Source organism: Odontesthes bonariensis, chromosome 4 (genome assembly GCF_027942865.1).
Source record: "Odontesthes bonariensis isolate fOdoBon6 chromosome 4, fOdoBon6.hap1, whole genome shotgun sequence".
Lineage (NCBI taxonomy): Eukaryota > Metazoa > Chordata > Actinopteri > Atheriniformes > Atherinopsidae > Odontesthes > Odontesthes bonariensis.
The window spans coordinates 33,054,947-33,187,166 of record NC_134509.1 but is presented as its reverse complement, the minus strand read 5'-3'; the positions used below and the strand labels follow the sequence as shown (position 1 = coordinate 33,187,166).

Sequence of the window (132,220 nt, the reverse complement as noted above, 5' to 3'; positions counted from 1 at the left end):
ACCATTTTGCACATAAGCAACAACCAGAACGACTCTAACATCCTCCAGCAACGGGGCTGTCAGCCTCATCGTTGATTCATTACTTTTCACGACAACAATAACACGTTGAACAAACAGGTTTGTTGTCTTGTTCTTATTTCACTGTTTTAGAAAAGGCGTGGGAGTTTGGGGTTAGGCTGTGATTGGGATTGCAGCACTAAACTTTATGGAGTGCTTCAGGTCAAACGACTGACTCACAAGGTAAATGAGCAGAAAGAGGATGGCAAAAAGATAAGGAGGAAATGACAAGAAGACTGTGCTGCAGACAGAGGTGGAGTATAAAAAAAGGGCAGGGTTAGGAGAGCGTGGTTCTTCTTTCCTGTTTACACAGATGACCAAGATGTTTGTGTGCGGTGTGTGAGAGATGTAACAGACATTTTACCATTTTCAACCTTATTAGGCAGGCAGCGTGTAACAGTTTTGTAGCCAACGTGTGTGTTCCAGCTGTCATAGTTTCCAGGTTGGCGTGCTGGTCCTCCCACTCTTCCTGTCCGTTTCGCAGACAGCTGCCCTGAGGCAACTACTGTCGTCGCTTTTGTTTTGATGCTGATTGTCCACGATGCCCATTGCCCCTACACGATACACAACCAAACAAATCTCTCATATCAAGGCTTATTATGGAGCAGGACGGGTTTACCATAAGGCCACAGCAGTGTCCAATTACATTACATTACATTACGGTCATTTTGCAGACGCTTTTAACCAAAGCGACTTACAATAAGTGCGTTCAACATCGGTAGGCAAAAGAACTTCAGGTCACAAGAAATCATAAGTGCATTTCCTTCCAATACCAAACAGCTAAGAGCAAAACTAGTGCTAGAGTGAGTGCGGTAAGTCAGATACCTCAGCCTCTCATCAACTGCACACCAGTCACAGCGGGGTGGGGATGCAAACCCTGGTTCGGGTAGGGGAAGAAATAAAAGAGGTAAGAAAAGCAGGAATGGGATGCAAACCCTGGTTCGGGTAGTGGTAATGAAAATATAGGGGGTGCCAGTGGTGGAGGAAACAATAAGTGCGTAAGGAACTAGGACAGAGGAGAGTAGTGTTCCTGAAGAGGTGGGTTTTCAGCCTGCGGCGAAAGATGGGCATTGGGCAGCGACTCAGCTGTCCTGATATCAGTCGGGAGATCGTTCCACCATTGGCGTGCCAGAACAGAGAAAAGCCGTGACCGTGTCAATTCAATTTAAGGTTGAAAATTTGATATCCTTACACAAAGAATTTCACGTTACAGCAGTTATCCATGTGAGCTAGCGTCAAACACTGCCAAGAAAGAAGAAGTTTGTCTTTTATATTGACCACTAAACCAATTCACAGCTTACTGACAGGACAGAATAAGGGATTATTACAATACCTTTAAAGATTTTTCAAAATGTATGGCTTTGAACTGAAAGACACTGTCTCACCCATCACCCAAATTCATTTCAATTTCAATAACCATCCATAATTACTGGACAGGCTCATGGATGGAAAGTTAGCATCTGAGCTATTTTTTTTTAATGAATGTTTGTATGTTACCCAGGTCAGTTTTTTATTTTATTTTTTTTCATTTTGTTGTACATTTGGGAGATCAAAACATCACGGGGCAATAATCAAGATGTGTGTCATTCATGGAGAGTCATTTCTCTTTTTTTTTAGAATATTTTATTTTACATTTTTAATAATGACATCACAAAAATCACAATAAGACATACTTAAAGTAAAATACACTCACAACAATATAACACAACAACCAAATGACAATAGTGGCTGGGGGGGTAAGATGAGGGAGGAGTATAATCCATAAGGATAGAAAAAAAAATATATATATATATATATATATATATATATATATATATATATAAAAATCAAGAATATATCGAAAGACAGATGGTATCAGATTCTCTCATATATCTTGTCGAGTCCAGCTCGATAACATGACGGTCAGTCAATCCACTGTGCTGGTAGATTTTGCATATACCTCAAAAATGGTTGCCATATTTTATTAAAAGTCCCACCTCTACCTTGCATCCAGTAGGTTATTTTTTCAAGTGTCACACAGCTATTAATCTCACCCAACCACATTTTAATTGGGATGGGGGCATCCGATTTCCATTTTGTTGTAATACATTTATTAGCAATTACCAAAAGGACCTCTGTAAGTTTCTTACCATAAACAGTCTTTAGATTGGAATTTGTAAAGTTCCCTAATAAACAAATCTCCGGGTCTGTTGGAATCATGGTGCCATGAATGTCTGATAATGTTTCACCAACCCCCTTCCAAAAATCCTGCAACTTAGAGCATTGCCAGGTGGCATGGAGGAACGTTCCTTCCTCCATGCCACATCTGAAACAAAGATGTGATATATTAGAATTATATCTATTTAATTTTTGTGGGGTGATATATAACTGATGTAAAAAATTGAATTGTACTAGTCTAAATCGAGCATTCAGAGTAGAGGTGAGACCCCCCCTGCACAAATCATTCCATAACAGCCTCTCAATAGATATACCCAAATCCTTTTCCCATCTGATTCTGGAAGCATCCATACCAGATATAATTAAAGTTGACATGAGTGCTGTATACACCCTTGAAATAATTTTACCTAATGGCTGATTGGCATGACACATTTCCTCAACCGGAGACATAGACGGTAACTTCCAACTTCCTTTTTGATCAGTTCTTATAAAGTCACGAATTTGGAGGTAGCCAAAGAAATCTTTATTTGTCAATTTAATCTGTTAACTGCTGTAATGACATGAATACTCCCTTTTCATAGCAGTGCTCCAGTCGGCAGATACCCTTTTCCTGCCAGGATCTAAAGCTACCAGACTGAAAAATCTTTGGTTGCAATCCATTTCCCCATAATGGGGACTTGGGGGAAAGAGAACCCTTTAGCCTAAACAGTTCACGAATTTTAATCCAAATTTGGATTGACTGAATTATTAACGGGTTGTCAGTTTCATTCTTAATAGATTTATTATCCCACTTATAAAGCAAATTTATTGGCACCTCCTCTTTTATCTCTGTTATCTCAATTTTGAGCCACGACTGAGGAGCCTGCACATCAAACATCTGTGCCAAGAACCTAAACTGAGCCGCATAATAATAGATTTGAAAATTGGGGAGCCTGAGACCTCCACCCTCATACTGCAGCGATAACTTATCCATGCTAAGTCTTGGTGGCTACCATGCCAGATAAACTTCCTAATTGTTTTTTTAAGAGATATAAAGAATGCGTTTGGGATGTAAATTGGGAGTGATTGAAACACATATAGAAACCTAGGAAGGATATTCATCTTAATGACATTAATTCTACCAAATAATGTGAGAGGTAAGTCCATCCATTTTCCTAAATCCTCAGTCACCTTCCGAAGAAGGCTAGGTAAATTTAGTTTAAAGAGGTTTTTGAGGTTACCATCCAAATATATTCCTAAATATTTGAAGCCCTCAGGAGACCACTTGAAATTAGACACATTTTTAACTTTATTGTGGTCAAATACAGAAATCGGTAAAACCTCACTTTTTTCCAAATTAACTTTGCACCCAGATGTTGAACTGTATCTACCCAATAAGTCCTGAAGACGACAAAGAGAATATTCCGGATTGGTTAAAAATAAAATGATATCATCTGCAAAAAGCGAAATCTTATATGTCCGTACCAATCTCAAACCCGCTAATATTAGAATTTTTCCTAATGGCCTTAGCCAAGGGCTCAATAGCGAGCACAAATAGGGCGGGACTAACTGGATCTCCCTGTCTGTTGCCCCTATAAAGCCTAAATGAGTCAGAGGTGATCCCATTGGTGACCACTCTAGCTTGAGGGGATCTATAAAGAGATTGTATCAAATTAACAAACCCATCACCAAAACCGAACTTCCTAAGGACAGAAAAAAGGTATTGCCATTCAACCATATCGAAAGCCTTTTCGGCATCAAGTGACACGGCTACACTCGGTATCTTTTTTTTATTAGCAATATAGATTATGTCAAGCAATCGTCTCAAATTATCAGTGGAGAATCTATTTAAAATAAACCCTGTTTGATCGGGATTGATCAGAAAGGGTAAATACCTTTCCAATCTCTTTGCTATAATTTTTGTAACTAATTTATAATCGGTATTGAGGAGTGAAATTGGTCTATAGGAAGAACATTTTAGAGGATCTTTTCCTTTTTTATGGATGACCGTTATAACAGCTTGGGCAAAGGAGTCTGGAAGACCCCCTTCTCGTCAGTTTTTTTTATTTTTATTAATTTTGTTGTACATTTGGGAGAACAAAACATCACGGGGCAATAATCAAGATGTGTGTCATTCACGGAGAGTCACTTCTCTTAAAGAGTGGCATTGGTTGATTTCATCTCTCAAGCGAAAAGCTACTTTTTGAAAATACAGGCTCCAGTATAGAACTGTGAACAATTTTATTCTAAAGCAGATCACAATGTGTTATAGAGCTCCATGGTGACAAACAAAATATTTCCTATGATCATACACTGCACAAGGCACAACAATACATCCTGGAAAAGGATCCAACTCTCTCCAACTGTCATACGCTCTCAGGCTTGCCGACAGCACATGATGGGAACTTTAAGCCCTTTTCACACCGCTGGTGTTTTGGAGTATGTGCGGCCAGTTTTTCACTTGACTTCCCCGTGCTGCCATTCACAAAGGCACTTCACAGTTGGACTTCTCCTCCCGTACTTCAATTGTCTTTGGACCAGCGGAAGATAATGGATGGATGGATGGAAATATTACAGGATGGCACATTGGTAGAGTACAAAGAAGGCAAGTCAGGGTCCAGCAATCATGCAGTATCATTGTTGTATTTGGTTACATTGAGGATGGCAGATTTTTTCTCCCACATTAGGGTATAGCAAGTAATCTATGAACATTGATATCAATTATATATGTTAAATATTGTTGATTGAGCATATACACACTGTCGTAATCAACACTACCAGATCTTCTGGACTTCTTATAAGATAGCTGGCCGGGTGATTTCCATTAAAGTCAGGCGCAAACGTTGGGGACAGTGGTACCAGCTTCTGTGTTTAATGGAAATACATAAACAGGTAGAAGCAAATAGTTCTCCACTAGCCATTTTAAGGCAACCAAAAGACTTCTATAAAAAAAATTGTATGTAATGTTTTTTTATGGTTTTATGTAAATATTCCAGGTGGAAGAATCTCCTCATAAAGAAAAATACAATAATGTGAAAGACCACCAAAACATGGTTGATATTAGTCTATAAGTTCCAGCATTAATTTGCTCATGTCATTAATCAGCATCACGTATCGTTTTTGAGCCTGCTGTAGCTCTACCCATGCATTTCATACTTCTTCTCTTATTATGATAGAGATGCATTTCACACAAAAGCTGCTGTCCCAAGTATTTCAAACGTCAAACACTGTGGCGCACATCAACTTATTTGTTGATGAAAAGTGCAAGGTCACAAAGAGAAACGCAGCTGGGAGCTGGACAGAGCAGACCAGCTGTTTTCCTCTATCTACGGTGTTTATGCTACACAAGCTGCCTTTCTCAGGATCGTGGTGCAACTCTGGAGAAAGCTCCCCAGAAAGCAAAATAAGTGCATTTCCTGAGAGATAAAACCACAAATCAAAGTTGGGAAGCTTTTTCATACAAGATTATTGTTTAAATGATGGCTGACTTCAGTCTTTCATTTGGCTGTTCTATACACTGAATATGTGTTTGGTCATTTCTTTCAAAAGTAATTGTTTCCCTTACAAAAGATTGGATAAATATTGGAGTTTTCCCAGATTTTTAATTCCCAGACAATGTTTTAATTTGTCGTAACGAGTATAAGTTTTTTTTTTCTTTTCTTAAAGATATGTCTCTGTTACTAAAATAGTGGAAACAGAGAAAAGGAAGTTCTAATATAGGCCCGGAACAGGATGGAGGAAAAGGAAAGGTTGTGAGAAATCCCTATGGAACCACGGCGCAAGAGCAGAAGTGCTTCAGAGTGATTTATTGAGAAGGGCATAAACACGTTGAGTCAGTGTGTAGTGAAACGGCAGAGACAGAGAGGGAAGACCCAGTCAACGAGCAAATGGCAGCCAGATCCACTCTCACAAGCGACCGTGTGCAACTCGAAGCAGATCGTGAGTGCATGTTGCGTGTAAGCAGCAGAATGTGTCAGCAAGTCCAAGTATGTGTTTTTGACAGAATTATGTGGGATCTTGTGCAATGTGTTAAAGCTTAAAATTGTGACCGTGTGTGTTTGCGTGTCCATAAATCACACATGGATTTGTTTATTGTCATCTGGCATCAATTCTTGGGAGGGCCTTGATGTCCCAGTGATTACTCCCATCACTGATTTCCACCCCCCACCTCTTTTAAAGTCATTAACGGGAAGACTGTAGTGGTTCTCTCTCAATCTGTGTGCGGACTGGAAGCCATAAATGTAGAGTACAAGCTGCTGGTATGTGGTACTGTATGTCTGGGATTCCTGTCCATCCCCCATCTCTAATTGCACATTTTGTTACCTCTTAAGGACTGACATCACAGCTCCCGGAAATGTCACTCTGAGGACATGCAGCCCTCACTTTAACCCTGCTTGTTGAAACGAGATATGACTAAAGTGTTATGGAGAGTAGATAACTATGTTTGCTGGAGTACACATTGAGCCTTATGACAGATAAAAGCTGTATAGGAGAGCGTGATCTGTGTAAATGTTGTATTGCACAAACAGTTACATTTTAATGCAATGATCACAATTTCTTATTACTAATGGAGAAAGAACAGTGATCCACATCCGTTCCAAGTTTTAATGGCTTCTTCTGAGCCCAAATGCGAAAGGAGTCCATGAAAAACTAAACAGCTGCAATAACTAACGTTCAGTCTGGCCCACGTAGCTTCAGTTCATTGAGGTTTTTTTGCAGCATTTATTTATGCACATCTAAAAGGAGTTCATAGTTGACTCAATGAATGCGAGGTGTCCAGGTCGTGTGGATGCAAAACAAGCCCAAATCATCAGCCCTCCACCACCGTTCTACAGTTATGAGGCGTTTGGTTTTACGTTATATTACAGCACATATCAGGACCCCCTGCAGTTTGCTTATCGCCATGGAGTTGGAGTTGAAGACGCTATCATACACCTGCTTCAACAAACCCACTGTCATCTGGACAAAGCAGGCAGCACTGTGAGGATCATGTTCTTTGATTTCTCCAGTGCATTTAACACAATTCAGCCTGATCTGCTTCGTCTGAAACTCCAGAAGACTCAGGTGGAGGCCTCAACAATCACCTGGATTAATAACTACCTGACAAACAGACCACAGTTTGTCAGACTGAAGAATTGTGTGTCTAACCAGGTGATCAGCAGCACAGGAGCACCACAGGGGACTGTACTCTCACCATTCCTTTTCACTCTGTACACTTCAGACTTCCAGTACAAGTCAGACTCCTGTCATCTACAGAAATATTCAGATGACTCTGCAGTGGTCGGGTGTATCAGAGATGGACAAGAAGCTGAGTACAGAGAGCTGGTGGACCGCTTTGTGGCATGGTGTGGGAACAATCATCTCATCTTGAATGTTAACAAAACAAAGGAGATGATTGTAGATTTCAGGAGAAACAGGGTCAGATCAAACCCTGTGTCCATCATGGGAGAAGAAGTGGAGGTGGTTGAGGAATATAAATACCTTGGTGTTCATGTGGACAACAGACTGGACTGGAGACACAACAGTGAAGCCATCTACAAGAAAGGACAGAGTAGACTGTCCTTCTTGAGGAAGCTTAGGTCCTTCAAGGTTTGCAACAAGATGTTGCAGATCTTCTACAAGTCTGTTGTTGAGAGCGTCATTTCCTCTTGCGTCATCTGTTGGGGCAGCAGCATCAGAACCAGGGACCTAAAAAGACTCAACAACCTGATAAGGAAGGCTGGTTCTGTTCTGGGGACGACTGTGGAACCTCTGGAGACAATAATGCAAAGAAGGATTTTGCATAAAATCAAGAGAATTATGGACAACCCTGAACATCCTCTCCATGAGACTGTTATCGGAAAACAGAGTCTCTTCAGTCAAAGGCTTCTTCAGTTTGGATGCAAAACGGACCGCTACAGGAAATCATTCCTGCCCACAGCCATCAGCATCTATAATAACTCCTTGATTTAATTGAGCTACATCAACATTTAATTTCCCTCTGGGATAAATAAAGTATTTTTGAATTTGAATTGAATTGTTTTCACCAAACATGCTGCTGTGAATTATGACCAAACATGTCCACATGGGTGTTGTTTGTTCTCAGGGCATAGTTCTGATTTGTTCAGATGTAACTCTGAAAGCCATGTTCTCCTTATCTTTCCAATTGTACTGTCATGAACTTTAACATTTAGCAAGCTAACTGAGGCCTATAGAGTCGAGATATAGCTCTTGTTTTTTTTAGTAGTATCTCTAAGCATTGCAATCTGACCTTGGTGTGAACTAGCTGGGACGTCTATTCCTGAAAAGATTGGCAACCCTCTTTATTGTTTTCTACTTGTTAATAATCTTCCTGACTGCTGAATGACTCCAAATTATTTAGAAATGGTCCTATAACCCTTCCCAGGCTGATGAACGGTGACGATTGCCTCTTTAAAATCACAGCTGGTGTCTCACTTCCTTGGTATTGTGTTCGGACCAGGAAACTGCTAAAACCTCTGCTTTTATAGAAGCACTCACACTTGAGAGGGGCTCAGATGGTAGAGGAGTCGTCTTTCAGTCGCAAGTCTGGTGCTTTGATCCCCAGTATGCCACATGTCGAAATGTTCCTGGGCAAGACACTGAACGCCGCAATGCCCTCGATTTGTTCATTGTGTGAAAACATGATGTATCCTGTATATATAGTGCAAATTTGATTAAAAAAAAAAAAACACTGTACGAGTGTCCGTGTGAATAGGTGCATGAGAAACACATGTAAAGCGCTCTGTAGAACCTGGACAATATCAAAATTGGCGCTACACAAGTTTTTAATTTAAGCATACTGGTGATCAACTGATCAGGTGCATTTCAGTAACATCAACTGGCTGCTACGTACACTCTTAATACTTATGGAAGCAGTGAGGGTGGACTCATTCACATGGCTGTAGACAGTAGCTCAGTGCCTCTCCTTTGTTATGGTAGATGTCAAACAAACTGGACCTGAACAGAAAAAGCCAAGAATGTGAAGAGTTGTGCTTCCCTGCGTTTGCAAGAGGATCCCATGACTTCTCCCTCACTTCACACAGCCTGCTTGAGTGAATCAGCTTTCAAGTTTCTGTTGACACATGCAGTACAATGCGATGTTTCTCATTTCCCTCACAGATGATGTAGCTCTCATACCTTCATTCATTCAGCAGTGTTTGCCACAAACCTTCAGGGTTTACACATGCCTGGACTGTTTGGGTGTTGGTCTTTTCTCATCCTCTCACCTGATAAATTAAGGGGCCAGTTTGGCATTTTCCAAATGACCTCTTGGAGAAGTGGGGCTTCTGGAAATGACGTAGGTTTCTGTCCGGCCATGGTTGCAATTCGAAAGGATTTAAATGCAATGTTAAAACCACGAAGCTACTCATTTGAAAGTCAAAAATGAGAAGAATGCGAATATAGTTATGCTTGCTGAGTAAGTTAAAGAACAGAAAAGATCCACACAGCAGCATGCAAAGCCGCTGAAGGCCACAACAGCAGCGTCTGGGATATAGCTGAAATAACACCGTATTACTAACAGTTTTGTGTCTTAAGGTTTCAGATGTGCGATTCTACACAAATGAAGTTCCTCTTAAATATACAGTAGTGATGTCTGAACTTCAGATATTGGTGAACTGTGCGACTCTGCTGCTTCCCTCCAACCTGTGACTGGTTTGGGCTGGTTTCAGCCACAACATCCTTTGTTACTCTGCTGCACTAACACATCCTGCACAATGTTTCAGCTACAGACCAGATCCCTGCAACTGAAAGAAACCTCATCTCTAACACCGTTACTTGTTACTACAGTGACCATTTTTAGCTTTAAGAGAAGCAGCAGTTAAGTGCAGCAATAAATGTCCCGCTGGCAGATCATTTATGAGTATTGTGTACATTTACTTCAAGCATTTGAAGTGTTTGATCAAGCTGATTTACATCCTTTTCGCCAGAGGATAAGAATGTGAAATTTCAGTAAAACTTCATCTCTACTGGAAAAAGATTGAAATCCTTTCCACAGCCTAGTAATACTAGAGAAATGACAATGACTGGTTGTATTACAACGAATATATATGATATATATATATGATTCTAATTTTGGTTTTAAACTATTTTATTATTTAGTACTTAGTCTGCCTTAAAAACACAGCAGTATCTATACTACACTATTGTATATCCAATAGTGTCCGTATTCCCTCAGTCACACTTAGACTGAATGCATTCATTTTTTAAACTGAGGGACTTTATCTGCTGCTGTCACCAAAGTGGCTGAGTTTTGCTACTATTTGGCCAGAAGATAACATATGTTTGGTTGATAAGACGTGGGGGACAGTCTAATAGTCAAAACAAAGCAACAACAAAAATAACTAACTTTTCCTTGACGTCCATCTCCCAAAACACCTCGAGGTGAAGGAAAGATGGTTTTCCCACACTTATACTAAGCTGCGAGTGATGCGTGTCTGCAGCTGGGAAACTACACGTCCAAAAAAATGTTACACACAAAAAAAAGGTATTTAGATACTTCCTCCAATGTGTTCTTACGTGGTTTCAGAGGCTTCATCATATCCATATAAGCTTTAGCATAAAATACTATGGTCATTGAAGGAAACAAAGTTTACATGAGTTCTAATCAATATGACTGGATGAAACTGGATAAGACTTGCTTTGCATGTTTCAGCAGCAAGCAACGGCTGAACCCAACCGCTGGCATCCGGGCTGGGTGTGATTCATTCTAATGAGAGACAAAAGCTCTGCTTCTCCCCTGGGACGGTGACACAAACTCACAGCAGAGGTCACTGTTCGTTGCACACCACGTTAACATGAGCCCAACTCAGGCGAGACAAAAAGACACCACCAGACATTTCTTCTTTTTTTTTTTTTTTATAATATTATTTTAATACTTTTCTTAAAAAAAAGATGCTGTACTCCATTATCTGAAGATGACTCTACTGACCTCAATGCCTCATTCACCAACATACCAACACATTGTTCTGGGTAAAATAAACCAAAGGAAAATAGCAAAAGAAGAAGGAAAGAAAACTCCAAAGGAGATTATGAAAAGAAGGAAAAAAAAAAAAAGAAAAGAAATGAAAGAAAGAAACATAAAAAAAAGTGATTATAGAATTGAAAACGCACTCAGATCTCTGGGCCAACCTACAGAAAGGGGGGGGGGGGGGCTCCCACTTTCAGAAAAACACAATGGCACACAAAATCCCAAAAACGATTACCATGGACGATAAAAACACATTTCCAGAGTAAGAACTAAAAGACAGAATCAGAAACAAGAGCCTATTATACAGACTGCTGAAGCTGTGGGCATGATTGTGGCAGACAAGATGGTTAAGAGAGACTAAAAACATGTACATGATGAAAAAAAAACGAAAGAAAAGAAAAAAAGATGTCAGTAAATAAACATCGAAGTGCAGATGTATCGCACAACTACATAATGACGGGACTTAGTAGTCATAAAATTACTTTGAAACCGCTATTTTGTCCAACTATTACAGAGCAAACTGTTGCATAACTTCAGATTTAAAAGGGGATAAAGGAAAATTAAATAGCAATAAAAACATAAGTCTTTAATATAAAGTGAAAAGAAAATTCATTTTACATGTAAAAAAAAAAAAAAAAAAAAAAAAAAAAAAAAATGTGAAAGAAATTTCAGCACTCAATAGATTTGTTTTGGCATAGAGTTGAGAAAAGAAAAGAAAAAAAAAAAAACAGAAAAGGTTTGAGGGAGAATTACACGAAACAATCCTCTCAATAGAACCATAAAAAAAGTTGGGTTTTTTCTTCTTTACAGTAAATTCTACAAATTCAAAACCAGAGCTCAGAGATGAACACACAGACGAGCTTTGCTCCCCACAATCAAAATCTCTTATATTCTTTTTCGCTGACTTTTTGTCTTATATAATATATATTATAAACAAACAATGTGTGTATATATATATATATATATATATATATATACACACACACATTTATTTATATATATATATTTATATATCCATATATCTATTTATATATAATATGTATAATTTGTAGGGTATGATAATTACTTTACAGGCCAGAGCGCTAAGGCAAGGGACACACTCTGAAAGGTTTAAAATGCTGAATGCTGAATGTGGCTGAGGCTCCCCACCTCCTCTGTTTGTGACTGCAGAGAGAGGTAGGAGGAAGTGACGGGAGGAAGGAGGTCTCAGAGGAAAAAACAAAAAGAAAGGGTTTGCGTCCAGGCTGTTTAGCTCTCACTGTGTCCTGAGAAAAAAACACAAACTCTCAGATGATGGCTGAACCTGACAGATGTGACCACTCCAGCCGGATAAAGAGAGGAGGGGAAAAATATACTTAAAAAGAAAAAAGAAAAAAAAGAGCAAAGTGATCCATTTATTTGTTCACCCGTTCCTTTTACAACCCCCCCTCCCTCCCCAAATCTCTCCTGTCACATGCCAGAGAAAAAAGGAGTTTTCACTCTTTCTTTCAGTTTCTTAAATTAAATCCTGCCCTTCACCATTATTACTTTTAAATTAAGGTCTGTCCCCTCCTTTCAATGATTCCTTGATGGAGCTGACTGCTTGGCTGCTCATCCTGCTGTTCCAGGAGATCAAGAACAAACAACCATTAACAACAAGCCAGAAACATGGATCTCAGGGCAGAGGAAAAAGACTTCTGCCTATCTAAATCACTTCCCAATCACATGACACAAGCCAGCTGTTTCAACTACTGAGAGAAAGGGACAGGTATTATTAAGTCTGTATAATGTGGGTGTGCATTTGTGAGGCAGCAACCATGTGTATCAGAGCATTGTTATTTATGTGTATTTTGTGAATTTGCTCCGGTGCGACTATAGGTCCTTCTCTCACGCAGTCACCTTCTGTTCAGAACAGATTCTCTTCAAAAATTGCCATCAGGTCGCTCTGGAAATTTATGTCAATGGTGTCAGCCATCTGCAGAAAAGACGGCAACAAAAAGCGTTACAGGCTGATCGGAAAAAGGATAACAAACAGGAATTCAAAATCTGCACGTCTGATTCGCAGTTCAGTTCGTACCGCTTCTCTCCTGCGCCTCTCCTGTTCGCGGCGGCGAGCCATCTCCCTCTGCTCGTCGAGAGCGTTCTGTGCAGCTGAGGTCGGAGTAGGCGGGGCTTGCTGTGGCGCAGGCGGGGCTTGCGGGGAGTGAGTGGGCGGAGTTGAGGCTGGGGGCGTTGGAGCCAGCGGCGACTGTTGCTCCTGACGACGGCGGGCATCCTCTTGCGCTCGACGAGCATGCTCCATCGTGTCCTCATCGTCACGGCTACGACACGGAAACCAACGACAACAGTGAGAGAGCTGGCTTCAATGATAAAGAAACACATTATGTGGAGGCTCTATGTAAAAAGCCAACATAGATACAGTCGAGACACGTACTGACTGGAACATTAAGGTAATAAAAAGTAAAAAAAAACGACAAAAATAAATAATGAAACGATTATTGGTTTTGGAACGACCATTTCTTAAAAAGCCATCAGCGGAACTTTCTCTTGTAATTACAAACTGTTTTCAATCAGTGGGGTAATATGATATTACACATTTTTTCCAAAATTCAGAGAGCAAGATGTATGAGATCACAGGCAGCAGATAAGAAAACAGAAGTTACGCACCAACATAAGCTACTATGATCTCCCTCAGACGTACCGTAGTTTTTCCTGCTCTCTCCTGGCCTGCTCTGCTTGTGCTTTCAGCTGTCTCTCCCTTTCCTCCTTCTCTCTGGCGGCCCGTCTGAACTGTTCGAAGCTTTCGCTGGAGGAGCGCACCGAGGAAGCTGGTGTGGACTGAGACCTCTGAGCCAGGCTGGCCCACGAACCCATGTTTTTTAACTTTACGTCCTAGAGAGAAGAAAAAAACGTGAAGAGGGTGAGGGAAGAAAATGCACGGTGAGCGGAATAAGTTAACGTGTCATTTTCACATATCATGGTTGTACACACTTGTGTCTTCTTCGGTGCGATGGAAGTTTTGGGTTCTTGCTTGATTTTGATGTCCTGTTGGGAGCAAGGTGGGACTGGGGAGTCTGGCAGGTGGGGAATGGGGCGTGAACCATCCAATGGCTTCATATCTAACCCTGAGGAAGACACAGGTTGAGATCGTTTTAAATATGCATCTTGAGATGTTTTCACACAAGAAGATGAAAAGAATGTAAAGACAGAACGAGACGAGAGACGGCGGGAATCCATAATATGATGCACACAAAATGTTGCACTCACTGTGTTTGCTGTCAGGTTTGTGTGTGTCTTGACGAACTGCAGGGCTGAAGGGCGACGGGGGCAGAACTGGCGACTGCGAAGGCTTCTCCTCTTTCACTACCACAAGGTTGGACCTCTGCTCCTAAAGAAAAATAAAGACAAAATTGGTGCATTCACATCACAAAGTCAAACCAAGACTGTTGTAACGTTTGTGTGGCTCCAAATGTATTCTTTCGGTGCCGTTTGTCTGGCTGATGCTTCCAATCATCACACACATGCAGCAGAATGACGGTCATGAATGGCTTACATGCTTCTTGGTCTGTGAAGGCGACTGCTGTCCCATTGTATGGAACTGAGGCATCTGTGGAGAATGCATCAGAGGAGAAGGGCTCTCACGCAGGCAGCCTAAAAACAAACAAACAACAACAATATGAATATGTATGAATCTGAATATTGGACTTTCTGTTTTGGGCACATCTGCTTTTAAATTCCCTGTTATTGCAGATCAATCAACAGTCATTTGTCATGATGTCACTGACTTATAGTCAGGAAAAGTGCGGCGTATCGAATATTGGCAGCATACAGAAGAAAAGTGCTCCGGCAGGATTTTATGTTGAAACAAATGAAGTGAATATATTCAAACCCCCACCATCAGAAGTACTTCTACACAAGTTCATGATCCTCAAGGTTGATGCTTTTTGTCCCCCAGGTTTTTAACAGGCCTCTAAACTGGAGCATCTGAATTTAAGGGCATCAAAGAATGTGGTGAAGGGGCCATGCTGATTTCCACCCGTGTGTGTGTTTTTTTGGTCGTGGATTATCACATATCATGCCGTGCACATTGTTTTTATACAGGGCACTTTAATGTGCTGTGTGTTTGCACAGCTGCAAACATGACCAAGGGCTTTCCTATGTCAACGGGAGCTTCTGGTACAATAATGGAGCTCCTCCACCACAGCTGTCTCCAGTCTGATGGGGTGGAGCTGCCCACTGTCTCAGAGTGCCGGAGACTTCCAAATATCTCACCTGTTGGAAAAGGCTCCACTTTGCTTCGTGGCGAAAGCTGTTGTTGATGTTGCTGCAACTGTTGGACCTTCTGTTGCAGGACCGCCCCCTTCTGTTGCTGCAAGATTGACGTGTGCGGATGCGGAAACGACGGCGGCATGTGGCCTGGGCCTTGTCTCTGTGGGAGGGCCGTCGCCATGATCTGCGTGTGCATCGGCGGCACCAGCTGCGGCGAATGCGTGTGCAGCGGTTGCGTCTGCGAGGTGGGTCTCGCCTGAAGTGACTGCAGGAGGTTGTGGACCTGACTGAGCGGTGGGGTTGCAGAACTAGTGAGCGTCGGCTCTTCGTCGTCCTCGAGCAGGGCTTGGGGAGGCTGAGCCGAGAGGGTACCCAAGATGCCGTGCGATGGCGGAGAAGGGACCCGCGGGCGGGGGACGGGCTGCGGGAGGTTGAGGGAAACCGTGGGCTGAAGCTGCGGAGAGGAAGATGGAGGCAGGGAGGGAAGCGAGGATGGGGGAGGCTGTGCAGGTTTGGGCGGAAGAGCTGCAGCGCGGTTGCTGGGTCTCGATGGTTGCTGAGGAAGAGCATTATGAATCGCTGCAGAAAGGGAAGACAAGAAATGACAAGAAAGAACAAAGTTGTAGGTTGCTTTTAATCTGGTCACACTAAAAGGCCTTTTGAGGCAAGGCATCTTTATTTATATAGCGCATTTCATACCACAGGCAACTCAATGTGCTTTACATAAAGACGAGGCATTTAAAAGAACAGCATAAAGCAGCATAAAAACAAGAAATTTAAAAGAGAAAAAAAATAGAATAAAAATTAAAACGGTTAAAAGCAATCAAAGAAGAGGGGAAAAAGAAACTCAACCATAAGCACACTGAAAGAGAAATGTTTTTAACCTGGATTTAAAAGTGCTTACAGTTGGGGCTGATTTCAGTTCTGCTGGTAGTTTGTTCCAGTTGTGTGCAGCATAACAGCTAAAAGCTGCTTCACCGTGTCTAGTTTGAACTCTGGGCTCCACTATCTGACCTGAGTCAGCAGATCTCAGAGCTCTACTGGGTTTATACTCTGCTAGCATGTCATTCATGTATTCTGTACCTAAACCATTCCGTGATTTGTAGACGAGTAGCAGAACTTTAAAATCTATTCTGTATCTGACCGGGAGCCGATGTAAAGACTTGAGAACTGGGGTGATGTGATCTGATCTCTTTGTTCTGGTTAAAACTCGGGCTGCAGCGTTCTGAATGAGCTGCAGCTGTTTGAGACTCTTTTGGGGGAGTCCAGTCAGAAGACCGTTACAGTAGTCAAGTCTGCTGGAGATGAAAGCATGAATCAGCTTCTCCTGATCTGTTTGGGACACGAAACCCTTCATTCTGGATATGTTCTTAAGTTTGAGAACTCTTCTGTGGGTGAAAACACTATCATAGCTTCATGCCCGTTTAAAACATGGCAGAAAGAAATCTCAGTGAGCAGGTGAAATAGTTTTAGCTCTTATTTATGAAGTGGGACAGAGGACCATTCATGCATTTAACTGGAAATCAGTTATTTCAGCATCATTAAATTCAGACAATAAAGGCATAATCTCTCCCTCATTAACACGTTTGCTGTGAACAACAGAGTTCATAGCAGGGCGCTGTTCTGGGGTACATACCTGGAGAAGGTATTATGGGATGTTTGTTTAGGAAAGGGTGCGTCTCAGTGGGCATGTGACTGGTGGGTACGTTTGCGTTGAGAATGCCGGAGACAACAGGGGCACCGGCGGTGGCAATGGTCGCACTGGGCTCGGTGTTGGACTGCGTTAGGTGAGGGTTCATGAACTGGGCCAGAGGATCAAATCCTGAGGTCATAAGTTGGGAGGAGTCCAGAGACGGGACAGAGACGGGGACAGGAGGAGGGGGGACAAATGGTGGTTTGGACTGGACCGGCTGAGGCTGAGGCTGAAGCACAGGAGCCACCGGGCCCATTCCAACACTGAGGGACTGGTGGTGCGGTCTTTTTGTCTCCTTATTGGTCGATGTCTTCTTTTGCTGCTTGGGAACCAGCCCTGGAAGGAGAGACAAAGGAGGGGCCGGAGAGGTCTATGAAATGACGAGATTCATGCTGATCAACTGCAGCTGCGAGTTAGCCAGACGTGATAAGCTTGCACGCAGCGGTGAGTGGGTGCGTTACCATTCTCAGAGTCTTCACTATCAGAGGAGTCACTGCTGCCTGAAGATGAGGATCCCGTCTTCATCTTTGTCACATTCGTCATTTCCAGAGACTTCTCTACTGCAACGAAAGCCACAAAATTTAGATGATAACTTCCTTTTCAGCGGGTTGCTTTTATAAGGAAAACGAACAAAACAAAACATCTTTGATTTGGTTTGACGGTTAATGAAGAGTGTGTCAATACAGGCAAATAACCTGGTAAAAAGGAATTTGGTCCTTAAATCATCATTAAGATTAGATTCGTTATTAGCAAGATTAGATAAACTACACATTTTGTTATTACACAACATAAATGCTTTTTTTTAATGAATTCTTTGATCATGAAACAAATAACATCAAAAGATTCCACGAGGCACGTGAAAGGATTCAGATTTAACAAGCAGATTTGAAACTGGATTTGGCTTTAATGGAAATAAAAAAAAACATCCCCAGTTGTTTGGAACTGATGTCGAACAATCACAACTTTTTGCGATCAAATTAGGAGCAGGTGCTTGAAAATGTGGACAATCAGACTTTGACATAAAGTCTGCACTTCAGAGGAACTGTACAGACCGGGTCAAGTGTCAAAGCTTTACTACTCCACATTAATTAGGCAAAAACATCACTGTTACACAATTAGGATGATGAGACTCAGGGAACCATTTACAAAACTAATCATACGATTACGACTGAAGTGATTGCGATTCAGATTACGGATCGTGATTCCACCAAAAAGACCATCATATCGTCTGCTGGCCTTAATCATTTCAAATAACAATGTCACATTGTTATCATTGCATTTAAGGGCTTAATAATTTCCCTTGCGAGACAAAGCTGAAGCATCGTGTGAAAACACTGGACGTAGCGGAGTGTTAAAACTCCAGCACAAAGGAACAGCACGGGCTGCTGCACTATCACAAAACTTCCTCTAGGAACGCCTAAGCTGTGCGCCTGCACAGCGATTAGTATCATGAATGCTCTCTGTGACAACCATGTACTCATCTGTGGAGGAGCTCATTTTTGTTTTACTGGGACCTCGAACAACAAGCAGGCTGCCGTTTGACAAGCTGTAAGACTGGACTGGTTGGTCCTCATAAGGACTTCTGACTCACTTGCTGCTGCTCTGAGATGACTGACAGCGCAATTAAAAAACATTTAACATGCCTCAGCTGAGCCTGACTTGATAGGATTTTTGGTAATAATATCACAGTACTAGTACCAGTAAAGAGACGCTGGGCACAGATAAATAAAAGCCAACCTGATGGTTTTTTCTTCTTTTTGAGGCAGCTGGAGACGTATTTCTCCAGCTCTCTCAGCGTGGAGGGCTTCAGTGTCTCAAAGTCTATCTCAATCTCATCGGGGTTTGAGTTCTTCAGCGAAGGCTCACGCGTTTGGATTATGTGCACGACTCGACCCAGTTTGTCACCAGGCAATTTGTTTATGTCCAGGCTCAACTGGCGCTTCTCCTCGTATGACATTGGCTTACATCTGTCAGCAGACAGACCCCCAAACACATCTGAAGAGGAAAACATCACATTGGACTGACACCGAGTCTTTGATATATGAAAATCTTTATCTAGCACTCATGTAGACAAAAATGACATGCATAAGTATTGCATCCGTCCTGTGGTATACATACCTACATCATCCTCTGCTTCAAGAGAGGCCGAAGGGACAAGAGGGACTGGGCCTGGCTGGGGGGGCACAGCTAGGCGATTGTTTTTGATTCCCTCCTTCTTACTGCAATCAGAAAATGATAAAATTAGCTCCAGTTCAAGCAGCAACAGTAACATCTTGGTTTGTTAGCAGAGTTAAACCTACCCGGGCTTTTTCCTGTCCTTCTTTACCATGACAGGATCCTTGCCGCTCTTGCTTTTCTTGGAAGTCTGAAGCATCCCAAGGGAAGGAGTCTCCGCAGGTTCCTCTGCTCCCATCTTCTTCTTGTGCTTTTCTTTCTTCTTCTCCTTCTCCTTCTCCTTCTTGTCTCTCTCTTTCTTCTTGGGCTTGCTGACCTGTGGCTGGGAGAGTGCTGCCAGCTGCTCATGGACAGCCTTAAGCTACAGGTCACAAACACACACACACACACACACACACACACACACACACACACACACACACACACACACACAAAGCTGTTGCATCAAAAGATGGCAAGCGCTAAAGTCTGGGAATTTACCTGTCTGTGTTTACCCATGATTGGTTCAGCATGGCCCACCCACCTTTCATGCCTCATAAGCCTCCCTCCCTATTTAATTTCCAGAATCTAACCTGTTCCTGCAACTCAGCCAATCGATGTTGCCTGTCATGTTCCGAGTCTCCTGCAGAGGATTCCGATTCAGAGGAACTGGAGCTGTCGTCGGAAATGGCAGAAGGAGGCGGGGCTTGCCGAATGGAGGGTGCAGGGTGGAGGGCCGATGATGGAGTGGGAACAGGGGTGGGCTCCTCGAGATCGTCAGGCATTTTGGCAAATCGCATCTCAAACACATCCTGTTAAGACAGGAGGACAGCAGGAGAAGCTGTGAGCTCGACCGTAACCAGAAATGATTTCTGCATACTTGCAGTGGGTCATAAAACATTTTCAAATCCGTTAAAGTCTTCCACTTTATTGACACTGAATTTGATCATTTTCTCAAGTGTTAAGTGGAATTTCTCCACTGGACATTGGAGAGAGATCGAAGCGTAAACAAAGCTACAGAATACGATCAGTAAAAGAGAAAAGGTAATGTTGCTTTTTCTCCAGCATTATGCTGAAGTTACGGTGATGCAATATAGCACATCACAAGTATACAAAGCTCAGCATATAGAGACTAAAACTGTTCTCAACACACTTTGGATCTTCTGAACTTACCAGAAAACACAAACTGGATAAAACATTTTGACCCCTGATCAAACACATGCAAGTAGCTCTCAATGCTGCTCTTTGAGCCGAAGAAGAGGAAAGCGAGACACTTTATTCGGTTGTACAGAGCACCGGGTTCCACCAGCTGCTGAAGACCTCGGATCTCTGGCCCAAGATTTCATCACAAACTTCCATTTACAGAAACAGCTCAGTAAGTAAAGCTATTCAAGAAGCCATGATGTGTGATTTTCTGCGAGTCCTGAGGTGAGTCAGTGATACAGATGCCTTAAATTCAGGAAACTTCAAAATAAAAGGTGTGCAAAGCTTGCAGGATCACTCCCAACACATACTTGAAGCGGTCATTGCTGCACTGATTGGAAACTTCATTTTCATACTTTCAATAAATCACGAAAACACTCCGAATGGTTTAACTTGGCCACTGTGGGAAAACGGATGCTGACTAACGAAGAAAAGTCTAACACAAAACAAAATGTGGAAAAATTTAAGGGTCTGAACACTTTGTCCCGTGCAGATTTTCACATACTTCTGGTCATGCTGAGTATCTAATCTCTGCTCGAGTTTGCTTGGTCATGTGTGAAATGCTTCATTTACCTGTAATTTGCGCGCCATGGATACCACATCATGGTCGGGCGGGTTGTACTTGTAACAGTTTGAGAACATCAACCTGACGTCGGCTGCAAACTCCGCTGCTTCTCTGTACTGTCGGTTGTCCAACTTTTTCTGAGGGAGACACAAAAATCTCGTCAGTGTTTTGCAGAACTGAGAACTGCAAGTCGAACATCTGAAATGTGACACATAAAGCTCAATCTGAATGATCTATTTGATCGCACAAACTGATTAAATGCTCCACCCTAACACAGATACAAAGCCATAGCCTTAAAACATTTACCACATTAAAGTGAGAGGTTTCCATAGAAAAGCCATCTATTCTTATAAATCACCTTGATGGCGCTGAGATCCATTGGGTGCTTGATGATTTCATGGTAGTCGTGGAGGCCGAGGGCTTTTGCATCGACGGGTTTGTAAAAAGGCCAGGCGTACGCCACGTGTTTCTTAGACAGCATCTCTCTAATGAGGCGCGCGCAGGAGCGCAACTGCTCCTGACGCTTCGGCGTCCCCATCCCTCCCGTCTCCAAACCTCCACCCAGGTGATGCTGCGAGTCTGGCTGCGAGGGGTCTCTTTTGGGTTGCTTTAATGGCCGATTATTGTCTCGGCGCGGCCGAGTGGCATCAGATACGGGAGGCGATTCACTGAGCTGGTCATTGGCTGTGGGTGTTGTGGTGTCTGCTTTCCGCTTCTGGCTCTTCCTTTGCTGTTGCAACGTGAGAGGTAGAAAGTTAGAAGTCGAAGATCTGCTAGCGTCTTATCAGAATGGATATGGACTTATTTTTACCTTGATGAGAGCTGGAGAGCTCTGCAGCATTGGGGCTGGAAGGAGGCCGGGGTGCGTCACGGCTGGAGGAGGAACAGATGTCATGCCCTGGGTCAGGACGTCTGGGGTGGGGAGAGGGAACGGGGGTCCCAAATGTGGAACGTGGTTGGTGGGAGTGGGAGGCACACGTGGGGGCTGAGGCAGGGTTAGGGGTGGGGCTGGAGGACCCCGGGGCTGTGGAGTGGTTGATGGGGATGAAAAGCCTCTCGTATTTGGGGTGGTGGAAGGGGAGGATGAGTCTTGCCCTGAATCCGACTTCGACATCAGAGCTGTAAAGGAGTGCAAGACAAGAGGAGCGCCAAGATTTAACCTCAAGTCTCACAGGCGCCGAGCAACCAAAACCTGATTCAGCAATTAACATTCGAAGCCAGGTGTGCGTGAAACGAGTGCAGACAACTGAAGTCCAAACTTGTATGTCTACATACAAGCTTGGCAACTTGGATAAGTACAATTTACAGTTCACTCAAAGTGACTCCTCCCCATTATCTTTGGACTTTCCCAATAATCAACTCAAAAACAATAATAATCTCTATTGTAGAGACAAAAATACCCTTTGGACTTAAGGACTGCGAGGGACTACTGACTTTTGTTGGTCACATGCAAAGTACGTACCTCCTTTTAATAGAAATATAAAAAAGAAAAGAAAAAAGAAGGAAAGAAATCCTACCAGACTCTCGCCTGCCACGCCGTCCCTTCGTCACCACAGCAATCTCTGTTTCTTCCTGCGGCATCTCCGTAATCTTCTGAAGAAAGAGCTTTTCCAAGGCCTCGGCCATCAGGACAATATCATCCCCGGGCTGAACACACAGGTAAATGGACACGTTTAGGGTACATTTATCTCGCTGTACAGAAGCCTTCTCTATTCAGGAAATTCTTTTAACCGAGGCCTTACTTCTAGTAGCATTAAATCAATTAATCAGTTCCTCCTAATCGGAGGCTGTTGTTAAACTAAGTTTAAATTGGTATAAATGGTTCTAAAATTTAGTCAAACATGTGACAACAATCTGTACCTGCAACTTCCAAAGTCAAGCTCCTTCATCTGTTATATCACCTTGTAGCAGTGAAGCGGTTGCAGGTTATGATTGTGAAGATTGGTCAAGTAAGAAGAAGTAAAATCTCAGAATTTTCCTTTTAGTTCTGTTCACACAACAAGATTTTTGCTGTATGTTTCTCTCGAGTTCGGGAGTCTTTGCTGAGAAGAAAGGGTCCATTTCTCTGCACAGTTTCTCTTTGGCAAGTCTCCCATGATATGACATCAGAGAGGCATGGGGTGTTCTTGCCAACATTTAACCAAATTCTGCTCAATTTCCTGAGCAGAATCTGTGACGTCTCTGGAAGCCTAACAAATCCCCCCTCTTCGCAGTGATCACGCATAGCGACTGGTGGCCGCTGATCTAACTCAGCCTCAGATCTGAACCATTTGTCTGCGTTGTGAAAACGGGAATTGAAATTTTGTGGTGTGAACTAGGCTTTAATGTGAGTGATTAAACATTTGAGCAGGACAATGCATGGGACAAGACTTTGTAAGGTGGCTGACCTTGTTGTAGATGTAGCAGTTTGTGAACATTGTGTTGAAGTCCTGGATACATTCCTGGGCGTTCCAGTAATAGTTGTTCTCGAGGCGTTTTCTTATCGTGCCCATGTCCATAGGAATCTTTATGATCTTATAGTAGTCCTTGATGAAAGAGGAGAGGAGGCACTGATTATTCTCATCTTGCGTCATAGCAAACTCTCAGAATTTTTATTATTCCTATCATTTCTTTATCCCGACTTACCAAATCAATCAATAGCTACAACTTTCAATTTTACTATACGTTCTTCTTCTGTACAACCAAATCCTGCAGAAAAAAATACTGCAAGACTTCAGGTACGAAGGGAAAAAAATTAAGTTTAAGTGGAGTAAAAAAGTCAAGTCAGCTGCTAAATGTGTCAACTGCAGATGTGAGTCTGCAATAACTATTCATTTAGTGCTTGGCAGCACATCCACCTGCACTGCTGGATACTTTCCATACAAAATTCAATTAGTGGTCCCCCCAATGCTGATGTGTACTTTGAACTATAGAGTTTGATTACAGAAACCATGAGAACAAAATGTGACTCACAGGCAAACCGAGTTTGACTGAATCTACAGGTGCTTGGAAGGGCCATGCAAACTGGTGTTTCCATAATGTCTTCAACACCACTTTAAGCAGGTACTGAAAAAGAGTAAAATGAGACAAAACAGACATTAAACTGAGGACAAATAAGTGGATGGAGTTGGCATGTTACCGACACAAACCAAAATAAAGCTACCTGGAGCTGGTTGGTCTGTCGTTTGGGCCTGGAAGGGTTCCATGTTTCAGGGGGAGGAGGGTTGAAGGGGAGAGGTGGTGGAGCAGAGGGAGGGTTCTGGCTGCTGCCGGCCTCCACTCCGTCTCCCATCGCAGTGGTGGGTTGCAGTGGCTGAGCGGACAGTTTAGGCAGATTGGACCTGGCAGGGGCAGGTGGTAGCGGGGGGCCCCCCCTCAGGCCATTACATTCCTCACGTGACTCTCTGAAAAGATGATCAGAAAAGACTTCATCTCCACAGCATTAGTCTGTGTGTGTGTTTATAACTCCAGTCAACTCTGACTCAACTTTCTCCGAATACACATCACATGCTCAGAAAACAAACCACTATCAGGAACTCGGTGTCAGGCAACTTTCTATTTGCTCCGTTTCAATTATCTCCCGCTTTCATGCCTCTGTCTGCATTCAGCCTCAGAGGCCTCTGTGTGGGACAGAGAGGCAACATGGGAAACAGTTGACGCCCCCGCCCCTCAAGAAAACTGCACATCATCTCATCTTTGTCACTGAAACTGATGTGTCAAACTACGTGGCTAATTTTGTTTTAATGTAGTATGCATTCTGTCAATGAGGACACAATGTCTCTGTTTAAAACATGCATAACATGTTTGCTGTCAAGCTCTTAAGACTATAACATTTCTGATTACAGATCAAATATCGTAAACACTGTTTGGCAGCAGACACACCAAATACTGGAACTATTAAACATAAGCATATTACATTTAATCCACTATTGGTTTGAGATTAGCCATGCTGGAGCTTTTGACTAGTGTTTTTACTACAAGCTGACAAATAGCCTGAAGTCCATTTTCATACTACTGCTGTGATTAAAAGTTGGAGCAATTAAACTGTATAAGGGGAAGGTGGAGCTAGTGATGGCAATGGTTACTTTCCCCCAAATGAAACTAAAGATGAAACTAAATGGTCATGGTTAGCGACAATACAGCCCTTTTTACACTAGTCAAAAAAGCCTGCTAACACCCGCAAACATCTGGCTCTTGAGTGCAATGTGAAAGTATTTCATCTGCATTCTCTCCCCTCAAATTACTCTGCAGGTTTTAATCAGCTTCAGCGCAACATCCGAGTTTACACGATTCATTTCTCTGAGAAAGCTGTGTGTGTCTGACATCTGAGGTCCAGACAAACGTAGCAAGCTATCCTGATCATTTCAGAGTCGCCATCACCATAAACACAACCTGCAGGGTACAGCGTGACGTCATGGCTTCGTGTTGTTGCGACACACCTGTCCTCTGAGAGGTTACAGGCCTACAGGAGAAGTAGGCTGATGAAAAACTCCTTGCAAAACGTAATGGGAGGTGCATATGGTGTATAAGCTCTTAAAACGCTCACAGTGTTCTTAAACTTTTTAACCGCAGGTAAAATGTAGTCCTTCACTTACATGAAATGTCATTGACAAAGTCTTGCATGTGATTTAAGAACAATCTCACAAAGACCAAATATTTTCCAGGGACTTACATGTTTGATGCTTTACAGCTGTCCTCTAAACTACTAGAGTGATCATATCTCAGTTGGTGAGGCAGCCGTCTCCTGAGGTGACACGGGACGCTCGTCAGTGACACGCTGCGGCAACACACACGTTCGGAGCAGAGGGTCACACCTGTATGAGAGAGAAATACACACGTGAATGCAGGATGCCAAATATGGATGGTTTCTAATGAGAATTGAAAATAATTTTAGAGAGATAAACATCCGGTTATGCAGTCGTACGCATTTGTGATCAGAATCCATGATTTTCACTTCAAGAAAAAAATGGCACAAACAAGTGTTGTCCTCTCCATTTCCACATATTTCCACAGCTCTGCAGTCAAAGGCAGTCTTTAAATATATATATCAAAAGTTTGGTCTTGAGCAATAGATCCCCAGACATTTTCTAGGAACACAGACTGTTTTTTTCCCCCTCTCATTTTTAGTCCAGTCTTCGTTACCCGAGTGTGTTCAGAGGAATGTGTTTGTTGTTAGCTAAACCACTTGTCTATCAATCACTGAAGCATAAAAAAAAACACCAAAAAATTAAAACAAGAAATGACATAAATGACGTCGCAAAGAACCAATTTTAAAATCTTGAGACGGTTAAGTTACCTGCAATCTGTTGCACAAACATAATTTCATCTTTACCTCCATCTACAAAAAGGGCAAAAGATAACGCACTTTGACCAACATAAAACAGTATTTTTAAACCCACAAAGTAATTATCAGATTTTTGTCAACAGAAAAAGTTGGCAGATCTAAGCAATGTGTGCAGTGTGTCCTTAAAGTATTTGAGGACACTGGACAAGTGGAGGACAAAATAAGTCTAAAAAAACCCAACTATCTACAGCAGATGAACACTAGCTGAAAGTGACGTTGCAAAGTCCTGACACATGACCTAAGAGATATGTCTGATCCCACAATTGATCCATTTACTGTTCACTTAAGCCTCATCTGCAATGGTCTCCATGGTAGGATAGCTGTGAAGAAGCCATTCTTAAGGAAGGGAAACGGGGAGAAAAGGCTAAGGTATACCAAACGACACAAGAAGTGGACTGAAAATCAGTGGCAACAGGTCTTATGGAGTGATGAATCCTCCCCAGAGCCTGGACCTCAACATTATTGAAGCAGTGTGGGATCATCTTGACCGAACGGAACAAAAGGCACCTGAAGAAGAGCTTTGAAAAGTCCTCCAACAAGCCCGGAGAACTATTCCTGAAGTTCCTATTACTATTGCTCCGTTTTTGCCTTATATACAGTATTTCCATCTCAATTTGCACATTTCATGAAATTATTACACCTATTTCCTGTTTTCTTGGCAATGTTTTAAAAAAAAGAATAGGGGGTTGAACCATGAATGCTTGATGAGTGAGGAATGTCTCTCCTTCTTCAGAAAAACCAAAGCACTCAAGTTGACATAAGATTGGCATGTTTACAACCACGCTCCAGAGATAAAGCAACACAAGCTAGAATGCATAACCTAAGTAGGCCGTATGGGAACACATTTAATACACTAAGTTCAACAACCTATAGCAACAAATAACGATATCATACCTTATTGGTATGAGAATTAAAATAAAATGCAGAATACATTCAAAGTTGATCAGCAGATTGTATGTCTGAATATCTACATATTTAGTCAAAAGACAGACTTTCTCGACAGTATGTAAAGTAAATATTATCGTTTGGTTTTAATCCAACATTACATTGCTTTTGCTGTTAATTCTAAATGTACGCGATGCTACAAATGTGTACTGACATCAGCAGTGTCGCAGCTATTGTCATTAACAACCCAAACATGCAGCGAATATGATTAGACAGATTAGTGCTTCAACAAAATATGTCAGTTTGCTGTTATTCCACGACAACCACTATTGCTATGCGAAGAAAAACAGAAGTTGCTGGCAGCAAAATAACGCAAATAACAAATCCGTGAGCACAGTTTAACGAAAGCAAAGCTTGCTCCACTCCTTTTCCTTGCTAACCTTCCATGTCAGTGCGTCGCCATGTTGACTGTGATCAAGTGACAGCTCCGCACGTAAACGCCGTTTCAGGGTACAACTTCCACCGGGTTGATATTCTCGAAATGACGTACGTTGCGCTTCACAAGAGTTTCTGCGCCATCGCGCGTAATCTACGCTACTGCGAAGACGTAACTTATGTCACGAATACGGCCTACGGGGCTACAAACAAACAGCCTAGCAGCTAACAGCCTAGCATGATACCGACCTGCAGCTAACGTGCACACTGACAGCACCGAGTGTCCACTGCCACAGAAACGACGTTGACAGAAGTATTAAGAGAAGGGAGATACAACACAGAATATGCATAAGAACGGCAAATAGCGCACAATTATAAGCAAAAAAAACATATATCCCTTGTGCCCGTACCGGTGCAAGGCCTGAGAAGACAGCTCATGCTCCGCTTGCCGAAGCGCTCACTGACAGCGCGGGAAATACGGCACCAATGACTGTTGTAAACCACTTAGCGGATCCCCGGGGCTGTCTACTTTCGTTTGACATGCTAACGCCATGTACACAGAGGTGTTAGGTGTCATTTTTACCTTCTTCAGTCGGTTGTCAGTGCCCGTAGACCTTCCTCGCCCCAAATCCAGAACAAACAGTCCCGTTCTACGTCAATGACGTCAGACGTAACGGGGGCAGGCCGAACGTGTGTAAGCCGAAATGTCAATTCTAACTCCTCCCCCTCTCCCGGGTAACATCATGCAATCCCTTGTAATAATTTCAGCCAATAAACAGGTTGATATCAGAAACTCAAACTGATTAAATACATAAAATTGAGATAAAAATATGGAGTAAATATGCAAGAGTTGTGGACGTTCCCCGCTAAAAGGTGAGAAAAGCGTCAACGCAGTACATCGGCTGTTTAAAACGTAGATGTATACACTGGTATATATATACACATATGATCGCCGGTAAGAAGGAGAGAAAGAGAAATAATTTGGCAGTATACTTTTAATAAATGCATTCACAATGACATATTGCAGCCTTCACTGTTGTTGAAGTAACGCAGTTGGATGCGTCGGTTATTGCTCACATTTTCATTCAACCGGCTGAACAGGAACGTTTTAGTTAAACATATTTATCAAGTGAAACAAAGTGAAGACATCAAATTATAAATGATAAACTGTTTTATTTTTTTTACAACACACACGCATCAATAAACTGAGAAGATGGCGTTTTAAGAAATACAGAAAACACGTTTTAAGTGTTTGTGTTAGAAGGAATTAGTACTCCACCTGGTGGCAGGGGGTAGTGTTTAATCCTTAACAGCTGTCAAAGCAAAGGTTGGTTGAGTCCACGTTAAGACACCAACAGTTTGTATTAGACAAGAAAAAAAATACCCCAAAAACATAGACGTAGAACAGATCTAAATAAAAATACCAGCTCTCAAAGGCAGTGAAAAACACTCTTTATTCTGGGTTGCAACAAAACTTTTGCTGTTCGACGTTAAACTAACCAAACAAAAATCTAGCCCGTCTGCAACTGCTGTACCTTAAAGTCAACTGCAAGATGACAAAAACAAAAGTGACTGATTTAACAAGTTTATTTCTCAGTAAAACAAAATTGTTACATGACTGATGATCATTCTGAGTGATGATCTGAATATTCAACACTTTTCCACAGTCACCTTAACTACAAGATTAAAAAGATCACTTTGATTGGAAAATCATCCATTCAATCAGCAGTCAATAAACTATAAACGCAATGTCCTTGAGTGAACCCAGTTTGTCTCAACATTACAATACTTATAATCTCTTAACCAATTCTAAACAACTGAAACATTTCACAAAAAGGCACAAAAAAAAAAAAAAAAAAGACATTTTCAGCAACACACAGAGCTGCCTTCTTCCCAAGTTTTAAATGAAAAGATCAACCCAAACCCTGTCTCTCATTGAAAATGTAGACTGAGGACGGTGATCCTTTCAGAATAAAGACCGGAAGAGGCGAGACCACTCACCCAGCTATTCCAAGTCCTAAGAAGAAGTCTATCAACATCTCTAAAGGGACAGGCAAAGCCATCATGCATAAGACAAGCGTTACTTTGTGTAACTTCAAAATTATCTTAATCTCAGCAAGAAAGTGAATAATGGTATCCAAAATGTGAAACTATTCCTTTAGCAAAAAACATGAAGAAACATGAGCTTGGACTCCGACAGTGGAAAAAAACAATAGAAGCATACTTCTTAATACTATTAGCAATCGGATTGGACTAAATGGACAGGAGGATGGGAGTCACCAGCTGATCCAGAGAAATATTCAGGTCAAGATGTTACACAGAGAAAAAGAGTCATTAGTGATCCCCAGCTTCCAACAAGTTGTCAACTCCCTCGTCCTCGTGGAATTGGGCTTCCTGGTCACCCTGTAATCCCTCTTCGCCAAGCTCATCATGCACAACATATCCCTCATCTTCTTCTTCCTCCTCTCCAACTTCAAAGCCTTCCTCTTCTTCTTGGTTTTCCTCCTGCTGCTGTTGCTCCTGCTGCTGTTGCTCCTCCTCCTGCTGCTGCTCCTCCATCTTTTCCTCCACCACTGCTGTTGTTGCCGTTGTCGTCTCCACCGTTTCCTCCTCAGCCACCTCTTTTTCAGTCTCTCCATCAGGCGCAGCCTCATCTTTGGCAGCTGTCACCTCTGTCTGGCCTTCTGCCGTCTCACTGGGTAACTCCAACTCAGACACATCCATTGCCATGGAGTCCTCTGGATCCTGGTCGTCGTGGTTACCGATGAATGGGTTTTCACCCTACAAAAAAAAAGATTTACATGCATACAGTTTTAGAAGTTTGAAATTTTAGGTCAAAACCTCACTGTTCAATCAAGGTTAGGGTGCAACTGAAAATCTAATCAGTTCCACAGCTTTCGTCAATACTCCACCAGATTTAATTCTAGTCCAAAGATCAAGTATTTACACAACGAGCAACACTTGATAACCACTGTTATCCAAGTTCTGCTGTCAGAGAGGAATTTCAAGGCTGATTTATGGTCGCCTATGGAGAGCTCTCTCCATCAACAGAGAGCCTCCCGGAGACGCTCTCCGTCCCTTGCGTGCGTCGGCCAACATTTCTATCTATTCTTCGAGGAGACGGAGACTCGCGGAGACCGCAAGGGTTGTGATTGGTCGGCTAACAACATCATTTCCGGAATCACTTTTCCGGTTTAGTTCCTAGCTCTCAGAAAAACAACACCGCCAATTTTCAAAGAGTTTACTGTGTGCCGATCAACATTTGGTCAAAATTATTTGCATTTCAAAATCAATAAGCTCAAACTCCAACAACAGTCTTTCTCTCTCGGTCGCCATCGTTCACTGTGAGGAGTGGAACGGAGTCGGAAGTTAAACAATCAATCAACGACTTTCACGATAGACGTCGCGAGATTGGGTCGTCTAACGTAGCGACGCCTACTGATCGGGAAATGAACTGCCTTTCGTATCAGACAGCCCGACGGAGAACTTTGAAAGGACGGAGAGCCTCTCCGTGACTACGGAGAAGCATACTGAGGCCTTTAGTCCGGAGCAAAAACTAATCTTCTCTAAGTAAAAAAAAAAAAAAAAAAAAAAGCTGCTATGGTATTATTCCAATAATTTAAACATGGTTTCAATCTGATCTCAGATTCTCACCGTTAGCAGATGTTGCCAGGCTACATGTCTGTTTTTAATAACGCTTTGTGTTATTATTGTACAGTGTGTCCTGAAAGGCGCTTTCAAACAAATTGTATCACTGTTATTATAATCATTATTATTACAATACCTTGAGGTAGCTCTCCAGCTTCTTGCCAATGAGCTTGTGATTAAGGATGCTTCGGGCAACTGACAGACTTCCCCGCTTGGACTGTTCCATCATGCCCTTGGTAAAAGAAAGAAAAGAAGTTGACAGTTTAAGGTCTAACATAAACCAAAGACAAAACATCTCGAGGAAAAAAAACAAAAAAAAAACGTAATATAGGAGCAGTCTTTTTTACTGGACCAGTTAGAGGTCTTTGGACACGATATTAAACCCTCTCGTACAAGTTTTAAAATTAACCAATATCGTCGCTCTCAGAGCAGCAGCTGGTGAAAAAGTTCAATACAAATACCAATCTGTTCACATGCTCCAATACAATAATGCTCCTAACAAATGTTTGGCTGCATTTATTCTAAAGTTTGAGGGAATTGGCCATCGTTCATGTAACAAAGCGCAGCTGAAAGTGAATATTTGGCACGAATACAGTTAATTTCTGTGATGCTTTCCCAGCCTCGTTTTTTTCAACCCATTTTTAGGAGCAGAACTAAAAGTACATTTTAAAAAACACACTGGGGATGACCCGCCATACCTTCCGGTTGTAGTTGTGGTCAGGAGACTTGATGTGCTTCTGAATCAAGTGGGGCTGCATGGGAATGAAAAGGTCACATGCTGCACAGTGGGCCGCCTCCACCTTCCTCATGAAATGCTCCATCCCAAGATCTACAGAACGGATGGGAAATCTTTACAGTGAGCAGGCGCTTCACATCTGGTTTTGGGGGCATGAGTACACACAGAGCTGCCGATGCTTACCCTTGGTGAGATCCTGCTCTCTGTACATCTGGCAGATGGCGGCGCTGTGGTTTTCCAACTGGCTGACCCTCTCATCGGTCTTCTTGAACTTGTTTTTCAAGTACTCCTGCAAAAGCAAAGTTTTTATTAGTTTACAACTCCTGTAACTGTCAGCGAGTACACTACCCCCTAAAGTATGTAGAAATGGCTAAAACTCCTTAAGAAAAGATTTTCATTACAGAGGACTGTGGACCCTTTGGTTAGATACAGCAAAGGCTCATAAATCTTGAAATAGTTGGAAACAACGTCCATAAACACGGTGAAATGTGACAATAACCCACCCAAACTACCTCTGAAAAGAAGGTTATTTCACATTGAAACTGATGGGTGAATGTGCAAAATATGGAAATACACACAAATAAATAAGATACATCCCTTAGAATTAAAAAGAAATGTTATTCAGATATATGCATCCTTTTTTGTTTTTCCCCCCCCAAATCAAAGCTCTTAATTTTGTGCATTAAAATGAGTACATTTCTATAAATGGGACTGAAAATGTTATGATAAATATAAAAAAAAAGGCAATTTGTTCAATGTTCTGCTCCTGCAGGGAGACAATATAATATCACTCCATTTAAAACACGTGCACTTGTGTGAATGCAAATTCATGACAATGCTCAGTGACCTGTAAGAAGTCTGTGGTGGGTTTGGACAACTGGCTGGAAAGGAACTTAAAGTGGTCCTTGTGGAAGCGACTTTCAAGGTGAGTTTCCATTTCCTCCTTGTAAAATGAACGGAATTTGCACACAGAACATGCAAACATCACCCTGGGGGGAAAAAGAAAAAACAGAAATGCCACAATAAAGTGAGACTCATCTCTGTTAAATAAGAACTAATGACACCAAAATTACTCTTTTTTTTGCAGGATGTGCCAAAATTACTCCAAAAATCTGTCTTGTGACTAATAAAAATCAGACAAAAGCACAGTTTAAGAGCCATTTTCTATCAGAAAAGAAAAGGTTTATAAACCTTACACAGCAGTGTACAGAGAAGGGAGAAAAAGACAATTGTCTGTCCTCTCACCTTTCCAGGAAGCCTCTCCTCTTTCTCATTTTCGGGTGCTTCTCTTGACCCTGGACAGGGGTCTGTTTGCCCTGAGGCTTTTTCTTCTCATCCTGTTTGGGTGAAGCTGATCAGCAGCACAAGAGCAAAATTAGGCACACCCAATTTTAAACTCCGCAGACTCCGCTAAGTATAGTGTGAACAAGCTTACCTTGATCTCCATCTTCAGTGGGTTTTGTATCCTGGATACGAAAAAAGAAAATTCATAAACAAATGTTAGAATTTAAATGAATTATTTTCCATTCACCATTCGCCTAGTTTGATCCAGTAAAACATCTTACAGATCTTACATAGATTTGACCAAATTACACCATGTAAGATGATAAAGGACTCGCTTCATACTTGGGCCTTAGAGGGATACATTGCTCTGCTGAGTCTGGGGCTTTTAACGGGGTAAATGAACAATTGTCCGAGATTGTACGCTTGAATTCAGTCATTTTTTGCTGATCACAAAAAGGACATCAACTCACCTCAGCGCCGGTCTCTGCTTTACTGTCAGCGCCATTTTTCTCTGGTTCTTCTGTTACATCAGAGCATAGGAAATCAGATAATGATTTATGATGATAATGAAATCAATAATGTTATCTTCTCCTAATATACAGCCCTGATGTTGCAAAGTACCTTTTGTAGCCTCTGACCCTTCACACTCTGTCCTGTTTATCTTGGACTCTGGCTCATCAGCTGCTGTCAGAGTCTGCTTTCTCTTCTTCTGAACTTCTCGCTGCGGCTTCACCTGCTGTAGTAAATTATAAGAAAAAGAAAAGAAAAACCAAATCAATTTGCACTCACAAACACCTGATCTAAAAATAAATCAAATGCAGACATGACAACCAGAAATAAATCGATATATTTATATGTGAACTCGAGAGCTAAACCTGCAGTGCAGAGCTTTTTATATGCTTATGGTGTTCCGCCTCTGCCACTTCCTCTGAACACCGAGTTTCTTTTTGCACTATCAGGACAAACAAGATTCTTAGATGCATCTCTGAGGTGCCGACATCCTTTCTGGTTACAGCATGTATGCTTCCTTCTTCAGTTCGGACAATCTAATCCTTGCTGGATGACACAAAATGCATAGCTACCAGTGCTCCAACGTGGAAATGTGACCATTCACATCCGATTTAAAGGCTATCGCGCAAAGATTAACACGGCGCTCGTGGGCTTAATCAATATCATATGAACTCATCTGGCTTGAATATAGCGGATGTTCGTTTAGACAAAAGGCTTGCAGTGCAGGTTTAGTAGCAGATTTTTTTCTTCGGAGTAGTTTAATATGAATAGTGTGAAACTTGTCTTAATATATACCCACGACTATGAAAGAAAGTAAATAAATGAAAAAGCCAAAATAAAACCCTGTAGCTACAAGGAAAAAAAAATGCAGACACTTATTTCTACAGCAGAAAAAGAGCACTTCAATGGGACATTTCAGCCAATGTTAAATCAATGGCCTGATGGAGTTAGAACAAGTGACATGTCAAATGTGTGTCTTCATCTTTTTTATGTGGCACATTGCTTAACATGGCAAATAGCACATACTAGCACTTTAAGCTGACTTGCCAGTTGGTTATGGGTAGAAAAAGGAGGGAATCAGAAAGGGCTTAACTTTTGCCCAGGGTCTGAGGTTTTATTTGCCTGGAGGTACTTACTTTGTTGAGGGGTCTCTTGCGGCCTCGCTGGCGGCCAGCCCGTGGGCCCCCTCCAAAATGCCTCCCAGGAAAGTCGTGAGGCCCTGGAGTAGAACCCTGGAAACCCCCGCTCTCAGGGTACATGCGGTTGGACAGGAGGGATGGGAGCTTTCCTCTACCACCTCCTGGAGAGTGGCCACGGTGGGACTGGCCCCCGCTACCACTTCCCCGCAAACCTCCACCCAATGGAGTGGGGTCAGACCTGCGGCTTCCAAAGCCTCCTCCAGCTCCTCGACCCCCAGTACTTCCACCCCTTCTGGGGGAACGTCGGCCTGCTCCAGCCCATCCTCCACCTCCAGAACCTCCTCCCTGGGCACCGGTGAAGGGCTCCCTCATACTCGGTCGCATTTTTGCGACTCCATAGGAAGAGGAGGGGCTGTCAAAGCCTCCTCCTCCCCCTAGCCCCATTCCCCCTCCGAAGCCCGAGCCTCCTCGCTGACTCAACAGCATGCTGTCCCCACGGCCATCCCCAAAACCATAGCTACTGCTGCTAGATCTGTAGAGATCTCGGGAGGAGGAGAGACCGGAGGTGCGCGAGTCGAATGACTCGTACTGGTCAAACCTGCAGGAGGGAGGGAGAGGGTTGATAGAGAAGAGCAGAGAGCAAGGGAGGCAGGGAGGGAAGCCAGGCCTGGATTTCTCCACCTGCTATTCCTTCTCCTCCATCGTCTCGCTTTCTCAAGTTTCCATGTCACTCCCAGATTCATTGAAATCACCAAATTAGCTCAAAACGTTGATCCATACAAGCTTACACTCTCCTTGTGGTCTTTTATCATAATTATTTGCTTAATCTTTACAGACTTTTTGAAGGTAATGAAATGCAATTTCTTTAAATCTCCATTTTTATCAAAAGATAGGCTGGGAAACCTTGAACAGACATGAACATGGCCCAGCGAAACATTGATGCCTTGAGACAGGTGCAAGGAGGTCAAATATCCTGGGATGTGACTCGATAATACTGAACACACCAAAGAAAGGGCAGGATTTGTAAGCTAGGCATTTCATCAAGCATTGAGTATATGTTTCTGTACATAAAAACAAGCAACCTTCAATAAATGTTTCAGCTTCATAGAGCAATACCAGGCCAGCACCTGTAAAACTCATCTCTCTTGCGTAACCTAAAGCCAGAACACAGGTTAGGTCACATGGAGGATGAGAGAAACAAAAGGTGTAAACACAAACACGTCAAGACAGAAGCAATGTTTGAGGAGAGCTACTTAAAAGATGACCTCAAATTTACGTGCCAAGTTTCGTCTTTCTGTTGCAAAGGAAAATTTGGTTCAATAATTGCACCTCCAAAAAGAAGACCATGCCCATCTGCAGCATCTAAGGTTTTTGGGGAATGACATTTTTTCCCTCTCGTCAGATAAACTGCATCAAAGCAAATGGTGAGCAAACAGTTTTCTCAATGTCAAGGCACTCAATTGCAGCCTGTGAGTGGCTCACGTTTTTTCCCCATAAAGGAACTGAAGCATGCACATTTTCACAAAGGCTGGGCGCACAGTGTAAATCAATGCTTCTGCAAGCTAAAACTCCAACCAACAATATCAACTCCGTGGGTCCCAGTCAACATTGGCATGGTCTTTGTTTTTCTTTTTAAAAAATAACCTTTACACTACAGAGCCAAAGTTGGAAGCAAATCTAGGACAACAGCTTTTTGACTTTTAAATTGGCATTAAGAGGTCCTAGACACACGCAGATCCTGTCCAGTCTAATCTAAAGCAAGCAAAATCTAACTGTTTGGAAATGTTTCAGACGCGAGACAACATTTAGAGACGATGTTCCTGCTCTAAATTAACCAAATGCGACATTATGATGTATGTAATGCTTTATAGCTTTAAAATATGAAGAGCCCTACTGGGAAATGTGATGTTGTCATTGACATAGATGTGCCGCAGTAGTATGTGACTGATGAATATGGAGCAGGGACAAAAAAAAAAAAAAGAAAAAAAAAAAGAAAAAAAAAAAAAAAAAAAAAAAAGATACATCATTATTCTTAATAATAATAACATTACCTGTCACTCCGAGGCCCCTTAAACCCCCCTTCCATTTGAGTGAGCATGTCCAGGCGCTGGTTAATCTTGGCAATGACCGCATCTGCATGTGTGCCTGTGGATGACGAGAGCAGAGAGCCTCCTGAGAGCCCTCGCTTCATATGGCCGCTGCCGCTACCGCTGCCACTGCCACCTCCTCCTCCTCCTCCACCTCCGCCATAGCCTCCAAACCCAGACATCGAGTCCTTAAAACCTCCCCCATACAGATCAAAGCCACCGGAACCTTTAAAAGAAGAAGAACAACAAAAAAAAAAAAAGACAGTCACAGCTTCTTCTATTATGTCCATTCCTGATACGTTGAAGGCTTGCAGCCATAAATCAGTTCAATGATGTACCATAACACAGAAATGGACATTAAACGCATCATCAAAATTTGACCCATGATGCAGAGCATTTAAAAAAAGCAAACTAACTGGGTATTTTGCTTGCATCTGCACTCATTTACACACCACTTAAGAAAAGAAAAAGAAATCCATTTGGAGGCAGGAATATAAACGAATCCGTCTGCAGTCTACATTCCACCGTGCTGCTATGCGAAGCATTCATTGGGCACACTTAATTGCTTAGGAATGAAAAAAAAAATTTTTTTTAAAGAGAAAACTGTATTCAAGTTATTCCCAAAAAACACCTAAATACGTGTGCAACAAACGTTTTTATTAACTGTGATTGTATTACTAACCCCCGACTTAAGTAAAGCCTTTACTAAGTGAAAACACGACTTTATGACTTTCAGTGAGCGTCAAAGGTGAAATGACTCATTATTGTTTGGCAAACATTAGTTACGCTCGTCTCCCTACTGAAGCACAGCGGCGTGCTGTGCAGGCTAATCTCCTCACCATGCAAACGCTGTGTCAGCCACCGCATCTGCTGGATGATACACCCAGATCCAGCGCCTCGAGCGGGCTTTATACACAAAGCAACAGAGTTGTTAGGATGCCAAGAATCAAGGTAGTCTCGTGAGGACTGATGTCAGCTAATTTGGCTTCATTTACACTGCAAGTCTTGATGCCAAGATCTGATTTTTTGCCTAAATCCGATTTTTTTTTAACGTGTGGTTACACGTACCTTAATAATGTGACTCATATCTGATTCACGCGATTACACTTGCCTATCACCTGAAACATTGCGCATGCCTACTTAAGTGTTTACCAAACTCTACTGCTGAGGCAAATGGACGACGTTGAAATAGGTGTGATGCTAGTGTTGCGGTACATGAGAAGTTCGCCCAACATTGGCAGGATTTTAAGGCAGAGAAGGAGGAAAAGGGCCATTATTGCATCCTGTGCACACGCTGCAATTATTGCCTCCTCAGCTGTTCAGAGGAGTGTCTGGGTGCGAGACCGATCCCAGGACTGGTGGGAGAATGTTGTGGCGGGCTTTGATGAAGAGCAATGGGTCAGCAATTTTAGAATGAGCCGACAAACTTTTGATATGCTTGTTTGTCCCCATTCTTCTCCTACCAAGACACCACATTTCGTTGGGCGATTCCACTGAAAATGCGTGTCGTGTCGCTCTTTGGTGGCTCGCAACAGGTGCAGGCTATCGCACATTAGCTCACCTATTTCGCATTAGCAACGCATCAGTGTGCCTGATTGTAAACAACTTCTGCCAAGTCGTGCGAGACGAGCTGTGGCATCGGTACATACAGCTTCCACGAGCTGATGAGCTACAGACCGTCCTCCGACGGATATTTAATGACGTGTGGAAAGCAATGTGTAAGAATATCCGATCTGCCTGTTTACACGACGGTTGCATTGTCACATATCCGATTCGTATCTGATAAATTTCCACATATGAAGGAGGCCTGTATCCGATCTCAAAATATCCGAATGCATGCGTCCTTGTCCCATTTACATGGTCAAAAAACATATCAGATCTGTGTCACATGAGAGCAAAAAATCGGAATTGGGTAACATTTAACTGACAGTGTAAATGTAGCCTTTGTCTTGTCGATCATTTATGACAAACGCATTTTCCACCATTTAAGTGACGTTCTCCTCCTTTGTCATAACTTATAGTCGGCTTGGACACCAATAATAGAAAAGGAGCGGACCCAGTCTTTGACCCAAAAACGTCACCGTGTGTCAAACAACTTGCCTGTATTTCTTCCTCAAATCTATATAATTGGAACACTTTAACATTTTTCATTCGAGTTGATCAAAGTCAGCAATACCTCCTCATTGATGTCTGTCAAACCTAATTATATGGATTAATTATAGATACAGACAAAATATACAAGATAATATAGAAAACAAAATATTATTTTTAAACAAATCTATACAATAAAAATATATTAAAAAATATATAAAAAAATACAAATAGTATGAATAATAACATAATACATAGCTTTTTGACATGGGATTTTGTCACCGTTACTAGGCTCTGATAGTAACACATTTTCTCACCTCTGCTGCCTGAGCCTCCACCTCCCCAACTGGAGTAACCTGCACAGGCAGAGTGAGAGAGGAGGTTGGTATGAGGAAAATGAAAGCTAAAAGTGACCGATACTACACAATAAAACCCACCCACAGTATTTGGTAACGCGTAGACCAAATCCACAATCTTAAATAATCTCCACATGCAATTTAACAATGAATTGGAATATGCACCAAAAGACAAAATGGGCCAGCTGAGTTTCGTCGTGTTTCTCTTTAGGTGTGTGTGTGCGCACATCAGGCTGGTGCAACTTGAACATTGAAACCTGATTCTGAACGTAGAAATGTTAATGTAAAGTTACCAACGCATTCAGAGCGAGGCGGCCATTTCACCAACCGGCTTTTAAACGTTGGCTATATAAAATGCTACCTTAACTTAAAAGCATGAGGCATCAAAATTTAGCAGACCATTAACACGTTTTAACACAGCCTAACAAAAGGTCCGAGACACGTTAGCGTATTAGCAACATAGCACCATGATGGCGAAGCGATGGCCTAGCTATAGGCCTTGAATACCGCTAACGACTGTTCTTCTTGTCTCTCAATGAAACTTGCCTGATTGTTACCTAGTTTTCCAAGAAAATAGACATTAGCTAGTTCCTTTTTTCAAGCTGCAGTCGGCTAGACTGATCGTTGTAGCTGGCTAGCTAAAACAGAATATTAGCTTAGCTTAGAGCTAACAATGCGGCTATATTCATCGGTGATAAAAAACAACCGGATAAAATATATAATATAAGAAAAACGTATATTCACCAGAACCGTAGCCTCTGCTGTCCATTATATCGTCGTGCAGCAATCAGACAATACTATCGACGTAAGCGGTCAGCTCTGGGTGGCGAAGTCCCCGTCTTGCAAAGCTACGACGAACTGACCGGGTGTTGTGCAGGATGCGCTCCTCTGACTCACCCAAAAAACCCACGTGACCAACTAGGCCTCGTTCCATATCTCACCCACATCACCCATATAATATAATATAATATAATACAATACAATACAATACAATACAATATAAGTATTTTACATTTCGATTTAAACAGCTCATATTATAGCGTGGGGTGACAATGAGTTAAGAGTAACTTTAAAGTAACGCCAGAGATTTTGGCCATTTTTTCTTCTCTCTTTGGCCTCCTCTACAGTTCACCGCATGTGAAACCAGCAAATCTACAACCATACACTTGAATTTATTGTTATAGAGAAGAGGCCACCAAGATACCATCAACAGCCCTCAAAAATATCTAGTGACTGTAAAGAATACCAATTAAAAGTCACATTTTCTTGTAGTGGTATAAAGAAAAAGAATACTTGTAGAACATTATTAGCTGATTTATTCAAATTAAGTGAATTATCTAAGTAATGATCATAATGGATGTTATTAGCAAATCAAATTAAAAATGTTCTGCTTTCAAGAAACAGTGGATGCAGCACAGTCTGCTCTGCTGAGATACAGAGAGAGGAAGCTGGATAAGTTTGAAGTGGGGTAAGAATTTCTGCAAATCTGCACAGCTAACTGAATATCAGATAATATGTTTCATAATATGTGCCCCTTTAAGTTTTGTAAGTACGATTTCAATAAATGAAAGACATAATTACTTTTGGTGTTTTGGTTTTGAATTGATCTTTTTGTTTATTATACCAATAGAGTCTGTTTATTCTGCTGTAAGTCCTGCTTTTGGGCCCTCTTTCTCTTTGCTCCAATCATGAATACTGATAAAAAAATGTTGTTTTTTTTTTTTTAAAGGTGCTGTCCAGCACGGTCAAAAAGCGACTCAACACTTGGCATTGCACATAATGAACCAACTCCTCTTGAAATATGCTCTTATTAAGATTTTTGAATTATTTGTGCACACATACATTTATGCAGCAGGAAATTTTGAGTTTTGAGCCTGTGCTCAGATCACTTTACATGAGGAAACTGTTTCCACTGAGTCCTCATTTGCTGTTTCCAAAACAAGCGCCTGTAACACTTTGAAAAAGTTTCACATGTCTCAGTTTATTCTCCTTGCTTTAATGATTTGAATTTTCCAGTTAAAGGTAGGGTAGGAGATCCTGGATTTTGAGTCCAGCGAAGCTGCATTTTGAAAATACACAGGTCAGAAGTCCCAACCCTTTTCTTCACTTTCCCCCCGAAGGCACGCCTCTAGAGTACATGAACGCGCACAAGCACGAAGGTGCACGAGCGCTGTTCTGACAGCAAGCATCGATCGTTGCCGTATTTAGTATTTAGTATTTAGTTTATGCTAACTATACGTTTAATAATGCTAGGTGCTAGCCAAGCTGGCTCTAGTTTAGCTTCCTGCCAAGCTTCTGGACGCGTAATTCGTTCACGGAGCAGGGTACACGCACAGGGGGAAGGAGGGGGAGGGAGGAGCAGATTGCAGTTTGATAGACGGCATCAGAATCCAATCATCGTTAACGGTCCGTTCAGTATGATTGGATAGTGTTTTTCCTAGATTGTACGTTCTAGAGGCCACTAAAACTTTTCATTTTTGTGTCAAAACTTTTAATTAATTGGTTGCAATGGGGGTGTGAAGAGTATTTCAAGCTATATGTAAAAAAAATGTTCCAGAAAAAGATCCCCTACCCCACCTTTAACTTGATGTTTGATCTGTATTGTCGTCATGATTTATTTGTGATGATCGATTGTTTTATTGGCAAGAGCAAAGGCATCCGAAAAGTTGGGTGCCAACAAGGTAGCCTACAAAAGATTTAATCAGAATGAAATCATTTTTTGGGTGTGTAAAAAGTGGGACTGGTTACTAATCTGTGCAAATTGTAACAAAACACTCTAAGTAAACACTTTATTTCCCCAAGCTTTACTCTCCGCTTACAGCTCAGTTTAGTCTTTGCCCTGTCCGGGACCCTGAGGATGGTGCTCAAAGTTTTCATCTCTGAATTTACTGATCAGGGAAAAAAAATTAGTCACAATGTTCAGCATTACATACCTCCTCTAAAGTCTCCAGCAAAAATTTGCATCCGTTGTAGACAAGTTAAGTTCTGCTGCCGCCATGTTTCAGCCTTCAACTCATCTATCCTCCACTTGATTTTGAACATGGACGGAGGGTTATTTGTACTCCAATCAGAAATAATGTGTATATACGGTAACGGTTTCCTGTTCACCAGATTAAGAAAAAGTTTACACCACCCTCACTATAAATCCCCATTTTTGCAAGTTTATGTCGAAATCATTTTGTTGTGCTGTAGCCTTAGGAGTTATGAAGTTTGCACTTGAGCCGATTGAAAATTGAAAATATTTTCTTACAAAGTTCGAAAGAAAAAAGAAATTCAGTTATTTTAATGCATTTTTTGCAATGAAAATCCACATCAAATGTCATCTTAAATGGCATGCAATAATACATATCAGTATGTAAAGAGAAGATTGGAAGAATAGGGTGTCACAGATGTATAAAAACAGTTACTTTAAAGGTGGCTAGCTGTAATTTAATGATCTATTAACATTAGAAAAGATCAAGACTTAACTAACAAGTACACCAAGCAATAATCATATGCAGTTAAAGATGAAAAGTTATAACAAGAGGGAGATTGAAACCTGTTACTATCCCTTGTGCGGTCTTAACATTGTGTTTACTCCCCTTGTCCTATGGGTCAAAAATGACCCGCCCTACCAAAGCCCCAAAATAAAGCAACTTAATTGAATTTTAAATCCAAAATCTATTTTGCATGATGAAACCACCTGTTATTTATCTATTCAACTTAATTCAATATATTTTTTATCATGTATTTTTTGTTACACAATACAAAAAGACAATCACCAGTTTTCAGGATTACGCACTTTTTTTTTTTTTTTTTAAACCACAAACCAACTGTCAGTTGGACCAACAGTTTTCTTGTTTTCTCAGTTTTCTTTTACATAATAAAGGTTTATTATTGCTATTATATAAATGTGAAGTAATTACTTCTGAATTAATTATATTGAGAGGGAAAAAAACAGTGAACCTTTTTCTTCACGGGTCAAAAATGACTCATAAGACAATCTCTGTACCCTAGTGGTGTCCAGCGCACATGGAAACATAAATTAAAATAAAGTACGACTTTTTCTAATGATGGGGTCCCTTTAAGAAAAGTCATAAAATTTCAAGTTGGAAAACGATAGTTTAAGGTATTTTTTCTACAGCTAAACATGGTAGTGGGTCACTTTGGACCCGCAAGGAAACAGGAGGGCTATACTGTAATGTACTCATTTTCTAACACTGGCAGTAGTATGTAGCAATTTGTGTCTTATATCAACTTGCAGTATAGATCTTGAGGAAGATTCAAGAACGGACGTGCGACTCAGCTGCTGATAAGAACATTATATACCTCGCTAAGGCAGGAAACAACATAGATATGCTTCATTTTGTAATTTTGAAGTTTGGTCGTCTTAACAGCAGTCGCATGATTCGACCTAAATCCAAATCTTGCCTTACGCAGGGTCTTCATGCTGCTGTCTTTGCTCTCTTTGTGGTTGGACATTAGCAGCCATGAGCGTGGTTCTCTCATTCCACCTGAGCACAACAGAAAACGCACGTTTGAGGAAACTTGGACAAACTTCAATTTAACATTGAGCTTTTGCACTTACCTGCTCCGCCTGTTCTTTTTCACGTAATTTGACAGAAGCAGAGGCAGCTTGTTTCTTTCTGGATTTTTATGCATATATGAGAATATGAAAGTTACCAGATAAAACAGACACATGTGTGTGGGAATTAGAGGAACATTTTAGTTGGTTTTTCTTTACCTCATCATGAAGTACAGTGTAAAAACAACAGGAGGGATCAGTAATAAAACGGCCACTTTTACTCCATTCATTATTGTCACAGATTTTCCGCGTGCTGTGGAGAGATCAATGTCAAACCATTACATAGAAAAGTTGACCTTCTTTCTCAGAGCACAATAAACAGGACAGAGCTTTCTGCTTTCACTGATTCAATATTTTTCTTTTACTAACTGTATGTGACGTGTCCTTGGAGAAAGCTTCCTAGCATGACTTTTGAAAATTGTCTCTACCGCAAGTTTATTTGATCAAAGTTTATTCCACATGCTCACCTTTGACTGTGAGAACCTCCTCAGGGGAGCTTATAAAGTCGGGAGTTCTGACAGCGCAGGAGTAGTTTCCTGCATGCTGACAGTCGACAGGGTCTAGAAGCACATGTTTGTTTTGGTTCACAGGCCCACTCAGCGGCTGGCCATTCAAATACCAAACGTAGGTTGTGCTTTCTGTCAGAGGACAGCTGGTACCGCAGGTCAGTGTGACCTTCTGACCCTGTGTCACCTCTGAAGAGGGATTCATAGTCACTTTAAGACCTAAAACAATGAAACAGGCCATTAAGTCACCACAGTATTAAGATGCAGAACTGAATAATATCTCATATGGGTTGTGGGTGAGATATCATGCTAGTTTTAAACATGGCTACTGCTATTTCATCTCGTCAAAAGTCTGGTAAAAAGGTAATGTTTCATAAATGTAAATGTAATTAATTTATATAGCCCTTTACAAACAATCCAAAGTACTTTACAGTAGGTAATAAATAAAGAGAAGAATAAGTAAAAACAAATAGAACAATAAACAATAAATAAACAATAAAAGAACAGTGAAAGCAATAAAATACAATATACCTATATATAAAATACACCTATAATATAAAGGTATAGATATATATATATATATACATATACATATATATATATATATCCCTTGTGCGGTCTTAACATTCTGTTTACTCCCCTTGTCCTATGGGTCAAAAATGACCCGCCCTACCAAAGCCCCAAAATAAAGCAACCTAAAGGGGAACTGCGGTATTTTCAACATTAAGCTTCTTTTCTGAGTCGTCTGCAATGTTTTAGAACCCCCCTCACCGCTTTTTTGATGTTTACTGCTGTCTCCGGTATTTGCCTAATTTTGATTCTTCTCAACCTGCTTCAGAATGGCAAGTCATGCGCATGTCCAGAAAGGTCCGTAAAAGCACAATAAATGTCCGTTTTCAAAATAATCAACTCAGCGGAGAGGTTACTGGTGTGCACTGGTAATCCATATCAAATTTCGTTGCGAAAAGTTGCTTCTGTCGTGTTTTATTTGGCAGCTCGTTCATGCTCGCACTATTTTCTTAGCGGTGGCGGAGTAATATCAACGAACATCCAGTACAAAATGTCAAATAAAACACGACATTCTGAAGCAGGTTGAGAAGAATCAAAATTAGGCAAATACCGGAGACAGCAGTAAACATCAAAAAAGCGGTGAGGGGGGTTCTAAAACATTGCAGACGACTCAGAAAAGAGGCTTAATGTTGAAAATACCGCAGTTCCCCTTTAATTGAATTTTAAATCCAAAATCTATTTTGTATGATGAAACCACCTGTTATTTATCTATTCAATTCAATTCAATACATTTTTTATCATGTATTTTTTGTTACACAATACAGAAAGACAATCACCAGTTTTCAGGATTACACTTTTTTTTTTTTTTTTACCACAAACCAACTGTCAGTTGGAATAACAGTTTTCTTGTTTTCTCAGTTTTCTTTTACATAATAAAGGTTTATCATTGCTATTATATAAATGTGAAGTAATTACTTCTGAATTAATTATATTGAAAGGGAAAAAAACAGTGAACTTTTTTCTGGTGTTTAAATGTTTTTATAATTCACGGGTCAAAAATGACCCATAAGACAATCTTTGTACCCTAGTGGTGTACAGCCCACATGGAAACATAAACAAAAATAAAGTATAACTTTTTCTGATGATGGGGTCCCTTTAGGAAAAGTCATAACTATATAACTATCACAAGTTGTACAAAAAGAACTATAATTTGCAAAGGGGAGCCACCTTTAGAGAGAACATGAAACTGCAGTAGAATTTTGCATAGATTATGAGCACTTAGTCATTCAAGCTAAAGTATTACCTGTGACAATCAGCATTACGTGTGGTGACTGAGACGGTTCATTTTCCTTGTAATTCTCCTTAAGAGAGAATATGTATTCTCCTGAGTCATTCTTCTGCAGGTCAATAAGTCTGAGTGTGTGCAGGTTTTTCTTGTCATGGTATTCCACGCGGCCCTCAGCCACTGTTAGGAGGTCAGCATCGTTCTCTTCAACATTTTGCATTTTTTTATACCATAATTTCGTGCCCCCTCCAGCTGAGTATGTGTACACACTGGAAATGTCAACGGAAGAACCTTCCGGGGCGCAGATTCTCCTATGAACATAATTCACCTTCTTGCAGGATGAAGCGTCTCTGCCTGGAATAAGGATCACACATCTTAGTGTTTGAACCCAGAAACTAATGGGGTGAATCGCTGCACTACAGTTATCAGTTACCTGGATCATACTCACATGTTTCATCAGAGTACAGATCCTCATTGCTTTTTAAAGCACAGGAGAAGATATTTGCTTTAATATTGAAAGATGTAATGTTCTGGCTGTTGCAGCAACAAAATAACTTTCTGTCCCAGTACCACCAAAAGGCAGGATTTGGGTCGGTCACAGGACAGCTGGTGTCACAGCTCAGTGCAACATGATATCTCTCAGAGGTTAGTTGAACACGCACATCTGTTGGGAGACAATAATGATATTTTTTCATTAGCCCTATAGTACATTTTTTTAAAGGAGTGTTTGAATATATATATATAAATATGGAAACATCACCTCTAGGATATGTGACCGAGCATGGCTCATCCACTGATTTTAGCTGATGAGAACACATTTTCCCTTTTTCATACGTCACACTGTAGCAGTTTGGAGAGACAAAATCTGCACAAAAAGTGAACAAAGCAAGATTTTTCCCCTTCTAGTTAAAAGAGTTTTTCCACAAAATATCAGATGCTGATGTGGAGGTTTAGCAACATCACTCACCCACTGAGACCTCAGGGGCTCTGAGATCCTCGTAGCCTTTGATAGCACAGGAGTATCTGACTGCTTCCTCACTGCTGACCAGCTCTTGGTACCAGGGAGACCAGTCCTCATAGAGGAACTCTCTGTTCTTGTACCAGACGAAGGCTGCAGGATCTTCAGTCAGAGGACAACTGGTGCTGCACATCAGTGTTACCAACTGTTTCTCTGTGGCGGGAAACACCTTCACCTGCAGGTCTGATAGGGTGATGAAAAAGTCAAAATAACTCACACTTATACTGACAATGATTAAAAAAAACAGCTCCTACTGTACCTGCAACACGAATCCTGGTCGTGTTTTGCTGGCAGAGTTCTGGACTGTCAGTTTCTTTGCAGCAGTAAAGGTTATTTTCATCACTCTCTCTCACATCTATGATTGTTAGAGTGATGTTACTTTCTGAAATATTTCCACGCACAGAAAGCTCCTTCAGGTCATTTCCGTTTATGGTGTACCAGCTCACTTTGGCAGAATGTTCAGCCGGGCAGGTCAGATTCACTGATGAACCTCTTAAGGCACAAATGCTCCTTTCTTTTCCCAGAGTCCCTTTAAAAGATGCACATTAATGTATTCTGTATATTGGATTAACTGTTTCACATGTATTTTTATAAACTGTCTTAAATCTGGTCAACTCAATATGTAAAGATTTTTTTAGTACTGTTTTCTCTCTCCCTATTTATAGATACAGTTAATTGCACATAATGTCTACAATAAACTTTCAGTATTACCAGAGATGCATAGAATGAAACCCATAAACACCCATTCAGCCTTAGACAGTTGCATGGCCACGGCAGTTCTCCAGTCTCTGGAAAAGCATAAATAAATAAAATAAAAATTTAACAGCTTTTTAAAACCAGACATGATAAATATATAAAAGAGACCTCACCAGTCAAACTGACAGTAGTCTTGTTGCAGGTAGTCTTGTCTTTGGTCTCTGTCTTTTGACAGAGTGCACGGTTCATTTGTGCAATCATGATGAACAAATAGCAAACGGCTGCGATTCTGAACCTTGTCTTCCTTCCGCTTTCAAATATGTTATCAGATACTTTATGATAGGTTTTCTCTAATGTCACGATTTTACATTTAAAATCCTGATTTCATCAAAGCACATGTAGGGACATTTCCTCTATCTTTTGATGCTTCAAGTATTTTTATCTTTTTTTTATTTCGACATTGCACCGCAGCCTGTTGTTGTTGGAGAGACAAAAATTAAGTACACAGCAACGGGATGCCGCTGGTGAAAGACATGTTACCCGGCTGTGAGCCCAGTGATCAGTTTGTGACCCAAAAATGGCCAGTTACGTCATAAATTGAGCCAGTTAAGTAATCAGTCTATAACACATATTACTTACAGTAAATCATGAAAGATAAAGGGAAGATGGTGACGGCAAATGTTCAAATATTCAACACAAGTTGGGGAAGTGGGTGTTGATGATGTTTCACACCAATGGCCCCTCAGTGAGAGAAAACCTTTTCTTTCTCACCTTTGCAGCCACAACTTTAAAAATCACGTGAGGAGATTTGTAATAATAGAACAAAAATCTTACTGCTGTTACTGTAGGATTTCTTACTGCATTGAAACTTTGATGTTGGTCTTCCCCCGATCATCGCTTTGAATAAAAGGGTGATTGACTGCATATGAATGTGTGATAATTGACCACAAGAAGTTGTGTTGACGATCTTTGTGAATTCCTCTTTTTGTAAGAGTTCTTTGAAAAGTTCCACTGCCAGTTACATTCATGACCCGTCTCATTAGTAGTAGATAGTAGTAGCAGAAGTGTCACTGTAGAAGTACTGCGAGATATCGTTTGGAGCAAGCCAACAGATGCGCTGAGTAGAAAAACAGAAGATAAAAGCAGTGAGAAGAGTTAAAAGATTATAAATATGTACAGCAAATATGTAAAACTAACTAATATATAAATCAAATATACAAACATACCTAAATATTTACAATCACAAGGTATAAATACAGTATATATAAGTCATTACTGGTGTTCATCTGTTCAAGCAACACAGGGAACTTGCAGATCACCACTATAAGTGGTTATCACCACTATAATTTCAAATGAAAAGCCAAGAATGTTCATTTAAAAAGGTTTAAGTTGATAAAATAAAACATCAAACAAATTTACATGGACTTTTTTTGCATGTGAGAAGCTGAGGAGGCTTAGTCTAATCAAACAGTTGAACTAGTGGTTGATAAAAGAAAGAGAATGGATAGCGTGCCACATCTGCTTCACAGCACAATAGATTTCAGAATCAACAGATCTGATTTTCTGATAAGAGAACTGATGACTTGTCCAAGTTTTTAAAGATACCACTACGTCCCGTTAAAAAATATCTTGTGTGTGCCCTCCACCGGAAGTAATGAGACAAAAGTGATGAAGGAAATGTTAGCAAATACAAACTGTTGACGAACAGTGAAAAACTCTTTTCAGTTCAGTGCTGTACTTAGAAGGGACAAGTCACACAGTGTTAATGCAGTCTGTGAATTTGTTTCCTTAACATTGATCAGAAATTGCAGTTAAAGGCGTTTTTTTTCATCATCTTAGCCCTTAGACCCTGACACTCGTAGCTCTTTTGGCTTTATAGCTGTACGCTGCATGCAGGTGAAAACACATCGGCTGAAGATACAGTAGAGGACCGGCTGAACATCTCCAAGATGCACTCCAGATATCAACTTTTACACTCTGAGCTCTGTATTAAAACAAACATTAATTTAGTTTTTCATTTTATTAACCAATCTGATTAGGAATATACTTAAATTAGAACACAGAATGTTAGAAAACATTACAATGATTAAAATGAATGAAAACCAGACAAAATGAGTGTTTGGCTCAGATTGTAATTTAAATGTCATTGCATAATAAGATTAGAATGAGAATGAAATAAAATAATAAAATTCATATGACATGAGCTTAGATGGGAACTTTATAAGAAATTTCATGGTAGTGATGGTGCTGGTCATAACAATGGAGACCATAAACAAAGATTGAACAGATGTCAGTTCATCCAGAGCTACAAAGTTGTAGGTTACAAACTAAACACTAAGATATAGAATATGTCACAACACAGTTATTTCAAGATACGTTTCAAATATTTCTTGCCCTTGCTTTCCAACCCTCATGGGCAAGGATTATGCAGTGACTCGGGAAATGTTTATGGTCGGAATTTATTTGGATTTAAATTGCATTTGTTTGGAATTGTTTATGATTCCTGGACCATATTTCTAATGATTGTGGACATCTTCTGACAGATATCGTGCACCACTAAAGAGAAAAGTCTCAACTATTACTCAACACAAAATAATGACACAGAAATAAATGAATTTAGGTCCCAAACAGTGAAAAAACCCACATTGTCATCTTGGCATTTAGTGCCACCAACTGGTAAAAATGTAAATATGTCCAATTCGTAACCATCTGCTAAACAATGACAATGAGTCTGCTTCAGCTGTGCTTTGTGCCGTGCCAAAGAAACACATAGCGATCATTATTTGATGACATTACAAAACAGTGAAAACGCCAAAACTAGAATAATGCACGATACACACACCAGTTCCCAGGCTCTGCACTTTGTCATTAAACTTGGTAAGGGAGACACTATTCTTTCTGATTGACATTCAAACCAAACTCATCAAGTCAAAGTAAATAAAACCAAATGTTTTACCTCATTAATTTGATCAAAGGGAGCAAATGCAAAAGGTTACAAAGTAAAAACCACCTTTCACTGGTTCTTTCAGGCAGTGTGATCATTGTAACTCAAACACAAGTGAGTCTTTTTTTTAATGTAAAATTTGCAACTGCAAAGTTTTCAGGCTAGATTTGACATTTCGTCCAAACACACTTGTTAATTTGTTAACCAGGCGTTCATTCATTAAACTTAGAAACTTTTTAAAAATGTGGGTTTAATGCATAACCCACAGTTAAAAGAGACATTTAGCATAGCAGCAACTTTTTACTCTTTGTACCTGCCTTTTCACTGCTCACCTCAAACTTATTCTTTGAAGTTCTGAAATATTGTGGGTGTAGATGTTGTGGTAGTGATGGGATCTGACTTGAAAGTGGTACCTGGATACGAACACATCGAGCTCTTATACGACCTATTATTCGATTAGTAATAGGTCAGTTATAAAAGGATTTTGTCCAAAATGCTTTAAACTGTATTTACATATGATTTTGATATAGCTACTGATTGCACTTTTTGTAACTTTTGCATCCAATCAAATATTCCGAGTCTGAAACAAAATAATTTGGGAAATAAGTAAGTAAAAAAAAAAAAGGAATGAATGATGAAACTGTGATTCTTGGACTTACTTTATATTTCTTTGCATACAGTCTGAACCCAGTGTATTTCATGCTTTTTCTCATCAACATTAGTTCACCTGTTACTATGTGTCCATTTTTGCATTTTAAGCCTGCAATACATCCCAAAACAGATGGGACGGTATAGATTTAACCACTTTATTTTGTTGCCATTCCTTTTAATACTGAATGTTGTTCTGGCATTGAGGATCTCAAGTGATGCAACGTTTCAGTGGTTATTTTGCCCCATTCTCCATGCAAACACATCTTAGGATGTGCAGCAGTACAGGCTCAAAAGGTTCCACACATTCTCTATCGGGGACAGGTTGGGATTGCAGGCAGCCCAGTCCTGTGCACATTCACTGTTCTTTCTTGGTCATGAACTAGCGGAAATGTCATTTTTCCGTTCCGCCACTAAATCGACTGCGACTGAAATCGAGATTCGTCAGACCAGGCATCGTTTTTCCAATCTTCTGCAGCGCAGCTTCTTCTGCGTTCCTTGGTTGGAACTTGGAACGAGCGCTTATTGGAGTTACTGTTGCCTTCCTGTCACCTGGAACCAGTCTGCCCATTCTCCTCTGACCTTTCACATCAACAAGGCATTTTCACTGGATATTTTCTCTTTTTAGGACCCATTCTCTGTAAACTCCAGAGATGGTTGTGGGTGAAAATCCCAACAGATCAGCTGGACATACTCAGACCAGCCCGTCTGGCACCAACAATGCCATGCCACGTTTAAAGTCACTTTAATCCCGTTCTTCTCCATCCTGATGCTCGGGTTGAACTTCAGCAGGTTGTCTTGTCACCTCTACATGCCTAAATGCATTGAGTTAAGACTGTGGAGGCCATTGGAGTACAGGGAACTCATTGTTATGTTCAGGAAACCAGTTTGAGATGATTTGAGCTTTGTGACATGGTGCATTATCCTGCTGGAAGCAGCCACCAGAAGATGGGTACTGTGGTCATAAAGGGATGTATATATCTCTATATATGTGTATATATATAGGCTATATATACATATATACATAGGCTATATATACAAGGGCTTTCAAAATTAATAAATTAATTGTAAATATAGGCCTATATATACACACATATATCTGTGAACAGGTTTATACATGCACACGTATAGAACATGCAAAAGTTAATCTTGCCTAAAAAGCTAAAACGTTTTGCTTTAAAACGTTAAATTTCAGTTAACTTAAATCAACCAGGTACTAGCGGGATGGACATATCCTCTCTCTCTCTCTTTATATCTATCTATATATACATAGGCTGTCAAAATGAATGCGTTCACTTTGACATATTTATAGAAGGTGCACACGTTAATCATGTGTAAAAAGCTCATTTTGCGTAAAAAGGGTAAATTTCAGTTAATTTGTTTTAAGTGGTCCCAGCATTGAGCCCTCAGACAGTCCTCCACTAATTATGCGCTTGCAAAGCTCATTTTGCATAAAAAGGGTAAAAAAAGGGTGTCAATTTCAGTTATTTTGTTTCCAAATTAACCCGGTAGCTGCATCTACCCAAAATTTTATTTAAACCGTTAGGTGAACATGCCTTTATAACGTGTGCAGAATGTTGAAAAATCCATGGAGATGAACATTCCTGGGGAAGATGTTGTCTTGATGGCAGCATATGTTGCTCCAAATTATCGGCACACTTCTCTGCATTAGTACTACTATAACAGAAGTGTAAATGAGCTCTGCCAAGGACACTGATACAACCCCATGCCATCACAATACCCGGAGTTTAGACTTGTTGCTAAAGTCTGGAGGGTCCTTTTTGCCTTTGGTCTGAGCACATCGTGTCGATATCTTCCAAAAAAAATATCTTGAAAACGTATTGGTCTGGCTACAAAACACATTTCCACTGTGTGATGGTCCATTAAAGATGCCCCCATGGCCAGAGAAGCTGAAGGTGGTTTTGAAGGACGTTGACATCAAGCTTCTTTTTGCAAATTAAACTTGTAAGTGGCATTTATAAATGTAACCCTGTATTGCGGACTTGATAAATGTTTCCCACAGCAGTCCCTAGTCCAGTGGTTTTCAAAGTGGGGGCCGCCAGGGGGCGCTAGGGGGGCCTCAGAAAATTGGAGTGAAGATAAGAAAAAAATAAAAAAATAAAAAAATAGAATTACATTTTTTTAAACATTATTATAAAAAATTGTCACATTTTTTTTAATCAGTATTGTAAAATACAATTTATATATATCATATCGAAATGTTATTTGCCATACTTGTCTTTCTGATTGGCTGCCAGTCAAAACATCGTAGACCTGGCGGTTTGCGCCTGTTCTCAAGCTGCTCTGCTCCTCAAGCTAGCGTGTAGGTAGCTAGCCAAAATGGACAGATTTTTGACTTGGAAGCGACTGAAAGAACTGGCCGACTAAAATCAGAAAGTATGAGGCAGCATGCATTAAGTTTGGCTTTACAGCCATACAGAAAAATGGCCACGATTACCCGAAATGTCCTCTGTCTGGAGACCCTCTCAAATGAGTGTTCAAAACCTTCGAAACTTCAGCGTCACCTGATACAAAAACATCCGTCAGAGTCCGAAAAAACAGTTGACTTCTTCAGGTGTAAAGAAGAGCATTTAGTCAAGCTGCATTCACACAGCGAGCTACTGTCCGTGAAGAAAAGAAAGAAAATACGTTCTAAAAGTTGATGTTTGTTTACATGTTTTGTAGCATTGTCTGTGGTTTGCAAAGGGGGTCCCCGGCCAGAAGCTAATACTGTTTGGGGGGCCTTGGCATGGAAAAGTTTGGGAACCCCTGCCCTAGTCCATGCTGTTGAATCAGCTATTAATCTATACCTGTTGTTGATGCAGTGCAGTCTGAGGGCAACGTTGTTCATCGTAGGCCTTATCCGTTATGACATTCCTCTAACTTTCTTGAAGCACTTAATGACATCATGCACTGTAGGTCGGAAGAAATATGCAAATCCTTTCTAATACAGCTTTGAGGATCTTTACTTGGCCTTCTGTGGATTGTGCTTTTGTGCCCAGTCCCTGCTGATGAAAAACCACCCACAGCATGTTGCTGCCACCACCATGCCTCTCTGTGGGGTGTCGCATTTCTGACCTGAAACAGTGTTTTCCTTGATGGCCGAAAAGTTACATTTCATTCTCATCTGACCAGAGGATCTTCTTCCATATGTTTGTTGATGTCCCCCACGTCTTTTGATGAACTCTAAATGCTCTTTTACTATTTATTTGATTTTAACCTATGAGTTTTTTAGGCCACTCTCCCATAAAGCCCAGCTCTGCTGTGTGTACATAGAGGACCTGTGAAGAGATACACCAGTCTGCTCTGTGGGGATTTCCAGCTCCTTCACCGTTACCTTTGGTCTCTTTGTCACCTCTCTGATTAATGCCCCACTTGCCCACCCCGAGTTTTGGAGGATGAGCCTTCTCTAGGTGGGTTTCTGGTGGTGTCACATTTTTTCCACGTTGTGATGATGGATTTAATGGTGCGCCATGGGATTATCAAAGCCTCAGATAATGTTTTGATATCTCAACTCTGATCACCACAGTGTTATCCCTGACCTGTGGGAGCTCCATGGGCTTCATGGTGTTGCTGGCCTGGTGGAGAAAATTCTTGGGTCTTATATACTGAGATCATGACACTCAGATTGTACACAGTTAGACCTTATTCAGTTATCTATGGGAGTGACAACACATGAACATATCACAAATTTGTAGAAAAACGCCAAGAGGGTGAATCCTTTTGGGAGCCACTGCAAATTAGACTGTTTATTTGAATTCTCCATACTGTCCTAACTTTGGGATTAATGGGGAAAGATTGCGTTAAAAAGCACAGCTGTGTTGCTTTTTAGGTTGATCAATGTGAGCTTGTTTTTTCAATCAAACTGCGGTTGGATGGCTGGTTAGCGGTGATGCAACGACAAGAGCCGCGTGACTCCTGTCTGAAGCGTGAACAGCTGGCTGAGGGGGCTGGATCTCCACCTCCTCTCCACCCCTCCTCTCTTCCACTCGGACAGCCTCTTCCCTCCTCTCCGCTGCTGTCAGCTCAGTTGACCAGCGTCGCAACAGGGCGATGCGTCTCCCTGCAAGATTTGACATTCCTATTGCCAAGTGAACAACCTCAAATTTGAGTGGCAATTTATTTTTTTTGGCTCTTTCTCTTTTCCTTGTTTTGCATCGGGGTACTTTGGAAAGAAAACTATTCTCAGGACAAGGTTTTTTTAATCGCATGTCTGAAAACTGACCACTTGTAACAGGCATCCCCCCTCTACCTCTCTCGTGAACGACTCCCTGCGTGGGGGTTTGCCAAATTAAAAACAGGTTGGCTCTGTTTTTAAAACAGTTGATAACTCCAATCGAGGATGGTACAGGGAACGCCGGACAAACTCGCTTGATTTTGTTTAATCGTGCGCTCGAGGGCTCGACAGCATCTTCACGCAGACGATTGGGGCGAAGGAGGCGGTCTCACGGTCCACAGGCTGTTGTAAGGTAAACCATATAATAATAGTATACTGTTGATGAACACGACAGTCCTTGATAATCCGCCGCTGGTTTAAGAACTACGCCTCAGTTCTGACTTTGTTGAGGCACTTTTATTTGCCATGGCACGGCCAAACCAGGCTTATTTGGAATTAGATGCTGTTGCGGAGTCATGTTAGTTTTAACTTTACAGTTAAAATGATTAAATGTAGCCTAATTATGATTGTTATGTATCTAACAATGTAGGACAAGTTGTAAACGTAAATATTAACATTGTATAAGTATTTAAGTCCACTTCTGCTAGAAGATAACATCTATTTGTGCTGTCAAAAACATCTGGAGAGCCACTGGAGAGCATCTCTTAGTTCGTAAAAAAAAAAATATATATATATATATAATAGTTCCAAGTGTTTAAAATGTAAAGATTTGTTTTCAAATATACTTTGATATAACAAAAAAAAATTGGAGATTTTCAAAGGGAAAACATATTTCCTCTAATTTATGCATGGACAAAAATATTCAAAATAATTAACTGACATCGAAAATGGGGAAAAAAAAAAGGCTTCCATACTTACTTTTATCACTTAGATTTGCTCATTATAGATAAGTAGCTCCTCAAGGATTTAATCTGGGCCCTCTGTGTTTGCCCTCATACTAACTGAGATTTCATCTTAGAAGTTCAGTGTGAGCCACACTGTGACATGAATCTAATAAACTTGAAAACGGCATTTTTTTTCGATCCATATAGACTGTCAAATCAAAATACCCTCTTAATTGAATGCTGTGATGCGCGGCTGAAATTCCTCTATTTTTTTCCTCCTGTCTCGCTTGGCATGGTTATGACTACAGCTGGAGGAGATAAGAGTGGACACAACTACTTTTAAACTGCTTAGTGGGCAGACATAAACCATTGGCCAGACGCATAAAACGGAGCACAGATTTACAACTAAAGCCGTGTGTCGCACAGAAAGAGGTTCATACTCATTTTGTGATATTTACAAATTTGTGCATGAGCGTGGTAGTCTTTATAAACCTCAGGCTTTATGAAATGTGCACTTCCATTCTAATCTTTAGCTGTGAATGTAATGAAAAAGTGGACACTTAAAAAAAAAAAAAAAAAAAAAAAAAAAAAAAAAATCACTAAAATTACTGTTATATTTAGCGAATGAAACAAACATGACAAAAACAGCAGCAATGAAGAAGCACATTTTCACCGAATGGTATATTTAGTGAAAAGATGCTACAGTTAGACATACATTGGTCAAGTAGAGACAAAAAATGAGTTTTATAACCAGGGTTAGAACAAAGTAGCCTTGAATTCTGTTCTGAACTGTCCAGGCTGTAACCTGCCTTATGCCTGATGGCTGCTGGGATATAGGCTCCAGCCCACCTGCGACCATGAATAGGATAACAGGGTGTATGGAAATGAATTAATGAAAGAAAAAGTAGTAAAGGTTATCAACTTAGTCGTGGATATAGCCAGAGGTTTGAAAGAATGAAATGCTTATGATCTCCCAAAATCCTCCAGCGACTACAAAGCAGCGATCCTTATACCAAACAGGAAAAATGGATGGCCTGATGAAATGAAGTACACTCACAATTCTTTTCAGTAGAGTTTGTGAGTAGGAAATTAGGTTTGTGTGTAAAATCAGTTTTAAAAGACTTTCATATTATGTATACATGCTCTTTGAACCTGGTTGTTTTGGTGTGAAGTGTACTTGAGATTTTAACGTTCTCGTCCCAATTTATTCCTTTATGATACCATTTTGTGTGTAGGAAAACAGGGCATACATTTGGTTTTTGTGTTTACGTGTTGTTCATGCACCTGGCTCCAGATGTTTGAGGAAATACTGGTGCAGAATATTGATTTGAAGCACAGTCGTCCTCTCGAAGAAAGCAGCTATTGTAATGATCGGGACGGAGTACCCAGAATTTCTGCCAGACAATCGAAGTGTTAGTTTATTATAAAACAGTTCTGGACAGGAATCTCCAGCAGCAAGGACAGGAACCACAGAGGACAGAGAAACAGGTTAGTGGCTTATATTGGTTCAGAAAGAGGATCGAAAGTTCTGAAAAACTGCCACTAACCTTTTCAGAGCTCGGGTGGAACTGTGGGCTGAGGTTCCGTTCTTTCTGGGATTGGTTTGGCGAGGATCAAATGTGAGGTCTAGTTTCTCCTTGAGAGTCAATGGAGGGGCAGAACAGAGCTCGGAATCCAAGAGGCAGAAACAGGGTCAGAACCAGGGAGGCAGAGGCAAACGATCCTTTCATGGGAGTAGGCAGGAGACGGAGGTCGAGAGGCGAAAACAAGGTTGGTGTCCAGAACAGAGAAATCCAACGTGGGCGAGGCAGAGCAGGGAAATCTGTAGGGCAGAACGTGGTCAAGAACAAGATCAGTCAGACAAGGACCGCTGGATATCTACTCACTCGACGGTTTTCAAAAATCTGGCACCGTCTATGTGCCAGAGAGCTGAATATAACTGCTAATGAACAGGTGAGTGGCATGACGCTGACCGAGTGTGGAGTAGCAGGGGACAGGTGAAGCAGATGAACTTGATTGCAGACATGGTGAGCAGGGAAGGCAGAAAGCAGGCAGACGGGCCAGAATCATGACAGCTATACTATAATTTGCTTGTATGATTTAGCTCAACCTATATGGATGATGTTTGTCAAGGGTTCAGCAAGGTCCAGGCTAACATTTTTGACCAGAGCCTGGCTTAAGGTACAAGGGAGGAAAGTACTCTGAAGAATTCTAATGACTCTACAAGTCTTGTGGAGGAGGAAGAGGGAGGTGATATATGTACAAAGAGTTGGACTGGTTTGCGTCAAAAATATTTCTTTTACATTTAACCAAACTCTTTTAGTTACTTTACTGTAAAGCTTGTAGGTGCTTATTGTAGTGGATGTATTGGGTGCCAGATTAGTAAATAGTTTATCTTGTGAAATTTTAACAAGCAATCTTATTCTATATTAATACATTAGGATGACTCCTGCTTCCTCCTACCGTCCAAAAACATGCATGTTAGGTTAATTGGTGATTCTAAATTGTCCCTAGGAGTGAGTGTTAGCGTGCATGGTTGTGTGTTTCATTTGTCTCTGTATGGTGCTGTGATGGACTGGAGACCTGAACAGGGTGTACCCTGCCTCTTGCCCAATGACCGTTAGGATAGGCCCCCACAACCCTAAATTGGATTAAGTGGGCATAGAAAATGGATGGATGGATGGATGGACATTAGTATGATTCAGTAATATTGATACCAGTTTTATGATGCCAAATGGGACCACATTGTGTTAGTATAGTGTATAATTTCTCTGACTACAAGGCTACCAAGCTACCTACTACAGTGCGTGCGTGGCAAATCCAATTTTTCTCCCCCAAAAGTTTAATCTCCTATACTGTAACTGAACACAGGCACTGACAAACTCCATCTTAAGCAACATCTATGAAAAAACCCCACTAGGGTCAAGGTTGAGACAACCCATTAAGTCCCAGAAATCCTCCACCCCTCTGACACAGTCGTGACTCCTCATCCACCCGAAAAGATGATACACCTCTCTAACTGAAACACATCCGGCGGTACTTATTCTCCCTTCAGCTTAAAATGCTCAGGTTCCCAAAAGACTCAGTGGTTGTTGTAGTGACTTATTGATGCATGTGTCAGCCCCACAGAATTCCCCAAACTAGGTTTTCTGATATGCAACATTAAGATGGTGTTTTTTTTTAGGATGAGGCTTTTCATGTGAGGCCAGCAATATCCAGGTTGCTGCCTTGTTACATCATGCTGCTCTCTCAAGGTTGGGCAGATGCTCTTGGATGGATTTGAGAAAAAGCCCAGAGCCAAGCAAACTCCTCTCCAGTCATTGATGCATCTGTCTTGCAGCCCATTCCACCCACACTGTCTGATAAACAGGATGGGAATGCTGCTCATACATATGGGAACTGTGTGTGTTTGAGTTAATATAATGTGTAGAAAGAAAAGATCGTGGGAGAAAAGCAAATAGTGATACTGTAAGAATGTGTCGAGAAGAAGGGTAAAGAAAAACAAATGAAGCAAAGAATGTAAGAAAGGAGGAAAACAGATTAATGTAAAGGAAAAAGGAAAGATAAGGAGAAAAAAGTCAAACAAGAAAGGAAAGGGAGAGCGGTCTCAACAAAGTCAGATAAAAGCAAAGGAAGGAAAACATTTTTCAAGTGAGAGAAAAAGGAACGTAATTAATGTAAAAAGAGTTCAAGCAGGAAAAGAAGTCAGAAAGTAAAACTTGAAGGAAACAAAATAGGGGAAGCCATTTAAAATGCTAGAGAGAGCAAAAAGACCTAGAAAAATAAGGAAACAAACAATGGGGGAAAGTTTGAATAAAAGCCAAAAAATGTCAGTGACAGATCAGGGGATGAAACAAAACAGAAGAGAAGGTGATGAACAGCTGAAAAAGCCCTGAGTGTAGGCCTACTCCTCCATCACTCTCCTCTTCCTTGTGCATCCAATGGTCCCCAACCTGCACCTCCTATGGAAGCCCCCAGTGAGGCTGCCTCGGCCCTCTGTTGTCTCCATACTTTCCCTGATGTTTGTACATGATGGGTTCAGTGGGTTCAGCCCAGCTATAAAAGCACCACTCCCCCTTTTTCTCCCCCTGCGGCACAAGCAGGAGTTAGCAGGCCTTGTGTGTCAGGAGGGTGGTGTTGGAGGAGGCCTTCCTGGTTCTTCTCTTCTACATAACTCTGTGTTTTCCACTCCTCTCCTCTCCTGGCTCGTTGGCTGGCTGTGGTAGCGTTTTCGGGCCCAGCCCTGTACCAGACATTCATTTTTCTCCTCTTAGTTTCAAACCACTAACTAACCACTGGCTCCCTGTATCCCCCTCCCCTTCTCCTCCATCTTAGGAATGTCTTATTCACCTCCTCTCTGTGTCTCCACTCTCATTCTTACATGCTAAGAGCTCCCATGCGTTTGGGCCAACATCTGCAAATAAGCAGACAAATGCGCAAACATGCTTGCGGCACACATACCTTTGCCAACATGCCGACCCAATTCACTAAACACACACACATTTTGACACACAAAAAGCCCCCCATCAGTTTGTGCCGACCACCTGTGAGGGCGCACACACATCCATAAACCTCTCTTTCTTCTCCCTTTCTTTTCCATTATCCTCCTGAGAGCCCAGCGCCGGGGCCTTCGCTTCCAAACCAAACACAGACCAAATTCCAAAAACCCCAGCTCGACAACCCCCCTCTTCGTCTCTCCTTCCCACCCCCTCCATATTCGCCTCTCCCAGTCTTTTAGGTCTGTGTTTGAGGAAGGAGAGAAATGAAATGCTGACTTCAATGAAAAAGGCCTGGAGTGAGCTGTGAGGGGAAGAAGAGAAGAAAAAGGATAAATTATGATTGTATAGGGGGATCAAGTGCCACGACGGATGAGTGGGGGATCAGAAACTGGGCCTCTTTTCTGTACCAGTGGCCCAAAGATGTGGACTACAATGGAAAGATTGTTTGCTCTTTTTTTCTTGTGGCTAATTTGATGATGTCAAATTTGTGTCAACATAAACATATATATGTTTTACACCTTCAGATCCACAAAATTTAATTTGTGAGCTCCAGAAGTGCCAATTATTAACACGTCCTTATAGAAAGACAGCTGGAATGTGTTTTTTTAGTTAAACCTCTGACATCTTTGGTTTTCCCTTTGTTGTTGCAGTGTTTAGCATCATCGTGTCATTGTTTACAGAGATCTCTAAGATGTTTGGAAAAAAGATAGTGGATCCATATGGATTTTGCAAGCAATTCCAAATTATGTGACACAAATCGTTAAGCTTTCAGGGGAATTGTCAAACAACAACTGGGGTAGATTTCATGATGGCTAGTTCCTCCGTGACTGACAATTACAATTCAATCAGACCGAAAGCCAGCAAAGTCTCATCAGAAAAGGTGTAGAACATATGTTGGTCTAGATTTAAAAAACGTTTCCCAATCCATGGTTAGAAAGTGGGAGAAGACAGTGTTTCAGTTGTTTTATAGGGACATGTTGAGTTCAGTGATGGGAGCCACGACCATTGCGATTTAAAGTGTAGTCAGTGACAGTGTATAGTTTTTCTAACACTAACCATATATTTTGTAACATGTAAACTTAACTATGTACATTCATTTTTAACCCTAAAAATCAGCTTTTAATTTCTAATCTTAACCATTTTGGGTTGGAGTAAGTAGTAAGTAAGTTATGGGGAAGTAGACCCTTAACTAGAAAGAGGAACTCCCATTAAAGACGAAATTGGAAACATGGATACAAACTACAACTTGACTGGCTGGCAGTGGGATACATTCTAGAGGTGGTGATGCTAATCTTCCTTTAAATGGGACATGTTCTGTCCTTTTATCACAAGGTGACACAATTTCCTGAGGTCTTAAAACAATGTCTACGACATGTGTTGGTCAAAATAACACATAGAGACACTACAATACCCCCTCTCTTCCATTAATTTACATCCATATTCAAGCAGATCATTCTGGGGGGAGTGGAGTAGCCCACTTAACTCCACTCTGCAAAAAGCAATATCAAAAGATAATCAATTTCCCACTTTCCAGGTACAGTGAATGCAGCATAATCTGAAATTGAAGTGAGATGGATATAAATAGGGAGGAGGTTGGATCATCTTTTAGAGTGATGAAAGTTTCCCTAAACCTTACTGAATGACACTTTTTCAGTTTTAGGGGGGCCAAAACAAAATGTCCGGGTTGATTTCTCTCTGAGATTTTGGGTTGGTAGTGTCTTCAGACACCCAAATTATATATATTTTTAATAATATGTGCCCTTAAAGGTAGAAAAAACTACTGTATTTAGGTTCAGGTCCACATAAATCCAAAAATCAAGATGAAGGCAGCAGTTAATTTTTCTCAGTGTGTGGAGGACAATTAAGAGATGAATTAGTTTGCAGTTTATACCTGTGCAGCAGTTTCTCTAAGAAGTGCTTGTTGGCTGGATTGAAAAGTCTAAAGGTGGCTTTACTCTAAAAATCCGCATTGAAATGTGTACAAATTGGATTTTTTTCAATTGGCAACAGAGCTCAAAATGTCTGTTAGTATTAAATCATCAATAATTCTTCCTGCTTAACTCTCAGCTGACTTTTTTCCAGCTCATTATTCTGATATTTGATGGAGCTTTTTTCCTTACCCTCCCTCAATGTTTCCCCACTGAAATTGAGAGGAACGGCCTACAGTACAGCTGGGATTGGTTATTATTTACTGGCTTGGAACACACACATGCGTGCATGGACACGTACACACACACACACACACACACACACACACACACACACACACACAGTGGAAACAAATTAGGTGAATCTGCTCTGCACATAGGAATGTGAGGCACATGTGTTTGTGTGTTTTAGGTCTGGATGACAGCAGGAATGAAAAAGGGATGCTGAGAAAGAAAGAATGGAAAAAGAGAAGAGAGAGAAAGAGGCAAAACTAAGAAAGAAAAGGGAAACAAAAAAGGGACTGATTTACTGGATTTGGGCTACTTTTTGCCTTGTTTGTCTCGCCTGACAAGTCTAAAAGCAAATTTGTCCCTTCGCCTCTACGCATCCCTCCACTAACTTCCCTCCTTCCTCTCTCTGTCTTCCATTTCCTAAAGTCCCTTCCCATTTTTCGTCCTTCCCCTCTTCATATTTTCAGCAAAAGACACAACCTCTGCGCTCTCTTTTTTTCAGCAAGTTTGGATTTCTTTCCCCTCTTTCTCTGCCCCATCTTTAGTCTTCCTCTCTTGCACCTCAGAGGGCGGCTGTGGATGAAAGTGTTGATGGGGTGGGCGGGAACCTTTTGCTTCACTGTTGGCGTGAGAGAAAGCAGAGAGAAGAAGTGAAGAGGTCTCTGTGTTGACCTTCACTGCCAAATGGTGAGATGGTGGTGTTGCAAGGGATTTTGTGTGGAAGGTACAAGTCTAAATGAGGAGAAGGGGCAGATGTAGATAAATGAAGAGAGAAAGGGAGGAGAATGTGGATGGTCTACTGGTGTGTAATGAATATGAAAGCAATATGATAATCAGAACTATGCCTCTTTTCGTGTAGAGTTTATATATTTATGTCCCATTTGAATGAACATCTTATAACCAAAAGGGCTGTGGGAAACTCTTGCTCCTGTGCCTCATTATAATGCCATGTTACCATGGTAGCCCATAAGGAACAAACCAAACTATAGCTCCAGAGAGGGGCTGTTATCTTTTTTGTGGTCACTGTATTTTGGACGTGGGGGTATTCAGTTAGTTTTAAGTTTTACATGTTGGACTGTTAATTTGTCTCTTGTGACTGGGTTGTGCTGCTCCATCAAGATTTGGGGAGGTTAGCAGGCACAAAATGGATTTATAAAGCAGTTGTTTTAAGGATTGTATCCAAGAGCAAGTTTGTACTTTTCTATGATTAAACTACAATTGATAAAACTTAAAGAAGCAAGCATCTTGCTCATGTGCTGCCACTTACTTTAAACACCTTAAACCAGGGGCCTGCATAAAAATACCTGCTTCTGATTGGCTTCCAGTTAAGGACTCCTATAAGGTGTTTTTCTCCTGCTTACCATATAAGATGCTCATATTTGAATTGTTAGTTTCAAATTTAAATGGATTTTGAATTATTACTTGTATATTTACAAAAACAATCTACTGCCTAATGAGCAAATACAACTTCTTACTGTAAAAAAAAAATGGAGCTCAGTCTCCTACTGAGACTGAGGCATTAGATCTTACTGGGGACATTAACACTATTCTCCATTGTTTGACAGGCAAACAATGTATTTGTTGTATGGTATATTTTTTGTGTTAAATTTGCAAAAGTTTCCAGTTTAAGGGGCAGCTGGTGCTACCGGAAAACTGCAGCTGATATATTACTGCGCAGATAAGTGAACAAAAAAAGAGTGTTAGTGTGTGTGGCTGTGCCACTACGCACATGACGCATTGCCCTGACTGGAAAAAAAAAAGAAGTGATTTCTGATTATCTAACTTGCTGGTCATTTCGGTCAAACAGAAATTCAGCTAACTCTGGTCACCTCCCAAGCAATCACTGCATCCATATTTATCCAACTGGTGTCACATGATAATTTCAACAAATTTCCTACCACCACCATGCCATGTTGTAATTGTTGTACTTATTTGGCTGATGCTAGATGGCTTTCACACTGTATTGTCCGTTTAAGTTATTTTAAATATTTTGAATGGTCTGATTCCACACTGAGAAACCTTGCTGTTGAATGTCTTGGAGTAATAGTAAGTGGCTGTTCCAACCCTTTAAAGTTACTTTACTTTTCTCACTTTAGAGACTTTAGAGACTGTAGACAGTCGGAATAAAACATTTTTCAAGTGAAAAACTAGTCCTCGTCTTGAGAGGTTACTCCTCTGCTCCTCTGCCCCTCACAGCCGCCGACCCTCCCTTCCTAAGTGGTGAAGACGCCAGTGTCAGTGCGAGAGACACTACAGGCTCTACTGGTGGCTATTGCAGACTTACCCTGCAAAGTTGCATCACTTAGCACTGTCGAGACGCAAGAGAGACAGAGAGAGGGAGGGAGGGTAATACTGAGACAAATAATGGGAAAAGTGTGAGGAGAGGAAAGGGTGGGAGCCCATGTCTGACTCCCACAGTTTCTGATTTCTACTTGAGGTTTTCACCCCCTCCCCACTCTCAGTCTCCATGCACCAAACCATTTTAATGTCCTGAGGGAAGTTCACTGTCCTGAATAATACCATAGAGAGCTTGCTTTGAGTCAGAGCTGACATAATATAAAACAGTAGTTCAACACATTTAGAGACCGTGAACAGTCATTACGGTTGCATGAGTCGAGCCCCTGTTACAGCTCAAGCTCGCCATTTCACTGGACCGCTGTCCTTGTCACACAGGAGCAGAATCGAGTCGTCGTCCAACGCTACGACGCAGTGCACTGTATGAGAAAATATTTAAGACATTTTGTGGGGAGCACCCCAGGCCCATTTGGGTGTAGCTGAGCTTAAACATGTAGGAGTGATTCGATCTCCAACCGCGTTATCTGGGTGTGTTAGACCAAACTGACATAAAGTGTGTACATTTCCTTTTTCTCTGCCATTGTGGCAAAAACCCACCCAAATGTCAAAATGGTCATTTTTGTTACAATGTAAAATATAGAACATTTTCTTGTCTTCCTGCTTTTACAAAACTTTTTGCCTCACATGATGTTTTTCCTCCTCCTCACCTCAGTCTGTGTGGGTTGAGGAGCTCACTGTTAATTCCACCCTGCTTCTCAGCCTCTCTCCATGTCCTCGGAATCTGCTTTTCTGCTCAACACTAACCATTGTGTCATTTTGTTTTTGTTCACCGCTCCTCAACAGGTGTCCAGTTTCAGCCCAGTCCAGCATTTCTAATGAATACACCTCATCCTTTACGACCAGTTTCCAGTCAGTCTCCTTCTGTCTGCCTATGCAATCCTCCAACCCACGAAAACAAAGCCTCCTGTCATGTTTGCTGTTGCAGCCGCGTTGCGTAATACCTTAAAAGGATGTGGGCTGGAAAGATCAAAAGATATAACCCTCAAAAAATAAGAACTGATAGCGTTTCTGGAAAGATATGGTTTTGTACATCTCACCTTCCTCCCTCTGTGTCTTTGCTTGAACAAAACCCTCAAATGGACTGCTCCTCTTCAACACCCCTCTCCTCCCTGGAAAATCTCAAGCTTTTGCAGATTTCTTACAGCAACTTGTGATCATTTGCCAATTTCTTTTCCAATTATTTATTTAGGGAGAAAGAAAAACAGACTGTTAAACACGATGCATCGTTATGTAAAGCGAGAAGGACTATACACAACACTGCAACTGTGCATGGCCCTAATAATGAGACCAACAAACTGGAGAGAAATGAAAGAGGGGAGCTCAAAAATGCACTGGAGAATAAAAATGTGAGCGAGAAAAAAGGAGTGGGAGGAGCAGGGAACAGGAGAGGTATGCTCTGCTGGAGGACTAGGAGAGGAAAACCACAGGAAGGAGTGAGGGAGGGATGAAGAGAGAGGGGAGTAAAAAAAAAATAACTGGGAGGGAGAGGCCAGATCAGGGCACCATGGAAGCAAATGTTTCCTGTGAGAGGAGGAAAGACTCCCTGGCGTGTGTGTGTGTCTTTCTGTGCGTTGTACCTGGGGGGTAAAAAATGCACTTCAACTTTGTGTATGTGAGTCTGTCAGGAGTGATTTGGTGACATTATGCATGTTTTAAGTTTATTAGCACCACTGTATGAAAGTCTCCAGTGCTCAGTAACACACTGTGTTTCAATGGGGACTCATGGTCATCTGTGTATCTTTGAATACTGCTAAAAAACACAGTTTTAAGAATACGGGTGTGGCCACATCTACAGTGCAATATATTTACTGTGAGAGTACTTTTTATTGCCCTTAATTCACTTGAAAACATTGTATTGAGGACGTTTCTGACTTCTTCAGAGATCTTTGCAACTCAAGATAAACAGTCATTAGGGGCTCTTACAAGTATTAAAGGACAATTGTGAGTGACTCTCTCCGAGTGAACAAGTCCTACTCTTAACATCTGTTTGGAAAATGCACTCTGTGTGAGTGTGTGTGTGCACACCCATGTGCGCACACTTATGCACAAGCACATATGTTTGAGTGCAAGACTGTAACTAGTCAAAGTATGTGTTTTGTTAGGCAGTGGGGGATCCATAAGAGGGTCTGGGCATGTTGCCAAATCACAAGTCATTGAGGCAAAAAAAGGGGGAGGAGCTGCTGGAAGTTAGGACTCAAGTATAGTTGATGTTTGCTGGTGTGACCCTAGTTTGCATGTGTGCCTGGATACATATGGCCCTGTATGTGCGTGCCTTTACAATTCCTCCAAATAGCTGCATGTATGGGAGCGTGTGTGAGAGAAGTTAGCGAGGTTGCTGTGGAATGAGAAACCAGTGCGGTGAGGTAGCTGGCAGGCCAGCAGCAGGACCTAAACACTGACTTCATTGTGGTTTAGCCTCTGCCTTATATTATGTCGGGGAATTGTGTCAGTGATTGTGGAAGAATTTGTGGCGACAGCGAGTTTAGAAGTTAAAGAGGTGTACATGTAGCTGGAAGGTTGCCGGTTTGAATCCAACCAGTGAAAGTAAATCAAGGATGCACTCACTGCCAGATGCCATTTAAGAGCTATACAGTGAGACACCCAATTGAGGTTTTGCAGTTGTGTCACAAAACTACTTGCAACCCACGTATGGCGCCATTTAAGAGTTCCCCCAGAGGCAAACACTGAGGGAAAACTACTGTCCACAAAAACAGATGTCTGAAAAACAGTTTTGGATGCAAGGTTTTAAGTAAAAGTAAAACTTTTGCAAGATAGGTTTTCATTTTGACCGAATAAAACAACGGAAAATCTATACCGATATCCTGTTTTCAGACATGTGTTGGAGCCAAGTGGGAGTCTTGCACCACTGTACCCAGAACAGCACCTTGCCGTGTGTAATGTAGAACTGACATGCTACTCTAGAAAGCGACAATGTTGTCACACTTATAAAACCAGAAAACCTACAGTAAGCAATGGTGATATTATGGGATTTTACTCTCCAGTAGGTTCTTTTTTTACTTTTGCTTTTGTAAATAGTCATTAAAGAAAATCCACATATGTGTGTCTGGTGGTAGATTGAATCTGCTGGAGGGCTTCCAATCCTCTGTGATTCGTTTTGTTTGCTAAACAGCTGTGAGTGGTTACTCTGCCATCAACATGGGATGTTGACATCACATTCACACCTGTTTCCAGCGAGTCCAGTAAAAGTCCAAATGTGGTTTCGTATTAGGAATATTTTTTTAGGCAGAATCAAAGCCTTAACCGGAAATGCAGGATGTCAGGAAGAGGCAGGATGAAGGTCAACTGAACAGGAGAAACTAAAGGGCATTGCAGGTGCAGGGAAAAAAAATGCTCAAATCCAAAACATAACCAGCAAGGGAGTCGCAAAGAAAACTGTGCTAATGAGCTACAGGTGAAAGTATTCACCAACAGAAAGAAGGTGTGACTAATAAAACTAAAAGCAAACAAGGGAAGTGAACTACAGAATAAAACAGGAAATTAAATAACCAGAGGACACAGAATATGGAAACAGGATTAAAGCAAAGCAATAGTAACTCTGAAACCCAGATAAACCTGAGTAAATTAGAACACATTACCACAGCATGACATTAAGAAACTTAAAAACCACAAGACAAAGTCAAAACCTGAACCCAAATACCCACAAACCAAGATGTCAATAACCCCGCCCGACCAAATTTGTAAAGCTATTTTTTTTCAAGACGATTTGGAACTAAATCTACCTCAACCATCTCTTGCACTTGGCTTAGGTAAGAAAGGATAAAAGAAAGTATATTATGTCATTACCTTTTCAGGTTTTGGTATGTTTACTATAGAGCGTCTCTCCAATCATGTTTGAAAAAGAAAGATGTTGATCTGATTGTTATTGCCTCAAAGGAATGGAAATATGAGTGGCTGAGAGGTGTTTGGAGAATGAAGTAAAGAAGGACATGGATGTGTAAGGCATAAGCTGCTCGGTGCCGCTGAGAAAAATGTGGAGACATAGAAGTGCTAATTGTCATCTGTCGATTCACTCTTGGATGCAAACTGTGCTGGAGGTTACCCCTTAATGAAGCCAACAGGATCACATCATCACACCTACAGCTTCTTGGCTGCACTTAGAAAATCTGTCCATCAGCTGATGCACCAATAGTGCAGTTGGCTGCTGGGTTAATGACAGTCCCTGTGTTAGCACCAAGTAATTTGATTACAGCGAGATGTTGCTCCATAACAAGATAACAAACAATGCCCGATGAGACAAAATGCCCTGAATATGGAGCTTGCTACAAAACGAAACGTCAGATAAAAACTAACTTAACAGATAAAACTCAGTATATGAGCTACATCAACACAGAGGGACATTATAAAGTATTTCGAACTACACAAGAGGCTAAATTACAAGGCTACTTAAAGAGGCTACATTTACTAAATCTCTTTGCTGGAGTTCATTCAATAGGCATACATGATTTTCTCAGTTTTTGTTGATATTTACTCACAAGAGAGTTATATGGTGTAACGACTTCTTAGCAAACAGGGTTAGGATTAGGGTTGGATTTCTTGATAATCTCTTCTGAAGGAAAGTTGTGAATTTACTTTTACAAAAGGTGAAACTAGACTTTTTAGTTCTGTTTCAGCTTCTCTGCTCCCAAGTAGCACAGTGCAACGTCCTCACAGTACATAACAGTGGAAATAACTTTAATCAGATTGTTAACGAAACAGATGTTAAGTGATCCAATTAATCTCATCAGAGCGTTTTGACAAACTGTGCACCGTCAGCCCTGGTGCTGTGCTGCCCGCCAGATTTGGATTTTCAGTCCTGGAAACGTCGCCTGTGTTCTTGTCTTGAATAATGAGTAAAGACTAAAGATTAAAAACAGTGGTTATTAGGCTTACAGAAACAATATCAAAATAAACATGACTGTGGGTTTGCCGGGCAGCTCTTAAGTGTGAAACCTCTCAGGTTCTGTGTCAACTTTTCCCAGCAGCTGTCGAGAATTTCCCAGCAGGTTTTGTCCACTTCACTGCAGAGTTTCCTCTCTTTGGTTTCATTCGGTGAGACTTTCTCTTTGAAGCAGATATCTGGGTCTTGAGTCATTTAGTCTAACAAGAACACATGAGATGAGTCACAGACTGGGATAGCTTTTTGTCTCATGCTTCATCCATTGTGTCAAAGCAATCAGATGTAGAACACCACTGTAAAATCTCATTTACTCCCTAAAGAGCAGACCACAGAAATGCAGAGGAACACAGAAACAAACACCAGGTGACTTCTCTTGAGTTTTTTTTTTTTTTAATCCTCTCAGAAACTGAGCAACAGCTAAAAATGACAGCAGTGGAGCAAACAGTGTTACATTTGAAGTATATTAAGAATATGTGTATTAGAACAACTTAAACGTCAATGGGCTAATAGGTTAGTGTGGACGCTCACTAAAAATATGCTCTATTGTGGCTAAGAGTGATGAATTGTTTGTCACTACATGTTGGTAAACCATATCTTATATCTTTTGACATTTATAGATTGAATTTTTCATTATATTTTAGCTCACTCTTGAGAGTGTGGTATAATTTTAGAAGGGGTAGTAGCTCCAATTAAGAAAATTGGAAGCTGCATGCTGTTTAACACAATGAGGTTGTCTCTAACACAACAAACACCAACCTCTGTTGCTCAGTTTGACAATGAAACATAATTAGAGTAAGAGGACTGACTGACCCTTTCAGCTCCGATACCAGTTGAGAAGGGGTACAAAAACATTTTCATCCCCTGACTGGTAAACATTCCACTGCTCAAAGTTGTTTTGATAGCTGGTAACAAGACATGTGATTTGATTTGTGAATCAGAACAGGCTCACCCCACTGTGGGGTCAGGGAAATAACTCCTGTAGCAGTTAACACCCACGTAAGGCCCGTGGATCCCTGTCAGAGGGAGAGAAACGAGGGATTAAGAGGTGCACTTGTCAAACAGGAGGACATTCAATTTTTTTCTTAAAAATCCCCAAAATCCTTTAAAAAAAGCCTACCTGATTAAACTATTTTGAATGAGTTTAGTTGCTTTATTTTTTAGGTTTTCATGTTTTCTTATGTAAGAATAAAATAAAAGCTGACATTTTTTTACTCTTTTTTTTTTATTTTTTATTTTTTTTTACACCAGTGGGTTAACTTAGCCTTGCACTAGAATAGGATTTTCCATCTATCTTAAATAGTGAGACATTTGGAGGACCAAAATGTAGGACACAGTCAGAGAAGTCCGAACATAAAAAGACAAAAAGACAAAAATTAAAGTCCAAGCAGTCCAAACAACCAAGGGTGGGCAAAAGGCTAAAACCAGGAGCAGGCAAGGTATACATCATATTTGAAACTAAGAGCATAAGGAATAATTTCAAAAGTGTTTGACGAGGATGAGTAATGTGAGAAAACAGGACATGGCTGTTGAGAGAAAACAACACAAGAAGAAGAAACTAACAGTGATGCACAAAATACTTCAAAACAAAACAGGAAATAACAAATGATATTCCAAGATCATGACAATATCAAAAGCAATTGTATTTTGACGCCATCTCACACCTGAATGTGAAAAAGCTTCATTGGTCCACCGCGCAAAACACAGATGCTTGAAAATAAATGCTCAGAAATTGTAAAATGACTGCACAGAAACTGTGATATTGCAAATATATTGCATAATCAAAAAAGGTTCTCACACTTTTCTGAGTCCTTATAATGACGCTTTTTGGATATATGGACCAACTTACCAGTTGTACAGTTTCCTGTGAGGCCTGGCTGAAAAAAATAGTAAAAGTCCAATTAAGATATCATAATATCACACTTTTTATCACTCCCTTTAAAAACTAGCTGAACATTTTTTGCGTGAAACTGTTGGTGGTAATGTGTTGTGATGGTATAATGTGTTTTGTTTCTGACATTTTTCTTATATTGAACCAGACACTGATTTACTTGGTTGGTTAACTTGTTGTTCTCTTCTCAGGTGGGTAATAAGAAGCAGCCACCATGCTGTCAGTGGACGAGCCGCTGGACTTGAAGCTTCCCTCCGGACGAACAGGTGGTCCTGTGATATTAGGAAAGAGGGCTTGCTCCTCCTTAATCTGTGGCCCTCTTAGGGCCACACGACCGCGGCTACAGTGTACAACCTTTCCATCACCTCCCCCCTCACCAGGTAAGAGTTAACCAGGAAACAGAGTGTTGTTAGCCGCAGACATATGGACAAGGTCTACTCAGATTCACACATGGCAGTGATAATGCCATGTTGCTTAGATTAAGCCCATCACCATGATAATTCAATAGTGTAATAAGTTGATTCTCTGTTCTCACTTTCCCAGTAACCTAATATTGTAAATCCGATAAATGGTAGCCCTTTTCTCTTCTCAAACAGACATAGATTGTCCCCAGATTAGTCAGTGTTGCCCATAACTAGAGGAGCGTGACACGGACATGAAGTGACCCCAAGGGAAACCACAGCCTACACAGACAGAATGAACAGCTCGACTCCATACTTGACTTAGTTTATGTACTGAGAAATGTCTCACAGTTGTGTTTAAGTCAGTCTTCTTCTTTACAGTATGTGTTCCTATATTCCTAGATAATTTCCCTTTGGCCTCTTTATTGTGTGCTCCTTCTGTTTGTTCCTTAAATTAAGTTTGTTCCAGTTTACTCCTTAGATTAAATTTAGATTAAATCCTTAGATTAAACTGGAACAAACACAGAAAGACTGGTAAAAAAAGCCAGATGTTCCTTTCAAGGGTCTTAATGAATAGCAAGGTTCTTCTGTGTCTGGTAGATGTGCAATATTTTTACTTCATGATGTGAAAAAAGTAAATCCCATAGCTAATATCATTTGAAAAAAGCTTTTCCTGCACCCTTTCCTTCTGTGAGTACACAAATGACCTGCTATCACAATGGCCTCTGCCACAGCTACACTGCAGATACAACAAGGTACTACAGTTTTCAACACATTGAAATAAAAACTGATTGGAAAAGAAACACTTCCAATTCTTAATAAAGACTAAGTGAGATGTCTCCTCCTTCAGGAAAAAGACACGTGTTGCTCCGCATCGCGGTCCAGTGCCTCCTGGTTTCTGAGATCATTTTTGAGATGTGTGTAGAGGCTGATTAGAGTCCACCTGTGGCAAACAGAAAATGCTCTGTGTCGTTGTAAAAAAACACTTCAAACTTACTTTTCACACTTACATAAAACATACTTTTCAGCAAGCTTTCTGCAGACTTCAACAATATCCCAAATTTCAGGGACATGATCTTTGCCCATTTTACAAAATCATGTCTTAGAAAAATGCACAAATATCTGACATTGGCAGAATGTACCTTCAAACTAATTTAGGAATAGTAATAAAAGTGCCTCCACTTTTGTATACAGTTCTGGGGAAAGTAAGAGACAAAATCGAGTTTTCTTTAAAGAAAACAAACATTTAAACCACAATTCCAATTAATTGGTAAGGTTGATTTACTACCCAGTGCTCTAACAGGCCTCTGAAGCTCTCTGCAGCCATGTGAGAACCATCTAAGAAACTCTTCATTTTACTGTATGAATCCTACTGGCGGCAGCATCATGCTATATGGGTGTTTCTCAACATTAGTAAAAGGAGAAAGATTAGTTCAGAAAGAAAAGGAGAGTAAAACAAACTTGAGAAAGGAAGTATTTGAACTAGACACATTTGAAGGACAATTAAAGCAAAAAGGATGCACTTGATGCACTAAATGCCAGAATGATACAAGAATATCAGAACAGCTTCCGGAGAAGACTAACCTACATGAAACGATAAGTAACATGATTACGTTTTTCACTCCAATCTCCAATCTAGATTCCCAGTCTTCCTCTCAAGAACAACCCGGGTCCTGCTTCACTCCTCCAGCTATGGACCTCAGCCTGTCACCCTCCTCCCGCCATGCCTCTTCCCTGTCCCCATCTTCCTCCTCCCCCTCCTCCCCCTCTCCTTCCTCACCCTTGGAGTCCCCTCACAGCAGTAGCAGCCCTCAACCCCATCGCTTCTCCCGGGTGAGTCGACGCAGTTAAACTACACTGAAACTTAGCTGCTTTTCCAGTCTGTGACAGTCTGCAGTTGGTGTGGAAATACAACAGTTGCTTGTCATTTTAGAATGGATTTTGATCTTTGACTCTAAAGGTTTAATTCCCATTGCACTATGTGATTCCATGAAGCATAAAGTTTCATCACCTATCTGTCTGGTTCAAAGGTCTCGTGAAAAAGAGGCCTACATATTGTTTATGCTCCCAGGCTTTGGAACGATCTTTCGCTCTCTCTGCTTTCGATGGAGTCTGTTGACGCCTTCAAAAGGCAACTTAAGACCTATTTATTTGTTCAGGTTTTTGCTTAATTGTCTCAGGGCTGCTATGATTGTCACTGAGTTGCCTTTTAAACTTATACCTGTATGTACTTCCTAACTGTGTGTTTCTGTTGTAACTGTAAAGCGCTTTGTGACCCTGGTCTGTGAAAGGCGCTGTACAAATACTTTATAGAAGTGCGTACTGTTCACTCAGATTGCACTGATGGTAGTCGACTGTTGCAGGGATAGTGAGACATTTGTTTTGAGGAGTGAAACCAGACAAAATGTCAGGAAAGTGAGTCATTATTTGTAAATCATAAACTTGCATCATTTCACATTTGCAAATTCAAGCATCTGCTTTGGAATTTCAGTTCAGTCAGTTGGCATGACAACCAGAAATGTTCAGGGCTTACATCGGACAATGTGGGCTTATATTAACTGATAAAATCCAGTGACACGCTTTGATAGAATTATGATCATATGATCAATGATCATTTTAGAGAATACGTTTGAAGACTATAAAATTAGACCTGTCCAGGGTGCACCCCGCCTCTCGCCCAGTGACCGCTGGGATAGGCTCCAGCCCCCCCCCCTCGCAACAGATTAAGCGAGTGTAGAAAATGGATGGATGGATGGACTGTAAAATTAGAAAACATAATTTTGCTATCTCAAAATAAAGATATGGTTGACATGTTTTGAACCTTTGCACCTTTTTTTGCAAAGAATGTGATGAATGATTACATTACAATGATTCAGCAGATGCTTTTATCCGAAGCGACTTACAAGTGAAGAAGTAAGTGGTGACAGTGAGCAGTTCATTATCATGCCCAAGAATATTTTGGCATGTAGACTGAAGAAGTTCAGGATGGGACCAGCCACTTTCCAACTGAAGGACAACCCCAGTTTATGTGTTTATGCATTTGGCAGATGCTTTTATCCAAAGCGACTATCCCAGGTAGGCAGTGAGCGTAAGGGGGTCTTGCCTAAGGACCTCCTACTGGAGGTAGTACCTTTCTTGCAGGATTCAAACCCCAGTCACCCACATGAAAGGTGGTAATCTTACCACTACACTGTCCAGACAAATGCTAAAAAAAAATGACCACATAACTTGACATGCTAAGCCGATGAGAATGGGATGTGAACCCATGCGTGCAGAGCACAACAGATCAGCAGCCGTAACGACTCGGCCACCTCGTCCTCTTCAATATTGATGCCAAAGTTGCATCACACAGCTGGTTGGCTTAGTGTACTGCAAAGACTAAAAGCAGAGGAAAGAGCAGCCTGCTCTGACCAAGTGTTACATAATCTCCCAAGTAGCACCTGTTAAACTCACAATGAACATTATACAGTATGAGATAATTTGCTGCCGGCTATACCGTAGAAAGGGGTATGTTTCTAAAGATATCAAATTATTCTCCTAATGTGGGTCAAACTGTCCTCATCATATCTCCTCATTGGTGCATCACTGCCACCTCAACCTCAGCCAGCCTTTCGCCATCATGTCACGGCTCATGTTAGAAATGGGATAGTGAGATTAAGCTGTTTCATAAAATGCACCTCAGGAAAACTGCTCTCTGTCGGTGTGTGTCATCATGTAACCAGTTAATCTGGTAAATCTGCGTGACCAGTCTTCTCAGAATAATCCAGCCAGGGACTAATTGTGACTGAATGTGCTCCACTCTTCTTCAGGGCTGAATTGAATTGGGATCCTGGGAGTGAATCTAATTTGTCTGCTCACAGCCATACAGAGACAGACTAAATTAAGTCCCAGCCTTGCTTTTAAGGCAAAACATCAAACCCACACTTTAAATCTCAATCTCGATCAAGATGATTCATTTAGCTCTCAAAGTCCCCTTTTCTAAAATTGTCACAGTCCTCAAACATTACCTTGACACGTTTATCGGGTTTAAAGATATCTTTTAGACAGTTTTAGTCTGCACTAACTCACTTACTGAATAGTGTGAATGAGCAATTTATCTGTAACTTTCTTTTTTTTTCGTAAAGACAGTGCTAAGTCAAGCTGCATGGTATTTAACAGGGATGCACAGATGTATCTGACTGACATTGGCCAATATTCTACTAAATAACCAAATAGCATCACATCAACTCACGGCTGACCTACATTTATCTGATGTGCTCTGGTTGTGTTACATTTAATTTAGTCTGGTAGTGCAAATTTTGCTGGGAAATGTAAGTACCAAAAACTACACAGTAGATCTTGTTATGTGAAAGGCTATAGTAACGGTTTGTATGAAATAATTAGTCCTCATTCAAAGATATTGTGACGGTAGGCTGAAATACCTTAAAACTGTTATTTAGGAATATTTTCATCCTGCACATCTTATTGTTTGCCTGGCAATATTAAAGGGAAAATAAATTACAAAAACAATCAGTATTGATCATCAGCCATATTATTATCTCTAAAATTGGTATTAGTATATCCCTAGAATTCACAGTCCAGTATCGAAACAATTATCAGTAAATCAACAGGTTTAGAATAGGTTTAAGGTCTGACTACAGTGACAGCCATCAGATCAGACACAACACGAGGCCGTATATTCCACAGAATAATCCATCCCTTTTTATTCCATCATCTTCTCCTGTTTCCACTTGTAAGTTATTTTTCTTTTCCGAAAGGTAAAAGCTCAGATGTAAAGGAGTGGCATGTAGTTTTGCCCCTTTTCTTGCCATTTAGGTATAGCTTTGAGCAGTAAACTATGAATCTAGTTTTTCATGCAAAAAGCTAACAAATTTACAGCCAAACACGTGTTCTTCTCAGTCAGTTCTGGAAATGTTTGAGTTTTTAAACAACCCTGTGTCTGTCTGACATAAATCCCGATCCTCCTTGACTGAATGTATTCCGCAGTCAAAGTTCCACACTCCATAGTAATGTATTTGCTAAAATTAACCTTTTTACGAAAAAAAGTACAAATTGATACAACTTTAAACATTTTTTATTCATCTCTGTTGATATTTAGGCTAAAGTTCAGGTCATAGACGGTTCTCTTTCCTATGCAGAATCACTCTCTGAATGATCTGATAAGACACAGTGCTGGATTGTCTGGCTGTAAGCTCTGAAACTTCTCTTCATCCTCCTCTCTTTTAGGAAATGGCTCATCATTGGGGTGTTGAAGGTGGAGCTTCTCAGCACGTCTACCCATTTTATCTCCCACTTAGAAGCCCACCGAGGGGCTACAGCTTCTCGTCTTCCATGATCATTAGTCACCATAAAGAGAAGCCAGTTTCCCCGGAGCCCTCCATTGATGGACAGCTGGCCTGCCGTTGGATGAAGGTAAATGGTGAAGGTCCAATGTTTTTTTTCAAAATGCTGCACAAGTTTTTGTTTGAATTTCACTTCCTGCCACAAGTTAGTTAAAGTTTTGATTTTTCTTTTGGAGAGAAGATCCGCAAACGACCTGTCGGGCATCTAACCCATAGACTGTAAAGCTTATGATCCAACCCCAATATTTAATTTCTGCTCTAAGAAAATGAGAGTTTGTGGAAAAAGGCTGCAGCTTTTCCGTTGACCACTAGGTGGAGGGTTAGGGCAAAAAAAAAAAAAACAGTGAAAGAATAAGAGACAATTTCATTAGAGTAGAATTTCATTATACAGTAATTGATAAAAGGCATACCCTCGTTTTGGTTGTGAGGAATTAAGAAGGGCAGGGCATCACTGGTGGCCGGTGAATGTTACGATTTGAGTCCTCTTTTTAGCATTATCTCTAGCATTTTGTTTTATGTCTGTAACTATCAAATGCTCATTAAAAACAAACTTCGTTCTAATTTACTGTCCAGTGAGATCATGAAGTGAAAAATGGAAAAACTCTGATCACAAGAAAAGTGTTATGTGTGAAGTTCAATAAACAGTAAAGTTGGTAATTGTATTCATGTAGTTTAATTCAGTGGTTTCAGTTCTCTCTGTGTCTGTCCTCCAGTGCCACCTGCTGTTCGACTCGCTGCAGGATTTGGTGGATCACATCAACGACTTCCACGTCAAGCCAGAGAAGGATTCTGGGTACTGCTGCCAGTGGGAAGGCTGTGCTCGAAACGGGAGGGGCTTCAACGCCAGGTACTGTGCACACACAATCAGTCCAAAATCTAGAAAGCTTTCATAAGAAGCTATTCATTTGCGGATGTCCTGCTGGGGAGCGCTGTAAACTCCCCCCTTTTGGTTAGGCCTTGCAGACTGACTGGCTCCTGCCTTTTAAAGAATTCAGTGTTTTTATTAAAAAATGGTTGTTAAACAAAAAACATGACTGATTTATGCATGAAACAAAAGAAGAAAACACTATTTTTTTCTACACAGAAAGAAACCATCTACTTTACAGTACAAAAAGCTGAACCTAAGAGTATGTTCATTCTGAAACTCGTATAGTATTTCAGTAAAAGTAGGTAGAGTCGGGTAATAGACCACCATTTGGTTTAGTAGCCCTGTATGTTAATGCACATTCAAACCTCATCAACTATGTAACTAAGCTTAGGGTGTGTGACATTGTTGTCTGGGGTTTGTTTCATAGGTACAAAATGCTCATTCATATCCGCACGCACACCAATGAGAAGCCGCACCATTGTCCCACCTGTAACAAGAGCTTCTCACGACTGGAAAACCTGAAGATTCACACCCGCTCTCACACAGGTGAGTTCACCACTCAAGACTACATAACACAGCTTTACAGGAAACGTTTCACATTGCTTCCATTTTCTATTTAAACAATTGACTACCGTCTGTGTATCAGAGACCTGTTATGGTTTATACCTTTTGGTCACAGACCAAGGCCTACAGTCTAGGCCTATTAAAACACACCACTGAGCGACAAAACGGTAAATGAGCCCAAAAAAATGCAACAAGTATTTTCACAAGCAGATCTCAGCTGCTGAAAACTGATCTTAGAAAGTAAAGTTTGCAGGCTAACATGGCATTCTACAAGTTCTATACCTAAAAAAAAAAAAGAGAAACATCCGTTTCTTTCTTTTCATTTGTGATAAACGGTTTGTGACAATAACAGGAACCTGGGGCTTCAAGGCTCAGCTAGCTGTTTCCTTCCTTCAGCCCTATTCACCAGCTCTTAGCACAATGTTACACTGGCTTGTACTTTTGCAGCTGACATTATTACACTGGTGATGTGTTGTGGGATTTGTCAGATTTGTTTATTCTAGAGGTGGTTATACCTCTAGAATAAACAAACCTGACAAATCCCACAACTGTTTCTAACACTGGATGTAAAATAGTAGCTGAGAAGATACAACAATTTCAATTTGAGGAGACTTTAGGTAAGAGGTCAAGTGACTGTTATGTTGTTGTCAATTATTAATGTTAAAAAGCTATTAAAACTGTACCTTTGAACCCTAAAAGCTGTGTCCATAATGACTTATTATCAGAGTATTTAATGTTGGGTATTTATGGATTTAAATTCTTGTAGTCATCTGTCCAGTAGAAATAGTTCAGACAGAACTGAGTTTATTATACATTCTTTTTTTATCTCCCAATCGGAAACGAGATAATCTAAGTGATTAAGTGTTAAACAAACATTTACTTTAGGCTTATTCAGGTGGAGATAACCGCTATGACACAAAGTCGGAACAGTTCAGTTCAGAGCTTTATTGTCCCTCCAGGGGATATTTGATTTGCAGTGGCAGTGCAACTAACACACCTTGTGAATACAGCATTTTTTAGTCAACTGTCTGTTGATTAGTTCGACAGTAATTCAACAACTACTAAATCAATTTAGGCAACTAGGTTTCTGAAATGAAAATGGGGTATTACCATTATATCTATCACTCCATGGTGGCTTAAACAGGATGAGAAAATGACAACTTGTAAATCAGTCGCTCACTCAAACCTCATTTCAACATTGGGGCATGCATGCATCTTATTTAGGCTACCTTTTACACGGAAACGATCTGAAACCAAAACGCAAAAGTGGCGTTTCGTTTTCACTTTTAAATCTGCATTTAGACGAGCGTTTTAGGGTGAAAATCTGCGTGCATACAGAAACGCAAAAGTGTGTGACGTTTCATATTTATCGATGCAGTAAACACGCTTGTCGTCTACCACTCCATTCATGAAGTTATCCCACCACTGAGAAGTCCTCCCAGGTCTCACCCACAGCTGTCTAGGTCGCCTGCTCTCTCTATGAACTTCAAGAATTTCGAGAACGTAGTTCATATTTTCGGTCTGTTCTTTACTACTCTCGCTCATCATTGCTGTTATCTGATGAAATGACTCTTGAACGTCAATTACCGCGCCTAAGGCGAGTTGAAAGTCCGCAGGGACGGACATGTTGATAGCCTACTGATGTGTTTCCCACGGTTTTCTGGCGCTTTATCATGCTTGTCACATCATTTCTATGTGACGAGAAACGCAGTTTTGCGTTTTTCATCCTTTACACGGTGGTGCGACAGTGGAGCGTTTTCAAGAATTCCACTCTGGAGGGCGGTTTCACTTTTTTGCGTTTTCATGCCCCCAAAACGCCGTTACCATCTAAACGATATAGTGCATCCGCAAAAAGGTTTTGCGTTTTTAACCCGTTTTCGTTTCCGTGTAAAGTGCCCCTGTGTCAACAAGTCTGAGTGCAACAAGGAACGCAAGTTTGGTTCCTACCTAATTTATTTACAGATCACATCAATTGTCTGCTAAATAATCCCAACAATAACACAAATAAACAAAAAAGTTAAACAATGACCTAAACAATATTTATGGCATTCAAATGCAGGGTTGCCTCTTTTAGGCATTGAACAGATGATTGGGGATTTCCATAGAACAGCAACTGCACATTCTACCTGTGAGTGGTTAAACGCTTCATTAAAACACCTGAGAGATGACAACAGCAGTTAATGAAACGGTGACCCCAGATAGGATCAATCTTTATTAAACATCAACCCCCTGGATGTGGGCACTGTTTCAGGGCTTTCTGTCATGTGCAGTGGACGATCGCTTGCCATCTTTCTCTATCAAACAAACAGTCCAACACGCCATTTTCAGCAATGTGCTGTGCACTCACAGTGGTGTGCAGTGAATGTGTCTCCCACCACTGGGTTGAGGGGCCATCAAAGACTGAAGCTAAGTCAGAAATGATCTTCAAAAGGGCCTCCTGCACTCCAAAAGACCCGGGTCTCCTACGCAGATAGTCTGCCGTGCCCCGTCCTGTAAAGCGCATGTGTTTATTGTTCAGGTGAAAACCAGGTATTTGTAACGGTCCACTGTCTTAATGTTCATTCTCTAAATGTTTACTGGTATTGGATCGGATTGTCTGTGCCTGAGGAAATCCACCACCAGCTCTCTGGTCTTCCCTGCATTGATATGGAGGTGATTCCTCTGTCACTGGTCCACAAAGTCCTGAGTCCATTCTCTGTACTCCCCGTCATTCTCATGTGTAATGAAGTCAACAGTAGGAGAGTCCTTGGATAACATTTGCAGGTTGTAGTATAGAGACACTGTTTTAAATCATGGTATTACTTTATTAGAGGATTTGAGATGGTATGTACGTGTTCTTTTTGCTGATTTTGAAAGCAATACACATTAAATTAAAATCCACTTTAATCTTTTAGTTATTTTCATAATAATCACTAGTTTTATTTAATTCCATTTGCTACATGGATCCACAGCTGTTTGTCATATTTAACTTACACTCTCAAACATATTTAAATCTCTTTTGTCATTTTTTTGAAAAAAGGCAAACATCTTTTTCTGCCTCTCATTCCTACATCATGCACATTTGTAACTTAAATGGTGTAAAAAAAGTGCAAGCAGAACATTTGTTTGCCTTTTTTTTATCCTCTGGACAAGCAGGATTCTTATAAATGAGTAATCATGACATTTATGACAAACCTTAAGCTTGTGTTTCTTTTCATTGTGCTTAAAAATTCATGGCATCTTTGTTCAATTGAGCTCTGCCCACTGTGACTCATGTGAGTTGTACAAGGATAGTTTTGACAGGAGAAATAAGTTCTTGCCCAACCAGTTACCACTCTGTGAAAGATCAGCAATAGTGCAACAGGATCTGACACGGAGCAAGTGATGGGTCTTTTATGGCACTATTATACACCTAGTCTGTGCAAATATATGACTAATTATTCTTTGCTGTGTCATTTACACAACAGGAAACTTTGTAAAGTTGTGCAGTGTTAACAGTCGGTGACAATTTTTTTTTGTGGTGAGCTGCAATTAATCATTTGGGGATTTCTTTTCTTTCTTCTCTCTGTCCATCTGAATCTCATCAGCTGCCAATTACATGTTCAAGTACAGTAAGAGGCCTCATATTTCTCAGTAACTTGGATTCACTGATCACTCAATACAAGTCCATCTTTTTTCTGCTGGTGATAATTCTTGTGTGCATATCGGCAAGTGCGGTGTGGCTTACACAATCTGATTAAATCGGGAATGGAATTTCATCCTTACAGACGGATTACTTTTTATTCACTCGATAATTAGTTGTTAGCTCAGTGTGAATAAACTTGCGTGACGTCTTGAGGAAATTGCTTTAATTGAGGAGGCACACAACTAAAAGGAGATTTGAGGGTTACTGATTTTATCCATTGTTCTTATTTCTTTCTTTTTTGTTTAAATTGTAAATCATACTTTTTATTTCTATACAAATAAATTTGCCTTGCCTTGCCTTACTATGGGAAAATATGCAAATTGTCACGGGGGTGTGGTGTGGAAGAGGACATGGATGTAGATTTCCAAAAAACAATGTCAACACAAGGTTTTGACATCTTGACAAACAAGATTAAGATCTTGTTTGTCAAGTATAGACATGAAACTTGTCCTCCGCTTTTAACCCATCCAGGTTGGTACCTGTTGACACACACATGCACAGGGTGACACACTCATAGAGACAGATGCTAACCTGGAGCGGTGGGCAGCTGTTTGCAGTACCCAGGGAGCATGGTGCCTTGCTCAAGGGCACCTCAGCCGTGACAAGAAGGTGGACCTGACTCCACCAGTTTTTTGAGTGACGAGAGTGGGAATCGAACCTACCAACCTTCTGGTTATTGGACGACTGACTCTAACCACTGAGCCACGGCCGCCCCTAAAACTAAACTATGAAAAAACAAAACATGACGATGACTATGAAAAACAAAGGACCTGACTGGACTTGACTTGACGGGTAAGATCATAGGTGACGGTGAGGATCTGCCAATGGTACATTGGAAACCTGGAAACTAAATACTGAGGGTGAGTGAATGCAGCTGAGGGGAAAAATACAGGTGTTGTGAGTGAACGTGATGGCCGGGCAACAGAAACTGGAAAACATGGCAAAACTAAATACTGGACCTGAAGTTGAAGACAAACAAAACTAAGACATGAGAAAACTAAAACATGGCAAAACTAAAAACTAAACAGGAACTAAAACATGACAAAAACCCACAGACATGACACACATAATTAAAAGGTTGATTTGTGTGTAGTTACCTTTATGACAATGAATATGATTATTTGTAAAAGGAAATTTATTCATCTTCAGAATTTCCCTTTCGATTTAGATTTCATCAGATTTTCAGTTCACTCCCAGATGGTGCAATTTACCCACCGACTCTGATCAAATTACCCCAATCTCGGGGGCAAACAGAGCCATGGGAAAACAAATTTTTTAGAGGCCATATTTTTTTAAGCCTTTAAGCTGGGAGACAAGGTGGGCATATCACAGCCATCCATCAGCCACGGTCCCTGCCAGTCATGGATGCAATAAAACATCAAAATACATAAAGTCACAATCAAGAGGGGATTTAATTCTATTGCTGTTCTTCCTAAAACCATCAGTTGAACCTGGAACCCTCTCGCTGTGAGGCGATGGTGCTAACCACCACACCACCGTGCGGCCTCGTTGGAACATATCATTTAATAATCAAAATTTTCTGCAACAGCGCCTTTTTATTCTGATTTGTTTTATTATGAGATGAAGGATATGCCCTGGTCCTCTGGTTAATAACACCACTGACTAAAACCTCAGACTCAGGAGGTTTTATTTAATCAGATGCACGCAGGTAATCGCTCCGCAATTGAGCACGCTATAGGGATCTTAAAAAGATGCGCACGCCCCTTCAGTCTCATGCACTTTTATGAGCATTTTGGGGCATTTACTTATGTAAATTAGGGACAGCTGGCGCACCCTTTTAATTTACGAATAAATTGTCATTCATCAATCTAAGAGCAAAGATACAACACTTAACAATTTCACTTGTCAAAGAACACGGTCATGAATCTGAAGTAGAGTTTTCTTAAGAAATTTCTTAAGAACAACTTTCTTAAGAAGATATTGGTGAATGAGACCCAATGTTAGCATCAGCGAAAATCCACCTTCTATGGCTTTGTCCTGTGATTAAGTAAATTATTAAAACAAATTTTCCCTCTGTTTTTATTTCCTTTGTTAATTTGGGTCAGTTTTTTTTTCTGACATCACTTTTTGTCTCTTTCTCTAGGGGAAAAACCCTACATTTGCCCATATGAAGGCTGCAGCAAACGCTACTCCAATTCTAGCGACCGCTTCAAGCACACTCGCACCCACTACGTGGACAAGCCTTACTACTGCAAGATGGTAGGCTGCCTGAAGCGCTACACAGATCCCAGCTCATTACGCAAGCACATAAAGGCTCATGGGCACTTTGTTGCCCAGGAGCAAGGTACCTCCGGCAGGCAGGGGATGGGGTTGGGCTTCCCTGGGCACCGGAGTGCCAGTGAACTACCCTCTGTAGGAGGGACACACGTCATCATCCCCGGGGCTGCTGCAGCTCTCCTCGGGGGTCTTGGGACCTCTTTGCCACTCTCTGCTCTCTGCCATGCCCGAGCCCTAAACCATCACACGGCACCACTCTTCATGGGAGGAGGAGGCAGCATAAGGCCAATTGGCCTTTCAGACTCAACGCTGTTACACTTTGGACTCTCAGCCGCCTCAATGGTGAGGGTAGGAGCTGTGGGAAATCTGGGGCAAATGAGAGGAAAGGAGCCAGAGGACGAGGAGGAAGAGGAGGAGGAAGGAGAGGAGGGAAAAGCTTTGAACCTGTCTGCAGGGGTGGGGCCTAGACAAAGTGATTCATTGTCTTGGGTGGTTCTTCCTTCAAGGCCACTCTTTCTCAAACCAGCTGTTGTCAGTTAAAATGTACTGTTAGCAGTGCATACAACTTGGGAGTGTCTGTGTGTCAGTGTTTGTACTATTTTCATTTGTGATTTGTATAGAGGTTGAGCTTAGGTACCTGGTCTGAAATGTCAAGCCAGTGAGGGAGAGTTAATTGTACCAGTGCAATAGGGGAGTCTAGTCCTTCTGATCAGTGTGCTGGTGACCCATTTGGACACAGTTACATAATTAAGCATGCACATAGTAGACCTCAGAAGAGGTGTAGGTCTGAATCATCAACTTATTGGCACTCGTTACTTTTGTTCTCTTTTGGTTTTGGACGACCAAGATGTCATCAGCCAAATACTAAATTTCAAAACTTCAGATTGGCAGTCCCCAAACCAACAGGTGAAGTCACAGTAGCTACATCGACTGGTACTTTTTTTATACAGTCTGTGTTAAGAGGATGGTAGCATTTAGCTCAAAGCACTGCTACAGCTTAGCAGGACCTGTAGCATGGCATTGTGCTCTAATAGAAAACAAAATCACATCGAAACACTGCTAAATGTGATTTTTGAATGAACTGGCCCGTTAATATGCCTTTTTTTTTTAATCTACACCTTGATTTTCCAAATATTTTTCAGCAGATATTTACCAATAATACGTTTGCCAGACCAGTTCATGACCAGTTTTCATGCTTGACAACCCCCACTGATTGCTGTGTGACACTGATTTTTTTTTTCATCTGATAAGATGGGGTACAGCAATTTTGGGGAGCATTGAGTCCACATACGATTCAATTTGATAACGAATTACACACTGTAGACTTTGTAAAGGTCTACCTTTTGTTATCTACATATTTTTCTTTCTTGCAAAGTAAAGAGTTTGTGCAATTAAGGTGTGAAAATTTGACACCCCCTCCCACCAATTATTCACGTCTAAAGAAAAAGGTATTTTAAATAAAACTGTTTACAAGATATTTATCAGTTTGAAAAGAAAAATGAAAAAGAATTTTGCACATTGTTTTGGATATAGTTTTGCCATGTAAAGGAGATTTCTGTGCACCAACTGATGTACGTGATACAGTAAGCACCCTGCTCAATTTCCAAGCCAACAGCAGACAAAGTAATGAGCCCCCTTGAGGAAAACCAAAGGCTGTCGTACATGTTAGATTATGACGTAGTAAGCTCTCTCATTTACTAATAGAAGAGTGATCTTAGTGTGGCTCTCAGAAGCTCTGTTGTTTATTTTAGCTAAGAAGGAGACCTTGACTCAGAAATGAATCACTATATTTACAACTTTACAATGTGTGATGACAGATAAGAATCCACACAGCTGTGTGGCTGACCATGTGATTTTCAAGTCGCAAGAAGAATAATAAAGTAGGGTTAAGGTTCACTCTTTTGTTTGCAGTTTGTATTCACTTTATCTTAGCTCTATTAATCATCCATAGACAACGATCTACACCGGATCAGCCAGAACAGACTGCAAGCAGGAACAAGGTAGACAAAGGTGTGTATTAGTACACATTTGCTTCAGATTAATGTTACGATGCAAATACGGTACAAAAGAAGGAGCCAAATTATAGTTAACCTTCTGGGGTCTGTCAAAGTGAGAAAAAACAGATTTCTTATTTTGTTGACTACAAGTCTGATGAAACTATTTGCATAGTTTAATGTTACTGTATGTAAGAAATTTTGATAATGCTTTTGGACTTACAATAGCACGCCTAATCAAATTGCTCAGGTTGTGCTGGTAAAATAATAGTTATTTTCCTTTAAGTTACAGTACTGAATGTGTAGATTTATTATTATCATTATTATTATTATTTCTGGCATATATAGCAAGCAATTTATGGCACCTCCAGAGGGTTAAAAAGCAGGCTTTGGGTTATTTTTGAAGGGGAAATGTTTGACAATGGCCACATGTGACCAGTATCTGTGTTGGTTTAACTTGTATTCTTGTTTGCACTTTGGCTTATCCTAACCAGTATTTCAGAGATGTTGAAGTGCCTTGAATTTCAACTGAAATATATCACACAGTATATGAAAAATATGTATGCAAGTGTAAAGTGTCTAAGTGTACTTTTTGTAACATTTTAAAATCTGTTAACGACTTGACAACGGATGTTATTTGTACATCAAGGCCACAGACCCACTTCATGGACATCAGTATTGTTGGTATGACTTTGACGCTTTGTCAATAAACACGAGAGGAAAATCAACCTCTTCTACCGGCCATTGTCTTTGACATCTGAATGTGTGTGTGTGCTAGTGTGTGGATAAAGTTGATATTTTCAGCTCTTATGGCAGATTTTTTTATTTTGTTTATTATTTATTGCAATAAGTGAGCACCATTTTTATAGGATTGCCTGTAATATAAGCAATTTTGTTTCTTTGTGAAAGACTTTCTTAACTTTAGGTTTGAATTTCGTCCAAGCTAAATCACATAGCTCACTATCTCATTTCAAATGGATTGTGCTTCGCCTCATCAGTCATAGTTCAAATGATGGTAAATACTGGTTTGGTAGGTTTGCTTTGCACAGTAGAAGGAAACTGATCATGTTTTCAGTGCTGCCTGTGCAGACCGTTCAAGCAGTCAGGAACAACAAGATGTAATAGAAATTTTGAGTAGTGTCAGAGTGTAAAGCTGAATAAAGCCATATGCACTGGAAACAAAACACTTAGTATTACTTCAAGTGTGTGATGAAAATGATACTCGTGCTATTTAGAATGCGTTTGTTTGCCTCCGAGCAGTTTAAACTTTGAACGATCCGATCTGCCGGTTTTCATGGTATGTGGTTTCTGCACAAACACACTTCTCCCTTCAGCAACAACGATAGAAAACAAATATTTCTGCTTTTTTGTATGACAATGCTCAACGTCTGCATGGCAGTAAAAGTCTGCAGCAACTGTGGTTCATTTGAAACTGAAAGTGTCAATAACAAAGCTGACTTTTCTTATGAAGCTGAAGAACATTTTGAACTTTGTGTTCATTAGCCGCTTTCGGACTGTAGGAACCTTTGGCAGTTCTAATAACCTTTTAATCCGCGGGGCCGTTTTCTCCCGTGTTCGGACATACAGGAACTCGGGGCCATCTCCCTTAGTTCCTATAACTATTTAGCTCCTTCTCAGAGGTCGGGTCTTTTCATAGTTCTTATAGAACGAATCTAACGGAGGTGTGTGGTGTTTGGTAGCTACGCCCCATGTCATGCTATCACGGCTGAAATGTTTACTCATACCACACAGACAGAACCGTTGGGTGTTTAATAAGTTAAACTTACACTGGTCTCATTTGTCTGCAGCGCTCTGCTCTCCTTTCTTCCTTCATGAAATGAAAAAGTATCTCCTGACTCTCTCTGTGAGCTCTTCCAGCCTCGATATTAGACGCCTGATGTGATTGTCCATGATTAATATCACCATCATGCAGACCATAAACACGGTGGCCTCCCCACTCTCCATATTAGCTTCTTTGTGGTGTTTTTTCTACTCTCCTTACTTTTACCGTTTTGTTTTGTGTTTGAATGTAGCGCTAAACGGCTAACGGCTAACACGTCACTGAAGCAGACGTCTGCGCGCGCGCATCAGTCCCTATCAGGTCCCGACTCATGTGCGAATGCAGACTGAAACAGTTCCGCTGGGGAAGGATAGTTATCAGAACGAAATTCGAGGAGGGTAGTTCTGATAACTACTTTCTTAGAACGGTCTGTCCGAAAGCGGCTATTGAAGGCAGTGGCCCTTGCCAAGGATGTGGCCTCTGGTGTCCGACATGATAGATGTTGTCGGTTTTTGAACAGCTCAAGCCAATCCACTCCTGGAAAAATGTTATCTCAACAATAACATTTTTCTACTAACATATCAATTGAATTTGATTGAATTTTCTTAGCGAGCTGGCTGGTTGGCAGTAATTCTGGGAAAGAACCTTGCTTATTTAGATAGATCTCTATGTTGAATATCTCCAGCTACCTCCTCGTTCTTCTCCTGACCAGCTGTCTGGCACAGGGAAGTTGTTTTGCTTTGCAAATTTGTAGGCAAATTCTCTGCATTTGAGGGTAATAAGTCCATGAAACTGGTTCGGAAGATTCTTGATATGTTTGGCAAGTTCAGACGCCATGCCATCTGAGAGAATCTTTCTGGCCTCTTCTGTGACATTTGTCTATATTGGCATCTTTTGCTGCTGCTCCCTTTTGGTCTAAACACTTGTTAAACTTGCTAAACACTAAACTTGTGAAACTTATGAAAGTCTAAATTCACTTTCATGAGTGAAAAATGTTTTTTATATATAAATAAATGTCGAACCACTTTATCCATCTGGTTCTGAACTTCACAGACTCCATGAAATGATGCCTTCCTCCTAAATATGAGGTCACATGATCAATTTTTTTTACCGTGTCCTAGCAACGAGAGGTGTCTCAACTTCCCCTTTGGCTCAATTTGCCCCAGTCTCCCCACACGGTGTAACTCTCTCTTCCTTACATGCCTCTAAGGGAGGCAACGAGTAAGAGTTTAGAAAAGAAAAAAGGAGTGTGAGATGCAAAGAGATTGGTGCGGCTTCTGTTTATTCTCAGGGGCGAATGAAGACTGAATGAAAGTGCTGCACGGGAAGCGCAGGAAAACACAGATCCATGAGGACAGAAATCGAGATAGTTCCAGGCTTACTTCAAATATACTTCAAGTACACTGACGCAATATATTTTTCAGGATTTAAGAACAATTTAGCCGATACATTCCGTTTAATTGTGTAGTTAAAGCAGAGTTGGTTTTTTTATACTCTCTGCTCCGCAAGTGTAACACCAAGTATGCACGAGGTTCACGTGATAACGAATGCAAAAGAAGGTGCGAGGCCATTATACTCCAACAGTCCCCTCCTCCTACCGGTGTCAGACCTCTTCCCTCCACACATTCTCGGACGAAACCACCTCATCTTCCAAATTAAGAGATCCGATTCGTAGGAATTGTCTCATGTTGGTAATGAGTGAACTAAGACATGACACGACTGGTTTCCCTGGCAGTAACGGGACAATGAGGAGGAATTAAAAAAAAAAAAAAAAAAAGAAAAACAAGGCAGGACGGGTCTCAGCAGCCATGGGTGAAACGGTCTCAGGTGGAAATGCTACGAAAAGGTAAGGATTTGGAATAACTCAATTTACAATCCAACTGATCTTTAAAATTTTACAAAACAGCTGCTTGATGTGTGGATGAAGTTCGGCGTCACGCCCACGGCGCCGTCTGTTGTGCGACTTCAATTAAACTGAAACTCCTTATTTATTTATTTATTTATTTATTTATCGCTTAGGCTACTTGTTGCCGATAGTCTGTAAAAGTCACAGAAAGCAGAATTGTAAAATTCAACTCGACGGAGTTCAGTGGGCTTGGTTTGTGGTGACAGTTCGAGGAAGCAGACGCGAGAGCGGCTCGTGTACCATTTCCGCGTGAAACAGCAACATTATTTTAGTTATTTCAAAGATACGCCGCAATTTTGCGCAAAAAACAAAAAAACAACGTGTCCGTTTAACTCCCAGGTAACCCAGCGCAAAAACGCGCATAGTTGACATTTGCCACTTAACTCTATTCGATCAATTATTAGATAGATCACTTTGATGTGATTTGTTTGAGTTTAAAAAAAAAAACAATTTTTAACAAGATGTGATTAAAAAAAATCTATACTTGGGTGGAAATAATGTAATTAATTCAAGTTGAACAAGAATAAATAAAAACAACCAATAATATATATATATATTTATATTAGATCGATTTTTATCCCAGCTGAACACATTATGAGGGTTAGAGTTGTATCCGTTGGAAATGAAGTGTTTCGTAAATGTAATGGCCGGTGCGTCCTGCTGTCCCCTCCCTTGACGTCTGCTTATCTGGCATTACTGCAGGATGTGTCCCGCGGGTGGTGGTGGTGGTGGTGGTGCAGGGGTGGGGTGGATTTGGATGATAGTGGTTGCGCTCAGTAACGTCACATTTTTGGCGACAAAGCCCTGGTGGAGGGGATCGTGCTCACTCAGTAGCCTACATGAAAAATGCTGCAAGTGGGGGAAAAAAAGGAGTACGCACTCAACAGGCCCAGGTATGAGCAGAAAAGAGTGAGTGAACTCGGAGAGCTACTGAGAGCTATTTGTTCACAGTCATTCTGAGACTATTTTTTTGTTGTTGTCAAACTTTAGTGCATCAAACTGGCACGGGTTTCAATTTCAATTAGGCTATATCAAAACAATAAATAAATATATATCAACGGAGGAAGTCAGATGTTGACATTTGACATTGAATCAAACGGTTTAACCTGCTCTTTTGGTCTCAGTGAGCATGCAGAATGAAAATGTGTATTTGGCAGCCTATCCTCTACAACTGCTAAAATCTAAAGTGAAATAAAGTCGAATTTTGTGGAACACGCGTCAGCGCGCAGATGTTAGGTGTTTGGCAGTGGTGCGGATTTTGATCAAACAATTATTTTCGTGAGTAAAAACTACGGCCGTCTGAGACGTTGGCACATCTGCATGAGCGTTGTGACTGTGGCATGATTCTGACAAGAGGATGTAGACGCGAAGAGGGGGACAGGTGCGAAAACCGACACAGAGAAAGCACACAACGAAAACCGACACAGAGAAGTCACACTGTGCACGAATCATAGAGGGGAAAAAAATGAATTAGGTGTATGCACATGTGCTCTTTAACAGTAAATCGTTTTTTATTTTATTTATAGAGCACAATTCATACACAAGGCAATTCAAAGTGCTTCACAGCTACATAAAATCACAAGAAGGCAATAAAATCATTAAAAATGAAAATAAATATAAAACAAATAAAAATAAATAATCATTAATTAATTAATTTAAAAGTGAAGAGTGCAGATAAAATACTTTCAGGTGTCATATGCACAGCTAAACAGAAGTGTTTTCAGCCTGGATTTAAACATTGTCAGAGTTGAGGCCTGTCTCACATCTTCTGGAAGGCTGTTCCAGATGTTAGGAGCACAAAACTGAAACGCAGCCTCAGCTTGTTTAGTCCTGACTCCAGCAGGAGACCCCTCCCTGAGGTTCTCAGAGCCCGAGTTGGTTCATATGGCTCTAACATGTCAGAGATGTACTTTGGCGCTTGACCATGAAGAGACTTGTAGACAAGCAGAGCTGTTTTAAAGTCTATTCTCTGAGCGACAGGCAGCCAGTGCAGAGACCTGAGTGCTGGACTAATATGGCCCTATTTCCTGGTTCTAGTCAGGACTCGAGCAGCAGCGTTCTGGATGTACTGCAGCTGTCTTACAGCCCGCTTAGAGAGCAGGCCGTTAGACCAGTCTAACCTGCTGGAGACAAACGCATGGATCAGTCTCTGTTTTCCCTGAAAACTAGTGGCACTGTCATGAACACATCAAGTTTTTTTGTTTTTTTTTTTGTTTGGGCAGCTAGAATTAAGGAATGCAGTTACACCAGAGAACTTTGTACCCACCTGAAGTTGGATTGCCCATCTCTGCGTGGTGTTGCGCGGCTGAGAATGTGGCCGCTGAAAGGGATCTCAGGGTGCATTCAGTAGCGCCTCGTAAACTTAGGCTGCTTTACAGAGATTCCGTTGTTCCTCTGGAGGAGCCAAAGTGGCAAGAACTGAATTGAACTAAAAAGTATTACTAAACTGGGATGAAGCAACAAATAAGAAATCTAACTCTAGACTCTCCGTATGGAAACCCCAGACTTGAATGATTCTTGATTAAATTACATTAAGTTCTGGAAGTTCAGCACCAAAGACGACAGCGGATCGAGAGTTCAGAGGGCAGTGGATTTCAGAAATATACAGATAACATGTACATTTATTGATTAAACCCTCTGTCGGTCATGGCAGAGTCTCTGTGAAGCTGCAAACAGGCTGTGCCAAATCTGGATTTCCCCTAGCAAAATATTCTATTGTGGGTTTTACTACGTCTCATTTGAACTGACTTGGTTTTAACGTTAGTGATTAATTGATCCCATTGATCCCACAATCCCATTGATTGGAAATGGTGCAGTTAAATATATTGAAAAGAATCGGAGTTTGGGACACGATGAACACAAATATGATTAAGTCAGCTGAAAACTTGGCAACTTTCTTTTCAAATAAAAAAAATATATACAAAAAAATATATATATATGGATATAATGACTTCAGAACCTAATTACAGAAATTAATGAAAAAAAGCCCCCAAAAAGTAAGAATGGAAACTCAACCTGCGTGGCCATTTGAGAGGATTTCTGAGTTTTCTCTGAGTGGGTGCCGTGAGCGACGCGTCAACTGTAAAACAAGCTTTATACTGCGACAGGCGTTGATGGGACACTCCCTCCAGGAGTACGACAAAGGTTGGCCTGTTATCAGGTAAGTGTCTGATAAAGGGAGGTGCAGACCTGTTTGGGTTGTTTCTTCTCCTTTCTAATCCAACAAGATCTCACAAAGGAAAACTAAACAATACCTGTTCAGCCTGACCGATAACATCGCATACCTTATGGAATTCACAAGAGCAGAAACCCTGCTGCGTCCTGTGAGCCGAGTTCCAGCCTCGTTTTGTCGTTGACGAAGGTAGTCTGGCTAGTTGGCTGGGGTTGTAAAAATAAAGCGTTTTGCTTCTCAAAACAATATGCGTTGGAGAAACGGGGGGAAAATGTTCATAAATGATATTGCTAGTATGGGATGTCATACAGCTTCATGTCAAAAGAGGCGAACTATCCCTTTAAAGTGTCTTGTTATCAAGAAAGGGGACATACAAATGGCAGGACTCATCCCTTAAATGTGCAGAAGTAATCAATAGCTGCCGCATATCTAACATGTATGAATCTGCTGTGTTTTGGTGCCTAAGAATTGACCTTCTCCTTCGACAAAGAATGTTTCATAATTAAAATCAGCTCTTTAAATGGTTAGAAACAGATTTCTTAGTAATGGACTTGGTAAGACGGCTGATGTTTAAACCATATGTGTCAGCCACGTTCTGGTTCCACTTGAAGATGTTCACATAGGGTGTGCCAAACTGCACACACAGAACTCTTAAAAGACAGACTTAAAGTTTGATGGGCAGGGGCGAAATAATCTGTAATTAGTACCATGAGCACACAGTAAGGTATTTTTAGTGTGGGGCGGAACCATAACAGAAGTTAAGCTGATGGAACAAAACATGCATCTGTTTTTTTTTTTCAAAACAGTTTTTAATGCCACAAACAGTTAGTGTTGCTAACTGTAGTGTTCTGTCTAGTATTTTAGTTTTTATTATATAATATACTTTTACCATCACAAAGCACAAACAGGTTTGACTGATCCTCGTAATGCTTTGAGGGGACTCGTATCAAGTAAATATTGGCCAATTTAGTAACATTTTACTATAATTACAAATCAGTGACATAATAAAGAAAACATCTCATCCAGGGCCATGGACAATGGCCCATGCTGAAAGTTAGCATGTGCACAGGGGCGATGGTTACGCAACCACCCAGCCCTCTGCTCTGTCCCTCCTGTGAAGCAACTTTCATGTCAAGGCCACCAGCGCCTGAAATATCCTTAAAAGATAGCACCAGCACAGCCCACGGTTGTCTTTTGACACAGAACCAAATACTAAACACTCTTTTTTTTTGTGTAAAAAGGCCTTCACAAAGACTCGTCACAGCTATCGTGATGTGCTGTTTATATCTTGCTGGAAATAAGGCAATTAAAGTAAAAGAAAAAAGAGTAGTAAAGATAAAACTGAAACTGACATTTCAGATAATGCATCATTTCAGTAATTTTGAATAGACTGGAAGGCAGCCTGATAGTTTGTTCCTTTTGAACTCCGAAGTCAGAATTTCCAAGTTCTCAGTGAGGAAAAAAATATCCTCAATATTGATTCATTTCATTAAGGTATTTTTCAGCCCTACACCTTACTTGCAAAAAATGTTCTGCCTGGTAGTTAAACACTCAAGCCCTTTCTTTTTAAAATGTTGGTCCCCTTTTTAACCTGACTTGGAATAATCCTGGATAGGCCACTGTCCTTGAGTTAGGTAATAAAGGGGTCCACTTGTTTATTTATCAAAAGTCCATATTATTTAAAGTCTTCCTTATTTTAAACATGTTAGTATATGTCAAATAGTGATATACTCGCACATTTTTTTTCCTTCTCTTTGTAGACAACTTGTAGAGGTCCCACGGTGCCAAAAGAAGCCGGCGTTCCACTTCTGGTTCAAGATCCTGCTTCTGATTTGTCTGATTTTCCTGGTGTTGGGTTTAGCCATGTCCGACAACGCTTTGTCATGGTGGCATCGATTTCAACTGCAGGGGGACTACAGGTGGTTTTTGAACTCTAACCATAGCGTTCATATTCCTTTTTATGGAGTCCATCCAAAACACAAAGTTGTCCAAAATGAAATTCATAAAACCACTGAACCTCCTCCTGTGCGAGCCAAAGGTATCCAGTACCACCAAGCCTATCCCCGCAACTACCAGTTCATAATGGGTAACACAGAGGTTTGCAAAAAAGAGACCCCTTTCCTGGTGTTGATGGTTCCAGTGGCTCCAAATAACGTTGCGGCCCGAGATGCAGTCCGGCAGACGTGGGCCAAAAACAGCACTGTTCAGGGGGAGCTGGTACTTACTCTGTTCATGCTGGGTCTCTCTGGAGGAGATGATGCTGAGAAGCTCAAACAAGAGAATTCCCTGCACCACGACCTGATCCAGAGCGACTTCTTGGACACATATCTCAATCTGACCATTAAAACTATGGTGATCATGGACTGGCTGGCCACATACTGCCCCACAGCACCCTACGCTATGAAGATAGACTCTGACATGTTCCTGAACATTGACAATCTGGTGATCATGCTCCAAAAACCAGGGATCCCCAAACTGAACTACTTGACAGGAATGCTTATGTGGAACAGACCAGTCATCCGTTCAAAGGAATCAAAGTGGTATGTTCCGGAGGAGATGTACCCCGATCCTCAGTATCCGACATACACTCTGGGCATGGGATATGTCTTTTCCAACGATCTTCCAGAAAGATTTGTGGAGGTCTCAAAATCTATCAAACCCTTTAACATAGAGGATGCTTATATTGGAATGTGCATGAAAAAGCTGGGACTCTCGCCCACTTCACCACCAGATCCTTCCCAGTTCAAGGCCTATAACACAAACTATAACCGCTGTGAGTACTCCAAGATCATCACATACATTCTTGGCTCCGCAGAAGAGTTGGTGAATTATTGGACAGACTTAAAGAAGCCTGGAAAAGCCTGTTAAGACACCATCTTGTGTAGATGCACTGAAAATCACTCGGGTGGCAGGGGTTTAACTTATTTTTAGATTTTACTGTATGGGAACTTTTTATTTACTGGGATTCCTCAATTTATTTATTTTATATTAGTATTCTAATAGAATACTAAGGCTAAAATCTGGTCTGATAGAATAACTATCAAACCAGGAAAAGGCTTCATCATTCATCTTGTTGGGGATACATTGGGGTGCAAGGTTGTTTTTTTCTTTTTATTTTGAAGATGACCTATATTACATTAAACACATAATGCACTATTTTGAATACTTTTGTGCTTTTTTGCTCATAAACTAAAAATTTTTTTTTGAATTTCCCCCATTGGGGGATGAATAAAATATTTTTCTATTCTATTAAGAGAAGGGGTCTTAGGTGTTTTACACACTTATTATGGACATGAATTGCTTTCGGAAGTTTCTTTGATGTTCTTTTTCTTGAGCTGAAATGTGTACAATGTATATTTTCAGTAGAAAACAGAACAAAGAATTTAGTGCTCACGTTTCAATCTATTGTGGGTTGTCTGAGATCAATACAAAGTCAAATTAAAGGGGTAAGCAAGGCAAGGCAAGGCAAGGCAATTTTATTTCATTTCATTTCATTTAATTTCTAGAGCACAATTCGTACACAAGGTAATTCAAAGTGTAGTATAGCTCACCTAACACTGCAGTGACAATCTTGATCCATCTTTAAGCAGTATTTTTTTTTCTCAAATTCAGGATGATTGTTTGACCACCCCTCCTGAAAGAATATATAGTTAATTTAAATTATTAGGTTTCCAGGCGGGTTCCAAAGGGTTGTGGTCAGAACATTTTGATTTTTTTTTTGGCAATAAAGCATGCTTTGTGTATCCATCTATTCCTTTACACGCTTAATCCAATTCGGGGTCGCAGGGTGCCTATCCCAGCGGCCCCTGGGCGAAAAGCGGAGTACACCCTCACACAAAGACAAGTGAGACAATCATTACTGCTAACACTCACTCTTTGGTTTCATTTTAAATCACCAGTTACTCTAACCTGCGTGTTTTTGGATGGTGGGAGGAAGCTGGAGTACCCACACACTGAGTTTAGTTATACTATGCACAGAAAGACCCCGGCTGAGATATGAACCAGGAACACGCTTGCTGTTTGGCGGTCACTGCTAACCACCTTACCACAGTGCAACCCACGTTTTGTGTGCGCTACATATATTTTTTGTCTGAAACACTGTGTGTGCGCGCATGTGTTTAGGTTTGGACATACAAATGCTTGTATGTGTATACATGTGTATATAAATGTACACGGATTTCATGTTTATTATCTGTGCGTAAATGTTGAATTTCGTCGTGTTTTGTCTTTCTATGTAAAGCATATTGAGTTTAGTTGGAATAAAATGTGATAAATAGATATGCTTGCCTTTGCCAACTTTAGCCAACTCACAGCAAGAGGTGAAGAGGTGACTTATATTGTTGCAAAGTTATTCACAAGGAATGCCCAGTTCCCAGAGCATTTTCAGATCTTAATTATGTATCTGTTCATAATTACGATGCGATCCTCATGTACACACATAGAGTAAATAAGTTTTGAGCCACTGAATTAATTCATCCTTTCCATACTGCCTGTGAAGTGAACCCTATTACACTGAAAATTTGTTCTAATTTGGTTTTTGTGTTGCTCTTCCTGCCCTGTTGCTCGGAAAGGAAATGAGTGGGAAAAACAAGATAGGTTGTTTTCTCAGCACTATGTAAACCGTATGTATTTATACTTGTGTATATACGTGTTCCACTGAAATGGCCCTTGATTAAAAAAAAAACTAAAAACAAAACTTGGGAAGTACTATCTGAAGCTCTCTCCTGCCATTATCCTGTTATATACTCTTTGTGACATCACTGTTAACTGAGGGGAGGCTAAATAACAGATGGATTAAAAGGTCTGGTAAGCACTAAAAGGTTCATGATCTTTATGGAGCTATTGTCTGACATGATAAAGTCGTAGGACTTTCGCTCACTTGACTTTGGTTGCATGAACTTGCATTATTTCTGCATTACAAAAGCTGGTTTACTTATGCCTTTGCAAAGCAGGAAGGAAAAAGTCAGGGAATTGTTCGGTATTTGACACTCCCTTTTCCGTTTATCTTGAGCCCTTTTCGTTTCTCTTATAAACAGAATCCGATGGCCAATGTGGTTATGCTCAGATGTTGATCACTTCCTGTACTTTTCCCTTTGGATTTGAGCTGGTTTGGACAGTAATTAAAGGGATTTCTGCAGGAAACCTTTTGTCCATAGATAACTGCCTCAGGAAGGCAACCCATGGTACAAAGCATGGAGATGTGATGAGGCTTACTTCTGGATAGTATAGTGGTAAGATTGCGGCCCTTCATGTGGGTGATCAGAGTTCAAATCCTGACCTCCCCCCTGCATGAAAGGAACTACTTCCAGTAGGGGTCCTTAGGGAAGACCCCCTTACGCTACCTGCCTACCTGGGATATGAGTGTAAGTTGCTTTGGATAAAAGCGTCTGCCAAATGCATAAACTTCAACCTTCACCTGGAACGTGTGCATTGCTAAAATCAGCCTGGCTACAGCATTTTGTAGCATTTAGGTACTTTCAAGTGAAAATGAGAAGTGAAAATCAGCTTTTAAGGCAAAATCTCAATATGCCAACTCCTTCAAAGTCTTGAAGGTTAATTTCAACTACTAGGAAAAAAATCTTTAAGAGAAAAAAGACACAATTGTGCCTCTTGGACATGAAACAATCTCCAGTGTCATAAAGAGTATGATAGGGGAGAGAGTATTTGTTTTTCTTCAGGGATAATCTTTATGTCAGGAGTTGGTGCAACATTTTTTTTATGTATCCCTTGGCTTTTAAAAAAAAAATTTATGTTACATTTTTAACCAGTATGGCAGCATTGGTCCGGTTGCTCTTTAAAACGAGATTATATTTACCTGGCTAAATGAAAGTAATGGGATGTCCTCTAGCAGGACAACAGCATAACAGTTGTGTGATGATTGACCTGGACCCAAAGGTTAAAAAAAACAAAAAAAAATGGGTTAAAGCTTCACAGAAAGGAGCGTGACAGAGGGAGTAACCTGTAACAAAGCTGGGAACCTGCTACCATAAATCTGTCTGACCAGATTTCCAGTCTGAAGGAGTGTGGCAGATGACAAGTGAAGCCCTGTAAACAAATACACAAGGTGATGAACAAATATAGCAACAGGTGTGTTGGTGGGACAATGAAACAAATGCCTGAAGTAAAGTCAAAGACATCAGGAGAAGGCTTTTTCCACATCAGCTGTTTTCTTATTCTCATTGAACAGGACTGAGATTATGATCTGTATGGCATTTTCTTTAGAGACTTGAACAGCCTCACTGCTCTGTCCAGTTGGTCCACTTATCTTCATCTTAATATGGCAAACTCTGCATTTACTGACATGATGGGATTCTTGACAAGTGTTTATTTCTGATCCCTTAGATGTCTTTCTTTTAACACACCGCAATTTATGTTCAAATTAATCAACATTGTAATTAAAGATTGTATTTAAAGGACTCAAGATATGGAGCCTCCAATTACACAGAAAGACCCCCCCCCCCCGCCAAAAAACAAAAAACACAGTTCCAAAATTATTTAGACATTGGATAAGGTGCAAAATGCAGCAATTCAATTGACAATGACTTAATGAATACATAATATGTGTGTAATGTGAGTTGTAAAGCTTCAGATCAATAGAAACATGTTATCAACTCTGAGCGGAGGGTGACATCTGGTGGTGGAGACAGCTTATTACAGGAGCGATTGCATCGTTAAAGCCCATCAGTTGTATACCTGCTAGGAGTAGGAGTAGGCTAATAGAGCCAAATATAGGCTTAAAAAAAAAGAGAAACAAAGAACATATTAAGGGAACGACGGACCATTCAAATACTAAATAATACAGGAAATGACAGGATTTGTGGTCTACCGAAATACAAATGATAATCTGACACAAAGCTGTTATTTATCATTTGAATAATTCAGCACAAAGCGGCCAATCTGCAGAGTGAGTTGGAAAACTTGTCTCAAATAATTAATTAAGTCCTTCCCCCCCCCTTTTTTTTAGATTTGTTGTTTTTAGATTGAATGTTTTGTTTTGGTCGACTTTACTCGCAGGTAAAGAATTTGGTTTAGCTCTACTACGTGATGAGCAAGACAACAAGGAAGTGAAGGAAGGAGTTTCCTGTGAAATATCTGAGTGGTGTTCATTTCCAGGTGCGCCTTTTAAGGGCGGCTCGCGCTGCTTAAGGTGGGTTTTATTTGGCCCACATCTAAGCTGACGTGACCCCCTGGTCTCCCGGGAGTTTACGTGTCTCGCAGAAAGGACAACGTGGAATCCGGTTGCTTTTAAATAGGTGCAAGAGAAGCAAGAGGTATGTGGTGGCGTTGTGATCCGCGGCTCTGTCTCGAGGACATGTTTGTTACTGGTCGGCGTCCTTTAATCAAACGCTGTAATAAAATCCAGAATTTTGATGGGTTTTTAATTGTTTTTAACGGGGGCGCAACCAGAGGTGTGACCAGAATGGCATGTGTGGGTGGGCAGTTAACAATACCTGAAAAAAATCGGTGGAAAACTTCTACTACAACTTCAAGCATAATAATAATAATAATAATAGTAATAATTCAATTCGGTAATGAAAATATGGTCACACTAGCATAAATCATGACCATCAATTTTGTTAACAGTGTGGAATTTTTTTATGAAGTTTTTTTTTTTTTTTTATTATTACCTTCATTAAGTTTACATTTCAGATCATTAACAAAAACATCCGAAAATGTGAAAATCGCCTTTTTTTTTTCAACTGCAAGGGGTTAAGGTTTACGGAGGCGGGGAAACACGATAACAAAAAAATAAATAAAGCTATAAACTTTGCAGATATATGCTTTTTTTTAAAGGAATACTATGTAACATTTCTACCTTAAAATAACAGCTTGAAAAAAATTGTGCGGCTAGAATGAGTTTTAATATTACGATTGGCCTGTCTCCTATGCCCTTCGGGGGTCTGAGTTGGAAAAACTGCGCTATGTAACTTTGCTGGAGCGGCCCGGTAGCGGCCCGGGAGCTGAGCGGAAGTACTTCGACTTGCTTTCTGGCACACCTACCGCAAAAACAAATAGACCCCTCTCACGCTCCCAGGTACATTTGATTACTCTTACCTTCTCGGTCGACATAGCTTGCACCTTCTGACTCCACGCCAGTTCGTCAACAAACGTGAAAGTGAAAGTGAAAGGGTGTTGTATTTACGACAGTGTAACTGTACATTACCTCCAAGCCTGTAGGGGGAGCTCCATAGTGGGCTTTTTGAGAAGTTACATTGTATTGCTTTAAATCACAAACAGAGTTAATAAATCGTGGCCTTTATTCTGGCCAGTTTTCTTTGATGGACAGGGGATTTCTCAGGGGGGCAGGACTTGTTCCTGGGGGTGTAGTGCCCCCCCCCCCCCCCCCCCCAAGCCCCCCCATAGCCACGCCCCTGGGCGCAACACAGCCTGCATTCGCACAAAGACCAACTTCTGCAAAGGAGTTGCGTCAGTAGAGCAGACGTGTATCGCATCTCCATTTGACAAAGGTCAGCCTCCCGCTTTCTGCTGGTAAGGCTCACTATGCAAACAAACTTAATATTTTCTGAGTCTGAGTCTCCACTAACTAAATACCTTTTAAACAAGGGCAACGAGAGAGGATCGTTTCTATTTTTTTCTTTTCTTTCATACGCAAAATATGGTCAAGCCGCGCGTTTACAGCCAGTTGTGGTGTTTAAACTCCTGAAGTACTAAATACAGTCAGTGTCAGCCGTTATTCTGTTTCCTGAAACTTCACATGCTGAAAGCTCGTGGCTCAAGAAATGATCAAACTTCCTGTTGTTGTTTGCGAGAAGAAACGGGAGCGTGGCAGCCGCACAAATTGTAGATCGTAGCTCTCGCAAAAAGAAAAACCCGATTTCTATGTTAATGTGACAAATAAAAACAGGAGTCCATTTATTCTGCAAACAAAAATTGTACACGCGGACAGTAGAATGTGGTAGTTTTTATAGCAGCGTCCCCACATCAGTGGTTAAATGTTGGTCATGGGGAAATCTTCTATTATCTGAAAGCATTAAATAATGAATGGATTTGAGTCCGCTGCTTTGCTTATACTTCTCAAGCTGCATTTAATTTCCTGCTCTTTCATTTGTGCCTTGTTTATTATTTTTTTCTTTCTTTTCCTCATGCTTTGATTGGACAGTATGTTGGTCAGCTGTTTTTAGGTGTGTGTGTTTCCACCTTTTGGGATCAGTTAAACGAGAGAGAAACCTTCTACCCTCTTGATTTCTTGTTTGCACAACAAGTGAGACGTCTGAGCAGGTTGCCTTTTGATTTAGGACATTCTAAAGAAACTAATGAACGTCAAACTTGTTTCCTGATTTGAAAACTCAATAAGAAGTTTTACTTATCATATATCTCCTTTTTCGGTGTGGACTTCTATAAACCGTCTTTGAGTAAAGCAGGAATGCAGAACTGAGTCATTTGTGGCACAACAGGTTGTGTTTCCTGTTCATGTCGGCAAGTTCTCAAAATTCTAAAGTCGGAAAATTCGAACTGATACAACTTTCAGGTCCCTCCCCCAACCTCTACCAAGCTCCAAACCGCCCCCCAAACCCCTCCCCCTCTGTGGACGAGGTTGTGCACGTGAGTTCACACCAGTGTGCACGCACACAAGCTGGGGCAGACTTAAGCTGGAGTTACAGTTGACGTGTCGCTCACAGCGGTGGCGTACCGTGACGTCAAAATGATGTTTCAGGTCTGGCGCTTGCCTTGAAAAGACGGTGTCGTCTTTTCAAGGCAAGCTGGTGTCGTGCACCAGTCGATTTTTGTAACTTGGCTGCGCCGAGAACGACAAACCGGATGGACCAATGTGAGACCAGGCTCAGTCAGGAGGTGCGTCTGTACAGCACCTGTACGAAACTGCAGTGAAACAGCACAGGGAGCACGTAAACTCCCAAAACTGGTGGACAGAGATTGGCAGAACTTTGGGGAAAGAGGGAGAGTTCTGTAAGAATGTGTGGAAGAAGCTACGGGACAGTTACGTGAAGGCAAAGAAGAGGGCAGAGGCTCAAAAAGTGGTGATTCAGACCTTCACCTCTTTTAACTGAATTAAAAAATTTAAATTATCCGAATACTGCAGCAGTATCATCAATGACAGTATTCATGCTCTTCATTGTTTTCTTCTCCACTTTCGTGGTTGTAGAGTAGTTAGCGGTAACCTTCACGTAGCAGCGCCAGCTCTGTGACGGAGAAGATTGCAACTACTGGCGCATCGATTTGCGCCACTATATATTGCGGGCACGAAACCGTGACGTCATCAACACCGCTCGTGCTAGCAGACGCGGCAACCATGCTAGAGCCTTCACGCTCAGCAGCGTGTGCACAAGCTGTAATTGACAGGTAGCGATTCTTCCAACCTAACGTGATTGGTTAAAAACAGCCGGGAGCGCTCGATTTTTGCAAGCACGATTACAGGCTTTAGAGGGAGCTACAGAATTCAGGATTTTTCCTAAACAGCCTATTTAATATTCTACTTCCAGAATCCCATGACAGTTCAAGCTAATATGACTAAAAAAATGTTGCCGACGGCAGCTTTAAAGTTGGAGGGATTTTTTATTATTTAGAGGATAAAGTGTGTAGTGAATTAAATTTGAGGAAAGAAAAGCGACAGCTGTTAACAGCACAGACACGTCACAGTTTTGCTCCAAAGTAAATACGTGTAAGTATCGTTTTATTTACCAGAGTTTTGAACAGATTGGAACCGAGCTCGAGATGTAATATTGTTTTATTTTATACTGTTAAATGAAGATGTTGGAAGATGATCCCAAGGTACTTTTGGGCAACAAATGTTGAAAAGTAAAGCTTAAAAATCTGCTGAAGGTGGAGGGAATTTTGGGAGAAGTTACAAAGATGTTGATGTTGATCAAACCTGTTCTGAAGCTCAAATGACGTCTATTTCAAACTTTCAGAGTAGTTTCGTTTAAATTTCCCCTGCCGTGTTTTGTTATTATCAAATTAAATGAACAATTTATTTTACTTGCTGCTCTTTTAATTTGTTAGCTGTAGTGGCTTATTGTCACTGTCTTGTTATGACCCATCTTTCATGCCAAGCTGACGGCCACCTGAAGTTGATATAACCAAATGTCTGACCACAAAGTAAACCGATATGAATGTTGCATTTTCCATAGCACAAATTCACCCCTGCAGTCACCTCATGGGACTTCACAGAGAGGAAAGCGCAAATAGACACGTGGAAGAAAAACCTCCAGAATAAGTTTTACCAGGAAGAAATCTTTGGCTTGTTAACTTCCTGGAGTGTTTCTCACTTGGCTAAATTTAGTGACAGTTTCTCTTTACAATGGAAATGATCCTGAAATGATCAACCAATTTTGCTGTCAGTGGTCACCTTCTTATGTTGTGGTGCTCACCAGTGTCCACTTTTCTCTCAGACTGTACCAAACTGTTGAATTGGCCACTCCTAATGCTCCATCCATTTCTCTGATGGATTGTTTATCTTAATTAATAATTTTTTTTTAGCAGCGTATGAATGAACTGTTTAATTTCTGCTTGGAACTCCTTTAACTGCCTGTTGTGGGTTCATACCAACAGCTTCCAAACGCTGTAATCGATATATTTATGATATTGGAGGAAAGGCCCACTTCTCAGTTCAAACTTTGAGCTCATTCATTAGCTATATAAGTGTATATGTTTAGGGAAACGGCTAAAAATCTAAAAAGACATGTTGGTATAACAGCTAAAAGCTGCTTCATCGTGTCTAGTTTGAACTCTGGGCTCCACTATCTGACCTGAGTCAGCAGATCTCAGAGCTCTACTGGGTTTATACTCTGCTAGCATGTCATTCATGTATTTTGAACCTAAACCATTTTGTGATTTGTAGACGAGTAGCAGAACTTTAAAATCTATTCTGTATCTGACCGGGAGCCAATGTAAAGACTTGAGAACTGGGGTGATGTGATCTGATCTCTTTGTTCTGGTTAAAACTCGGGCTGCAGCGTTCTGAATGAGCTGCAGCTGTTTGAGACTCTTTTGGGGGAGTCCAGTCAGAAGACTGCTTTATTTAGCACTTCAGGGGTTCAGGGCTCCAGACTAACTTTTTGCACTGGTGCACCTAACTTTTTTTCTTAGGTGCACCAGCACAAACGTTAGGTGCACCCAAATGTTCAAACGCATTGCATTTAACACCGCAGTTTTACAGGTTCACTTTATTTATTTATTTTATAATCGCTGTCCATATATGTCTATTAACTAGCAATCTGGTCAAAATAAAGTTCTTTATTTGAAGCGCAATTCTACAAACGAACTTAACTTACTAACTGAAACTTACTGAAAAAGTGTTGGTGCTTAAAGTGCTTCACTGGCCTGAAATTTGAACTTGAAACATCTCAAGATAAATTAAATAAAAAGAAAATCTAAATTAAAATTGCAAGTGTTTTAAGGGCTTCAAACTGAACATCTCATGGCATAATCTCTTATGGACTATCCTCCATTGCAGTCACATGCCCCTCGGATGGCCAACTCCTGTAGTTGGGTTAAATATATATATCATATTCACCGGTCTTCCTCTCCTCAAGATACAGCCGAACACTGACGCATTCCTGAACTATCAGAAATGCCATGTACTCACTGTTCAATTAGCACAGACGGGTTTATGTTGAAGCCATTTTTCTTCTGAAGAATTATTTCGGACTTGAACTTAGTGAAGGGAACTTTTGCAATATGGTCGGCAACGTTAAACTTGATTATCATCTCTGTTTGCTGCTGCCTGCCGCTGAAAGGCAGCGGGGGGAGAGGACACTGAGCAGGTAATGTGTTTCATAGATGCGTTGTGCTTTTTCAGCGTTTCAATTCAAAATGTATTAGAACCAGTCACAAATGCACTATTGCTACACTTTACTAGTCTAGCAAGCCAGACCCGTACAGCAAAAAGCCCCGGAGCAAATTCCATTTGCAGCCGCTAGGGGCGTCTAGATTTCTAGGCTAACACTTTACAGTAAATGCAGTGCATTAATCGGCTTTTATCGGCTTTACTGTATTTTAGCTAGGGAAACTGGTCAAGCCACTCTCTTGTAAATGTATACACTTTACCCCTTTTAAAGGGATAGTTCGGGATATTTGACATGAATCTGTATGGCATCACCATAACCAGTGTCTTGCATTCAAACTGACTTACCCCCGACAGTGTCCTGTGAGCCGAGTTTTTGTCCAGTGTTGGTCAAGGCGAAAGTAGTCCGGCTTGTTTGCTGGGGTCAAGAAATTAGCGCGTTTTTCTTCCCAAAACAGTACGTGTGCTAAAGAGTGATTTATTTCATCACAAAAACCGAAGCCGGCAAAAGTCACTCCTCGTTATCACTTGGGCCCTATACTGTCTCTCATTGTGTATCAGTGCGCACGTCACTCTGACCGCAAGCTGTGCGCACGAGTCTTTCTGTTCTTTGGCAGTGCTCAACACTTACTCTGCAGACAACTGGCCATCGGGTCCGGCTGGTCTGGGACGCCTCTTCCAGTTGATCTTGGGAACATGGAAAAAAGTTCTCAGACGCCTGCATTCAGGAGTGCAGGGAAGTCACCGTTATTTGTGATGCAGGCAGCAGCTGTCCCGCGGCCGCTGACATCCTCATCTATGGAAAGGTTTTGTATCTGGGGCATAACTAAATCCCACTCGTGGCAGCAGTAACATTCCACCTCTGTCTGCATTACTTCGCACTTCAAACAAGTGCACCAGGATTTGTCGGCCACCCTGGGTATCGCAGCTCCAGCACTGGCTCCAGCTTCTGTTTCCATCACTTCTCTGTCCACCCTCTCTCTTTCTGCCCGATCTAAGTCCATTTGGCGAACTTCCTCCTCAGTATAAACGGGTTCATAAAGATACCCCCTTGGCTCTGAACGGAAGTCAATATGTTCCTCGTCGCTCTCGTTGTCAGACATCTTCCCGAGCAGTAAACAAAGTGAACTCGTGCGCACAGCTCGCGGTCAGAATGACGTGCGCAGTGATACACAATGAGAGACAGTATAGGGCCCAAGTGATAACGAGGAGTGACTTTTGCCAGCTTCGGTTTTTGTGATGAAATAAATCACTCTTTAGCACACGTACTGTTTTGGGAAGAAAAACGCGCTAATTTCTTGACCCCAGCAAACAAGCCGGACTACTTTCGCCTTGACCAACACTGGACAAGAACTCGGCTCACAGGACACTGTCGGGGGTAAGTCAGTTTGAATGCACGACACTGGTTATGGTGATGCCATACAGACTCATGTCAAATATCCCGAACTATCCCTTTAATTTTAGTTGGTTCTGGCTCGGAGTCGATCGTATGTGGCTCATTATCTGATGCTAGCTCATTATCTGATGCTAGCTCTGGACCTGGGCTTGACATAACGTGGGTGGTTGATGGCTTCGTGTCAGAGCATTGGTTGTGATTATTTTCGGACGAATCAGGCCTTAACTTAACCAAAAAGTTGTCAATCATTCTTTTCATCTTATCTCCCGCGGCTACACCTACTGTTTATCTGACGAGCCGAGGTTCATCACCTCTCTGTCTGACTCGCAAGCACGTGTTCAAACGTACACATGTACATGGGCCAATCAGAGCGGGGTCCCGCCCTTCACTATCTCTGATTGGTTTAGACCACGATATGGATCTAACGTGTGTCTGTTGTTGAACCACAGGGAGACTTTCAGAGTCGCATAGACTTTTTTTTTTTTTTTTCCTTCGAACGGGTGGTTGCACCTGTGCGACCTCAGATTTTTTTTTAGGCGCACCATTGAGAAAATAGGTCACATGTGCGACCAAATTGGTCGCACTCTGGAGCCCTGTAGTTAATGCTGTACTCAGAAAGTTTTGCAGTTGTGCTAACACGAGTCTTTTCTTCCAATATAGTGTTAATGGAGAACAGAAGACACCTGAAATGCATCTTGATCTGCAGTTTGACAGCAGTGACCATCATCATAATCTATCTAAGTGAAATATCAGAGCCCTTCAGTGCTCCGCTTGCCAGAAAATTCTCAACATCAAAATCATCAGTTTCCTCATCAGCAGTGGATCCAGGTCCTTATCATGTGGCCTATCCACGGAATTACAAATTCATCATGGATGAAACTCCAACATGCAAAACCACAACTCCTTTCCTGATTGTCATTATTCCTGTCGCACCCAATGAAGAAGCTACCCGGAATGCCATTCGAAATACATGGGGAAAGGAGAAAGTGGTTCTTGATCAGCTGGTTGAAACTCTCTTTATAATTGGTTTACCAGGAGGACATGATGCTGAGCAGCAACAGGAGAAACTCAAACAGGAGAATGAGCGGCACCATGACCTCATTCAGAGCAATTTCCAGGACAGCTATCACAATTTGACCATCAAGACCATGCTCATGCTGGAGTGGCTGGTTCAGCACTGCGCCGAGGCGTCCTTTGTTTTAAAGGTTGATTCAGATGTGTTACTTAATGTCAAGAATTTAGTTGAATTGTTATTGGATCCCAACACAGCTAAACAAAACTACATGACAGGTTTGGTATGGTGGCACAGCCCGGTCTTAAGAAACCCCTTTAACAAGTTTTACATGCCGAAATACGTGATTCCTGAGTCCGAGTATCCTCCATATCCCTTGGGAATGGCCTACGTCATGTCTCTGGACCTCCCTCGGAAAATCTTGGATGTGTCACCTCAGATCAAAGCAATCTTCATTGAAGACGCCTACCTGGGCATGTGCCTAAAACGGCTAGGGATTTCTCCAACTGACCCTCCTGAAGAAACTATGTTTCTCGTAAACCCTCAACATCCGCTGAGCAGCTGCAGTCTCTCAAAAGTCATTGCCGTGATGACGACAGACATTTCACAGATGCAACGGTACTGGTGGATGATCAGACGAGGAGCTCGGTGCCCAGATTTGTCAGGTTCACAAGAACATTTTGGTCACAGGGTGAGCCCTTTGTCTATATTTGGATTATAAAAGGAGAAAAAAAAACGACATTATAAATCTCCCTACAGAAAAGTTCTTTTTTGATTTTATGTTAAAAAATCAAACTAATTCACCAAAGTATGAACAGGTACAGTATAGTGTGTACCTGTAATATTAGTTCTTAGTTATTCTTTTACCTCCAACCTAAAATGCTGCTGGGGAAATAGACCGACATCATATTAAATAATTTAATAAAATACCTGTTTGACATTTTGTCACAATGCCTCACCTGCCGGTCAGTTTCCAGCTTTTATACACATATCAGCTCGGTAGTTACCTGCTGACACCGTGTCAGTTTAACTGGATTTGCATTAGCTAGTGTGCCCATATCTGCAATGCCTTGATCAATGCAATGTGTCTGATAAAGTTTTTTCTTATGTTCCGTCATGGCTGTGAAAGATGCAAACTAAGTTTCACACACGTGAGAGTTGCTTTTCAACGCATAAGTTGGTTGGTGTGTGTGTGTACCACTCGTCTTATTCAATGTGGGACGTGAATATTAAAAAAAATGTTGGAAATAGAAATGAATGTGGAAAAAAAAATATAAAGGAAGTTTAAAAAAAATGGATAAATGGTGTAGGAGCCATGGGGAATTGATTGATTTTTGTATAGGGTATTGAGTAACTGGGTTTATTGAGTTTATTGAGTAACTGGTGATTACTGGGTAATCAGCACTCATGGCTTTAAAAGTAAGGAACCTTCTTTGTCTAGGCTGAAGCGATTGGTGGATACAATGGGTGCGATTGTTTTTATGTGTACGAGAAGGAAGAGGAAATAAATGGCCAAAATGCTCAAGTGGCAATTCCGACTCGTACTTTAATGACATCAAACAAGGTAAAAAATCACAGCGTCAATATTAGCCCGGTGCATCACCTCAGTGGCTTAAAGCGTTGGCCTGGCCTCTACAAATGGAAAAACACACATTTTTAAAGATTTATTTATTCATTTTTGAATATGGCAGTTTTGGTCCTCGATACATAAAGTGGTTTCAAGTTGTTGTTATTTATTCATTTTCCCATCTTTTCTGATTAAATTCATCAGCCTATAAAAATAATAGGTCTTGCATTTCTAATTGCCTCCTTTTTCTGATAAGGGCATATTAGCCTACAATGGTAGGTCTTACCTCCCTTTTACAATAAGTGTATCGACCTGTTCCCAACAGGATTTAGTCCCCAGCTGGGTGTCGCTATTCATTTTTCTTCATAGTGCACCAACCTCTTTACAACAACAACTCTACTCGCTTCTAGCAGAATTAGAATTTTGAAAAATACTCTGATTAGTTTCCCTCACCAATTATCACATCCCATATAAGGTCAGGGGACTTACAACTTGGTTAAGCATTAATGGATCTAATGACATACTGGTCGCATGTTACAAAATGAATACATGTTGTGGAAAAGGCTGCCTAAAGGGGACGCGTGTATCCCTTTTCCAACCCAGTTTAGACAAAACATCCGCAGTACGGAAGCCGCGTATGCCGACGTGAAGCAGCAGCTACCCATACGCTATCATCGCTCGCCCGCCATCGTAACTTTACTGTGTAAAAGCAGTCATAGTAATGTTTATTTATTGTCATGAGCGCATATGTCATTCTGATCACAAATGCGAAAAGACGTAGCGTATCGGCTATCACATATCTTTAGTGTGTAAAGCAGTCAGTTTAGTAATGTTAATTTATTGTCATGACAGTGTTGTTTCGCGTGCTTGACAGGTCGCTTCGTTAAATATTCTAGCGATTATCTCCTACAATACCCGAATATTTTATTAATGTTAATAAATTGTCATGACAGACAGCTTAGTTTGGTGTACTACGCCACTTTCTGTTAAAGATTCTAAGACGCGATTATCTCCCATCATATTTTTTTATATTCTTGAATTTGTTTTGGGAGGCAATTAAAAGATATTAAAGGCAAGCATTAAAGTATTTAAAAGAAACTGACAATAAGTACAGTATATCAAAGAAGTAAGTCTAACGTCGACATTATTTTAACAAAATTGAATCTGTCTTTTCATGGGACAATCCTTAAGAAATTACTCTTTGCTACAATGTAAAGTAGTGACTGTGCAGCTTGTATAATAGTGTAACAGTGTAAATTTGCTGTCTCCTCAAAATAATTCAGCACACAGCCATTAGACTTTGCGCTGCGCGTTCTCGTACTAGTTTCTTACTTACAGCTCGATAACCAGCGCCACTGGAGAAATTCGCTGGTCATACATTGTTGAGCTCAACAATGTCCAAACAAAAGATGGACTGCACGCGGCCAACAAGATCACAAACAAGCATGTCCACTTTGATGGCCAGAAGATGAAGGTGTCCCTGGCTGCACAAACACTGAGTCACTGTGTAGTGGTAGCACTGCGCACACTGAGGGACCTTGGTTGTTCACATTTTAAAAACTGTGAAGCAACAGCGGAATTATTCATTGAGGTAAAAACATGCAAACATTGTGATATATAACACTGCATATTCTGCATGAAATTCAACTTTGTTTATACTTAGCCTACCTGTAAAGGGAAATCCAAGCAGAGCTGTGTACTCAACTACCTACTTGTTTTATATTTTGAAATTAGATTATAATTTGATCTCCATGAAATGATACCACTGTTTGGGGTGATGTATCACTTAACAGAGGCTTGTGCTTTTTTTAGATGATTGACAGGTTGTTTGACGTCCTGAACTGAACAGCCGGAATCCGCATGCCAAAGGATCCAAAGCTCCCCTGGGTGCTTTGAATTGGACAGAGAGAGTAGAGCTCTTGTTGAGCGGCAGGGAATATTTGCACAGTTTGGTGATGAAAGATGGCACACCCCTCCACCAAACAAAGAGGTTTTTTAAAATAGTGAATGGTTAACCATATAAGGTTCACAACATCATAAGTTTATATGATGCTCTGTTCTCTTGTTGCGCATCGAGTTCATAAGATGCTCTGTTCTCTTGTTTGGATCTTTTTGCTGTCTGCAGTTTTGTTTCTATGGACTCTTCTGTTCAGTCTTTTTCAGGTCATACAGGACAAGTGTCAAAAATGGTTTGTATGTTCATATTATGTTGCTGTGTGCAAAACCAGAGTCAGGAGGTAATGTGAGTCCCTCCTGCTTTCAGGAGCATGTCCTGTATTGCACTTTTTTTTTCTTGTTTATGATGTTTGTCTCGGCATGTTGGAATCTTCTTGTGTTCAGTGTTTTTCAGGTCATAGAGGTGTTAAATGGTATGTATGACATGTTCTTGTTTTTAAGGTCTTCTTGTTCAGTTTTAATATAGTTCCTAGTTGTTCCTGACACTAACATATACTCTCAAGAAGCACCCAGTAGATTTGTAGTGTGCCTAATTCATTTACCAATCAGGGACTTTATTGGAGCAAAACATGTATTGATGCATGTATAAATATTTGTAGAAAAGTCAGTTAATGTCTTTCAATAACTACAATTACTAGGTGCTCGTGAGGTGTCTTGCTTTGCCATGATCATATTGTTTTCTTTTGAAGGTATCTGTCAGTCACCGGCTTTGTCATCAACATGGACACATTGTTGACGATGATTCCTGACCTGGGGGGTATTCCTAGAAGCTGGCTTAGCGGAAAGCCTGGCTTATTTCGCTACTTCTGGCTAAATTTAGCGAGAGTTCCGTTCCATAAAGGTGGCTTATTTGAACTCCCGCTGAGTAACCATGGTAGTTTATGCTGCTGAACTAGCCTGGTCGCGGGCAGGCTAAAGTTGAAGCTTAGCTTAGCTGCAACTCAAAAAATGTCCGACCGGCTGAAACGGACTCCTGAAAGAAATGTTCACCAAGAATTCTGCACTCCCGCAACTCATGTCTTGTCTAAATTAAAACATCATGCCATATTAAAAATACACAGAACGGAGCAATCAATGGAGGTAAGCAAAGTTAACGGATGGGTTTTGGGGGGGGCTCTGTCCTTTCAGGCTGCTGCTCCACATTTACAGTAGCCGATAATGTAAAACAACCTACTGGCTGAAGTATTTGCTTTAAGTTCATCATCTCCCTCAGGCTTCCCTGTGCACTACACTGTACCCATGTACGCATCCAAGGCAAGGCAATTTGTAGAGCACAATTCGTACACAAGGCAATTCAAAGTGCTTTAAAAAATCAATTAATTAATTTTAAAGTGAAGACTGCAGATAAAATACTTTCAGGTGTCATATGCACATCTAAATAGAACTTTCAGTCTTGATTTAAACATTGTCACATTGTCCAGGCCCCTGCTGGACCCGTGGAGGCTGACCAAGTAAATGAAAATTTTTCCATATCCTAAATGTACAGGTACACTTGGGGATAATTGTCCATAGACTCTGAACTGGATTTCTCATTTTGAAAAATACCACATCAACCCCTTTGAGTAATGCTGAGCAATGTTACATTTATTCCCTGTGAAAGCTCATCATTGACTCCTATCCTCCGTGCATACAGATGATCTGTGATGGAGGTCATTTCATTTCCAACATTGAGGCTAAATGGCCGGGATCAGTTCATGATTCTAGGATGTTCCGAGCATCCTCACTGGCACAGAGGTTTGCACAAGGTGCAAGAATTTTAGTTACCTGAAGGAGTGCACTTTTGAAGTAAGGTGTATATAGCATAGTCATAATGTTGGTAATGTAATGAGAGGTCAGGTGTAGAGGTCATCTTAAGGAATTTAAAGTGCTCGTCATACTTTATTATAAATAGCCATATAAGGCACATATTGCATCAAATTGCCAAGTCTTAACACATGTATATCCATTCAACATTTCTCTTATTCTGCAGGAGAGTTCAATGGTGTCCTGCTTGGGGACAGAGGCTATGCATGCTGGCCGTACCTCCTCACGCCATATCCTGATCCAGGAACAAGGGCATGCACATGCACATGCACATGCACATGCACATGCACATGCACATGCACATGCTAAAACAAGGGCACGGATAGGAATTACCTTTGGCCAAATTAAATACAGGTTCATTGCTTAAAGTTCTCAGGCACCATGGCTGACTTCTGACAGAGCCATCTTAAATTAATAGTATACTTCATATTTTATACATTTTGTCTTGTGGACAACTTTTCAGGCTCAAGTCTTTTCTTCGTTGAGTTCCAGTGCCTGAAAGGACTCAGTTTCTCCTGACACAGTGAGGGACCTGTACAGGGACACATATTTCCTTTGATCCTTATTGTTGTGACCTTTTAGTTATCTTCTTTTCATAATTTAGCATTGACACAGTAGCAGTTTAAGTCAGAGCAAGTGTAAGAAGGCTAAATGGACAGAGATGATTTATAACTTTCCACACGTTAGGTCATGGCACCCCACTGTGAATATAAATGTAAAAAACACATTTCTAACACGTTGCATGAACCGTACAATAATGACAAGTTTGAGTTCAAGTTGTGTTGAATTGTTTAATTATTATTACATGTTTCTCAAGCTGTGGAGAGAAAACAGAATTAAATACAGTTCACAACACGAAATTCTCCTTTATCTGAATTTATACTAACATCCCTCTCCAGTTTCATCATCTCTAGCTTGATCTTTTTTATCGTCTTCCAGAAGATGTGAGACAGGCCTCAACTCTGACAATGTTTAAATCCAGGCTGAAAACAGTTCTATTTAGCTGTGCATATGACACCTGAAAGTATTTTATCTGCACTCTTTGCTTTTTAATTAATTACTGATTATTTTAATGGGTTTTTATTTTCTTTATTTTCTTTTTTATTTCTTTTTAATGATTTTATTGCCTTCTTGTGATTTTATGTAGCTGTGAAGCACTTTGAATTGCCCTGTGTATGAATTGTGCTCTATAAATAAAATTGCCTTGCCTTTATTTTCAGTTTCTTGTATTCCATATCTAGTTTGGTGCTCTCCTTATTGGACAAACACATTTCTTCAAAGGCTACTTACCACTCTGAAATATGTTCCTTTACTTTACCTTCACTTGCTGCCAGGTACGCTTTTGGCTGTTAAGATTGCTCCTGTTGAGATGTAACAGTGAAAAATGAATATGTGGATCACACACTCACGATAATATAGTCACAGAGTATGATGATGCGTGTCAATTATTGGGTTATTAATAAAGTGAGCAGGGCCAGTATATTTGTGCTGTACATCTCATACAGAGACAATTCAGCATGCTTTATGTAAACAAATTATAACACAAAGAGGAGAGCATAAATACATGAGGACAGTAAAATAAATGTCTAACAATTAACAATGGTATGAAACTTTCATAACTTACGCATTCAGTTGTTTGCCATGACGTTTCTTCGCTTTATTGACCGCAGCTGTATTACCATTTCTGGTGATGACACTTTTAAAATCCTCATACAGCTCCATAAGCATTATTTGTTCAGCTGCCGAAAAAGTAACAGCTCTTGTCTCGCTCTCATTTTCACACAGATCTCGGTTTTTCCACCATCCACTCGTCAGGGCTTCTTACGTTCCTCGTGCACTCGCACTTAGCTAGGCTATGTAAGCCTCGCTTGGATTAGCCTCACCGAGATGCAGCTAAAATGTCTTTCTGGAACGACTTGAGGCTAAATTGGGAGATGGCGCTAGTTCAAGCGACGCTTTCCGGCTATAGCCTGGCTTTCTTTAGCTACTTTCTAGGAATACCCCCCTGCTCCAAGTTCAGCGTTATGTCTGCACATACCGCTTCAGTCAGGATCACTTGGAGCTGTCAGGGCATCAGGTAGAATTTTCACATTTAGAATTAGTCTTTTTAGTCCGTGGGCCAGACCGGATACTGGTACCATTGTGGGAGAGAAATGTCATGACATGGCCTAATTACATCGTGTGCTTTGTTGACTGGTTCATATGAATATTGTTGAAGGTTAGAATGAGCTTGTTTATAATAATGGCGAGAGCTAGGCGCCTCCAGAGTAGATTGGGGCCTGGTCACGTACGCTTGTTATGATCCAAGACAGTATAAAGCCAGGTGGCAAAATGAGGTCGGTGGAGATTTGTGAACATCCTGTATGCACATTTGCTGTGACGGCTGTTCAAATAAACTTCCCCAATGAAAGGCTGACCGACGTGGATTCGACTCCTTTTTCTCCACAACACCATCTGGGTGGGCAAATTCTAGTAGAGATTTTTTTATTTGTTTATTATACATCCCTAGTTTACAGTATGTTTTGATGTGATAGACCTCTCAGACTGGTCAACTGGTAACCCACCCCCTAAAGTAAATGGCACATCAGACACCAGTGCGTATCTTTTTATAGCCTACCTATAAATTGTTATACAGTTTCCTTACTTATCCTCAGAAGATATAACTTTTATGACTCTGACTGTCCTCATTAAACATCTCTGTAATCAAAGTATGTTTTTGATTTTTGATTTTTGTTAGGAGGCTGGAATAACAACCCCAATGCTGGGCAGTTCCAGGGCATTTTCCGCCGTCTGATGGTCCGTTGTGGTGTCTCACCAAGTGGGTCAGGCAATGTGTAAGCACAAGATGACACCGTGTCCCTGTCAGCTGCAGACATGCACTCTGCTTTAATGGCAGAGGAAGAGCTCCTGTCACCATTTGCAAACATTAATGCAGTCATATGTGACCACAGTTACCTACCCACCCGCTTTGGTGGTCTTGTCGACAATGCCCTGGTCTACATTTCAGGGTTGTGAGAAAAATTCTTAAAAATCTGTCCTGTGAGGTGTGCCGTGCAAGCCTTGTCACAGCTGCTGTACCCCCATCCTTTGACCAGAGCTACCACCTGCTTGAACTTAGAAACAATGGTGGGCTGATGATCCCCTCAGAGGGAACAGTGAAAGTGGTCAGAGCAGCAGAGCGTGTGATTCGCCAAAACTCAAAAGAACAAGGTGTCAGTGTGTCTTTTGTCAACCATTTTGTTCGGTCAGAGATTGGTTCAGAGGATGTGTTCTTACTTGGGGAGCACATTGCAGAAACCCAATTTGGAATTGAGAACCATCATTTCATGCTTGTGTCATTTGTTGTGTCCATATTTCATAAAGTGAGACTGCACCACATTGCAAAACTAAAGACCCTGGAGTTACAGAGTGCCAGCACCCGCAAGAAAGCTGTGCAAAACAGTTCTTTTTCAAGTGTTTTAGCTCCCCAGCCTTAGCCTAAGTAAGATGTTGGATTGACCTTTTACTACTTCTCTAGGCCTTTGAAAAAAAAATAAAATAAAAATGTAGTGCTGGTACAATATATATGGGAGCTTGTATGTATATGTATATGTGTTACAGAAGGGTTGTGTGGGTGTGGGGGGATAAATTCAAACAAACAATCAAACTTGTTTCTTTATCAAAATATAAAATTAATTCATTTATACATTTATCAATATGCCATAGATGCATAGATCTTTGTTAAAGAGCATAATACAAAGTCTTTCAGCATGAAAGCACGTATTTTTAATATATGACTCGTGTCCTGTATTATACTAAATCTCTGCCATTTGTAACAAACCAAACCGTTTGAAAATCTGGTAAAAATTCGGGCAGTTATGATTAATTTAGTTGGGGATATACACCGTCCTCAGTCGAAATAAATGCAATGGGGCGGGCATTGGAGACCCAGCCAAGATGGCGATACGTCAGCTCCAATAGGCAGCGTCAGTCAATGAGGCGTCTACGTATAGACAAGTTTTTGACCCGTTTCCGCTCTACTTCCTAAACTCCTCCCGTCGATGCTTTCCACTTCCGTTCTGGTGGGCTCCGTTTTGTTTTGCTAGCTAGCTCCGATATTGACGCAGTGAGAAAAAGGATGGAAAACCTTAAGAGGAAAAGTGGTTCGGCAACGACATGTGCAGTAGTTGGCTGTACAAACTCAAGAAAGCACTTGAACGAGTGGTTAGATAGAGAGTGCTTTGACAAATGTCCGCGTACATGTGGAAAGAGCAATCCAGAGACTGAAGATCTATAAGATTTTATCCCAGACCATTCCCATCATGCCACGTAAACTGGACAACATCTTGACCATCTGTGCTGGCCTAGTTAACCTGAGAAGTCCACTGATCAGAATGCCTCATGAGGTTTAGAATCTTGCCTTGTGTCCCTGTGTGCATAGTATATGTTTAACAGTTAATATTGTAAATTATTAATATAGTGATGCAGGGTTGCCAACTCTCACGCATCTGCCATGACACTCACTCTTTCAGACTTAAGCCCTATTCGGACGTGACTAGTTTAATGGGGGGACCTGGGGTAAAGTAATAATAACCGGGAAGTCTAGTCCCGTCCGAACGCGCCATGTCAGTAAAGATAGCGGAGTATGTCGGTAAACTTTGCTGAGAATTCTACCTCCTATGAAACGGTCCGGAGTATCTACCATAGGTAATACTAATCCCGTGCGAATGCAACCTTCGGTAATAAGTACGGAATATATCGTCACATCCTTTTAAAGAGAGAAACAATTAGGTGTAAAATAGAAAATGACACTTAAGTTTCGTTGTGCAATCCTTTTTTAAACTACACTTTACATTCAGGTAAAATAAGTATCCTGAGCAAAACTTTTGGTGAACAGTACTTTACATTAAGGTCAAAAATGAATAAATCTTCTGTTCTGTTATACTGTACAATACGTTTTAATAATACTTATCATTCAGATAAACAAACAAAAAAGTCTTCTGCCTTTGTATAAAATAATTTTGGAGCAGAATGCTTTATATTCAAGAAAACTCCTCCCATGTTAGATGAATATTACAGGGATTTCTTGTCCCGTCCGAATTGGTCATTTCTTCTCCCTGGCGTCGTCTGGTTAACCAACATTACCATACGTCCCCCCATTGAACTAGTCCCGTCCGAATAGGGCTATAGTGTCACACTCTCACACTTAAAGGCCAACTTCCACTAAAAAACGGTTTTACTCGCTCCTTCTGAAAAAGGGAGGGTCACCCCTTGTTACATACACATCCTAGGCTTCCAAGTGTTGCGTCACCTCCACAGGCTGTTTTCCCGAATTTACAGAAACAATGCAGAGCCACGAGCGAATCAGAAAAGCCTGTACATTCTACGTCAAACTGAAAAAAGGCGTTGCCCACTTGGAAGTTGGCCTTTAACAAAGAAATCTCACGCTAGATCATTTTTTCTTTCTGTGTTGATTTTTTTCACTCTCGTTCTATAATTTCCGAATGCTTAAAGGCCAACTTCCATCGTCATTTCATAAATACTGCTGTGTTCACCATTGTTATTGAATGCATTAAGGCTGATTTATGGTCGGAAACCAGGTCGTCTGCGTGTGTGTCGCAGTTAACGCAGACATGCCCCCGCCCCTTACGCAGACACTCTGGTGCACCTCCTCAAAATTGTAACTCACCGCAGACAGTGCCGCAGATATCGTCGCAGGGGGGAGAGAAAGGAGGCCTCTGATTGGTCAACTCTACATCCACTCTACACTATGTATTTCCGGTTTGCTAACCGGCTAATGGTGACGCTAACCGTGCTAACCGTGGCGATTCTTTTGCCTCTCTGCCAGCTCCAGTAGTAGCAATATTTCTTCTATTTCTAGATCGATCAGCTGCATCTCAATCAAAGTGCGCATTCGTCCAGTCGCCATTGTTGTTGAATGAATTGTTCGTGATTGTCCCTCTTGCGTTGTGGCGTGGAATTACCATAGCGCAGACTGCGCTATTGGGCATAAATCAAAAATAACTGCATCATGTCTGCGACAAGCTCACTGCGACACACTGCTACGAGAGTATACACGGCCCTTTAGGCGTCGGTTCTGTTTAAAAAAACGTTATGGCTGCTTTGTTTCAAGCTATTTTTGTGGGCAGGAAAAATGGCTTGATGAGACACGACAGGGTTTTCCGGTCCTTCTCATGCATATCCGTGACACGATAATGAGGCGTCTCTGATTGGCTCCCTCCCATAAATGAATTAATGAACACCCCTCCTCCCCGCTCTGTGTGTATCCGAGAGCCTGCAAGTTTTTTTTCAACTCAAAACCTGTCGAAGATCAAACTTAAACACAACCCATGCGGTGATAATTTAATCAAGCGTTTTCCTTAACCAATATTTTTCACGTCACACGTCAATGTTGCAAAATGTAGGCCTATAACACCGCAGCACTGAAAATCTTGCGGCAGAAGTAGTGATTGTGGTAGACTGCAGAGATTGTTCGTGGCGTGGAATATAAAACCAAAATGAAAAGGCACAAACCCATTTTTGAATATTTCAAAGCAAAACAAGTAAAAATCACAGCATCATCTGATGGGACAGCTGTGCCCCAACCTTCAACTGTGGACCAACCAAGCAACAGAGAGGAATGTTCTTCAACTACTACGCGAACCGAACCAAACCTCGCTTAGGCTAGCCATGGGCACTGTTCAAGTGAGTGCTGCAGGCATCTTACAACGCCTCATCAACCAAGCGGGAGCAGGTCGTTTAGGCCATTGGCGTTTAGGCCGCAGTCGTTTAGGCCACAGGGAGCATTTGTTTAGGCCCCCCTGCAGTCGTTTAGGCCAGGCCAACTGAGCAGCTGAAATCTTTTTAAATCTTTATTACACTGGTCTGTCTGGGTAGCCTACATATCTATGGTAAATATTGGCCATGTTTATTTTGCAGTTATTCATAGGATATAAACATTAAACATTAAAACACACACAAGCGCACGAAAGACGCTTAAGAGAACTGCGAGTTGCTTGGAAATTGGAAGAGGAGATGCAAAACTGCCAACAAAATAATTACAGCATTATTGTCCAATGAATGTGGCAATGCGGATGATTATTTCCACAATTTTATGAATTTATAAATCACCATTTGCTCAAGCTGCTGCCCCAGCGACCCGATCCCCGGACCAGCGGAAGATGATGGATGGATGGACCATTTATTAAATAAAAAAAACGTTTCCACACTAAAGTTGGTTATTAAATAATTTACCATAGATATGTAGGCTACCAAGACAGACCAGTAGAGCTGACTTATATCTTATAATAACGAATGTACAATAATAAAGATTTCAGCTGCTCAGGTAGCCTGGCCTAAACGACTGCTCCCTGTGGCCTAAACGACTTCTTTGTCGGCCTAAACGACTGCAGGGGGCCTAAATGACTGCGGCCTAAACACCAATGGCCTAAACGACCTGAGTGCTGCAGGCATCTTACAACGCCTCATCAACCAAGCAATCCCGATGTGCTAAAATGAACCAGGAGGGTGCAGGGGACAGGTTCTTTACAACGATAGGCGCTTCGACCAGCGTGATTTCGGAGTAGTGGTGGACATTGAGAGGCTACTAGTGACAGCTGGGGACAGGGATGAGGTGACACTCCCATCATCCATTACGTCTCTATACAAAGAGTTTGACTTTGATCAACTCTGCGCACAGTTGCGCATGTTGCCAGACACGATTAAGACATCTACACTTCAAAATGACAAACTGTCAGTGAGAGTTATAAGCAATGCATTGAATGCTGTTCCTGTCGCAAAAGACCTGCAGCCCGAAGTACACAAACTTCTGAAACGTTTTTTCACCATCCCAGTCAGTACGGCATTAGCAGAGCGTTCGTTTTCCACACTTCGTCGACTGAAATCATACCTCCGATCCACAATTACACAGAAAAGACTGAATGACTTGATGAACTGCCATATTCACCGTGACATTCTGGAGGACACTAACATGACAGCCATCGCTAAGGAGTTCATGCAGGCCAATGAGAGACGCAGGCAGGTCTTTGGGAAGTTTTTAGGGTAAGTCAATGGTTTTATTAGCACCGCTGTGTGCACTCTTCCATCCGTCCATCATCTTCCGCTTGTCCAGGGATCGGGTCGCGGGGGCAGCAGCTTGAGCAGAGAAACCCAGACGTCCCTGTCCCTCTTCTTTGTTCAATGTTTTTATACTGCATTGTACTGATACAAGCGAGTTTAAGTTGAGTTAACATCTTACTGAGGTGCTTTTGTTGTGTATTGTTGGCTGATTGAGCATTTTATTCTGCACAGTTATGTGCTGGCATGTTGTGGGCTAAAGTCATGACCATTGATTCATCTATGTAGGTGTAGTGGACCTATAGTTCTTAAACATAACTCAAGTCAACCTGTAAGCACCTCCTTTAGCTCCTCCCCATTCCTCTATATAAAGCCTCAAAATGGCTTTCTTCAGCCTCTTGCTGAGCTTGTGGTGTGACCTAATTCAGGTGGTGAGTAGGGTCCCTGTTTTATCATGTTTGGTGCAATCCTTTCTCCTACTAATATGCGTTTTGTCTTTGTAGGTTCACTTGCTGCTGTGCTTGGTCTTTATTAGTTTGTTTATACCTGTTTTGTTGGTTGTGCTGCTTTGTTAATTTGTTTGTACAGCACTGCTGTTTTGTTAGTTTGTTTGTGCAGTTGTTTGGTTGGTTTTACTTGTGTAGTTCTTTGTGTTTTAGGTTGATCATTGATTTGATATTAGGTTTCTTAACTTTTCCTTTTTTTGAGTTTCAGTGTGGTCTGGGTGTCATCAGGTGGGAGACTAGGCACTGTGGTGAGGACCTCACTTCCGTTTTTGCATGCAAGTACACTGGGGGACTTTTAGCGTGTTTGCTGTGTCTTTCAGTTGTGTTTCACCCCAGCATAAGAAAGGGACACACATCCGGTAGCATGCCTCCCCCTGAGACCTCAGCCCACTGATTTTAATGTTGTTAATCATTTTACTTTTAATATGTTATAGCCGGCCTTTTAGCTTTGTCATTAAAAACACTTTATTGAATTTGTCTTGTGTTTAACCTTTTGTTTCTTTGCAGCAGCTTTACTTCAGTTTTATTCCTAAATATTATTTTCAATAAATATATTTTCTCTTTTCTACTGTCTCTGCCTCCTCAGTCACAACCCTGCGTCCTTATAGCAATTGGGTTTCAGTTGTCATATCCTGGGGTGCAAGTCCCCAGGTGGCGTTGTTGGCTCTTACAATTTCATCCTTTAGTCCGCTGCTTGCCACATTTGGCATTGTCGGCAGGACTATTAGCATCTCCAGCCCTGGTCCACATGACTAAAGGTACCGTGTACATTCCTATCGTCAATGTGGGGATTCAGGATGTTGTTTTGTACCCCCGAACAGTCCTAGGGACCGTAAGTGAGGCTTATCTTGTTGACTCACCTGATAATCTCGTAGAGGAGGGTGTAGCAGCTACTGTCTCGTCACAGAGTACAGCTTCGGTGCAGGATAAGACTGCTGCGGTTGATTTAACAAGGCTCACACAGGAAGAGCAGTGTCAAGTTAGGATGCTACTGCAGAAGTACAGTGGTATCTTTTCAGCTTTTGAAGGAGATTTAGGTTGCACTAACCTCATTTCCCATGATATCCCCCTACTGGATGACGTGCCCGTGCGCCAACGATATCGCCGTATCCCACCTTCAGAGTACGAGGCGGTGAAGGCCCACATTCACCAACTTCTTGATGCACAGGTAATCAGAGAGAGTAGTAGCCCCTTTGCCTCTCCCATCGTACTTGTGAAAAAGAAAGATGGCAGCCTCCGGTTGTGTGTGGATTACCGGCTTTTGAACAGTAAGACACGCAAGGACGCATTTCCCTTGCCTCGTATTGAGGAATCCCTCGATGCTTTATCTGGGGCCCGCTGGTTCTCCACCTTGGACCTGGCTGCTGGATACAACCAGGTACCTGTTACAGAGAAAGACAAGGCAAAGACAGCATTCTGCACCCCTTTTGGGTTGTTTGAGTGGAATCGGATGCCTTTTGGATTGTGCAATGCCCCTAGCACTTTCCAAAGATTGATGGAAAGGATCTTTGGAGACCAGCATGGTCAATCCTGGCTGTTGTATTTGGATGACATTGTTGTATTTTCTGCTACTGTGACAGAGCACCTTCAACGCCTGGATGCCGTGCTGGGTCGCCTGCAGAGAGAAGGACTCAAAGTCAAGTTAGAAAAGTGCTCGTTCTTCAGGCCTGAGGTGAGCTATCTGGGGCACATCATTTCTAGCGAAGGTGTAGCCACCAATCCTGACAAAGTCGAGGCAGTGGCAAAGTGGCCAAGGCCTAGCCAAGTGTCGGAGCTGCACTCTTTTCTAGGATTTGCCAGCTATTACAGACGCTTTGTTGAGGGGTTTGCCAAGCTGGCAGCCCCTTTACATCACCTGGTTGCTCAACTCACAGTCACCAAAGCCCGGAAAACACCAGAAGCAAACCTACCCGCTGCATGGACGGAGAAGTGTGAGCAGGGCTTCGAGGGCCTAAAACAAAGGTTGGTGTCTGCCCCAGTGCTGGCCTATGCCAACTTCTCCTTACCCTTCATTCTGGAGGTTGATGCCAGCTATAGCGGATTGGGTGCGGTACTCTCCCAAGAACAAGGGGGCAAGGTTAGACCCATTGCATATGCCAGTCGTGGCCTTAAGCCAACAGAACGCAACATGGTAAATTACAGCTCCATGAAATTGGAATTTCTCGCCCTTAAATGGGCTATAACAGAAAAATTCAGGGACTATCTATTAGGACAGAAATGTGTGGTGTATACAGACAACAATCCTCTCAGTCACCTAGCCACAGCAAAGCTGGGAGCTACAGAGCATCGTTGGGCCGCACAGTTGGCTTCTTTCGACTTTTCCCTCAAATACAGGCCTGGTCGAAGTAACGGGAATGCAGATGCACTTTCCAGGCAGCATCCCTCAAGCATCCAGACATCAGGGCATGTAGTTCCAGGCACGTCGATTCCAGAATTTCTACAACAGGTTGTCACAGAGAAACAGGTGACCCAGGCCACTGTATCCGCTTTTCCCTGCCACTCTAACCCTGACATCCATGGTTTACAGAAAGCTGATCCACTCATAAAAGAATTCCTGATATTCTGGACCAGAAAGAGGGCCCCTGATGTAGCTGAGCGACGCCAGGCATCCAAAGAACTTCTTGTGTTAGCCAGGCAGTGGGACAGGTTGGTGGAGCAAGGAGGGGTGCTCTATCGTCGAGTCATCCTCCCTAGAGGAGAAGAAGTGCTTCAGTTGGTACTCCCTGCATCACTAAAGACACAGGTACTTCAACAGTTGCATGATGAACATGGACACCAAGGTGTCGAGCGCACTACAGAGCTGGTTCGTCAGCGGTGCTATCGGCCTGGGATGCACCACGACATCAAGCAGTGGTGCCAGGAATGTGAGCGCTGCCAGGTATCAAAAGACACTCAACCTACTGCCTGTGCATACATGGGTCATTTGCTTGCGTCTCGCCCAAATCAGGTCTTGGCTATTGACTTCACCATACTGGAACCCTCGAGAAATGGGGCAGAGAACATCCTGGTCATGACTGATGTTTTCTCAAAATATACCCAAGCCATTCCCACCCACGACCAGCGGGCGTCGACAGTGGCCAGAGTGCTGGTTAATGAGTGGTTCTGCAGGTTTGGTGTGCCTGGTCGCCTCCACTCTGATCAGGGCAGGAACTTTGAGAGTAACCTGATCCAGCAGCTCTGCCACATGTATGGCATGGAGAAAAGCCACACTACCCCTTATCATCCGGCTGGAAATGGACAATGTGAGAGGTTCAACCGGACCTTGCACAATCTCCTCCGTACCTTGCCAACCACAAAAAAGAGGGACTGGTCCAGTTACCTACCCCAAATTACTTTTGCATATAACACCAGCGCACACCAGTCCACCGGTGAGTCTCCATTCTTTTTGATGTTTGGTCAAGACCCACAGTTGCCTGTTGACTTTCTTTTGGGCAGAGTGCCGGAACCTGTAGCTAGCCACCCCCATGATTGGATCGTGGAACATCAGACACGGTTATGTCATGCCTTTGAGAGTGCAAACAGGCACCTGGAAGCTGCAGCTGCCCAGCGGAAGGAGCACTATGAAGAGCGTGTTCGTGATATCCCCCTGCGAGAAGGTCAACTAGTCCTCCTGAGAGACACTGGAGCAAGGGGCCGTCACAAAATTCAAGACATCTGGAGCTCTACAGTGTACAAAGTACTGAGAGCCCCCAGAGCAGGAGGGTCTGTGTATACTATAGCCCCTGGGCAGGACCTTCAGCAGGTAAAGCATGTTCATCGTTCACTCTTGAAAGGTAAAGTGGATCATGTTGCTGACTGTTTACCCAGGGAGCCCCCTGAAAGGAGGGAACCCATTCCAGCAGAGTCGTCGTCTTTGGATGGTGACTGGGCCGTGGTGATTTCAGAACCCATGGCTGCTCAGGGAGACCCCTCATCAACCTGGCCAGTCCCCACCCCCCTTTTATCAAATGGAGCCGATACCACCACATTGCAGCCAGTTGAGGATCCAGTCACCCCAACAGCTAATGCTGCAACATCAGCAACCAGCGAGGTCTCCCGGAGAAGAACAAACCGTCCAAATGCAGGTACACATCAAAACCCTCACCACCTCCCTCAGGCTGCTGGGAGTAGAGCAATTGGGGCTGCTGACTCTCTGAGGCCTGTGCTTAGTAACTCTGCGATGTTTAGGCCCTGGCAGTAAATGCTAATCGTCGGGCCGACGAAAAAAACTTGGGGGTAGATTGTAGTGGACCTATAGTTCTTAAACATAACTCAAGTCAACCTGTAAGCACCTCCTTTAGCTCCTCCCCATTCCTCTATATAAAGCCTCAAAATGGCTTCCTTCAGCCTCTTGCTGAGCTTGTGGTGTGACCTAATTCAGGTGGTGAGTAGGGTCCCTGTTTTATCATGTTTGGTGCAATCCTTTGTCCTTCTAATATGCGTTTTGTCTTTGTAGGTTCACTTGCTGCTGTGCTTGGTCTTTATTAGTTTGTTTATACCTGTTTTGTTGGTTGTGCTGCTTTGTTAATTTGTTTGTACAGCACTGCTGTTTTGTTAGTTTGTTTGTGCAGTTGTTTGGTTGGTTTCACTTATGTAGTTCTTTGTGTTTTAGGTTGATCATTGATTTGATATTAGGTTTCTTAACTTTTCCTTTTTTTGAGTTTCAGTGTGGTCTGGGTGTCATCAGGTGGGAGACTAGGCACTGTGGTGAGGACCTCACTTCCGTTTTTGCATGCAAGTACACTGGGGCACTTTTAGCGTGTTTGTTGTGTCTTTCAGTTGTGTTTCACCCCAGCATAAGAAAGGGACACACATCCGGTAGCATGCCTCCCCCTGAGACCTCAGCCCACTGATTTTAATGTTGTTAATCATTTTACTTTTAATATGTTATAGCCGGCCTTTTAGCTTTGTCATTAAAAACACTTTATTGAATTTGTCTTGTGTTTAACCTTTTGTTTCTTTGCAGCAGCTTTACTTCAGTTTTATTCCTAAATATTATTTTCAATAAATATATTTTCTCTATTCTACTGTCTCTGCCTCCTCAGTCACGACCCTGCGTCCTTATAGCAATTGGGTTTCAGTTGTCATATCCTGGGGTGCAAGTCCCCAGGTGGCGTTGTTGGCTCTTACAATTTCATCCTTTACTCCGCTGCTTGCCACATAGGCTATAGCCTTCTATGCTGTGTTGACTGTTTTGGCAATTTGCGCACTTCTGTGCTGGCATATTTTGGACTTGGGTTATTAGTGTTGTTGGCCGTTTGGACATTTAAAGTAAAATCATCCTGGCAACGTGATGTGCATCCGCATTCTCTCTATCTCTCATATACACATGCGTGCGCGCCCAGCTCTGATAAAACAGCAAGCATATTCCCATACATTCCTCTGACAAAGCACCACAGAACGTGCACTTCTCTGGGTTCAGTGTTTCTCATAGTGCTTTAGTACAGGTACAAGCAAGCAGCTTCAGTTACGTTACCACCGATGGACCTTTCTTGTGCATTTTATTCTGCGCTGTTCTGTGCTGGCTGACATGACTGATGGCATTACGTGTGTGTCCGTGTATACTGTGCATAGCCTCGGCTATGCATCATGTCCAACCTAAAATTTTGGTGACCCCCTCTTGCGATTGTGGCCCCCCCTTGTTCAAACACGTTCCCCGGTCTATGTAATTTGCCATGGTGGCAGGGCTCCAGAGTGCGACCAATTTGGTCGCACATGTGACCTATTTTCTCAATGGTGCGCCTAAAAAAAATCTGAGGTCGCACAGGTGCAACCACTCGTTCGAGGAAAAAAAAAAAAAGTCTATGCAACTCTGAAAGTCTCCCTGTGGTTCAACAACAGACACACGTTAGATCCATATCGTGGTCTAAACTAGACCCCGAAGCCGTTTGTATTTAGGATAATGGCTGGCTGATGAAATTATTGGCTGGCTAGCTGGCTCAGCCAAAACCTTAATGGCTGCTGCAGCCACCAAAATGTTCATGGCTGTAAATGGCTCATACAGTTACTTCATGCCTATGGTCTACGTTCTACTGATTAACAAGGTCCCAACATGCAGTGTACTGGTTACACATATACATAGGCTATTTCCACAACACAGGTTAGCAAAAAAAAAAATGGATAGTACTACAACAAATAATGTATTTATTTTAGCATTTTTTTATTAAAAGTTTAAAAAAAATTCATATTAAAAACACCTTTTCAAGCACAATGTACTGATTGGGAACAAATACATGTACATGTCTTATTTACAGTATTATCTCAGTCACTTATTAAAGTTCAAGAACAACGGAGAACCATGAAAAAAAAAAAAGAATTCACGCCCAAGGGGTGGGAACCAGTGATGCGCGGGTCGACGAAAAAACCAGCAACCGACCGCTTTTTCCACTAACCCGCCCGTTAACTCAGACCGCAAGAAATATTTATGAAAAAATGTTGACCCGACCCGCTTTTAAAAAAAGTAGCCAATGGTCTTAATGAACATCCTAGCGTCATTGGCAACGCACAACGGACCTCATATAGCCTACCTGCATTAATTTTTAAGGTGTTAAAATTGGTCTGTTTACGCTTTGGCTGCAATGGCTTCCCGGTGCCACACTTGTGACGGGCCATGTTGGTCGTTCCAGTATTGTGGCTATCAAATGCATACATTGCTTCACAGGAGGTGCACATGACAAAGCCTGCACTTTGCTCATCGTCTTTGATGATCTCGGCTTTTTCTGCGTGTGTGTTTGCGGAGCTTCCACTCTCCCAACTTGACCTTCTCTCTTGCCGTCTCCATACCTACTGTACTTCTGACCACGTACGTCATCTCTGCGGAAGTTATTCAGCCAATAAAGCGTAGGCCCTATTTATTTAATAGAACATTGTGTCTACTGTTTGAATTACAAACGTTTACCACGTTATGTTTTAATGTTTATCTCAAACGACAAAACGACCCGACCGATTGCAACCCGAATATCATTAAAAATATTTTTTTATGACCCGCAACTGCGGGTGACCGCGGATGCCTGCAGCGCCCGCTGGCTTCGGGTCAGCCCGCGCATCACTGGTGGGAACTCTCGCTTTCTCTCACACACACACACACACACACACACACACACACACTCTCTCTCTCTCTCTCTCTCTCTCTCTCTCTCTTTCTCTCTCTCTCTCCCTCCCAATAACTAACAAATTGTATTACCTTTATTCATGATAATGCCAAGTGATTGTAAGTAATTCTTGGTGGCTCAGCCAAATTTTAATAGATGGCGGCTCAATTTGACTTACAAAATTGTTGGCTGGCGGCGGCTGGAATTCTAAATGGCGCTTTTGGCGGCGGCTTCGGGGTCTGGTCTAAACCAATCAGAGATAGTGAAGGGCGGGACCCCGCTCAGATTGGCCCATGTACGTCTACGTTTGAACACGTGCTTGCTAGTCAGACAGAGAGGTGATGAACCTCGGCTCGTCAGATAAACGGTAGGTGTAGCCGCGGGTGATAAGATGAAAAGAACGATTGAAAACTTTTTGGTTAAGTTAAGGCCTGATTCGTCCGAAAATAATCACAACCAATGCTCTGACACGGAGCCATCAACCTCCCACGTTATGTCAAGCCCAGGTTCAGAGCTAGCATCCGGAGCTAGCATCAGATAATAAGCTAGCATCAGATAATGAGCTAGCATCCAGAGCTAGCATCAGATAATGAGCTAGCATCAGATAATGAGCCACATACGATCGACTCCGAGCCAGAACCAACTAAAATTAAAAGGGGTAAAGTGTATACACATCTAAGAGAGTGGCTTGACCAGTTTACCTGGCTAAAATACGGTAAAGCCGATAAAAGCCGATTAATGCACTGCATTTACTGTAAAGTGTGGCAATAGTGCATTTGTGACTGGTTCTAATACATTTTGAATTGAAACGCTGAAAAAGCACAACGCATCTATGAAACACATTACCTGCTCAGTGTCCTCTCCCCCCGCTGCCTTTCAGCGGCAGGCAGCAGCAAACAGAGATGATAGTCAAGTTTAACGTTGCCGACCATATTGCAAAAGTTCCCATCACTAAGTTCAAGTCCGAAATAATTCTTCAGAAGAAAAATGGCTTCAACATAAACCCGTCTGTGCTAATTGAACAGTGAGTACATGGCATTTCTGATCGTTCAGGAATGCGTCAGTGTTCGGCCGTATCTTGAGGAGAGGAAGACCGGTGAATATGATATATATATTTAACCCAACTACAGGAGTTGGCCATCCGAGGAGCATGTGACTGCAATGGAACATAGTCCATAAGACATTGAGCCATGAGATGTTCAGTTTGAAGCCCTTAAAACACTTGCAATTTTAATTTAGATTTTCTTTTTATTTAATTTATCTTGAGATGTTTTAAGTTTAAATTTCAGGCCAGTGAAGCCCTTTAAGCACCAACACTTTTTCAGTAAGTTTCAGTTAGTAGTTAGTAAGTTAAGTTCAGTACGTTTGTAGAATTGTGCTTCAAATAAAGAACTTTATTTTGACCAGATTGCTAGTTAATAGACATATATGGACAGCGATTTTTAAATAAATAAATAAAGTGAACCTGTAAAACTGCGGTGTTAAATGCAATGCGTTTGAAAATTTGGGTGCACCTAACGTTTGTGCTGGTGCACCTAAGAAAAAAAGTTAGGTGCACCAGTGCAAAAAGTTAGTCTGGAGCCCTGATGGTGGCTATGAAGTCTCCGTGTGCAGCGTTAGCATTTTAGTATTAGGTTAGCCATGGAAAGGTTAAGCTAGTTATTTGCTTGTTTTT

General features: G+C 41.3%; 6 protein-coding genes and 1 long non-coding RNA gene across 9 annotated transcripts; 3 read left to right on the top strand and 4 right to left on the bottom strand.

The window, feature by feature from the left end:
* Positions 1 to 11,827: 11,827 nt before the first annotated feature.
* Positions 11,828 to 25,813, bottom strand: LOC142378988 (bromodomain-containing protein 4-like). 2 transcript variants are annotated; one of them, XM_075464022.1, is made up of 21 exons: positions 25,676 to 25,813; positions 24,167 to 24,407; positions 23,977 to 24,069; positions 23,412 to 23,549; positions 22,542 to 22,671; positions 21,836 to 22,143; positions 21,383 to 21,754; positions 21,033 to 21,161; positions 19,850 to 20,068; positions 19,403 to 19,638; positions 19,221 to 19,321; positions 18,840 to 19,097; positions 17,564 to 17,662; positions 17,046 to 17,438; positions 15,413 to 15,988; positions 14,694 to 14,791; positions 14,408 to 14,528; positions 14,132 to 14,265; positions 13,842 to 14,032; positions 13,218 to 13,461; positions 11,828 to 13,115 (listed from the first exon to the last, which is right to left on the bottom strand). In XM_075464022.1, the coding sequence occupies exons 2-21, from the start codon at positions 24,293 to 24,295 to the stop codon at positions 13,047 to 13,049; spliced, it is 4,038 nt and encodes a 1,345-aa protein (XP_075320137.1). In that variant the 5' UTR covers positions 24,296 to 24,407; positions 25,676 to 25,813; the 3' UTR covers positions 11,828 to 13,046. The 2 variants fall into 2 exon arrangements, with proteins under 2 accessions (XP_075320137.1, XP_075320136.1); XM_075464021.1 differs by lacking the exons at positions 18,840 to 19,097; positions 25,676 to 25,813 and having other exon boundaries at positions 24,167 to 24,393.
* Positions 25,814 to 28,647: 2,834 nt separating this feature from the next.
* On the bottom strand, positions 28,648 to 40,411 carry akap8l (A kinase (PRKA) anchor protein 8-like). Its single transcript, XM_075464020.1, has 13 exons — positions 40,263 to 40,411; positions 39,480 to 39,518; positions 37,036 to 37,297; positions 34,982 to 35,582; positions 33,957 to 34,071; positions 33,806 to 33,855; positions 33,487 to 33,517; positions 33,297 to 33,402; positions 32,899 to 33,040; positions 32,235 to 32,340; positions 32,014 to 32,144; positions 31,452 to 31,547; positions 28,648 to 30,448 (listed from the first exon to the last, which is right to left on the bottom strand). The coding sequence occupies exons 1-13, from the start codon at positions 40,285 to 40,287 to the stop codon at positions 30,002 to 30,004; spliced, it is 2,151 nt and encodes a 716-aa protein (XP_075320135.1). The 5' UTR covers positions 40,288 to 40,411; the 3' UTR covers positions 28,648 to 30,001.
* A 2,425-nt stretch (positions 40,412 to 42,836) lies between these two features.
* Positions 42,837 to 47,534, bottom strand: LOC142379155 (uncharacterized). Its single transcript, XM_075464289.1, has 8 exons — positions 47,351 to 47,534; positions 47,144 to 47,248; positions 46,832 to 47,047; positions 46,402 to 46,737; positions 44,550 to 44,807; positions 44,242 to 44,335; positions 44,086 to 44,143; positions 42,837 to 44,011 (listed from the first exon to the last, which is right to left on the bottom strand). The coding sequence occupies exons 1-8, from the start codon at positions 47,532 to 47,534 to the stop codon at positions 44,003 to 44,005; spliced, it is 1,260 nt and encodes a 419-aa protein (XP_075320404.1). The 3' UTR covers positions 42,837 to 44,002.
* A 148-nt stretch (positions 47,535 to 47,682) lies between these two features.
* LOC142379428 (uncharacterized) lies at positions 47,683 to 48,413 on the bottom strand. The gene is made up of 3 exons (XR_012769682.1): positions 48,271 to 48,413; positions 48,113 to 48,189; positions 47,683 to 47,930 (listed from the first exon to the last, which is right to left on the bottom strand). It is a non-coding gene; the product is annotated as an uncharacterized LOC142379428 (long non-coding RNA).
* A 7,309-nt stretch (positions 48,414 to 55,722) lies between these two features.
* LOC142378985 (zinc finger protein GLIS2-like) lies at positions 55,723 to 88,301 on the top strand. Its single transcript, XM_075464019.1, has 7 exons — positions 55,723 to 56,158; positions 72,680 to 72,868; positions 74,529 to 74,722; positions 78,116 to 78,301; positions 78,945 to 79,078; positions 79,527 to 79,645; positions 85,432 to 88,301. Exons 2-7 carry the CDS (start codon positions 72,703 to 72,705, stop codon positions 86,103 to 86,105), a joined length of 1,473 nt encoding a protein of 490 aa, XP_075320134.1. The 5' UTR covers positions 55,723 to 56,158; positions 72,680 to 72,702; the 3' UTR covers positions 86,106 to 88,301.
* Positions 88,302 to 90,595: 2,294 nt separating this feature from the next.
* LOC142378984 (beta-1,3-galactosyltransferase 1-like) lies at positions 90,596 to 98,168 on the top strand. Its single transcript, XM_075464018.1, has 2 exons — positions 90,596 to 91,185; positions 96,178 to 98,168. The coding sequence occupies exons 1-2, from the start codon at positions 91,148 to 91,150 to the stop codon at positions 97,283 to 97,285; spliced, it is 1,146 nt and encodes a 381-aa protein (XP_075320133.1). The 5' UTR covers positions 90,596 to 91,147; the 3' UTR covers positions 97,286 to 98,168.
* A 3,321-nt stretch (positions 98,169 to 101,489) lies between these two features.
* On the top strand, positions 101,490 to 111,487 carry LOC142378983 (beta-1,3-galactosyltransferase 5-like). Of its 2 annotated transcripts, none has more exons than XM_075464016.1 (2): positions 101,490 to 101,688; positions 109,237 to 111,487. In XM_075464016.1, exon 2 carries the CDS (start codon positions 109,242 to 109,244, stop codon positions 110,307 to 110,309), a length of 1,068 nt encoding a protein of 355 aa, XP_075320131.1. In that variant the 5' UTR covers positions 101,490 to 101,688; positions 109,237 to 109,241; the 3' UTR covers positions 110,310 to 111,487. The 2 variants fall into 2 exon arrangements, with proteins under 2 accessions (XP_075320131.1, XP_075320132.1); XM_075464017.1 differs by lacking the exon at positions 101,490 to 101,688 and adding an exon at positions 102,803 to 102,907.
* The last annotated feature ends 20,733 nt before the right edge of the window (positions 111,488 to 132,220 follow it).

Coding starts and splice junctions, on each gene's coding strand:
- LOC142379155 (XM_075464289.1), bottom strand. CDS start 47,534: ATGTGCAGCACCAGTTGTCCTCTGACTGAAGATCCTGCAGCCTTCGTC. Junction 46,738..46,831: donor TCTGTACTCTGATGAAACAT/GTGAGTATGATC, acceptor TCCTTATTCCAG/GCAGAGACGCTTCATCCTGC. Junction 44,808..46,401: donor CGTAATGCTGATTGTCACAG/GTAATACTTTAG, acceptor TCATTGTTTTAG/GTCTTAAAGTGACTATGAAT.
- LOC142378983 (XM_075464016.1), top strand. CDS start 109,242: ATGGAGAACAGAAGACACCTGAAATGCATCTTGATCTGCAGTTTGACA.
- LOC142378984 (XM_075464018.1), top strand. CDS start 91,148: ATGGGTGAAACGGTCTCAGGTGGAAATGCTACGAAAAG. Junction 91,186..96,177: donor GGTGGAAATGCTACGAAAAG/GTAAGGATTTGG, acceptor TTCTCTTTGTAG/ACAACTTGTAGAGGTCCCAC.
- LOC142378988 (XM_075464022.1), bottom strand. CDS start 24,295: ATGGGAGACGGAGTGGAGGCCGGCAGCAGCCAGAACCCTCCCTCTGCT. Junction 14,792..15,412: donor AGTGGAGCCTTTTCCAACAG/GTGAGATATTTG, acceptor GTTTGTTTTTAG/GCTGCCTGCGTGAGAGCCCT. Junction 14,529..14,693: donor CTTCACAGACCAAGAAGCAT/GTAAGCCATTCA, acceptor ATTTTTCTTTAG/GAGCAGAGGTCCAACCTTGT.
- LOC142378985 (XM_075464019.1), top strand. CDS start 72,703: ATGCTGTCAGTGGACGAGCCGCTGGACTTGAAGCTTCCCTCCGGACGA. Junction 72,869..74,528: donor ATCACCTCCCCCCTCACCAG/GTAAGAGTTAAC, acceptor TCTCCAATCTAG/ATTCCCAGTCTTCCTCTCAA. Junction 79,646..85,431: donor TCACACCCGCTCTCACACAG/GTGAGTTCACCA, acceptor CTCTTTCTCTAG/GGGAAAAACCCTACATTTGC.
- akap8l (XM_075464020.1), bottom strand. CDS start 40,287: ATGGACAGCAGAGGCTACGGTTCTG. Junction 34,072..34,981: donor GCAAGAGACCCCTCAACAAA/GTAAGTACCTCC, acceptor AATTTACTACAG/CAGGTGAAGCCGCAGCGAGA. Junction 33,403..33,486: donor CACTGAAGATGGAGATCAAG/GTAAGCTTGTTC, acceptor GCTGCTGATCAG/CTTCACCCAAACAGGATGAG.